The sequence below is a fragment of the Lycium barbarum genome, chromosome 10 (genome assembly GCF_019175385.1).
Source record: "Lycium barbarum isolate Lr01 chromosome 10, ASM1917538v2, whole genome shotgun sequence".
Lineage (NCBI taxonomy): Eukaryota > Viridiplantae > Streptophyta > Magnoliopsida > Solanales > Solanaceae > Lycium > Lycium barbarum.
In genome coordinates, this window is record NC_083346.1 from 14,046,476 (window position 1) to 14,170,100 (window position 123,625).

The following is a 123,625-nucleotide window of genomic DNA, read 5'->3' on the forward strand; positions in this document are numbered from 1 at the left end:
CAGTTCTCCTTGCTTTATTCGGCCGCTTCATCTCGGGTAACTCAAAAAGTTTCAGCCCAAGAAGTTCATCGAAGATTGCAGAAACGTCTGAATCAAGGAATGGATAATCCTTCTCTTGCATCTCCTTCAAAGTTGATTTTCTGTTCGCTCTACCCTCCAAAGAAGTTGACTTCACGCTCTGCTTCTTGTTTACTTTAGTGGTAAGCTTCACAGGCGCAACATTAACGTTCGTGGATTCTTTGTTTTCGGTCTTGGAAAAATATCTCCCCACTTTCTTTACTTCTTGCTTGTCTTTACCTTTGCGGGATTCGTAGACCGGCGGCGCTTCACAGATGTATTTCCTGACGAGCTTCCTGGCCTTCCGCCTGAGCGGGAGATTGATTTCACTATAGAGTTGATGCCGGATACGCAGCCTATATCTATTCCTCCGTACAGGATGGCACCGGCTGAGTTGAAAGAGTTGAAGGAGCAGCTGAAAGATTTGTTGGATAAGGGTTTTATTAGACCCAGCACATCACCCTGGGGAGCGCCGGTATTGTTTGTCAGAAAGAAAGATGGGTCGTTGCGGATGTATATCGACTACCGGCAGCTGAATAAGGTGACTATTAAGAATAAATATCCCCTCCCCCGGATTGATGACTTGTTTGATCAGCTGCAGGGTGCTAAATATTTCTCGAAGATAGATCTGCGCTCAGGTTATCATCAGGTGCGAGTACGGGAGTCAGATATCCCGAAGACTGCTTTCAGGACCCGATACGGGCATTATGAGTTCAGAGTTATGTCTTTCGGACTGACTAATGCTCCAACAGTATTTATGGATCTGATGAACCGGGTATTTCGGCCTTTTCTGGATATGTTTGTTATTGTGTTTATCGATGATATTCTGATTTACTCGCGATCAGCCGAGGAGCTTTCAGATCACTTGAGGACGATACTTGGCATTCTCCGTCAGCAGAAGTTATATGCTAAATTCTCTAAATGTGAGTTCTGGTTGACTTCTGTGGCATTCTTGGGCCATATTGTATTCGGGTCGACACGCAGAAGATTGAGGCTGTGCAGAACTAGCCCAGGCCTACTACACCGACAGAGGTGCGCAGTTTTCTGGGATTGGCCGGGTATTATCGCAGGTTCGTGGAGGAGTTTTCTTCTATTGCGGCACCACTGACGAGGCTTACCCAGAAAGCAGCAAAATTTCAGTGGACAGATGCCTGCGAGCGCAGCTTTCATATGCTGAAAGAGAGATTGATTACAGCACCAGTTTTGGCTCTTCCAGAGGGATCTGACGGGTATGTTGTCTATTGTGACGCCTCTGGTATTGGGATAGGATGTGTATTGATGCAGCACGGCCGAGTCATAGCCTATGCTTCCCGGCAGCTCAGACCGCACGAGAAGAACTATCCCACTCATGATCTTGAGTTGGCCGCGGTGATTCATGCTTTGAAGATTTGGCGGCATTATTTATATGGGGTCCATGTTGATATCTATACGGACCATAAGAGTCTCCAGTATATTTTTAAGCAGAAGGAACTAAATTTGCGGCAGTGGAGATGGCTTGAGCTACTAAAGGATTACGACGTTGATATTCTGTACCATCCGGGGAAAGCCAATGTGGTAGCTGACGCGCTTAGCCGCAAGTCCGTGGGCAGTCTGGCTGATGTTCCATCTGATAAGAGAGATTTGGTTCATGACATTCGTCAGCTGGCCAGCCTCGGAGTTCGTTTGATAGATTCTGGAGATTCTGGGATTTCTGTTCGTCCAGTTGCTGAGTCATCTATTATTCAGGAGGTAAAGCAGCTCCAGTTTGAGGATCCTCATTTGATTCAGTACAGAGATGTGGCCCTTAATAAAGCAAAGACTCAGTTCGAAATCTCGCCTGAAGGAGTATTATTATATGACGGCAGATTCTGTGTATCGGACGTTGCGGGCTTACGGCGGCAGATTATGGGCGAGGCCCATAATGCACGGTATTCTGTTCATCCTGGTTCCACTAAAACGTATCGGGATCTCAGGTGTTTGTATTGGTGGGACGACATGAAGAAGGATATTGCTGAGTTTGTTAGTCAGTGCCCGAACTGCCAGCAAGTTAAGATCGAGCATCAGAAGCCCGGTGGATTATTACAGGAGATGGAAATTCCAGCCTGGAAATGGGAGATGATTAATATGGATTTCGTTGTTGGGTTACCGCGCACTCCACGCATGTACGACTCTATCTGGGTTATCGTTGACAGGCTGACGAAATCAGCCCATTTCCTTCCGGTTCGGACTACTTATTCGGCTGAGGACTATGCCAGATTGTATATCAGAGAGATAGTCAGACTTCACGGAGTCCCTATATCTATTATTACTGACCGAGGTTCCCAGTTTACAGCTAATTTCTGGAGGTCATTTCAGGAGGGATTAGGGACTCAGGTGAGCCTTAGTACAGCCTTTCACCCTCAGTCCGACGGGCAGGCCGAGCGCACTATTCAGACGCTCGAAGATATGTTGCGGGCCTGCGTTATTGATTTCAGGGGCAGCTGGGATGATCATTTGCCGCTTATTGAGTTTGCCTATAATAACAGTTATCACTCCAGCATTCAGATGGCTCCGTACGAGGCCCTTTATGGCAGGAAATGCAGATCTCCTATTGGTTGGTTTGACGTGGGCGAGACTAAGCTGATTGGGCCAGATGTGATCCAGGAAGCTGTAGATAAGGTGAAGCTTATTCGGGAGCGACTATTGGCTGCTCAGAGTCGACAGAAAGCTTATGCTGATAGACGACGTCGACCGTTAGAGTTCCAGATGGGTGACTGGGTATTCCTGAAGGTGTCGCCCATGAAGGGCGTTATGAGGTTTGGCAAGAAGGGGAAGTTGAGTCCGCGGTACATCGGGCCATACCAGATTGTTCGGAGGATAGGCGCAGTCGCCTACGAGCTTGACTTTCCATCCGATATGGAGGCCGTGTACCCGGTGTTTCATGTGTCTATGCTGCGGAAGTGTATTGGTGACCCTTCTAGGATATTCCCAGTAGATGATCTTCAGGTGACGGAGCAGCCTGTGTCTATTCTGGATCGTCAGGTGAGGAGATTGCGCACTAAGGAAGTGCCTTCCGTCAAAGTTCTGTGGCGCAACAATAACCGAGAAGAGATGACGTGGGAGGCGGAGGATGAGATGAAGAAGAGATACCCCCATTTATTCCCTACGCCTCTTGTAATCTAGACTTTTGTATTTGTTGTATTAATGAACGGATGGACCATGTGTGCTATATATAAAAAATGGTTTTCCCGTTATGTTTGTGAGCCTTCATAAAAATTTATTTAACATTCGGGGACGAATGTCCTTAAGGGGGGGAGAATGTTATGTCCCATGTTTTCGTATAGTTGGAAATCGGGAAATAATTACGATTTGTGTGTTATAAGGAAATATTTTGATTTTAGTGAATATGACTATGTTGGTTATGGAATCATTAACGTTAAGACATCGGGGAAGGCCGAGGGTAAATTTGGAATTTCGGAAATTAGTTTCGGGAATTACAAAACGGGGTTTTTGTGAATTGGGCCAAGAATTAGCACAAAAAAAAATTGAAGCCCAAGATGATGAAGTGGCCGGCCAAGGTAAAGGTCCAAGCCCACATTTCAAAGGTCATGTGATATACACATGACCTATGGATGGATATATATCAACTCCACACTTAGTAATTATCAAGAAAAAAATTAGAACTCAACTTTGAGCCAAGAACACCTCTCGGCCGAGAATAGGAGAAAGGGAGAAAAAAATTTCCCAAGCTTGGTTGTTGATCCAAAAATCTTAATTTCTACATAGTTGTGAAGTACTCAAGGCCCTCTTCAACGGGGTATAATTAGTTTGGCACAAGAACCTCGTTTGCGACAAGTTGGAAATTCAAGAAAAGGTAAGAATTTTGCCCCTCTAATGTTATAGAATTGATATGAATGTGTTAAGGATTGGGAATAGACGAGAATCCCGTAACTTTGGTGTATATAGAAAGTTGTGGGTGTGTGTGTATATTGCATGTTGGCCGTGAGCCCTAGGAAGAAGAAAGTGATGTGAATTGATCTTGTTTAGTTTGTATAATGTGTTGTTGTGATCTTTATGTCGTAAATGATTGATTGATGAATTAAATTGGCGTTGGAAAATGATTTCGGACATTATCGGAAAGTGTATACCTTTGGTATAATTGTGTATATCATTGTATATTTAGGGTGCTAAAGACTTTAAATATGAGTTATAGTTGATATTAATGAATTCGGAATGAAACGACGCAAGTTAGAATGTTCGTCGTGAATTTTCGTTGTTTTGAAGAATTATGGAAAGTAATGGATTTTGGGGCAATTTCGTGTATGGCTTGGATTGTATTTGGGATGTGATTGTATAAGTTTGAATGAGGAAATGAATACAATTATGTAGATATAGAGTTGGAGTTGTGGAAGTTTGAATGAAAGTTGCCAACTTAGGTAACAAAGTAGAACTTTGAAGCTAGAGTGGTTTGATTATTACTTGTGTTGTTTGATGATGTGTGGGCTGTTGTTGTTGATATATTTTGGACCGAGCTAAGTCTCGGGGAGGTTAGATTATAGGGGAAATGCTGCCGAAATTTCGGTAGGCAAAAATGAAGTTAAAGGCATTCTTAAGCCTAAGAATCTCAATTGGTAACTTTGACCATTTGCAGATTTCAGACGAAACGGGACTTGACTTTTGGGAGAGCGTAAGACGTCTGTAAGGTATGTAAAGCTTCCCACTCCTTCGTTTGGCATATCTTAGTATGATAGGCGAATATGAGAACTTCCGGAGCATTCCTGCTCCTCGAAACCCGATCCACAGAAAAGTTACTATTCATTCAATTCAATTGAAGCCTAAGGGCTCTATTTTGGCTAGAATGCCACCACTCGTCCGAAACCTATCGAAATGTGGTCGGGTAACTTAGAAATGATTATGTATGACCCTTTGGCCTATAAATGTTCAGAAAATATGTTCGCCACCTCAATTTGACTCGAGGTGGGCCCGCTAACCCCGAGACGCCCTATTTGTCTTATTGGGCTGTCCTTTTGAATAAAGTTTGAAATGATACTTTCGATTTTGGAATTTCCTCCTACGGGATATGTTTTGAATATTACGATACGCTAAGTTACGTTTTGAGCTATACGTACTACTTTGGAAATGTTTTGTGAAATGAAACTTTATATCGACTAAGTATGTGATTATTTTGTATTATGAAATGATTTATGAGATTATTATGTTTTGAAAGACTATTTTGAAATACGATTTGCATTTGTCTGCTCACGACTCCGCTCGTGCCTTGTTATGACTTCGTTCACCGGTTCCCGGGCCGGTTTTGATTCGTGCGCCTTATGATAATTCGGCCGTATGCTGTGTTACGGTTCCCGAGGCTTTGCCATAGGGCCGGGTTCCGTTTGGAGTTATGCTGTGATATGGCTCGTGATGCGATACGCTCACCTATGTTTGTGTTTGTGTTCGGGGATGTACGGAGATTTGAAACCTTCTGGTGTTATGCTGTGTGTGGCGCCAGCGTCGGAGTGGCGACCACGTTCTTAAGCGTTTGCATGATTTCGTTTGCATTATGTATACGTATATGATTTTGATACGGATTTTGACATACTGATTTGTACTCCACTTTGTCATCTGATTTGCTTTCGGTTTTGGCTCATATTTCTGTACTCCGTGCTTTACATACTCAGTACATATTTTGTACTGACCCCCTTTCTTCGGGGGCTGCGTTTCATGCCCGCAGGTGCAGATATTGGTGATCCTCCACTGTAGGCTTCACTCTTTGCTACTTCGGAGTACTCCTACTTGACTCGGAGTCCACTTTTGGTACAGATTCCCTTTTGCTATGTATATTCTGTACATTTGGCTATTTGGGTACGGCGGGGCCTTGTCTCGCCATATGTCTTTGTTTTGAATTCGTAGAGGCCTGTAGTCATATATGTGGGGCGAGGGTCCTATATAGGTTTGTCAGATTTTGTTTTCTGGTCTTAAAGCGGTCCGTTTGTTTTGATGGCCCTAAATGGCCCTTATGCTTATGTTTGCACTTTTGACCGGCGATGTCTATTCCGCCGCCCAGTTTGGATTTGATATGCCATTTTGATTTGTGCGATCGCTTAAGACATATTTTGATATAAATTATGTTTGACACGATTTTGTAAAATTCTGAATTAAGTTTGGATTTGGAAATGAATAGGCGATTCGGTCTGGGTACCCAGGTAGGGTGCCAGTCGCGGCCCACGGGGCTGGGTCGTGACACTATCAAACCTGTCTGTCAACTTGACAATTCGATTATCTTGATTTTGCACATATTTGGTCAAGTCTCCAATTGCCTTTGTCAAGCTCGCGAGTTGTTCTTCAACAGTTGAAACATTGGTCATCATCGCATGCATCACCATCATAGATGAAGAAGAATAACACAGATTTTCGCGAACATAGGATGCGGACATATTAGGCGGAGTAGATCCAGTGCTCAAGACGTCATCGTCCGCTTGCCTGATGGATTTCTTTGGCTTAGATAAACTAAGTTGGGCAAGAACCCTCTCCACCATTTTGGCGACATTCTCCCCTTCTTCTGTGGTGTTTGCGGAAGACGAACCAAAGACGACAGCAGATTCAAGCTGTGCTTCCGAAACTCGTTGCCCTAGCAATTTGGCTTGGTTCCTCGTGACAGGTCCGATGCTCCCCTCAGTAACATCTAGGATGTTTTCAACAGCAACAGAGAATTTGGATCCGGTAGTTTTTGCGGATGCGGATTTCGAGTTAACCTTCTTGGAAGCCATCTTAGTGTTTTTGAAGTTCGACTATTGGAGAGAAGAGATGAGAGGTAAAGATTGTCCCACTGGGCGTGCCAAATTTGTAACGACTAATCTTTTGTTCCTGAAAATAATAATCAAGACAAGAAAAATAGCAACAAAGAATAATATTTGATTTCAAGAATTTGTGCGGGGGTTACAATCTTTATGAAATCTTAATTAACAAGATGTAATCCTCTGATTCTTCTCTTCACGATACGGTCGTCAATCAAGGGCTTTGCTTGTTCTTGAATGGACCAATTACTTGTTGTTGATATTTCACTACGAATGCGGAGCCGAGCTTTAATCACAAACGTAGAGGTATGGGAACTTGCGGCTCACCACTTGGAGCGAAGACTTCTTAGTATGCGGAAAACTTGCGGCTGAGAGCTTCTCTATGTATATTTCTTCTTCTTCTTTTGGCTTTATGAAGACCCCTATTTATAGTTGTAGGGGAGAGCTAGGGTTTGTAGATGATTGGTTGAACCATGTCATTTGAACACTTGGCGACATTTGATTGGTTCTTCTATTGACTTGACATGCTGTGTCACTTATGCACGTGGCATGATTTTATTGGTCCTTGATTTGACTTGGCGCGCCACGTCATTTGACACGTGGCATGGAACTTGGGCTAATAAAGTGGGCTCATCATGTGAAGTCCGACAAGATAGACTAGCCCAATTGAATTGGTGTTTCAACTAAGTCCATACATGTTGGATTTAAACAATAAATCCGATTATGTTAGCCCATAATATTTGTTTGGACCAATACATTTAGAATTTAGAATATGATCCAAATTAATTTGTGGATTTAAGTTCGATTAAATTTCAGTGTCTACAGCTATTATTCACTTTTTTTCGGAATAAAGATTTCACTTTATTTCAAAATCGGTGTTTGGTTATAAAATTTCCAGATTCAATTTGAAGATAGGATTCCAATTTTGGAAAAATACTTCAAACCTGTTTTCCAACTCCATCCATAAATTTTAAATAAAATGCGCACTCTTTTCTCCTTTACTAATGGCTATTTGGCCATGAAATTTATGAGTATTCGAAAAAAGTAATTTTTATTTTTAAAGTGAAATAGTATTTGGAAATTGGAGTTGTGTTTGACTATGAATACAAATTAGAGTTGTTTTTGAATTTTTGAGAGTGATTTAGAGTGAAAAAAATGAAAAGAACTTTTTGGTATTTTTTAAATTCCAAAATTTTATGACTAAACATGATTTCTAGAATTTAACTCTGGAAAAAGTAAAAAATATTCATGGCAAAACGGACCACAAAAAATATAATCAAACACAATTTCATCTTGAACTCCAATTTGTAACTTATTATGATGCACTTTCTAAAAAAACAATTTAAAAGGTCAGTGAAGTAATTACAAGTGAATTGAGTGCAAATTAGAATATTACGTACTCAAAATGTGCAAAAGAAGCAACACGTGATTTTAGGTCATTTCACATCAACACATTCACAAGTACAATCACAAATACACGCTCCCTCTCTCTCTCCATCCTTAGAAACACTAAGGTGGAGTCCGGAACCATAATAGCCTTATAAAAATTCTTTTGAATCAAAATACCCCAACAAAAAAAAAGTTACAAGAATACCTATAGCGTAGTATTTTACTGCGCTATAGCAGTAACGGAAACGGAGCCGTTAACTGCTATAGCGCATTAATTTACTGCGCTATAGTGTATATAGACAGGTCCTATAGCACAGTAATTTACTGCGCTATAGTGCGTTTTTTTTTTTTTTTCCAACTCTTTTAGTTAACCCTTCTTCCATTGTCCTTTTAACGTATTTTGACCATAGATTAATCATGCTTCGCGACCCCGAAACATCAATATTTTATATAGAACCCTACTTATTTTTGTGCGATTAATAAGGTAGGATCAATACATCAAGGATACGCAAAAGTTCGGATGGGCGTTTTAGTGGCTGAAAAGTGCTCGAACACCATTTTCGTTTGAAGGTTCGACGACATTATCTTGAAGTTCTTTGCGAATACTTAAATTTGTTCATCAATAATTAATCAAAAGTTTCTCAAAATGACAGCATCCATACAAAAAAAAAAATTTAATTAAATTGCACCATTCATTCATAACCTTGAGTAGATGAAAATACTAACATACTAATATTCTTCAAAATAACAGCATAATCATACAATAAACTAAAAACTAAAATCACAACATTCTTAATCATCATCAGAGTACAAGTCCTCAATATCTTCCTCAGAAAAATATTGGCGATTTCTTAAGACACATTTTTTTTCAGTAGCAGTTAGTTCTCTACCAGTTGATGATGCTTGTTCTTCGGCCAACTTTAGCATGTAAACTCTACAACGTCTTGCCAGCATTCTGTTGTTTTCCTTTCTAATTCTTTGCACGGCAAACTCGCAACTTTCTGGACCTACTTGAGGCATGGTTAAGGAGTACCTTGTTGGGATTGGAGCGTTGAGATTTTCCAAGTCACGAACAAGACGTTCTGATTCGGCAAGCCGATGTGACCATTCTCGACGTAAACCGCAATAATATTCCCGCGGATCTGAATATTTCACATTGCAGAAATCATCATTACGCTCTATAAGAAGGTGGGGATTTAGCTCATCTAGTTTGAAATCACTGGTATCGCTCGAAAAACTACTATGATTTGAACTTTCATCATCACTGCTATTTGGTTTTTTTGGAAGGAGTAAAGACCAAGGTGAGTTTCTACTGCTTGACATTGAATAATATGGTGTATTCTAATAACAAAAGAAAGGGCTACTTATATAGTTGCAAACCCCCTAGTACCCTCGGGGGGTGGGGGGGTAGGGGGAGGGTCTTTATGACCCTATCTACTTACCTTATTATAAGAAAAATATTAATCTTCATCGGACATTTCACAGTCCGAATCCCACTTGGATCTAAATCTTGTGCTACCATGTATACCATATTCTACCCTATGGTAACGTATTTGCATCCGATTGTTCTCTTCGCGAAAACGATTAAGAGCCAAATTAAACTCTTTTGGAGTTTCGCGAGGCATTGACATAGCACGCTTTTTTGGGCGTTTAAGCCCTACTGACGCTAACTTGTGCTCCAGTGCTTCAGCTTCCCTAACACGCCAATCCCACTCCTCTCTCATTTTATTATTGTATTCTCGATTGAATCTGTCGTTAGGGTTATTTGAGTAATGAAAATCATCATCACTTAGTTCCCATGTCCTACCCATTGCTTCAAAGATGTTTGCTGGAGTGAACAATATAACACGATTAATATCTCTAAATTGATCAAAAAATGACATCTTAACTCAATTTTGTGTGGAATGTTGCGTTTGTAACAGTTAGTCGTCAAATTACATTATATAAAGTTTGATTCGAACTATTTTGGCAGGTGAGGCGGTGGTTGATCAGCCGCATAGCGCAGTAAAATCATGCGTTATATAGTATAACGCATGATTTTACCGCGTTATTATGACATAACGCCTCAATAACGCATTAATTTACTGCGTTATAGTGCTATATAACGCAGTAAATTAATGCGTTATTCGTTTCTCCACCCATTATTTGATTTGACGTAACACTGCAAAACACTGTAATTGCATGCATGCGTTAGTCCTATTAATACCGAGTTTTAACTAGTTTTATCATTCTGTATAAGGCAAAAAAAGCATAAAATTTTCAGTTTCAACTAGTTTTATCATTCTGTATTCCTCCTCAGTTATTCAAAATATGACAGATGTTCCAAGAATTAAAGTTTCTTTATTCTGGACGGACAAATTTTATTCGAGGAAAATAATTTGCGTTACGATTCTCCCCCAAAATATCATGTTAAGTTTCCACTTGACTTAAAATTCTCAAAACTACTCCAAGCCTTGTATAATAGACTACAAGTTAGTAGAAGTGATTTTGATCTAAGTATAATTGGAAAATATCCAGTGTCATTTACGCCGCAAGGTGTAACTAGTTATGGACAGTGGTACATTCAAGACGATGATTCTTTGACTGATTATTTGAACGCGCCGTATGATTATAGGCGATGCATAACTTTAAACGTCCTTGAAATGTATATCGAAAAGGTGCCCATTAATCGACTTGAATTCATGGCTAGGGCTCCTCAGGAAGCCCGAAATAGCCCTCGTTGGGAAGCCCCGTCTATAATTCAGGCCGAAGTCACTCAAGAGGAACCTACTTATCAACACAATTACCCTGATATGAGTACCTATGAAAGCATCTTGACTAGCCAAATGCCTCTGGATAGATTAAGTCAGCAATTTGACGGGCAGTGGTAAATATTCATTTTTTACATTATTATTATTATCATTATCATTATCATTATTATTATTATTATCATTATGTGTATTATTATTATTATTATTATTATGTGTAGTGGCACTTGAATGCTGCTAATGATGTCGATTATATTATTTAGGGGTTATACACCTGATATGGATCATATCGGACGGTCTCCTCAATCGGGATGGAGGAATCAGGTTGGAACATCCTCAGCCTATCCAACAACTCAAAGCGATGGACCTTCCTCAAGTTTCGGTGCAATTGATTACTATCGGTACGTCTATTTTTTTAACATCAATAGTGCTATTTGATGTGTAGTAGTTAAAACATCCTAATTTCTAATGTAGGGAGAATGTGGTGGTTGCACCAAATTATAGGCAAAGGACTGCTATGGATGGTCCGGATTATCCGAATTATATAGTGACATCACCCAGCGATAGTGAGGAAATACCTAATGCGGAGGAAAGTGACGATGAGATTGAGGTTGGAATTAATCCTCAACATCAATTAGAACTGTTGCAAGACATGATGGACAGTCCGGCACACGAGGAGGAACTGAATTCACAGCAACCATTTGAACAACAAGAGTCGACTCCGGTTCAACCGCAAAGCCAATTTCAACAGCAAGAGTCGACGCCGATTCAGTGGCATTCCGATGAGATCCCCTATCTTGATCATCTTCAAGATCTCCCAGATGCCTTTGTCTTTACTAGGGATGATGATCATGTTCGGCGAAGTTTGTGGAAAGAGCCAGTGGATCTTTTAAAACAGAAGGTTCATATTGAAAAAGGGATGATTTTCAGCTCAAAAAAATCATTGCAAAGGGCTGTTAAGATTTATTGCATCCAGGGGATGAGGGAGTTTAAAGTTGACGATTCCACACGAAAAGTTTGGCGATTGGTCTGTAAGCGAAAATATCAAGGCTGCGAATGGATGCTTCGTGGTAAGGAAACTGCTGAAAAGATGTGGATTATTTCAAAGTTCTACACAAAGCACACTTGTGATATGGGTGACCTCCCAGATGATCATTGCAATCTAGATACTAATTTGATTGCGCGTGTATTAGTTGCCGACATTGGAAAAAACCCAAGGTATCCCCTTCGCCTAAGTTAATTTTATTTTTGTTGTTAATATAATGTTCGTCGTTGTTACATGCTGATATTTGAACTTTTTCAGGTACCCTATTAAAGATTGTATTATAGCCGTCCTGAAAGTATATAACAAAACTGTTACTAGGAGGAAGGCGTATCTTGGGCGTAGGCGTGCACATGAGATAGTCTACGGCAATTGGGAGGGCACTTTCAAGAAGTTGCCGAGATACATGGCGGCTCTACAACATTTCAATCATGGTACTGTTGTTGAATGGAAGCTCAAATCGAAACCTGGTGTGCCCGGTAATATTTTTGATTTTGTGTTTTGGGCATTTAAACCATGCATTGATGGTTTTGCTCATTGTCGGCCTGTAATATCAATAGATGGAACACATGTGTATGGGAAGTATGACATAAAGCTGCTAATAGCAGTTGGAATGGATGCAAATGGAGCTATATTCCCTCTAGCTTTTGCAATTGCAGCTAATGAGAGCATTAGTACGTGGGGTATGTTTTTGGACTACTTAAGGCAACACGTTATTAAGGATCGCATGAGAATCTGTGTGATATCAGACAGAAATGCTGGCATATTGCACAATATGTTCAATTTGCAGGGGTGGCAGCCACCCTTTGCCTACCATCGTTATTGTTTAAGGCATTTGAAGGCAAACTTCCAAAAGGCATATCAAATCCCAGCACTTTGCAATTGGATGTGGGCGGCTGCAACAGAGCATCAGGAGAAGAAGTTTAACCTGCAGATGGACATTATTAGGCCGACGAATGAGGAAGCCTTCCACTGGTTGAATGCAATTGATAAAGACAAATGGACATTACACCAGGATAAAGGCAGACTATGGGGTATGCTGACAACAAATAGCTCTGAGTCATTCAATGGTTTGTTAAAATCTGCACGCGGACTACCTGTCACCACAATGGTGAGAATGACATTTAAGCAGGTTGTGGAGCAGTTCGTCACTAGATCAAAAGAGGCCAAAGCATATGCAACAGAAGGTCTAAGATGGTTGCCAAAACCGTCAAAACTGTTCGAGCACCACAAATATAAGGCTCAGAAACATGACCGGATGGAGTACAACCCTGCAGAGCGCATATTTGAACTCACAACAAGTGTACACCAAGGTAAAGGAGGTAACGTCCACACAATTTGTGAGATTCCAAGAACATGCACATGCGGCAAGTGGCAATCATATCACATGCCATGTTCTCATGCCTTCAAGTGTTTCATCACAATGGGAAAGAACGCCTCCTCGTACATGGCTGAAGAATATACAGTTGAAAATTATACAAGAACGTATGCTGGAAGGTTCTACCCACTTGGCGGTGAGAGTTATTGGCCACCGAATCCATTTTCAATGGTCGCAAATAAAGCATTTATCCGTAAATTTAGAAAGAATGCATACTCGCGTATTCATAATGAAATGGATGTTCCACCGGGGAGATACACTCGAAAATGCTCATTTTGCAATTATGTTGGTCATGATAAGCGCAAGTGTCCCTTACGACATGGTGGTCAAACTACATCTCGCGGTGGAAGTACCTCTCGTAGTGGAGGAAACTTTCGTGGTGGAAGTACCTCTAGTGGTGGTGGCACGTCTAGCGGTGGTGGGGGAAGATCAACTCAAGGGCATTAATTGATGAATGTTTTTTAAGATTTTCTCTTACTTTGATGATTGTATGATTATGCTGTTATTTTGAAGAATATTAGTATGTTAAGTATTTTCATCTACTCAAGGTTATGAATGAATGGTGCAATTTAATTAAGTTTATTTTTTTTTGTATGGATGCTGTCATTTTGAGAAACTTTTGATTAATTATTGATGAACAAATTTAAGTATTCGCAAAGAACTTCAAGATAATGTCGCCGAACCTTCAAACGAAAATGGCGTTCGAGCACTTTTCAGCCACTAAAACGCCCATCCGAACTTTTGCGTATCCTTGATGTATTGATCCTACCTTATTAATCGCACAAAAATAAGTAGGGTTCTATATAAAATATTGATGTTTCGGGGTCGCGAAGCATGATTAATCTATGGTCAAAATACGTTAAAAGGACAATGGAAGAAGGGTTAACTAAAAGAGTTGGAAAAAAAAAAAACAACGCACTATAGCGCAGTAAATTACTGCGCTATAGGACCTGTCTATATACTCTATAGCGCAGTAAATTAATGCGCTATAGCAGTTAACGATTCCGTCTCCGTTATTGCTATAGCGCAGTAAAATACTGCGCTATAGGTATTTTTGTAATTTTTTTTTTTGTTGGGATATTTTGGTTCAAAAGGATTTTTATAGGGCTATTATGGTTCCGGACCCCACTAAGGTGCCATTTGACCACAATAATTATTCACTTTTTATTTGGACTAATTTTTCACTTTATTTTAAAATTAGTGTTTGGTTATAAAATTTTCAAATTCAATTTAAAATTGGATATCAAATTTGGAAAAGTGTTTTCCAACTCCATCTCCATAAATTCCATACAAAATGTTCTCTTCTCTCCTTATAAAAAGTATAGAGTTAATAGCCAAAAACATATCGGACTATCACTTTTTCATGAGTTTTCTACCTGAACTATCATATTTATGAATTTCCTACCTGAATTGTCCCCAATTATTTATCAAAACATACCTTAACTATTAGTTTTTCACTTTTCCTACTTATATCAAACATAACTCCATCTTCAACTCTAACTTCATCTACATTTACCTCATCTCAATTAGGATTTTGCTATCATTCAAATCTGAGTAGGGAGAAGTAAGCCACTTTTTGTAACTCCCTCAGATCATCGTGTAAGTTTTTGGTTGGAAGATGAATAAAATGCAGAAAATCTAAAGTTTTTTTTTTTTTTTTAAAAAAACTCTAAACTTCGTAATTTTTTTTTAAATAAAGTGAAAAATATTTCAAATCTATAGCCAAACGCCTACTTATTCTCCTCTTTCCAAAATTGAACAATTTAAAGTGGAGCAAAACCAAAATAAAGGTTAAAGTGAAAAACTCAAAAGGCAAGTGAAAGTGATTACAAGTGAATTGATTCTCAAAATCTGGTCATTTTACAAATACACCACTACCTTCCACTCTTCCCTCACTCTCACTCTCCCTTTCTTCCTAAAACCCTCTTACGTTGACTCTCTCCATCGCCCAAAAATTCTTAACAAATCGTGACTAAGTCGGACCCAAATCATTCGCGACCCATTTTTTCAAATCCAACTAGAATTTGTATTTCAAATTTAGAAAACAACTTATAACCTATTTTTTCGAACTCACTTTTCACTTTTAAACCTGTATTTAGAATCATTTAAACATGAACATTATTCCAAGTATTCTTTGCAAACAATATAACCAAACACAATTTAATCTTCAACTCCAACTTCATGAATCTCAAATGAAGTGAAAATATATTTGGAATCTATGGCCAAATGCGTACTACGGAGTTGTTTGGCCATTAGAATTATTCACTTTTTTCTAAATAATTTTTTATTTTATTTCAAAATTAGTATTTGGTTATAAAATTTTCCAATCCAACCTAAAGCAATTTGAAGTTGAATTTGGATTCGAAATATGGAAAAGTGTTCCATACCTGTTTTCCGACTCTACTTCACAAATTCCAAATAAAATGCTCTCTCATCTTCTTTATAAAAAAATATAATCAAACACTATTCCATCTTTAACTCTAACTTCAATTTCTTAAATTTCAAATAAAAAAAAAGATATTTGTAATATATATTACCTCCGTCTCAAATTATTTGTCGCTTTTTTGTTTTACACGCCCCTTAAGAAATACTCCCTCCGTTCCAAAAAGATTGTCTTACTTTCCTTATTAGTTTGTCCAAAAAAGATTGACACATTTCTATATTTAGAAGCAATTTAACCTTTACAGCCAAATCAAACCAAGACAATATTTCTGGGACAAATGAAGAATTAATTCGGAGTGATATTTGACTAAATTCACCTTTATTTATCTAAGTTATATTCTCTCTCCATTAAATGTTTACTCTATTTATCTCCTATCTCCATTAATGCTAAAATTTTACTAAGAGTAAAATGAAGGAAAAAAATAGTTAATTATACCTTAAACTTCTAATTTGAGATAACTTTATTTAATAATCACGATAAATAATTTGAGACGGTGGTAAATTTGTAATATTGCATCATCAAAATCTGTACTTGGTGTCATTTCACAAATATACTAGAAAATACACACTCACTTTCACTCACTTTCCATTTCTCCCTCACTCCTTTCCTAAAACCCTAAACAAAAATGGAGCATCCATTCTTCATCAACACCACCAACAACAACAACCCACAAACAACCCGACCCGAAGCCATACGTTGGCTTTCAATCTCCGAAAAACTCTTAACAAACCGTGACTTAATCGGATCCAAATCATTCGCAACCCGTGCCCGTGAATCCGACCCGACATTATCACCCGCTACTGACCAAATCTTAACCATCGTCGATACCTTAATCGCCGGCGATAAACGTATTAACAATCACCATTTTGATTATTACTCAATCCTTCAAATCCCTAATAATCAAACCCAAAATTCTGATTTCATTAATGAACAATATCGGAGATTTAATCTTCTTCTTAATCCTCAGAATAATAGTTTTCCATTTGCAGATCAAGCTTTTAGGTTAATTGTTGATGCCTTTTCAGTTCTTTCTAATCCTTTAAGGAAAAGCATGTATGATAAAGAACTGGGTTTCTTTGTTAATCTTTATCCAGTTGCTTCTACGACAACGAATTTTGTGCAGCATAATGTTTATTCCAATGACAATGCTAATGCACACCAAGTGTTTGTGAATATGCCTACTCAAGATCAAGGTAAGCATTTTGTATTTTACTAGCTTTATTTAAAATAAATTAAGTGGTGTTTTTACTTTTCATTTTTCTTTCAAAATAAGTGGTGTTTCGCAAAATCAAGAAAACTGTTAGTTTTTTCTTTTTGCTTCCAGTTTTACCCTTACATAGTCAAGGTGAGCATTTTGTACGAGCTTTATTTAAAATAAAATAATTGGTGTTTTTACTTTTCATTTTTCTCAAAATCAAGAATAGTGTTAGATTTTTCTTTTGCTTCCAGTTTTACCCTTACATAGTCAAGGTGAGCATTTTGTACTAGCTTTATTTAAAATAAATTAAGTGGTGTTTTTACTTTTCATTTTTCTTTCACAATAAGTGGTGTTTCACAAATCAAGAATAGTGTTAGATTTTTTTATTTTTTTTTGCTTCCAGTTTTACCCTTACATAGTCAAGGTGAGCATTTTGTACTAGCTTTATTTAAAATAAATTAAGTGGTGTTTTTACTTTTCATTTTTCTTTCAAAATAAGTGGTGTTTCACAAAATCAAGAATAGTGTTAGATTTTTTTTTTTTTTTGCTTCCAGTTTTACCCTTACATAGTCAAGGTGAGCATTTTGTACTAGCTTTATTTAAAATAAAATAAGTGGTGTTTTTACTTTTCATTTAGAATCGTGCCATCTATTGTTCTTGTGGTTTTTTATTACATTAATCTGGATTAGGTTGACATTATTTTCCTCTATAATAAAGCTGCGGATAAAATTTACAAATAACCACTTTTCAGCTCATGCATGCAATTGAGAGATAGCCATCCATTGTCATGGAGTTTTAAATTCCACAAGTGAATTCTAGGACATTTGGAGTTTGAAACGTCACGAGAATGATTGTTTTCAAAGATAAAAGTAAAAAAGTGGTCAGTGGACACTGTTTTACTTAATTTGCTCGCTTCTAATGGCAGGGGATAATCAAGGGTCACATACTGCTGGAGTAAGCTTTAGTAGGGATCCACAAGCTGGAATTTCTATGCCAATGACATTTCTAACTCGTGAACAAGAAACTGTGACATCTATGGCAAGCTCGGACATTGAGCAGCAGCAACCTCAACAATCTGTAACATTTATGAGACAACAACATACACAACCTGTGACTTCTATCTCATTTTCGAACACAGATGAACAACCTGCGACATTCTTGAGTTTGAACCAACCACAGCCGGTAACCTCTGTGAGAAGCTTAAATAGAGAAAACCCACCATTTGGTATCGGGTTGAGCTCGACACAAGGGCGAGAACCTGCGGTGGTTTCTGCAGAGCAGCATGGGAATCAACAGCCCCCGGAGACGGCGAGAAATGAGAATGTGGTGGGGAACAATGGAAATAAGTCTGCAAGTACTAGTGATAATGTGAAGGAGAAAGAAGGGAATGCAGATGCATCAGGTGAGAGGATACCCAGTTTCTGGACTGCATGTCCTTATTGTTATATTATGTATGAGTACTCTTTGGATTATACTGATTGTACTTTGAGGTGTCAAAATTGTAAGAAGGCTTTTCAAGCTGTAAAAATTGCATCGCCGCCTCCAATTATTGATGGAAAAGAAATTAATTTTTGTTGTTGGGGATTTATGCCTTTCGGATTGTCTTTGAAGGATTTTGACAGAAATATAGATAATGATTCAAGCTGGTCTCCATTTTCGTCCATGTTTACTTGTCCACGATTTGGGGGGAATGGAGGGAGTCATGTAAACAATCATGCTGTTGGAGGACAGAGTAATGCGAATAATCTTGGCAGTTCGCATAATGCTGGTGGATCGATAAGTGGGGGTGGACGAAAACATTTTGCTCCGAGAATATATGTTGATGATGATGATGATGATGTGTTTGTTGAGGTTTCGGAGTCAGATGAGGAGTGGAATCGGAATAAGGAGAGGAAGAAAGCAAAGAATGGGAAGCGGAAGAGTGCAAGGACTGGAACCCCAAGTAAAAATGCCAAGAAACAGCAAGCTGATAAGGCGAACTCCGTTGAAGGGCATAATGATGTCAATTTACAAGATAGCTTAGCAACTCAAGGTGGTGTAGAAATGTCCCATGTTGAAACAGTTGAGTCAAGTAAAAGAGGTGTGGCAAGTAAGACACGAAGGCAACCTGGGAGGGTTGCAAAACACTTCGGCAATTTAGATTTGAATGTGGAGTTCAGTAATGAGGTTGAAGATCCCATAGTTCAGATTGGCCGAGAAAATGAAGCAGGAGAGGATGATACTGTTGAAGTAATTGGGTTTTTTGAAGGTCTTGATGAATTCCTTAGCAGTCTTCCTATACTCAATGCTGTGGATGGTGATAAGGTAGAGGCTGCCTAGCGAAGTAAGACACTTCTGTTGTTGTAGTTGTAGTTGTAGCTATAATTTTCTTCTGTATGGTGTAGTTAAGACTGGTGTAGAATTACTCGAGGCACTTGCATTGATGTTCCTATTGTAATGCTAATTTATTGGCATTATCTTCCGAAGTAGCTGCAGTAAGCAGTTTACTACTTCTATCTCCATGCTTCTTGAGTAATCCTTTTATTAGTAATCATAGTTTTCTTTATCTTGCTTAGTTCTTCCTTTCTAAGAAAATTATCTTTTCATTTTTAAGAGATAAAATGGGTGTTGTTATGGCCTCATTTGCCCACTATCTGATCATTGCCAAACAAAGTTGTTTTGCAACTTGAACTCCTGTCTATGTCAAAAGTAAATTTAGTCTATTTCGGCAGGCAATTGATAGTGCTTAAGTGCCATTCTTCCTTTTGCTTATCTGGAGTTCTAAGATGAGGATCTTACTGGTTAAGAATATTTGTTGCACTGTAATAAATACTCCTAACCAGTGTTTACGAAGGCGTTTTTGGGGCGACACTTGGGGCGTACCAAAAACGTTCCGGTGCGCAAACGAAAGGCGTAGATCCATAGTACTCTTTTTGAATATTCATGTTTTGTTTTATATGTGATTGGTTGCTTTGATTTTGAATCTCCCAAGTATTTTGCGATGATGTGCCCATGTTTGATATTGCTGGTTTGATGTTTCTTTTTCATATTCTTAAATGATTACCTTCTTTAGCTGATACGTACGTGCTGCACATTGTTCATTCATTTTCTCATGCAAAATGTAGACACTAATTTCCATGAGAATTATTCACTTTTTTCCGGAATAATTTTTGACTTATTTCAAAATCAGTATTTGGTTATAAAATTTCCAAATCAAACTTGGAGTTGGATTCCAAATTTGGAGAAGTGTTCCAAACCTGTTTACCAACTCCATCTTCATATATTCCAAACTGCTCTCTTCTCTCCTTTGCAAAAAGAATAACCAACACGACTCTATCTTCAACTCCAACTTCATAAATTCCAAATAAAGTGAAAAATATTTGGAATCTATGGCCCAAACGCCTACCAAATTACAATTTAAAACTAATCCATGAATCATAGTCATAGAGGTAAATATTTCAATCACATCCGTCGTGGGTTTGAGCCCTATACCAAGCAAATTAAGCCTAGTATTTAAGTGGAGAAGATGAAGCGGTGGATCTTCATCCAAAGTTTGAAAATTACGATTCGGATTGGTTCTTTCAAGTGCTGATGACAGAGTGTGGAGCTATGATGAGATGAAGATAGTGGAAGTAGCTGCTGATCAGGTGGCTGTGGCTTTGTCTCATGCTACTGTTCTTGAAGAGTCTCAGACAATGAGGAAGAAACTAGAAATGAGGAATCGTGTGCTGCAGCAGGCTAAAGAGAACGCTATGAAGGCAAGGACTTTGTTTCAGAAAGTGATGAACAATGGAATGAGGCGGCCTATGCATTCAATTTTGGGTTTGCTCTCCGTTTTTCAATATGAGAAAGCAAGCGCTGACCAGAAGATTATTGTTGATAGAATGGTGAAAACAAGCACTGTTCTATCAACATTAATAAACGACGCGATGGAGATATCTGCCAAAAATGATGGAAGGTTTCCAGTAGAAATGAAGCCCTTTCAGTTGCATTTACTGGTCAGGGAGGCTTGAGTTTCAGCATGTGCAGAATGCTTGTCCAGGTTAGAATACATGATGTTCTTTCCTGTTTGTTCTGTCATTATGTTGTCATTTAAATTGGTTTATCTAGCTAACAAGTATCTATAGATGATTAGAGCTCATGATCATGTATAAGAAGTAATGTTCATGGCTTGTGTGATATATATACATGCTGGCATGTAGGTCTGCGCTGACTATGACTTTACTTGGAGATTTAGGGGTAAGTCTGGCTGCGTGCTATATTTGTAGTGGTAGAGGAAAATAGTAAAGTGAGTTTGTCTAACCTTGCCTTATCAGAAAAAGAAGAAAAGGTAAAGTGAGTTTGTGTAGAAGTAGTCTGACGTGGAGAATACACATCATAATCTAACTTTAGATTGTTTAAGAAATTTGAGATGTGTAAATAGTTGCATAATATGTGATGATTCGTAGAAGTGTGCCAAACATTTGAAACATCCTATGGGAAATGCATAGCCTGTTGTGGCCAGAGCAGTTGCATGTTTCTGGATAAATGTTGTCCCTAGGTTCCCAACTAATTCCACACAACGTCAAAATAATTGAGTATTGCTCTACTCCCTTGGGGTTCAGGTTACTGGTAAGATCACCTACACAGTAAACCAACACCACCACCCCCCCCAAAAAAAAAAAAATTGAAAGAGAAGAGGAGGAACTCGATTTAATGAAACATTTAACTCCCCTCTTTTCTTATTGACCACTGCCTAGCTGAAATATCTCAGGGAATAAGACGCAGCTTGAGGGCTTCTTTTCTTGAATAGAAGATGTTATGTTTAGGGGTGTCAATGGTACGGTTCGGGTGGTTATTTTATAAAATTTATACCATACCAATTTTTCGGTTATTTCAATTTGTAGAACCAAAATTAGACTTTTCGAAACCGTCCCATCATCTCGGTTTCTCTTCGGTACGGTTCGGTTAATTTTCGGTATTTTTCTTTTTGAAAAAAGAACACCATGTTATAGTCACTAGTAAAAGTTGAAGACACGATATCATGCATACTTCTATAGGACTTTGGCAAAAATTCTCTAGACATTTTTACTGTTTAAAAGGTGATGATTCAAGAAAATACGAACGACGACAAGAACAAAGATTGATCCCACTATTTTACGGTAGTGTAAAACAACATTGAGCAAAGTCAAAAAGTATAATTTAGATCACATGAGGGGGAAAAAATCAATCAACATGAGACTCAGGAACTGAGTCTACTAAGATTAAGTATCCAATAAGAGAAATTTAAAATCATACAAGAGGAAAGGTATCAAATACTTTGTAGCTTTTATCCAAGATCATTGGAATACCTTGTAGCTGACAAGCTAGTTACCGCTAGAGATGCTAGAATTAATTTAATTTCAATAGGAGTAGTATAATAGGTTTCAAAGTTGGAACTTTAGGTGTTACTTATGTTGCCGGCTTGTAGTCGTTTTCATTATCCCGAACCCAAGGCAATTTTTTTTATATTTTACACATATAAACTTAATTCAACCTCTTTGTACTTCTATGGGAACATTTTGGAGGGAGAAAGTATATGCGATTGGAATCCTCGTGACTTGAGAAGTTGTTTGGAATTTCTTTAGAATCTGTTTCACGGTTTCACCTCTGAATAAAATTGAAATATGGAGAGATCATCAGAAACCCAAGACTGACTTCTAAAAACATAGCATGCAAGTCATCCTTATCATGGTAAGAGTTGGCAGAGTAGGAATTTTTTTTTTTAATAACCGTGGTGTACGGGCCAGCTTGTGCGTTCCTTGATGAATTCAAGGCGATACTTGCCACCTCCCACCTCTTACAGGTACCATGGACTGATGGAAAGTAATCACCTAGTGTTTTTGCCTCTGCTGGGGTTTGAACTTGAGACCTCATGATTCTCAAGCCACTTCATTGATCACTAGGCTATACCCTTGGATGCAAAAGATGTACACTAGATCTTAGTCAGCTTCACTTAATTCCTAATGTGAAACTATATACAAGCATCTTCATTCAAAGAATCATCTGGATAGATATTCCTTTAAAAAAAAACGAGAAATGCTCAAATATGCCATTGAACTATTGAAAATTGCTCATTTCTGTCACTTGTCAATAGTTCGGCTCATTTATGCCATCGTCGTTACCAAAATGGCTCATCCATGTCGTTCTCATGAAAGCCGGTTTTACAATACTAGACAGGACACGTGGCCTCCAACTAGAAGTCCACGTCGTTTAATTAAACCAACTCAATTTTTAAATCCCAAATTAATAAAAAATTTGACCCATACACCCGACCCAGCCAAATTCCTTTTAAGCCACAACCGTAATCCTATTTCCCTCTCCCTCATTCATTATACGATTAAAAAAAAAAAAACTAATGTCACTCACCCATCTCCTCTCATCTTTTTTTCCAGCGATTTCAAGCAGACAAAGGAGACGAGGGTTTTTGTTTCGATCGTTAACATTATAGATGGGGGAAATAAGATTATGGTATTGTAGACCGGCGTTAATGAAAAATGGTATGGATGAGCCATTTTGGTAACGATGATGGCATATTTAAGCCTTTTCTGTAAAAAAAAAAAAACCGCAAAAGGTAAGTGAATTGATTACAAATTTGCACTATTGGATTCTCAATCTGCAAACAACACGTGACTTCTTGTCATTTCACAAATACACACTCCCTCTTTAACACTCCGCCTTTCTTCCTAAAATCCTAATGGAGCATCCCTTCTGCATCAATAGCCCCCCAACAAAGCGATCCAAAGCCTTACATTGGCTAACATTTGCCAAAAAACTCTTAACAAATTGTGATCTAGTAGGTAGCAAATCATGCGCGACCCGTGCCGTGAATCTGACCCGACATTAGCACCCGTTACCGACCAAATATTTGGCATCGTCGATACCTTAATCGCCGGCGACAAACGTATAAACAACCACCACTTTGATTACTACTGTATCCTCCAAATTCCTAATAACCAAACCCAAAATGCCGAATTCATAGCCGAACAATATCGCCGATTTGATCTTCTTTTAAACCCTCAGAACAATTTCCCCTTTTCTGATCAAGCTTTTCGTTTAATTGTTGATGCATTCTCAGTTCTTTCTGATCCTTTGAGAAAAAGTATGTATGACAAAGAGCTAGGTTTTCCTTCAATACCCAGTTCGAATGCAAACCAAGTGTTTGTGAATGTGCCTACTCAAGATCAAGGTGAGCATTTTGTACGAGCTTTATTTAAAACATCCTAACTAAACACTAGAAACTGGATATATATTCATTTTAGATCCTTGCCTTCTATTGTTCTTGTGGTTTTATTACATTAATATAGAATGGGTAGACAATATTTTCCTCTATAATTAATTTGCGGATAAATTTTCAAATAACCACTTTTCAGTTCATGCAATTGGGAGATAGCCATTGTCATCTAGTTTTAAATTCCACAAGGGAAATTCTTGGACATTTGGAGTTTCACATGCGGAATTTGAAACTCCACGACAATGATTATTTTTAAAAGATAAGATTAAAAAGTGGTTAGTAGATGCTGTTTCACTTAATTTGCTCACCTCTAATGGCAGGGGATAATCAAGGGTCACATACTGCTGGAGTAAGCTTTAGTAGGGACCCACAAGCTGGAGTTTTCATGCCAGTGGCATTTCTGACTCGTGAACAAGAAACTGTGACCTCTATGGCAAGCTTGGACATTGAGCAGAAGCAACCTCAACGTGTAACATTTATGAGACAACAACAGACACAAGTTGTGACTTCTATTTCATTTTCGAACACAGATGAACAACCTGCAACATTCTCGAGTTTGAACCAACCACAGCCGGTAACCTCTGTGAGAAGCTTAAATAGAGAAATCCCACCATTTGGTATCGGGTTGAGCTCGACACAAGGGCGAGAACCTGCGGTGGTTTCTGCAGAGCAGCATGGGAATCAACAGCCCCCGGAGACGGCGAGAAATGAGAATGTGGTGGGGAACAATGGAAATAAGTCTGCAAGTACTAGTGATAATGTGAAGGAGAAAGAAGGGAATGCAGATGCATCAGGTAGGAGGATACCCAGTTTCTGGACTGCATGTCCTTATTGTTATATTATGTATGAGTACCCTTTGGATTATAATGATTATACTTTGAGGTGTCAAAATTGTAAGAAGGCTTTCCAAGCTGTAAAAATTGCGTCGCCGCCTCCAATTGTTGATGGAAAAGAAATTAATTTTTGTTGGGGATTTATGCCTTTCGGCTTGTCTTTGGAGGATTTTGATAGAAATATGGATAATGATTTGAGCTGGTCTCCGTTTTTGCGCAATGCTTATTTGTCCTCAACCTGGGAGGGATGGAGGGAGTAATGTAAACAATCATGCTGTTGGAGGACAGGTGGATGGTGATAAGGTAGAGGCTGCCTAGGGAAGTAAGGGCACTTCTTTTGTTGTAGTTGTAGCTATAAGTTTTCTCTTCTGTATGTTGCAGTTAGGAATGGTGTAGAATTACTTGGGCACTTGCATTGATGTTTCCATTGTAATGCTAATTTATTAATATTCTCTTCCGAAGTAGCTGCAGTAATCAGTTTACTGTTTGTATCTCCATGCTTCTTGAGTAATCTTATATTATTAATCTTTGTTTTCTTTATATTGCTTAGTTCTTCCATTCTAAAAAAATCATCTGTTCATTATTAAGAGTTGAAATGGGTGCTGTTACGGCCTCATTTGCCTACTATCTTATCACTGCAAAACAAAGTGGAATTGCATCTTGAACTCCTGCCTATGGCAAAAGTAAGTACTAGTCTATTTCGGCAGGTAATTGATAGTGCGTAGTGCTTAAGTGCTAGTCTTCCTGCAAGTTGCGGATCTTATTGGTTAACAATGTTTATTGCACTGTAATAAATATTTCTAACCATTAAGATCCTCAACTTGTCGCTTCAGATAAGAAAGAAAAGTAGTCATTGCATGGTAACAACATTTTTTTTTTTTTCAACTTAAAAGTACTGTCCCTTGTTACAGCTTGTCACATGAACACTTTCAACATCTGTAAAACTAATCTCAGTCGGGATTGCTCTGAAATGCTATGCTCCAATTTAGCAAAATACTATCTGGCTGTTTGTAACCTTAAGCTTGGGGCTGTTCTAAGGCCAGGTCACACTATGAAGGTGCAGTTAGTTTTTAGAAGCTTCCGAAGGGCCATATTTCATGATGTAGTACTGTTACACTATGAAGCTGCAGACTGTCCCGGAAGTGAATTTAATTGTGAAAAGTAAGTAGTAAAGGTCCTCAAGGATGTGTGTTGTCAAATAAACTTTTTTCACCTTGTCATTGTTGGACATTCTGGTCGCTGAGGAGTATTCATTATGCCATGCCATTATTCAGCTGGTTCAAATGGACCTGGATAAATAGCGAGGATTCATATAGTTGACCCGACTAGTTTAAGGCATAATAGTTATTTTATATTTGGCCATTATTCCCTCCGAAACAGTTATAGAACTAATACCTTACTCGCAAAGTTACTACATAAAAAATAAAAAAATAAAATGCATTACTTGCTATGTTCTGGCTATGCAGACCGTAATTGGTAAGTGAGAATGTGATAGCAAACTCTTGTGGGCCATCTCATATTTTCTGAACAACCTTGTTCTTCATGTCTTCTATGAATTGGTTGAGATTCTTCTCTGAAGATCCCTCATTAGAAAGTGCATTCTGAAGGATCATCTTTGTTTTCTTTATATTTTCCCTCGATTCATCTGATTCACTCATCATCCTTCCATTATTCTCCGCTACTACCTCCCTCCTGATTAATCTTCCAATGCAAAGATTCATACCAATCTTCCAATCATCAACCACTAATTTCCCGTTTGTAATAGGAAAGCACATCATTGGAACTTTACACCATATGCTCTCTAAGATAGAATTCCACCCACAATGAGTCAAAAACCCTCCAACTGCTGGATGTGATAATACCGCTAGTTGAGAGCACCACGGCACGACCAATCCTCTGTCTATAGTTCTTACTCAAATCCAAGAGGCAAAATGCTTCTTTCTCCATAACCTAAGATATTGTGACGCAACAACCAAATGAAACTCACCTTACTTATCAGGATGCCTTGTGCTATTTCCAGAATGTCCTGTTTACTCAAATTAGCAAGACTACCAAATGAGATGTATAACACTGTACCATATTGTTTGCTATTGAGCCAGTCGGTGTAATCTTATGTCGGTAGCAGGCTCGTCGAAATTGTTCTCCTGGTGAAGCTTGGGAAAGACTGCGCAATTGCGTAGAAGGGCTGAGACTGGCCCAATTGCGTAGAAGGGCTGATGCTCTTGTAAGGCCGAGATGGTTGGAAGACTAGCTCTTGTATTGTATTACCTATGGCAAAGTCTGCTTTCCTTGAATCTTCTAGTCACCCGAATACAAAACGGTGCATCACGGTGCTTGGATCAGCATCTTGACAGTATGAAGGTAAATCTGCTGGTTCAATGGCCTGCACTCCAGGTGTGTATCTAGTGGTGTCTTCACACTTGTCTGGACAAAATTATTACTCATCAGCTATTTGATTATGTAATTTAGTCAGTGATAAGATAGTAATAGCTTCAAGATATGGGGTTCATACCATGACGTGGAAAGCGGCCATTACTCTTGAGCAGGTCCATGTGATAGTAAACTGTAAGCACTGTGGCTGGTTCGGTCCAAAATGAAACGTTGACAAGATTATATTTCTTGGCAATCGTTGATGCCCATACGTGGAAACTGTCAGCTATTATACAAGAAAGTGGTGGGTTTGGTTTCGAGAGGACTAGATTTTCAATGAAGTCATCCACATGAGCTTGGAAAACATGAATCAGACCTTCCACAAATTGGCTTGCATTGGCCCTCCTGTCAAAGCACAGTGGAAAACCATCACTAATTTTGGCATGACGAATGTCAAGACCTGATTTCCGTGCATGGGAGAAAGGGTTGCCGTCATCTTGTTACAATGTTACAGATTATTAAATGGAGGTCCTAGTGTTGTTATGATGGTATGATGACAAGGAATCAGATAGCAAGGAACCAGATGTCCAGTAGTTAGTTAGGAGGTTTGAAAGTTAGTTAGAATTCAAAAGTTAGTTACAACTCCTATTGTTAGTTGTTAGTACAGGCTGTCCAATTGTGAGAAGTGGTTATTGACAACTGTTGCTTTGTAGATTAGGATTTAAGCATTCACATGAATCTATAAGTACTTGTAACTACAATTTCAGTCAATCATTCATGAATATACAAGATTAACTCTTTCTCTCTCTATATTTCTATTTTAGCTTTCTCTCGGATTATTCCCTGAACTGCTAGTTACAATTCTTCGACTAGAACCCTAGAATTGTCTATCCTTGTTGTTGATATCCCATTACTATTCCATAAACAACCGATATACACTGATATACAGTGAATATACATCAATTGGTATCAGAGCCACTGATTCTCGGCTGCAAATAATGACCAGAAGTAACGAAATTGTGACAAGAAGCAAGAATCAAGACCAAGATGGTGAAGAAATGGGTGATAAATGGACTCAGATCCAAGAATAGTTACAAAAATTAATGGAGGGAATGAACAATATGAATGAACGCAATGTAGCAGTTGATAAGGAGATGATGGAAATGAGAGCTGTTATCAATCACATAAATGGAAGGGGCAAGGAACAAGAAATGAGAAGAGCAGAATCTTCATCTGTTGATAAGAATTGCTCTGTGGATGTTGTACCAGAAGGAAGAACCAAAGAAGTTCATGCTCACAGTGGTAACTTCTTTACTAGATTCTCTAGACTAGAATTTCCCAAATTTTCTGGTCAGGATCTGAGAACTTGGCTTTATAAGGTGGATCAGTTTTTTGCTATGGATGAGGTCCCCTTTGATCAAAGAGTAAAGGTAACTTCTATTCACTTAGAAGGGGAGGCTATTGCTTGGCATAGATCATTTATGAAATCTAGAGTAGATCCTACTTGGACTGAGTATGTATTGGCCTTAAATGAAAGGTTTGGAGAGGAGTTTGAAGACCATATGGAGTCCTTGAAGAACTTAACTCAAACTGGTAGTGTTAAAGAGTATCAGGCTGAATTTGATAGATTGTTAACTGTTGTTAATTTGTCAAATGAAAACACTCTAAGTTGCTTCTTAGGAGGCCTTAAACCTGAACTGAATAAAGCTGTTAAGATACAAGCTCCTAGAACTTTGATGCAAGCTTACAAAATTGCAAGGTTGCAAGAAGAGATGTTTGAAGCTCAGGCCAAAACATGGGGATTGAAAATTGTCACTAAACCTGCACTCCTACCTACCCCAAGTCACTACAGACCAAACACCTTCCAAAAATCACCAAATACTTTCAAAAGGCCCTTTGAACCAAATTCTTCAAAAACCAACAAAATTCCTGGAAGAAGGTTAACCCCTGCAGAGATGGATGAGAAAAGAGCTAAGGGACTTTGTTTTTTCTGTGATGAAAAATATGTCCCTGGGCATAAATGTAATACTAATAAGCAGATATTCCTAGTGGATATGGTGGAGGAGGAACAGAATAAGGAAGGTGGGATAGAAGAATCACTAACTGAGTACACAAAAGAAGTTGATGAGTTCATGACCATTTCACTTCAGGCCTTTACAGGTGTCATGGGATATCAAACTATAAGGGTAACTGGCTACCATTAGAAGAAACCTTTGCAAGTTTTAATAGACACCGGAAGTACCCACAATTTTATTGATCAAGAAGTAGCTAAGAAGCTAGGATGCAAGCCTAGTTCTATTGTGGAATAATCAGTAAGTGTAGCAGATGGAAGGAGGGTCCAAACAGCTTCAGTTTGTAGAAATATGCAATGGTTGTTACAGAATACAACATTCAGTTCAGATTTCTTATTGTTGCCCTTGGGTAATGTTGATATTGTCTTGGGAGTCCAGTGGTTAAACACCCTTGGTAGGATCCTCTTTGACTTTAGAAATAGAACCATAGAGTTTATGTACCAGGGTAAGAAGCATGTTCTAAGGGGGGCAAGTACTTCAGTCAAATCAGCCAAAGCTAAGTCACTCAACCTCATAGAAAGAGAAGACACTCAATTCTTTATGCTATCACTGATTTCTGGATTGGAGGATGATCTGCAGTGTCATAATATACAAGCTACTCAAGGTGAATCTCTAACACCTGCTATAGCTGTCCTAATTAAGCAATATGCTAGCATCTTTGAACCCCCTACTACTCTTCCACCTCATAGAGGCTCATTTGATCATAGAATACCTCTTATGGAATCTGCTAATCCTGTCAGTAAGAGGCCTTATAAATACCCTGGCATTAAGAAGGATATCATTGAAAAACTTGTTCAAGAGATGCTGGATCAAGGTGTTATACAGCATAGTACAAGTCCTTATGCTTCACCTGTTGTGTTGGTCGGGAAAAAAGATGGTAGCTGGAGATTATGTGTAGATTACAGAGAGTTAAATCAGCTTACTATAAAAGATAAGTTTCCAATACCAATAATTGAAGATCTACTGGATGAATTAGGTGGTGCAGTTGTGTTCTCAAAAATTGATTTAAGAGCTGGTTATCACCAGTTAAGAATGCATGAGGATGACACTCATAAGACAACTTTTAAAACTCATGAGGGGCATTATAAGTTCCTAGTCATGCCCTTTGGCCTGACCAATGCACCCTCATCATTTCAAAGCTTGATGAATTCAGTTTTTAGACCACCATTAAGGAAGACAGTCTTGGTCTTCTTTGATGATATCCTAATCTACAGCAAGAGCCTAAGTGACCATGTTGGGTATGTCAAGGTGGTTTTTGACTTGATGCAAAGGTATCAACTGTATGCCAAGATGTCCAAGTGTGCCTTCGGAGTGCCTAAGGTTGAATATCTAGGCCATTTCATTAGTAAAGAAGGTGTTTCCACAGATCCAAAGAAGATTGCTGCAGTTGGAAACTGGCCCATTCCTAGCAATATTAAGCAACTCAGAGGATTTATAGGTCTTGCTGGTTATTATAGGAGATTCATTCAAGGTTTTGGTTTTATATGCAGACCCTTACATGATCTCCTCAAGAAGGAAGGGTTCAAATGGTCTGAGGAAGCTACTTTAGCATTTGAAAAGCTGAAATTAGCACTGATTTCTGCTCCTGTTCTAGCTATGCCAGACTACTCTAAACCTTTTGTGGTGGATGTCATACCTCATTTTAACCGGGTTAAAGTAGAGTACACCATATTGGTGATTCCTGTTTTTATTTATTTTAAGGAGTCGCCACCTAATTACTTACGGTGAATTAGGACACCTAAAGTTTATTAAAGTTATGCTTAAAGTTAACTCTGTTTAAGGTCTGCGAAACTTAAGAATCTAAGTAAGGGTTCAATTAGTCAAAAGGGAAGGTATTAAGCACCCTTTAAGACCCATTAACAATGGTTAACCGACCGGACTTATAATTAATTAGGCTAAGTGTAAGTATAGTATTATAAAAAGAATGTAGCCTTGTAAATATGCCTAAAGTGGTAAATAGCCATGTAAGAATGCTTATTTAAAATAAGACTTGTAGAAAATAATAATTTGCATAAAAGAAAATAAATTGAAGAAAAACGCGGGATGGTGTAATGTTTTAAACATGTTTGAAAATAACTCAAAAGGGGAGACATTAACTGATTTTGTTTTAAAAGTAAAGATAAGATGGATTTTTTTTCCTTCTCAATGCACATGATTGATTCAAACTTGAAGAGTTGTTGATAAAGTATACATGAGTTCATACTTACATCTTAGTGGCATTTCAAAATTTTCTAAGATAATAAGAATAGGACGTACCCTTAATTCAAAATAGATGTTCGCGACTTCGCGTCTTTGAAGATCAATTGTGTAATATAAGTGAATACTATAAGTACTATAAACAATTTTAGAAATAGATAAAATAGATAAAAAGAAAACAAAATTGATGGAATTATTAATAGTTCTTCCTTAAGATGACTACTTATTGTTTCTACAACTACCCGTACTAATTCTCTATAATTCGTATAAACTAAAAGGCAAAAATAAAGTGTTAGTCATACAAGGTAAATAAGAAATACATAACAAAAATAAGATAGAAGGAAAGAAGAGCAAATGGAACAGTCCATTTTTGGACTGCTGCTGCAGCCTATTTTGTTATTGGGCTTCGGCCCAGAAAGTCCCCCTTTTTTTGTTGTTGTTGCTGTGGGCAGGCTGGACAAGAAGGGGTCATGTTGGGCTTTTAGCCCAACGCCAAATATGGAAGAAAACGAGTCACTCGGACTCGTATGCGGTAGTCATGCATAAAAACGAACGAAAAGGATTAGTATACGATCAATGAATAATGTTAAACATACGAAATATGAACTCAAGACAAATTAACAGATTGTATATTCTGTGTATATTTTAAATATATTTCGTGTATACACAACTCAGCCACCACACATTTACTACGTATAAATAAGGCGACAACCAAACACGACTGGATCAAACCGTATAACGTCTCTTACGCATTAGACGCGTGCCAAAGTTCAGACATATGCAATGACTAATATATGCACAGTATTCAGGGTATACCTGAAAGGTATACACTGATACGCGACCCTTATGTAAACTTGGTGTATACTGAAGTTCATATATTATGTATACTCCGAGGTATATCATACCACAAACAGGAAGTCAGAGAGGGAATATGCGAAGGTAAGTCAACATGAGTATTTGGGAGCATAAGTGTAACCAATCAGGCATCAAGGCTTAGGTTTTGATGATTAAATGAGTAGCCATTTATCAAGAATACATGTGAGATTTCGAACCAATTTGCAATCAGTGTTGTGAATTAATTTTCATGCAATGGCAGCTAAGTGCAAGAAGGAACTATTGCAGACTTGAACATTCAAAGATTTAGGCATTAATAGGCACACAGAATCAACTAAACAGAATTGAAACTAAGAGGGGAAAAAAATGCTGAGTCACAATAACGACGCAAAGTCCATGAGATGAAAAGTAAAACAAGTATAAAGTGAATGCTCACAATCAATAAGTATGTCTAGACTGAAATACGACACCATAGGATTCCAAAGAGGAAAACTAACTGTGCAAAACTAACATGGATGGGTCTTAGGTACAGAATCTAGACAGTCAAACAGCCTCTCCAGGTACTAGTTAACACATAAGCCTAAGTCCAATGCTATTGTATACCCGTATGATCACATATGAGTCAAATTGAGGGAACAACAAAATCATGATATACCACAAGAGAAATGTTTCAGGTGGACAGGACTGATGATGAGGTTACCAGAGAGATATCATACACTTAAACAGCCCAGATAATAATACAATGAGCATGGGACATGATCTTGTTAACAGGAAATAGGAGCTTGGTGAATGAAGACATGAGATATGGATAATGACATTAAAGGTGATGCACACAGAATGTAGGTAGAGTAAGATGTTTTAAAAAACAATGCAAGGGTTGAATCAAGATACATCATCAAGCATGCTGCCTAAGTGTTCTCAGCAGCTCTAACTAAACAAGATATCCCAAACCAGCACAATGTAATCACGCTAATCACTTACATAAGTAGACAGATTCCTAATGGACAGTATGCTAATGCAGGAGTATAAATAACATACCCTTTATACTTTACATAAGCTCACACAAATCCAAACAGGTATAATCATAAGTTAACAAATTAATAACCAGCTTATCTCTTTCGAATTCAACAGAGGTCATATGAAGTAATACCGAATGAAAAATTTTACATTGTCAAAGGACTTGCATACAACAACAAAGCAAAATGATATTTGTTTCAAACATAGGGGACTGATTCATCACACTTTATTTGATACAGTTCACATATACACACCATATTTTTTTTTAAGTTAACAGATTCCATTTTGAACTTAGGACAGGCTTTTGATTTTGAATCTAGACTTTAACTCTTTTCATAAGAAACGAGAACTTATCAACATGCCAAACCAAAAAATCATATAAGGGGAGATAACAGTTTCTATACTCAATATATAATGTCAGTCTTAACTCCCTGCTACACTGTTTTTTTTTACCACCTTCTAACAACAAGAAGGAACAATGCTAATTATACCTAATATTCGACTATCACTTCATGAACTCTGTTTGCATGACCTTCCATTCTTCTATAGGAACCAAATTCAAAATCTAAGTTAAGCATCATGTTTAAACTAAATCATTTATCAAGGAACCAACACTGGGCAACACATAATGCCCGTTAAAATCGACTGTCTTACGGACAAATTACCTAATCATATTAGTAACTGTATTAAAAAATTAAACATGATAACCCAGGCTAAACAGGATATAGATACCACATTAAGCACTATTAACTAAATTAGACTGTATTGAACGTTATAATTAAACTGAAACAGAGGATAAACCTTATCCTGAAGCATGAGAACTAAACTAGACAGGCAACAAAACGGACATAGCAAAAAACCGAATTTAAACAAGATAAAACACTAAAACATTCAGAGGAACACAAAGATGCAATAATATAAAAAAAGAATAGGGGATTGCTGACCTTTTGCGTGTACAGTGAAATGGGGCATCGAGGTCTCAGATTTATGCTCGAACTCGAACGAACCCGAACCCGATTAAAGTAACTAAAGTTTCCAAACGAAAAAATGAAAAATAGAGTAATTGTTGGTCGCGGCTAAAGTTCACCGGAAAAGGAAAATCAAGTTTTGGAAGATGGTCTGTATCCCTCCAAAATAATGAATAATTCCAGTGTCCCTCCAAAGACTGAAAATAATTCTTTTCTTTCTAAAAACGCTGGATCCTCCCTCTCCCACGATTCCCTCCGGATTATACTTATAAGTTTCATTTTGTATTGAAGAAAAAGGAAAAAAAAGGAGCGTATGAGAGAGACGAAGGGGACAGGCATGGGGGACAGTGGTGAGTGGAGAGGAGCGGGTAACGTGGGGGACAGGAGAGAGTGGAGATGACAGGAGAGAGGAAAGGAGGGAGAAGGGAGGGTGAGAGAAAGAGAGGGAGACGGGTGAGGGTGAAAGAGAGGAGAAAGAGAAAGGGAGGTAGGGTTAGGGTAAAAAATAAGGATATTGGGTCGAGTCGGGTAAATGGACTGGACCGGGTAGGGATAATGGGTAATGTGTTGGGCTGGTCTGAAATGAGGAGTTAATTGGGCTCAAATTAATCCGAAAATATGGGTTGTTCTTTCTTTATTTAAATTATTTTTGGGCTTCTAATTTAACAACCATTACAATATATATTATGTGAAGACAAATAATAATTAGTATAAAGTAAAATTAATTTAACGAGTACAAATCCTGAAATGAAACGATGACGAACCATTTAAAATTTGTGACAAAGTAATACTCGTAATGTTGAAAATAAAAGTAGCGATATTAATAGTAGTAGCAATAAGAAATAAAATAATGAAAATGAAGTATTTATCTCGTCAATAAATTTAGAAGCCTGAATGAATAAAATTAAATAAAGGAGGAACAAAATTGGGTGTCAACAGTGGAAACTGATGCAAATGGTAAAGGTATTGGTGCTGTGTTGATGCAACAAGGGCATCTAATTGCCTATATTAGTAAATCCTTGGCACCAAGGCATCAAGCCATGTCAGTCTATGATAGGGAGTTGTTGGCTCTCATATTTGCTGTCACCAAATGGTCCCATTACTTGCTAGGAAGACCATTTACTGTCAAAACTAATAAGAAGGCACTAAAGCACTTGTTAGAACAACATATTCACACTGATTTCCAGGTCGTTGGTATTTCTAAACTCATGGCATTTGATTTCTCCATTGAATATAAGAAGGGGGTAGAAAACAAAGCTGCTGATGCCTTGTCAAGAAGACCTGATTCTGAGTTATTGGCAATCTCACTACTAGTGCCTCATGATTCCCTATTTGAGAAAATTCAAGCAACTTGGACAAATGACTCAGTGTTGCAGGACTTAATTATCAAGCTACAAGCTCAACCTTTTAAGTCCTTCACCTGGTCCAATGAACAACTTAGGTGGAAGGGCAGACTTGTTGTGGGCAATGATTCACAGTTAAAGCAGACTATTATTGGGCTATGGCATAATTCTACACAAGGTGGGCACTCTGGAATAGATGCTACTATCAGAGGGTTCAATCTCTTTTTTATTGGAAGTCTCTTGCTGCTGACATCAGAGATTTCATTCAGAGATGTGATGTGTGCCAAAGACACAAATATGATGTGGCTGCTTATCCAGGTTTGCTGCAACCTCTACATATACCTGATGGGGTGTGGACTGATATCTGCATGGATTTTATTGAAGGCTTACCTAAGTCTAAAGGCAAGGATGTCATTCTGGTTGTAGTTGACAGGTTGAGTAAGTATGGTCACTTTATATGCTTGCATCACCCATATACAGCTCAGTCTGTGGCACAATCCTTTCTTGATCATGTCTTTAAACTGCATGGGTTGCCTGCTACTATTACTAGTGATAGGGATCCCATATTCCTCAGTACTTTTTGGCAAGAATTGTTCACGTTGCAAGGTGTCCAGCTGCATAGGTCTACTGCTTATCACCCTCAGACTGATGGTCAGACTGAGGTTTTGAATAGGACACTTGAAACTTACTTGAGGTGTTTTTGCTCTGATTGTCCTACTGATTGGTCCAAGTATTTACCTTTAGCTGAATGGTGGTATAATACCACATATCACACAGCTATAAGGTGCACTCCCTATGAGGTTTTGTATGGTCAAAAGCCTCCTATTCACCTTCCTTATTTGGCTGGGGAGTCATCTTGTGAGATGGTGGACAGATCCTTGACTGCTAGGGAAGCTATTATACTTCTCTTGAAGTTTCATATTTCCAGAGCTCAACAGAGGATGAAAGATCTGGCTGACAAGCACAGGTCCGATAGATATTTTGAAGTTGGTGATTGGGTTTATTTGAAAATCCAGCCTTATAGGCAGGTTTCTGCTGCTGTCAGACCCTACAACAAGCTAGCTGCTAAGTATTTTGGGCCCTATATGGTTGAAGCTAAGGTGGGGGCTGTAGCCTACAAGTTGTTGTTGCCTCCTGAGGTGCTCATTCATCCTACAATTCATGTCTCACAACTGAAGAAATGCCATGAAATTCCCTCTACATTTACTCATCCTCCTGTGGTTCAACTTTCTAGTCCTTATTGTCCTAATCCTGAAGCTGTCCTTGATAGAAGACTTGTCAAAAGAGGTAATAAGGCTGTGGCTCAAGTTCTAGTGAAGTGGTCAGACTTAGATGTAGCTGATGCTACTTGGGAATTTGTCTCTGAGTTACACCACAGATTTCCTTCTTTTCAGACTTGAGGACAAGTCTGTAGTTTTGTGGGGGGTATTGTTACAATGTTACAGATTATTAAATGGAGGTCCTAGTGTTGTTATGATGGTATGATGACAAGGAATCAGATAGCAAGGAACCAGATGTCCAGTAGTTAGTTAGGAGGTTTGAAAGTTAGTTAGAATTCAAAAGTTAGTTACAACTCCTATTGTTAGTTGTTAGTACAGGCTGTCCAATTGTGAGAAGTGGTTATTGACAACTGTTGCTTTGTAGATTAGGATTTAAGCATTCACATGAATCTATAAGTACTTGTAACTACAATTTCAGTCAATCATTCATGAATATACAAGATTAACTCTTTCTCTCTCTATATTTCTATTTTAGCTTTCTCTCGGATTATTCCCTGAACTGCTAGTTACAATTCTTCGACTAGAACCCTAGAATTGTCTATCCTTGTTGTTGATATCACATTACTATTCCATAAACAACCGATATACACTGATATACAGTGAATATACATCAAATATACATCACATCTTTAAGCGACTGAGCTGTAGCTATCCTCTGTGACTTGACTCTGTGCTGACAAAGGTAATGGTAAAACCTTTTGAGGCAAGCTTCATGGCAAGATGGGTAAATGGATTTATATGGCCTTGAAGAGGAAGTGGTACGAGTACTGCGTGTGGCTGTAGGTGTTCTTTTAGCTCCGTTTTAGTCCTAAATATATACGAGATGGTTGCCTTTTTAGAGAAAGGTAAGTGTATTATTACAACGTGGCAAAAGTATATAGGAAATGGTTGCCTTGTTTGTTTATGTAAGAGCTTGGAAGGAGAAGATGCAGAAGTGTTGATTATTAATTGTCTAAGTGGGTGTCTGGCTGTACCTGTAACTACATTTATGTGAATTTGGAGCCTCTCCTAGGTTATCGCTTAGGAATTTAAAGATTTGAGATGGCCCATGCCACAACCAGATTTGTTTATACATGGGATGCATGTCTTACATTCGTTTGTTTAGTGTAAAAACAACTTGCGTCCTATATTCATTGGTTGTTGTATATACCGGCTTGTGTCCTGCATTGTTTGTGTATCAACAATGGCTTGTGTCCTGTAGTTGTGTTTGATGTAAACACTGGCCGCAGATAAGTTTTTTCCATGGATCTGTTCTATATTCTGGGAAGCTACTAAATGGTGTGTCCAGCATACACTGCAAAAATCTTGATAATTTGGACTTGTTATTGGCTGCTTGGTCATCTTAAAGTAGGTTCCTTTTCAATAATTGTCTTGCATGGTTGACTGATTTGTTTCCAAACAAAAAGAAGAGAAAAAAAGATGGATGTGAAGGATTACCAAATACAACACCGACAAAGGAGTGCACAGAAATGATTTAATTATTTCAGGAAGTAAAGACATGAAAAAACACATTGATGTGGACAATTACAAACTTCACAACAAAACGCTGCGCCACAAACCAACTGAACCAATCACGATTTAAATATGGCCTTTAGATATTTGCAAAAAGAAGAGTCTAATTTACCAGACACCCTTCGTCCCAATTTCATTATCCCAAGTTTGACGAGATAGAGTGAGATATCCAGGTTTAAGTTTGGAATTAATTTTATACTCTATTTGGTAGAACACATAAATAGATTATGAGGTAAACTCATACCTTCTACCAAATAGAGGATAAAATTAATTCCAAACTTAATCTGGGAATATCCACATACCAAACAACCTCTTAATGTAGGCCTAGACCTAACAATTAAAGCCTAAATAATAGGGAAAAGGACACAAGTAGCCATATGGTCCAAATTATTGACAACCGAATGACTCAAGAAGCTTAAACGATATTTTTTTAGCTTTTTAAAAATAATTCCATTTCGTAACTTTTTTTCAACTAATTCCAACATATGTAATAGAAACTGTATCGTTGTTGTATAAAATATGTATCACTACTGTATATGTATAAAAAATGTATCATACGTATAAAAACCGTATCATTATTGTATAGAATATGTATTCCTACAGTATGTATTTAAAAAATATATCATTGTTATATAATTTGTGTATAAAATGTATACTCAATGTATACTTACTAATTATGCAAATATTATACAATTATTAGACACATATTATTCATGTTATGAGATATTTCTTGAAGGCTCAATTTCCTCCACCACTTCTTCTCCATTTCTATCGTTTGTGAATTATTTTCGTCGTATATTTGTTTTCCTTTTTGTGGCAGGCTTAGTCGCCACAAGATGTATAGTTCATGTGGCGATCCCTGAGTCGTCACAAAAACCTTTAGAATAGCAGTACATGCAGTGATCTTTAGTGGAGACTTCTATATTTTTTGCAGCGACTTTAGTCGTCATAAAAAAATCTGATCTCTTGTAGTGATTGGGCCGCTGACTAGCGCTCGTCGATTGTTTGAGCAGAATGTGTACTTCACGGCATTAAACCCAAATATTAGCCATTAAAATTTCTGCTAGCCATACAATATCTTTTTCCCTAAATAAGTTCTAACATTGCGTGAAAGAAGAACTGAAACCGTATAGGATGAACTGCTCATACAACATTCCTTTATTGTGATGTAATACACAAAATCTATAAATAATAGTGTGTGTTTTTAGGTAAATGTTTAATACTTCATTTATTTACTGCGAATTAACCATAGTATAATCGTGAGTTTTAGTGACTTTTCTTTTTTCAAACTGTTTTGGTATGTTTTTTATTGAGCAGGGGGTCTATCAGAGACAACTTCTCTACCTTTGAGATAGGTGTAAGATCTGCGTACACTCGATCCTCCCCAAACAACTTTGTGGGAGGGCGTTGGGTATGTCTGAGTTCAATAACTTTCTCAAGAAAATGACAAAAAGGGTCACTCATGTTTGAGAGTATGTGCACTTAATTAGTTTGGTCCTTAAGTTTTCCCAAAGTTAACACTTTTAGCCTCCTCAAATATTTACCGAACTCTGTATGTTAGTTTGACAGTGAAATATGAAAATGAAGATTTAACTATAAACACCAAGAAAGTCTATCAATTCCTAAAATATGCAACACAAAAAATTACACTAGACACTTAAAAAAATAACAGAAATATACCTCAAAGAGCTACACCAGATTATAAAATAGATTAAAAATAACAAATATACAAAATCGACCTCTAAATGTGACCCGCTAATCTCCTTTTTTCACCATTCCCATCAAATCTAACCGACAGATGTTGATAAATCTCTGACGGAAATTAAAATTATTACTAATTTTTAGCTAACTTAAAAGACCAAAACTGTAAGTACATACTTAAAAGACCAAAACTGTAACATATCCTCTACTTTAGTTTATTGATTAACTTTGCCCTTCGTTAGCCAAAGTGATTAAATATACCCCTCCGTTAGCCAAATTGTTCACTTATACCTTAAGTGGATGGAAATCCCCAATTCAACCAAAATTACCCATTTAATTAAAAATACCCATACCCCATATTATAACCCGTCCCGACCCACAAAAAATAATTTCACCCCACCCAAATTAGCGTTCTCCATGGGTATTTTTGATCCTTTTCCCTATTTTAAACTTACCCTCAAACATAAGGGACCATTTCTAATTTTTCGCCTTCACAAATCGTTTTATGCTTTAACCAAAGAGTGTAAGTTTGAGAGTAGGTTTCGTCCATTGGAAGAAATTATGGGAGCAGCAAACTACTATTCTTGTTTTGCTCACCATGTGCTTCCTTTTCCTAATCAAAATAAAGATACCCTTTTATGTACGCAACAACAAGATTCTCAAGCATGGAATGGCAAATTCTTCAAGGTAAACTAATGGTAATTCTTATCATTTTACTCAAGGAATAATATTGGCTGTTGGTAGTGTTTAGCTTGCATTTGTATATGTATGTATGTCTCTTGCCTTGGTTAAATTGGTGTACTTTATTAATGGGGTTGTTTGTCTTGCCTTAGACAAGTGGTAGAAAGCTGAGATTTTACTACTCCTTCCTTCCGAATTTATGTGTCTTAGTTTGACTGGACAACGAAGTTTAAGGAATGAAAATAGACTTTTGAATCTTGTGGTCTAAATTTAAAGATGCGTGTAATGTATTAAAATGTCCTTTGAATCTTGTGATTTTAAACTTGCCAGGTAGGATGTTTGAATTGTTCTTTGAATGGGACGGAAGGAGTAATTTTAATGGAAAATGATTGCTTGTCACTCATAGGCGGATCTAGGATATGGAGTTTATGGGTTGTGCAGAGGCCTCAAGTTAATATACAATAATAATTGGGTTCGCAATCAAATTTTTATTGATATTTAGTGGATATTTGAATACGTATTTGAGGAAAAGCTAGTGGGTTCTCGTGAACTTGCAGCTAACACTTTGGATTCGCCATTGTAATGTCACTGATTAGTTAAATGTGAAATACTAGTACCATGGATGTGGGAAAACATTTGATGAACTCAGAGTGATGTCAAAAAAATTGAATTTTGCCGAAAGTGTTTGTTAGTATAACAAGCAAAACATGGAACCTGGACCTCGCCAATCTAGGGTTGAGGAACGGGAACTCGGGTCTTAGGCTTGACATTGGATAGTTGGATAGCTGATCCAGCCTCAAGGCTTGCTTCCAATCCTATAGATCTCGTGCATTGTGTGTCAAATGCACACGTGTTGTACTATTGGAGAGATGGAAATGTTGTTATGAATTTTGATGACATGCTAGACTGCTTAGGTTTCTAATGTAATCTAGCCTACATTTTCTGTGTTCTCTTGCAGTATCATCTTGATACTGTTTTTTTTAATTAAACCTTACCTTATCAAAAAAATAAAAATAAAAATAAAAATAAAATGCACACGTGATGTTTGAAACTGATAAAATTCCCGTTTTGGCTAAACCTATGTCAGTGAGGACCTACGCAGAAGAGAGAAAGCATATAGATCTTTGTATTTGAAGGATTTAGGATTGTCTATACTGTGTACTTTTACAGTGGTTGATTGTCGAGGATTCAGTTGTACTAGTAATGATCTTCTCGAGACTATGCTGAGCACAATTTGTTGCCACAGATACTCTGTGCCAGCGTCTCTGTTTGTGCACATTAGGCCCGGTCTATTAGTTGATCCAAGACTTTAAGATCTTTATTACTGAGGTGGTTGGTCAATTGATCCTTCTCTTTTTCTTTGATATGTAAGGTCCATGATCTTTAAGCTCGTTGCTGTGCTATTTTTAGAATTTTGGTGTATTCAGTGCAAAAAATAGTAAGGAACCCAAACCACACACTTCAAGGTTTTATGCTTGAATGTCATACATCAAGAATTGAAATTAGATCCTTCTATAGCCGACTCAGCTGCTATGCTTGAAATTAGATCCTTCTATTGCTTCCTAATGTGAAACTATATACAAGCATCTTTATTCAAAGAATCATCCGGATAGATACTCCTATTTAAAAAAACTCAAAAGGTAAGTGAACTGATTACAAGTGAATTGATTCCAAATTTGCAATATTGGATTCTCAAAATATGCAAACAACACGTGACTTTATGTCATTTCACAAATACAGTAAGTGAACTGATTACAAGTGAATTGATTCCAAATTTGCAATATTGGATTCTCAAAATATGCAAACAACACGTGACTTTATGTCATTTCACAAATACACACTCCCTCTCTAACACTCCGCCTTTCTTCCTTCATTTTCTTCCTAAAACTAGGGCTGGGCATAAAACACCGAAAACCGAATTACCGAACCGAACCGGGGCCTTCGGTATTTTGGTTTTCGGGAACAAATTAAAAGATACGGTATTTCGGTTTCGGTATTCAGTTTTACATAATAATACCGTTTGGTAATACCGAATACCGAAGTAAATACCAAATAAAGGCCCATTAATAATAGCCCATGCATCAATGCCCATCATAAGTTCAGCCCAAAGTAAGGAACCAAACCAAACCAACATATACAATACACCCACCATACTTCTACTTCTCTGTATAACGTTCAAGAACCCTACTTCTACTACTCTTCTCTAGGGGTGGGCATAAACACCGAAAACCAAAAAACCAGACCGAACCGAATTAATTCGGTTTCGTTTTTTTTTAATAACAAATCCGGTGTTCGATTCCGGATCACCGGTTCTTCGGTATTTCGGTTAAACCGAAGATTTACCACATGAATACAATTTTTTCATTATGACACTCAGATCACTCAGTCCACTTCACTCTCTCAGGCCCAAATTAGTTTATCCAAGCCCATCCCTATAGACCCACCCTAATTTCATTTCACCTAACCTAAGCCCTAACTTCATTTCCTCACTTCCTCTCCTCTGTCCGACTCCTCACAAACCTAACTTCACTTTCGGCGACCTAGACTTACTCTCAGGCACCAGCAGCGGTCGGAGTTCACTTTCTTCCTCACTTCTTAATTTCTTAATTAAGGTAATTTCATTTTCTCCTTATAATTTCTCAGTTTTCGGATATGGCTTCTTAATCGTCTATACTCTACTAGTGTTTTTATGCTACTTATTTGCTGTTTGTTTATGGACTGGACTGGTTTTGTTTATGGACTGTGTTGCTGGTTTTGTTTATGGACTGATTTTGTTTAAGTTTAGGGCTTTAAGCTACTGGTTTTGTTTAGTGATTGTACCTTGTTTTCATGTTTTTCTGCTGCTGCTACTGCTTGTTTATGGCTGTTGCTGCTGCCTGCTAGTGTTTATGGACATTTTTTTGCTTCTAGTGATGAAGTTCATGCTAGCAAGCTCATGCACTATATCATTTGGTGGTTGGGACATTCTTGCATTTTCTGCATAAGCTCGACAATTTTGTTGAAGTTGCTCGGCTCAGTCTCATAGACTTTGTTTAGATCTCTTATAAGTTCATGTGAAAATTGAATTCTGATGAATTGAAATAGCTCATTTTGAATTAAAAAAAAACATAAAATAGCTCATTTTTAATTAAAAAGTAAGTCTATTTTACAAGCAGAAAATAGCCCATTTTAGGTCCATGCCAAAAAAAAAAAAAAAAAAAAACCGAAACCAAACCGAACCGAATAATTCGGTTCGGTGTTCCGTGTCCACTTTCAAAAAACCGAACCGAAGAACCGAATGCCCACCCCTACTCTTCTCTGTAGACAAATGTGCACCATACTTCTCACTTCTCAGTTCTCTGTTTACTCACACCATAGTCGACCACCTACCCCACACCCCCCATACACCCACCCCCCATATAGATACCCACCCCCATTGCCTCTCTTTCTATACTTTCCTTAGCTAATTTCACCGCAAAGTTCCGATCTTCCGCCGGCGATTCAAAAGTGTAAGTTCATTTTCTTGTGTTTTAGTGTCGATTTCTTCTTCTACTTGTGTTTTCTTGCCCTATTCGATCTATTGATAGGGAGAACTGTATTATGTTTAGTGTGTAATTGAAGGAACTGTCTTGGACTTAGTTTTGTAAATCGAATATTCTTTTAGCGGTAATTTGCACAGTATATTTCTTTGGCTTCTGGTTATGCAGAACTTCATTTTAATTTAGTGTACACCACTTTTACTAGTAAAACTAGTAGCATAGTTTTGCTAAGAAGACTCAGTGTTGTGTGTCCCAACTTAAAGCGGCTACCAGTGGAATTCGACTTCAATATGGTATTACCGAATACCGTACCGAGCCGAAGTTTGATTTATCGATTACTGAATTACCGAACCGAAGTTTGAAAGTTCGGTATTTGGTATCTACGTTCAATTACTGATTACCGGATTACCGAACCCAACAACAACAACAACAACAACAAGAAGTCCAGTATAATCCCACCATGTGGGGTCTGGGGAGGGTAGAGTGTACGCAGACCTCGGCTCAAGAGAGGAAAACAAGACAAAAGGTCAGATAGGACCAAGCATATCGAAAACAATATGAAAACAAGGAATAACAAAAGCGAGAAAGTCATGGTAGAACAGTCCGGAAAGAAAGGAGCATTAACTACTATAGATAAATAAGATAACCAAAGTACAACGGCCCAACAAATATAAGCAGCAATCAAATGCAGAAATCAAATGGCAATAAACAAATGAGCAAAACTACAGCTACTATGGTGAAAGGATAAGCCACCTAGATACCCCAACTTATTTTTTTCAGCTTATAAGCTGCAAACAGCTTTAAGCTGTAAGCCAATCCAAACGGGCTCCTAGCCTTCTATCCTAATTTGAGTCCTCCACAACCTCCTATCTAAGGTCATGTCCTCGGTGAGCTGAAACTGTGCCATATCCTGTCTAATCACCTACCGAACCGAATACTGAACGCCTGCTCCTACCTAAAACCCTAATGGAGCTTCCCTTCTTCATCAATGGCCTCTCAACAAACCGACCCGAAGCCACCTAGATACCCCAACTTATTTTTTTCAGCTTATAAGCTGCAAACAGCTTTAAGCTGTAAGCCAATCCAAACGGGCTCCTAGCCTTCTATCCTAATTTGAGTCCTCCACAACCTCCTATCTAAGGTCATGTCCTCGGTGAGCTGAAACTGTGCCATATCCTGTCTAATCACCTACCGAACCGAATACTGAACGCCTGCTCCTACCTAAAACCCTAATGGAGCTTCCCTTCTTCATCAATGGCCTCTCAACAAACCGACCCGAAGCCTTACGTTGGCTATCAATTGCCAAAAATCTCTTAACAAATCATGATCTAGTAAGTAGCAAATCATTCGTGACCCGTGCCCGTGAATCCGACACGACATTAGCACTCTCTACCGACCAAATACTCGGGATCGTCGATACCTTAATCGCTGGCGAGAAACGTGTAAACAACCACCACTTTGATTACTACTCTATCCTCCAAATCCCTAATAACCAAACCAAAAATGCCGAATTCATAGACGAACAATATCGCCGATTTAATCTTCTTTTAAACCCTCAGAACAACAATTTCCCCTTTTCTGATCAGGCTTTTCGTTTACTTGTTGATGCATTCTCAGTTCTTTCTAATCCTTTCAGAAAAAGTATGTATGACAAAGAGCTAGGTTTTCCTTCAATAACCAGTTTGAATGCACACCACGAGAAAATCTTTTTTATAATGATTTTTGAAAAGTTATAAACTCTTTTGCTATCAGCAGGGTAGAAATGTTGAAATTCTGCTGATCCTAAAGATGAAAGAACCAGCTCATAATTCATGTGATATTTATAAGTACTTGTAGCGTATGACGCTTGGTCAAAATACCTTTGCATTATTTGCCAAGGCTCATTGCTTCATTGGAGGTCTTCATTTTCTATGAGAATTATTAATTCTCTATTGTCATTTTGTTCATATGAGTCAGTATCCTCATGATCATCCTCAGTAAGGGCACTGGAATATGAAGGTGGCAATGAATTTTATATGCCCAGATGGGAACCATTTAGAAAGTTTATATACTGAATGGGTTGAAGTTTCTTAAAAAATTATACGTTTGGAGACTAATACTACGTTCTTTTAAGGAATTGCTAATATGTATTTCTTTATTAAATTCTCTATCCCATGGATCATGAAATGGTTTGTAGAAGTGGGTAATTCCCCACAAAATATTCCTTGCCTACATAGGATTTTTTATACAAAATTCTGGAAGAATTTAATACAAAAATCTGCTGATGGAACTATTCCTGGACAAGAGTTAATAGACCAGATTGAGACTACAAAGCCAGTTATAGAGACTCAATTCATTCTAGACAAAAAAAAAAAAAAAATCCCTGTCTCTTCCAGCATGCTGCTAGAAGAATTCAAATGAAAAAAGGAGTTATACTCCTAGAAGAAATGATAGCCGCATACATGGAAGAATTTTAAAAAGATTTAATGCAGAGTCTTACTATGGAAATTCCCTCAGATGCATCCATGGCATCAGCTGGTCATACTACAGATAATGAAGATGATGACACAAATATTTTAGCAGGAGAATCTCAAGATCCTAATGATAATGAGGATTTTGCGTAATTCATGGCTCAGTTCAAAAGCCAACAGGAAGAATCTTCCAGCTCATCAAAAGATAGGAGAAAATCCAAGATGAAGTGATAGGTGGACCCCGCCACAAGAATCTGCTTTTATAAAACATACCTTTTTATAAAAGATAAAGTAAAGTAGTTTGCTTTTAGTAATCATTAGGCTTTACTTTTTCAGTAGTTTGTTTTTAGTAATCATTAGACTTTACTTTTTCAACTTTTATTTTAGTCTTTAGCTGAGATTTCAAAAAGGAATCTCTTTTGCTTTTTATCACGTTGGCCATTTATCGGCCATCTTTATCTTTTTAATTTTATCGCCTTTTGTATTGATCCATTATATAAGGATCATTTAGTCACAATAGAAGGCAGGTTTTCATAGACCCCAACAGTCTGCCTGGGTTATTCTCTGCCTGACCTCAGTACCATCTTTGGTGAATCTTAGCTAATTAAAGCATTTTCACTATACTACCTAGTAGTCTAGTGTGATATAGTCCAACACAAGATTTTCAGCTTGTCATTTAGGCTAAATATGAGTATGTAAGTTAAAATTTAAATCAAAACAGAATAAAAGAAAATTACATAGAGATAACAGTTGTGCTCAGCAGAGATTGAGATAATAAACAACAAGCGTTTTATTTAAAGAGAGTATTTTACAAGTAGAGAGAGAAGGGGGTCTGTGGAAACCTGCCTTCTATTGCGACTAAATGGTCCTTATATAATGGATCAGTACAAAAGGCGACAAAATTAAAAAGATAAAGATGGCCGACAAATGGTCAACATGATAAAAAGCAAAAGAGATTCCTTTTGGAAATCTCAGCTAAAGCCTAAAATAAAAGTTGAAAAAGTAAAGTCTAATGATTACTGAAAAAAAAAACTACTGAAAAAGTAAAGTCTAATGATTACTGAAAAAAAAAAACTACTGAAAAAGTAAAGTCTAATGATTACTAAAAACAAACTCCTCTACTTTATTGTGGCGGGGTCCACCCATCACTTCATCTTGGATTTTCCCCGATCTTTTGATGAGCTGGAAGATTCTTCCTGTTGTCTTTTGAACTGAGCCATGAATTGCGTAAAATCCTCATTATCATTAGGATCTTGAGATTCTCTTGCTAAAATATTTGTGTCATCATCTTCATTATCTTAGTATGACCAGCTGATGCCATGGATGCATCTGAGGGAATTTCCATATTAAGATTCTGCATTAAATCTTTTTTAAATTCTTCCATGTATGTGGCTATCATTTCTTCGGGGGTATAACTCCCTTTTTCATTTGAATTTTTCTAGCAATATGCTGGAAGGGACTGAGAATTTCCTTTTGTCTAGAATGAATTGAGTCTCTATAACTGGCTATTGTAGTCTCAATCTGGTCTATTAACTCTTGTCCAGGAATAGTTCCATCAGCAGATTTTTGTATTAAATTCTTCCAGAATTTTGTATAAAAAATCCTGTGTGGGCAAGGAATATTTTGTGGGGTATTACCCACTTCTACATACCATTTCATGATCCATGTGATAGAGAATTCAATGATGAAATACATATTAGCAATTCCTTCAAAGAACGTAGTATTAGTCTCCAAATCTATAATTTTTGGAGAAACTTCAACCCATTCAGTATATAAACTTTTAAAGGGTTCTGGTAAAGTTTTACAGTTGGACCATAATTGATCCACCATTGACAATACCAATTTGGAATGCCCTGTTTATAAACAGTGGCACATATTTTTATAAACCATGAATGTTTCCTATTAGGATTTTCATATAGAAAGACTTTATTAAAACCTTCAATAGCTGAAAGTCATAGTATCAGCACTAGATCTAGACTAACTAGATCAAATTCTTCATGTCATTCTTATATTTCACCCGTCGATTATAGTGTCAAATCTCCATCTAAAGCTTCTACTTATCAAATTAGAGAAACTGATGATAATAGAATCAGTAGTCTGGAGGTCTTCATTTTCTATGAGAATTATTAATTCTCTATTGTCATTTTGTTCATATGAGTCAGTATCCTCATGATCATCCTCAGTAAGGGCACTGGAATATGAAGGTGGCATATTATCCTTCTTCTGTTGGGCTTAAACAAAATGACAATAGAGAATTAATAATTCTCATTGAAAATGAAGACCTCCAATGGAGACATGATATTCTTCCTCTATGACCCATTCTTTGGGAAAATCAATTTCATCCCATTTGATACTGTTTATGAATATGCCTACTCAAGATCAAGGTGAGCATTTTGTACGAGCTTTATTTAAAACATCCTAACTAAACACTAGAAACTGGATATATATTCATTTTAGATCTGTACCTTCTATTGTCCTGTGGTTTTTATTACATTAATCTGGATAGGTAGACATTATTTTACTCTATAATTAAATTGATAAAATTTACAAATAACCACTTTTCAGTTGATGCAATTGAGGGATAGCCATTGTCATGGAGTTTTAAATTCCACAAGTGAAATTCTAGGACATTTGGAGTTCCACATGTGGAATTTGAAACTCCACGACAACTGTTATTTTTCAAGGATAAGATTAAAAGGTGGTCAGTGGACGCTATTTTACTTAATTTGCTCATCTCTAATGGCAGGGGATAATCAAGGGTCACATTCTGCTGGAGTAAGCTTTAGTAGGGACCCACAAGCTGGAATTTCTGATCCAGTGACATTTCTGACTCGTGAATAAGAAACTGTGACCTCTATGGCATGCTCGGACATTGACCAGCAGCAACCTCAACAATCTGTAACATTTATGAGACAACAACATACACAACCTGTGACTTCTATCTCATTTTCGAACACAGATGAACAACCTGCGACATTCTTGAGTTTGAACCAACCACAGCCGGTAACCTCTGTGAGAAGCTTAAATAGAGAAAACCCACCATTTGGTATCGGGTTGAGCTCGACACAAGGGCGAGAACCTGTGGTGGTTTCTGCAGAGCAGCATGGGAATCAACAGCCCCCGGAGACGGCGAGAAATGAGAATGTGGTGGGGAACAATGGAAATAAGTCTGCAAGTACTAGTGATAATGTGCAGGAGAAAGAAGGGAATGCAGATGCATCAGGTGAGAGGATACCCAGTTTCTGGACTGCATGTCCTTATTGTTATACTATGTATGAGTACTCTTTGGATTATACTGATTGTACTTTGAGGTGTCAAAATTGTAGGAAGGCTTTTCAAGCTGTAAAAATTGCGTCGCCGCCTCCAATTGTTGATGGAAAAGAAATTAATTTTTGTTGTTGGGGATTTATGCCTTTCGGGTTGTCTTTGGAGGATTTTGATAGAAATATAGATAATGATTCAAGCTGGTCTCCATTTTCGCCCATGCTTGCTTGTCCTCAATTTGGGAGGGATGGAGGGAGCAATGTAAACAATCGTGCTGTTGGAGGACAGAGTAATGTGAATAATCTTGGCAGTTCGCATAATGCTGGTGGATTGATAATTGGGGGTGGACGAAAACATTTTGCTCCAAGAATATATTTCAATGATGATGATGTGTTTGTTGAGGTACCGGAGTCAGGTGAGGAGTCTGATGAGGATTGGAATCTGAATAAGGAGAGGAAGAAAGCAAAGAATGGGAAGCGAAAGACTGCAAGGACTGGAACCCCAAGTAAAAATGCCATGAAACAGCAAGCTGCTAAGGCAAAAACTGTTGAAGGAAATAATGATGTCAATTTGCAAGATGGTTTAGCAACTCAAGGTGGTGTAGAAATTTCCCATGTTGAAACAGTTGATTCAAGTAACAGAGGTGTCGCAAGAAAGACATGAAGGCAACCTGGGAGGATTGCAAAACACTTCGGCAATTTGGATTTGAATGTTGAGTTCAGTGATGAGGTTGAAGAGCCCACAGTTCAGATGAGCCGAGAGTTTGAAGCGGGAGAGGGAGAGGATGATACTGTTGAAGTAATTGGGTTTTTCGAAGGTCTTGATGAATTTGTTAGCAGTGTTCTTATATTAAATGCTGTGGATACCATAAAGTAGAGGCTGCCTAGCGAAGTAAATCGCTTCTTTTTTTTGTAGTTGTAGCTATAAGTTTTCTCTTCTGTATATTGTAGCTAAGAATGTTGTAGAATTACTTGGGCACTTGCATTGATGTTTCTATTGTAATGCTAATTTATTACTATTCTCTTCCGAAGTAGCTGCAGTAATCAGGTTACTGCTTCTATCTCCATGCTCCTTGAGTAATCTTATTATTATTAATCTTTGTTTTCTTTATATTGCTTAGTTCTTCCATTCTAAAAAATTCATCTGTTCATTATTAAGAGTTGAAATGGGTGCTGTTACGGCCTCATTTGTCCACTATCTTATCACTGCAAAACACAGCTGAATTGCATCTTTAACTCCTGCCTATGGCAAAAGTAAGTACTAGTCTATTTCGGCAGGTAATTGATAGTGCTTAAGTGCTAGTCTTCCTTTTGCTTACCTGGAGTTGCAAGTTGAGGATCTTATTGGTTAACAATATTTATTGCACTGTAATAAATATTTCTAACCGATAAGATCCTCAATTTGTCGCTTCAGATAAGAAAAAAAAAAGTAGTCATTGCACGGTAACAACAAAATATCTTTTTTACTTATAAGTTCTGTCCCTTGTTACAGCATGTCACATGAACGCTTTCAACATCTGTAAAACTAATCTCAGTCGGGGTTGCTTTGTAATGCTAAGCTCCAATTTAGCAAAATACTATCTGACTTTTTGTAACCTTAAGCTTGGGGCTGTTCTAAGCCCAGGTCACACTATGAAAGTACAGTTAGTTTTTAGAAGCTTCCGAAGGGCGATATTACATGATGTGGTGCTATTACACTATGAAGGTGCAGCTTGTCCTGGAAGAGAATTTAATTGTGAAAAGGTAGTAAAGGTCCTAAAGGATGTGTGTTGTCAAATAAACTTTTTCCACCTTGTCATTGTTGGACGGTCTGGTCGCTGATTCATTATGCCATGCCATTTTTCAACTGGTTCAAATGGAGCTGGATAAATAGCGAGAATTCATATAGTTGACCCGACTAGTTTAAGGCATAATCGTTATTGTATATTAGGCCATTATTCACTCTGAAACAGTTATAGAACTAATACCTTACTCGCAAAGATACTCCATAAAAAAAAATAAAAAATGCATCACTTGCTATGTTTTGGCTCTGTAGAACCGTAATTGGTAAGTGAGAATGTGATAGCAAACTCTTGTGGGCCATCTCATATTTTCTGAAGAACCTTGTTCTTCATGTCTTCTATGAATTGGTTGAGATGCTTCTCTGAAGATCCCTCATTAGAAAGTGCATTCTGAAGGATCTTTGTTTTCTCTATATTTTCCCTCTATTCATCTGATTTTCTCATTATCCTTCCAATATTCTCGGCTACTACCTCCCTCCTCACTAATCTTCCGGTGCAAAGATTCACACCAATCTTCCAATCTTCAACCACTAATATCCTGTTTGTAAATTGATCCGTCAAAATAGGAAAGCACATCATTGGAACTTTACACCATATTGTGATGACCTTCCAAGTCATCTTGCTACATAAGCACATATTTTAGACATGTGGATGCTTACATAGCAAAGATGTTAACATTTATGGGAAGATTCTAGAGCCATGGAGAGTTTTCTTGGAGAGTCTCTAGATCCTTATAAAATATTTAGGAAGACTTTCTTGAAAAACCTTAGAATATTCTAGACATGTAGAGAATTCTAGAGAGGGGGCATACTTGTAAATATAGAGGGACTTGTGTAACAATTATTATTTATCCATTAGTCCCTAGGTGAGTAGTATAAATAGAGAGGCATACATTTGTAAAATCCATCAAGCGAAACAATTCAAGTTCTCTCTAATAAAAAACTTTCTTCTAGCAAGTTTCTTTTGTCTTTCTCAATTACTATTCCCTTAGCGATCTTGAGTGTAGTAATCTAGGTTGACTTGGCATAGCAAGATCGTGAGCAAGTTGTGCAAGAACGTGAGCGAGTTGTCAAGTGCCGCACGTGCGCTTAGTTGAAGACTAAGGACGTGACAACGTGGTATCAGAGCGAAGGTTACGACTGAAGGAGATGACTGCCATTGTGCATTGTCTTCGCATATGGAGACATTATTTGTTGGGGTCGAAGTTCGTGGTAAAGACTGATAATGTGGCCACTAGCTACTTCCAAACACAGAAGAAGCTCACACCAAAACAGGCTAGGTGGCAAGATTTCTTGGCTGAGTTCGACTATGTGTTGGAGTATAAGCCGGGCAAGGGTAACGTTGTAGCCGATGCCTTGAGTAGAAAGGCCGAGCTTGCTGCAATTACTTCAGGAAGTTGGGATATACGGGAGGCTATAAAGGAAGGCATGCAACATGATCCCACAGCTAAGCAACTTATGGAGTTAGCCACCCAGGGGAAGACGAGGCGCTTTTGGGTAGAAGACGGTATATTGCTCACCACAGGTCGGAGAGTCTACGTGCCGAAGTTTGGAGATATTAGGCGGCGTATTATGAAGGAGAGCCACAACACCTTATGGGCTGGTCACCCAGGTCAACGCCGCACTAGAGCCTTAGTTGAGTCGGTCTATTATTGGCCGCGCATGCGTGAGGACATAGAGTGTTATGTGCAGGCTTGTCTTGTGTGCCAACAAGACAAGGTTGAGCAAAGGCAGCCCGGAGGACTTTTGGAGCCACTACCAATAGCGGAGCGTCCATGGGAGAGCATGACTATGGACTTTATCACATGTCTACTGAAGTCCGACGGTTATGGAACTATCATGGTGGTCGTGGATAGATTTTCGAAGTATGCCACTTTCATGCCCGCTTCACCAGGATGTACAGCTAAGGAAGACGCCAAACTATTCTTCAAGAACGTGGTGAAATATTGGGGCTTACCAAGGCATATCATCAGTGATCGAGACCCCCGCTTCACTGGGAACTTTTGGAGGGAGTTGTTCGACATACTTGGAACGGAGCTACACTTTTCCACTAGTTTCCACCCGCAAACGGATGGACAAACAGAATGGGTCAATGCCTTATTGGAGTGCTATTTGAGGCATTATGTGAGTGCACACCAGAAGGATTGGGCAAGGTGTTAGGTCCCGTATTTTTATACATTGGGACAACCCGGAGTAACTATGATAATTTAAGGCCAAGACCATTCCGGGAATTGAAGTCGGAACTTTTGACCATTTGATTTTATTTTGAGCTATAAGTTATATATGAAATTGTTGGTATTGAACACTTAGGAAAAATTGGGACCACAATTCATAAATTTGAAATTTAAAAATTTAGCCAAAAAAGGCCTTGTGGCCGTGTAAGTGGGGAGTTGGTCCCACACATTGTGTGGCCAATTTTAATTGGTCCAACACATTGTGTGGGCCAAAGACAATAGGAGATATTTTAAGGGGACTTAAAAGATGACCACTTAGTCATCTTTCTCTCATTTCACATTCCCACACTTAGAAAATAAAACAAGAAGTTGAGGAACCAAAACCATGGCTCACGGCCAAGACCATGGAAAACCAAGATCATTTTGAGCCACTCTAAAAATATTTCTTGGGTACAAATCAACTAATTAGAGGTCCCTAAGTAACTTGGAAGCATTGTTGGAGTGATCAAGTCTTTCATTTGAGAGATTTGCAAACCCTAGCCTATTGGTGGATTGAAGAAGAAAGGTGAGTTCTAATCTTGTTTTTGAGTTATAAATGTTGTATGCGTATTGTAGTATGCTAAAATGGATAAAAATCATGAAATATGGAATGTTGAAGTTGGGTCTTGTGTTTGGTATGTGGGCCGTGTGAGGGGTATGAGTGTGTTGTGTGATTGAGTTGATAAATTAGTTCCTTGTAGCTTGTTGATTGTTGTAGGGTGAAGAGATAGACTAGAACCATCTAAATGTGTATATGTATAGAGGTGAGTGTGGTCGTATATATGGTCCCAATGTGTGGCAAAGAATGAATTAATATCGCTTAGCGTCGTAATGGTTATTGTGATGACTTTTATGTTGGAAATGAGAGTTTAATGTCCCAAGTTTGATATGATAAATGTGCGGACTGATTTGAAGAACTTTGTGCATTTAATGCAATCTTTATATATGAGGACCATTAACATATGTATATGTGTAGTGTGGACGAATGTGAGTCCTATAATATGTCGAAGATCGCATTACTATCGCTTAGCGTTTTAATTGTCGTCGTTATGAATTTTAGTTGGAATTGAGCATTTAATGACTCAAAAATGATGTTGGAATGGTAGGGGCTGATTTAAGGCTTATTGTACGTTTGATGTAATTCGTATATTTTATGAGAATGTTGTTAGTATGGGTTTGGGTTAATAATCGAATGTACGAACGATATTGTGGCTTGGAAGTAAGCCATTGAATTGAATGATTGGAAAGTTGTCGAATGGTGTAAAAGAGAGCTGCTATTATTATTTTGCCTTTCGAATTGATTATCGATGTTGCTAGGTTGATTATTGTGGCTGTTGTTGTTGATTTTGAGCGAGTTAAATTCTCGGGATGGCCTATTTACAGGGGAAATGCTGCCGAATTTTCTGTAGAATTTAATGAATAGTTGGAATGAATGTCTTAAGTGCCCTTAGCTAATGTTTGGTATTCGTTGGCGTATTTGTAGACCTTGGGGAGCCCGAGGCGTAGATTGTGGTTTACTTTAGATTGGCTATCTTGGAGTGCGTACGAGGTATGTAAAGCAACCTTATTTTCTTGGTATGCCTTAGTTTCACATAGGCTAGATTAGAGCCTTAAGGAAATTCCGAATCCGGAATCCGAGCATGATATGATCTATATATATATATTCCTTGGCACTCTTAGGTATGATTTGATGAAAAATGAACCATTATGTTTTTGAAAGAAGGGATTTCCAAACTTTGTACAAAAAGGTTTCGCTTTAATGAATTTCGTAATTTTTGAATGCCATATCTTTCGCATAAAGGCTCGGATTGTTCCAACATTTCCATAAGAGTTTGCATGATGTATAATGAGTATGATTTCCATAGGCGGGCCCGACTCGGGTCAATACCTGTTCGTGGGTCCCGCGACTTTCCTTATGCGATTCGGAGAACTTTTGAAAGAATTTGGTATGACTATTATTCCGATTTCGAATATGATCATTTTTACTTATGTTTGAGTTTGTGATAATAATTTTGTGCATATAACTACTCACGACTCTACTCGTGCATTCTGTTATCCCTTCGCCGAGTCCCGGGCCGGTTCTGTTGTCGTGCGCATTTTGATATACTCCGGAGTTATGCTGTGTTTATGGTTCACCGAGCTACTCGCAAAAGAGGGTCTGGTTCCACCTATATTGTGGTGTTATGCTGTGTATGGCGTTATGTTGTGATGTGATATGTGACGGGGATACGGAGATTTGAGACTTTCTGGTGTTATGCTGTGTTATGGCGCCATCGACGGGTGGGCGACCATATTCTTCTGTACCCGATGCATGACTTACATGTTTTTTTTTTTAAGTAAACAAATTTTGATATGTTGGATTTGCACTTATGTATGATACTTCCATTTCGTTTATATCTCAGATTTGCTTTCTGTACATTCTGCTTTGCATACTCAGTACATATTTCGTACTGACCCCCTTTCTTCGGGGGCTGCGTTTCATGCCCGCAGGTACAGACGCACAGTTTGGTGATCCTCCAGTCTAGGACACCCCCTTCTGCCGTTGGAGTGCTCTTCTCATTTCAGAGCACATATTTTGGTATACATTTTGTTCATTGTATATGTACATATTTGTTCAAGGGTACTGCGGGGCCCTGTCCCGCCATATGTTCTGTTGGTCTGTTTAGAGGTCTGTAGACGTATTTGTGGGTGTGTGTGCCTACTTCTGTACAGATGTGTTTGTAGGACCCTATTCGTTATGGCAGCCTTGTCGGCGTGCACTTTGTATATGTTTTGGGTCGTTGTGCCATCCGTTAGCCTTGTCGGCTTTTGATACATCTGTTAGCCTTGTCGGCTCTTGATATGTTTGATAGCCTTGCCGACTTTTTGTTATATATATATATATATATATATATATCCGCATATGGTTGCGTGGAAATGTGTTCGATACAGTTTGATATAGTTTGAGACGACATATAGTAATTGTGGCCGTATATGCTAATTGTATGTGATTTGATATGGATAGGTATGTCAGGGTGCCCAATTAGGGCACCAGTCACGGCCTACGGGGTTGGGTCGTGACAGAAGTAGTATCAGAGCGGTTTGTCCTCGGAATGTCTACAGACCGTGTCTAGTAGAGTCTTGTTTATCGGTGTGTTGTGCACCACATCTATAAATAGGAAGCTACAGGACATTTAGGGTGTTTCCTTTCTTTGAATCTTAGATCGTGCGATAGAGCTGTGCTATTAGGATGACTCTGTTCTGATCAGTTGTTGTGTTTTTCTTTCAGTGATGCTTCCGAAAAAGGCAACGGCTGCCCAGAAGAAAAAGGCGGTGGTAGGAGAGACTAGCCGGGCTCGGAAGGGTACTCGGACCCTTGCTCAGATGATGCGTGATATTGCGCCCCGGCCAATAGACTCTGCTACGTCTTCATCATCGGAGGAGTCTGAAGCACCAGCCGCTGCCACTATGGATCAGGGGGCGGCTTCACTATCAGCTCCAGAGGCTCCAGCGCTTGAGCCTCCAACTCCTCAGCCAGGGGCGGAGGATAGGACGTTGAGGGAGGCCGTACAGTTATTGACTACTTTGGTAGCGGGACAGGCTCGCAGACGCGGGCTGAGAGCTGATGATGATGATGACAGGCGAGATAGCCTGAGAGTTCGTGACTTTCTGACTTGCGGTCCCCCAGATTTTTTCGGGTCTAAGCCCGAGGAGGACCCCCATGATTTTATTCGGGGGATGCGGCGTTCATTAGATTTGGTCAGGGCTTCAGAGACCGAGTCCGTTGACTTGGCCTCGCACAGATTACGAGATGTTGCTGCCAATTAGTATGAGTCTTGGGAGCTGTCCAGGGGTGAGAGTGCTTCCCCAGCTACTTGGGATGAGTTTGTGGCCGCTTTTCTCCGCCACGTTTTGCCCCCGGAGTTACGACGGGCGCGGGTTGATAGATTTTTACAGTTGCGGCAGGGAGGTCGGAGTATTCGTGAGTATAATTTGGAGTTCGATTCTCTGGCTCGATATGCACCTGCTATAGTGGCTGAGATGGCTGACCGGATGCACCGGTATGTGATAGGGCTGGACCGTTATTTAGTTGACGGCTGCATGGCGCTGGCATCGCAGACTGATATGGACATCGCCCGGTTACAGGCCTATGCTCAGGGTATGGAGGACCGGCACAGAGAGGACCGGTCGGGCAGAGATCGTGACAGGAGGCCGCCCAAGAGGGCCAGGTCCGCGGGGTATTCTGGAGATTCTCGAGGCGGACAACCTCAGCAGCAGTCGTCACGAAGATATTTTCCTCCGTCAGGCCGGGGTACACAGTCAGCCAGCAGACAATTTGACAGTGCAGGACCATCTGGGGCCGGTCAGAGTTCCAGAGCATCATGTTTCCAGACAGCCAGAGGTTCCAGCCAGTCCAGACCACCCAGGCCCCGTTGTTCTTATTGCGGGAAATCGCACCCAGGGGAGTGCTATCGAGCTACTGGAGCCTGCTTTTCTTGCGGCCGTCAGGGCCATGTTATGCGGGATTGTCCGATGGCGAGTGGTTCTGGTAGTACAGTTCAGCCGACGGGATCAGCCGCAGGTTCATCTTCTACTCCCTCAGCTGTGCGCCCTGTGGGGCGAGGTATGCCGGCACAGGCGGGCCGAGGTCGAGGCCGTGGCAGTGGTTCAGGTTCTAGCGGTCCATCGAACCGCATATATGCATTGGCTAGCGGCCAGGATCAGGAGGTTTCGCCAAATGTTGTTACAGGTACCTTACTGGTTTTCTCCCGATCTGTATATGCACTGATTGATCATGGTTCTACTTTATCATATATCTCTCCACTTGTTACTAATGAAATTGGGATAGAATCTGAGCCGATAGAGCCTTTTGAGGTAGCTACACCTGTAGGGGATTCTGTTATAGCCAGACAGGTTTATCGAGATTGTTCTGTTATTATATATGATCGTTGCACTAAAGCTGATTTGGTAGAGTTAGACATGCTAGAATTTGATGTTATTATGGGCATGGACTGGTTAGCTTCCTGTTATGCTAATGTTGACTGCCAAAAGAAAGTAGTTCGTTTCCAGTTCCCAGGGGAACCAGCTATAGAGTGGTCCGGGTGTACAGCATCGCCGAGGGGTAAGTTTATTTCATACCTCAAGGCTAAGAAGATGATTCAGAAGGGTTATATTTATCACTTGGTCCGGGTGCACGATACTACAGCCGAGGCACCTACTTTGCAGTCAGTTCCGGTTGTCAATGAGTTTTCAGATGTATTCCCAGATGAGCTTCTGGGTCTTCCGCCTGAGCGAGAGATAGACTTTTCTATTGATTTATTGCCAGATACGCAGCCAATATCTATTCCTCCGTACAGAATGGCACCGGCAGAATTAAAAGAATTGAAGGAGCAGTTGAAAGATTTATTAGATAAAGGCTTCATCAGACCCAGTACATCGCCCTGGGGAGCGCCGGTGTTGTTTGTGAGAAAGAAAGACGGGTCACTGCGGATGTGTATTGACTACAGGCAATTAAACAAGGTGACCATAAAGAATAAATATCCCCTCCCCCGGATTGATGATTTGTTTGATCAGTTGCAGGGTGCCAAATATTTCTCGAAGATAGATCTGCGTTCGGGGTATCACCAGGTACGGGTAAGAGAGGCAGATATTCCAAAGACTGCTTTCAGGACCCGGTACGGGCATTATGAATTCAGAGTTATGTCTTTCGGGCTGACTAATGCTCCAGCGGTATTCATGGATTTGATGAATCGGGTATTTCGGCCTTTCCTTGATATGTTCGTGATTGTGTTTATTGATGATATATTGGTTTATTCACGATCAGCAGAGGAGCATTCGGATCATCTGAGAACAGTGCTGGGCACTCTCCGGCAGCGACAATTATATGCTAAATTTTCTAAATGTGAATTCTGGTTAACTTCCGTGGCATCTTGGGGCATATAGTTGGAGCAGATGGTATTCAGGTTGATACGCAGAAAATTGAAGCTGTACAGAATTGGCCTAAGCCTACTACACCTACTGAGGTACGCAGTTTTCTGGGGTTGGCCGGTTATTACAGAAGATTCGTAGAGAATTTTTCTTCTATTGCGGCGCCATTAACAAAGTTAACTCAGAAGGCAGCGAAATTTCAGTGGACTGATGCCTGTGAGCGCGGTTTTCAGATGTTGAAGGAAAAAATAATTACAGCTCCAGTTTTAGCTCTCCCAGAAGGGTCAGACGGGTATGTGGTTTATTGTGATGCCTCTGGTATGGGTTTTGGTTGTGTGTTAATGCAGCACGGTCGAGTCATAGCCTATGCTTCCCGGCAGCTCAGACCGCACGAGAAGAATTATCCCACTCACGATCTGGAGTTAGCCGCGGTGATTCATGCTTTGAAGATTTGGCGGCATTACTTATATGGGGTCCACGTTGATATATATACGGACCATAAGAGCCTCCAGTATATTTTCAGACAGAAAGAATTGAATTTGCGGCAGAGGCGGTGGTTAGAGTTGCTGAAAGATTATGATGTTGATATTCTATACCATCCAGGGAAAGCTAATGTCGTGGCAGATGCACTTAGCCGCAAGTCCATGGGCAGTTTGATTGATGTATAGTCTGGTAAGAAAGAAATAGTTCGTGATATCCAGCAGCTGGCTAGTCTTGGAGTCCGCTTAGTCGATTCTGGAGATGCTGGGATTTCTGTTCGAGGAGTGGCCGAGTCCTCTATTCTTAGTGAGATTAAGCGGCGTCAGTATGAGGATCCTGTTCTGATGCAGTACAGAGACACAGTCTGCGACAAAGAGGAGACCCCGTTTGAGATTTCATCCGATGGAGTATTATTATACAGGGGCAGATTATGCGTACCTGACGTTGCGGGACTGCGGCGACAGGTTATGGGCGAGGCACATTATGCCAGATATTCTGTTCATCCAGGGTCGACGAAGATGTACCATGATCTTAGATGTCTGTATTGGTGGGACGATATGAAAAAGGACATAGCAGAGTTCGTTGCCCAATGCCTAAATTGTCAGCAAGTAAAGATTGAGCATCAGAAACCCGGTGGGTTATTGCAGGAGATGGAGATACCAACGTGGAAGTGGGAGATAATTAATATGGATTTCATGGTAGGCTTGCCTCGCACTCCACGGAGGTACGACTCCATTTGGGTTATCGTTGATCGGCTGACAAAATCAGCCCACTTTCTTCCAGTTCGGACTACGTACACAGCTGAAGATTATGCCAGGCTATATATTAAGGAGATTGTGAGACTCCACGGAGTTCCAGTGTTTGTTATCTCCGACAGAGGTGCCTAGTTTACAGCTAAATTCTGGAGATCATTTCAGGAGGGATTGGGGACCCAGGTGAGTCTGAGTACAACATTTCATCCTCAGTCCGACGGACAGGCCGAGCGCACCATTCAGACATTGGAAGATATGTTGCGGGCCTGTGTTATTGATTTCAGAGGCATCTGGGATGATCATTTGCCACTTGTTGAGTTTGCTTATAACAACAGCTACCACTCCAGTATTCAGATGGCACCCTATGAGGCTTTGTATGGCAGGAAATGCAGATCTCCGATCAGTTGGTTTGATGTGGGTGAGATTCAGTTAATTGGTCCAGAGGTGGTCCAGCAGGCGGTCGATAAAGTGAAACTGATTCGAGAGCGACTATTAGCGGCCCAGAGTCGACAGAAATCTTATGCTGATAAGCGACGTCGACCGTTAGAATTCCAAGTTAGAGATTGGGTGTTCCTGAAAGTGTCACCAATGAAAGGTGTTATGCGTTTTGGCAATAAAGGCTCAGTCCGAGATATATTGGGCCTTATCAGATTATTCGTAAAATAGGCAAAGTGGCCTACGAATTGGATCTGCCAGATGACTTGGGAGCGGTTCACCCGGTATTCCATGTTTCTATGCTTCGTAAGTGTATTGGTGACCCTTCCAGAGTTTTTCCTACAGATGATATACAGGTCACGGAGGAGCTATCTTATGAAGAGCAACCTATAGCCATATTGGATCGTCAGGTAAGAAAGTTGCGGAATAAGGATGTGGCTTCTGTTAAGGTGCTGTGGCAGAATAATAACCGAGAAGAAATGACTTGGGAGGCTGAGGAGCAGATGAAGAAAAAGTATCCTCACCTATTTCCCGTACCTTCAGGTAACCTACATTCCTTGCTTGATTATGTTGATTTGTGGATGACTTGTATACGATGGCTACAAAAGAAACTCCCCCGAATATTACATAAGACCCATAGAATTGATCCAACATTCGAGGACGAATGTTCTTAAGGGGGGGAGGATGTTAGGTCCCGTATTTTTATACATTGGAACAACCCGGAGTAACTATGATAATTTAAGGCCAAGACCATTCCGGGAATTGAAGTCGGAACTTTTGACCATTTGATTTTATTTTGAGCTATAAGTTATATATGAAATTGTTGGTATTGAACACTTAGGAAAAATTGGGACCACAATTCATAAATTTGGAATTTAAAAATTTAGCCAAAAAAGGCCTTGTGGCCGTGTAAGTGGGAAGTTGGTCCCACACATTGTGTGGCCAATTTTAATTGGTCCAACACATTGTGTGGGCCAAAGACAATAGGAGATATTTTAAGAGGACTTAAAAGATGACCACTTAGTCATCTTTCTCTCATTTCACATTCCCACACTTAGAAAATAAAACAAGAAGTTGAGGAACCAAAACCATGGCTCACGGCCAAGACCATGGAAAACCAAGATCATTTTGAGCCACTCTAAAAATATTTCTTGGGTACAAATCAACTAATTAGAGGTCCCTAAGTAACTTGGAAGCATTGTTGGAGTGATCAAGTCTTTCATTTAAGAGATTTGCAAACCTAGCCTATTGGTGGATTGAAGAAGAAAGGTGAGTTCTAATCTTGTTTTTGAGTTATAAATGTTGTATGCGTATTGTAGTATGCTAAAATGGATAAAAATCATGAAATATGGAATGTTGAAGTTGGGTCTTGTGTTTGGTATGTGGGTCGTGTGAGGGGTATGAGTGTGTTGTGTGATTGAGTTGATAAATTAGTTCCTTGTAGCTTGTTGATTGTTGTAGGGTGAAGAGATAGACTAGAACCATCTAAATGTGTATATGTATAGAGGTGAGTGTGGACGTATATATGGTCCCAATGTGTGGCAAAGAATGAATTAATATCGCTTAGCGTCGTAATGGTTATTGTGATGACTTTTATGTTGGAAATGAGAGTTTAATGTCCCAAGTTTGATATGATAAATGTGCGGACTGATTTGAAGAACTTTGTGCATTTAATGCAATCTTTATATATGAGGACCATTAACATATGTATATGTGTAGTGTGGACGAATGTGAGTCCTATAATATGTCGAAGATCGCATTACTATCGCTTAGCGTTTTAATTGTCGTCGTTATGAATTTTAGTTGGAATTGAGCATTTAATGACTCAAAAATGATGTTGGAATGGTAGGGGCAGATTTAAGGCTTATTGTACGTTTGATGTAATTCGTATATTTTATGAGAATGTTGTTAGTATGGGTTTGGGTTAATAATCGAATGTACGAACGATATTGTGGCTTGGAAGTAAGCCATTGAATTGAATGATTGGAAAGTTGTCGAATGGTGTAAAAGAGAGCTGTTATTATTATTTTGCCTTTCGAATTGATTATCGATGTTGCTAGGTTGATTATTGTGGTTGTTGTTGTTGATTTTGAGCGAGTTCAATTCTCGGGATGGCCTATTTACAGGGGAAATGCTACCGAATTTTCTGTAGAATTTAATGAATAGTTGGAATGAATGTCTTAAGTGCCCTTAGCTAATGTTTGGTATTCGTTGGCGTATTTGTAGACCTTGGGGAGCCCGAGGCGTATATTGGGGTTTACTTTAGATTTGCTATCTTGGAGTGCGTACGAGGTATGTAAAGCAACCTTCTTTTCTTGGCATGCCTTAGTTTCACATAGGCTAGATTAGAGCTTTAAGGAAATTCCGAATCCGGAATCCGAGCATGATATGATCTATATATATATTCCTTGGCACTCTTAGGTATGATTTGATGAAAAATGAACCATTATGTTTTTGAAAGAAGGGATTTCCAAACTTTGTACAAAAAGGTTTCGCTTTAATGAATTTCGTAATTTTTGAATGTCATATCTTTTGCATAAAGGCTCGGATTGTTCCAACATTTCCATAAGAGTTTGCATGATGTATAACGAGTATGATTTCCATAGGCGGGCCCGACTCGGGTCAATACCCGTTCGTGGGTCCCGCGACTTTCCTTATGCGATTCGGAGAACTTTTGAAAGAATTTGGTATGACTATTATTCCGATTTCGAATATGATCATTTTTACTTATGTTTGAGTTTGTGATAATAATTTTTTGCATATAACTACTCACGACTCTACTCGTGCATTCTGTTATCCCTTCGCCGAGTCCCGGGCCGGTTCTGTTGTCGTGCGCATTTTGATATACTTCGCAGTTATGCTGTGTTTATGGTTCACCGAGCTACTCGCAAAAGAGGGTCGGGTTCCACCTATATTGTGGTGTTATGCTGTGTATGGCGTTATGTTGTGATGTGATATGTGACGGGGATACGGAGATTTGAGACTTTCTGGTGTTATGCTGTGTTATGGCGCCATCGACGGGTGGGCGACCATATTCTTCTGTACCCGATGCATGACTTACATGTTTTTTTTTAAAGTAAACAAATTTTGATATGTTGGATTTGCACTTATGTTTGATACTTCCATTTCGTTTATATCTCAGATTTGCTTTCTGTACATTCTGCTTTGCATACTCAGTACATATTTCGTACTGACCCCCTTTCTTCGGGGGCTGCGTTTCATGCCCGCAGGTACAGACGCACAGTTTGGTGATCCTCCAGTCTAGGACACCCCCTTCTGCCGTTGGAGTGCTCTTCGCATTTCAGAGCACATATTTTGGTATACATTTTGTTCGTTGTGTATGTACATATTTGTTCAGGGGTACGGCGGGGCCCTGTCCCGCCATATGTTCTGTTGGTCTGTTTAGAGGTCTGTAGACGTATTTGTGGGTGTGTGTTCCTACTTCTGTACAGATGTGTTTGTACGACCCTATTCGTTATGGCAGCCTTGTCGGCGTGCACTTTGTATATTTTTGGGCCGTTGTGCCATCCGTTATCCTTGTCGGCTTTTGATACATCTGTTAGCCTTGTCGGCTCTTGATATGTTTGATAGCCTTGCCGGCTTTTTGATGTATATATATATATATATATATATATATATATATATGTCCGCCTATGGTTGCGTTGAAATGTGTTCGATACAATTTGATATAGTTTGAGACGGCATATAGTAATTGTGGCCGTATATGCTAATTGTATGTGATTCGATATGGATAGGTATGTCAGGGTGCCCAATTAGGGCACCAGTCACGGCCTACGGAGTTGGGTCGTGACACAAGGCTCTTAGACCTAGCCCAGTTCTCCTATAACCTACAACGGAGTGAGTCAACAGGACGAACACCATTTGAGCTAGCCACAGGCCAGCAACCACAAACTCCACATTCACTACCGGCAGCGTTCGAGGGGAAAAGTGTGGGGGGCTTACCATATGGCCAAGGGGTTCGAGGAGCAGCTTGACACTGCTAAGTCCTACTTGGATAAGGCAGCAAAGAAGATGAAGAAGTTTGCTGACCGCAAGCGTCGTCCCACAGATTATAATGTTAGGGACATGGTTTTGGTGAAGTTTAATCCGAGGCAGTTTAAGACACTATGGGACGTGCACCAGAACTTGGTACGGAAGTATGAGGGGCCGTTTAGGATCGTGGCCAAGGTGGGTAAGATCTCATATAAGTTGGAGTTACCTCCTCATCTTAAGATTCACCCCATCTTCCACGCTAGTGTGCTCAAGCCATACCATGAAGACAAGGATGATCCCAGCTGAGGTCAGTCGAGTCGGGCGCCGATTACCATCACCGTCTCTCATGATCGGGAAATTGAGGCTATCATTGATTACCAGGCTAGGCGAAAACAAGGGCAGAAAGCCACCGCCATGTTCCTCGTCCATTGGAAGGGGCAACCACCGGAAGAGGCCACATGGGAGCGTTATGAAGAGTTGTGGCAATTTAAAGACAAGATTCAAGAGTTTATGTTGCAGCAATGCGCCGCGGTCGTCGCAACATCAGGTGGGGGAGAATGTGATGACCTTCCAAGTCATCTTGCTACATAAGCACATATTTTAGACATGTGGATGCTTACATGGCAAAGATGTTAACATTTATGGAAAGATTCTAGAGCCATGGAGAGTTTTCTTGGAGAGTCTCTAAATCCTTATAAAATATTTAGGAAGACTTTCTTGAAAAACCTTAGAATATTCTAGACATGTAGAGAATTCTAGAGAGGGGGCATACTTGTAAATATAGAGGGACTTGTGTAACAATTATTATTTATCCATTAGTCCCTAGGTGAGTAGTATAAATAGAGAGGCATACATTTGTAAAATCCACCAAGCGAAACAATTCAAGTTCTCTCTAATAAAAAGCTTCCTTCTAACAAGTTTCTCTTGTCTTTCTCAATTACTATTCCCTTAGCGATCTTGAGTGTAGTAATCTAGGCTGACTTGGCATAGCAAGATCATGAGCAAGTTGTGCAAGAACGTGAGCGAGTTGTCAAGTGTCGCACGTGCGCTTAGTTGAAGACTAAGGACGTGACAATATGCTCTCTAAGATAGAATTCCACCCACAATGAGTCAAAAACCCTCCATCTGCTGGATGTGATAATACCGCTAGTTGAGAGCACCACGGAACGACCAATCCTCTGTCTATAGTTCTTACTCAAATCCAAGAGGCAAAATGCTTCTTTATCCAGAACCTATGATATTGTGACGTGGTACCCAAATGAAACTCACCTTACTTATCAGGACGCCTTGTGCCATTTCCAGAATGTCCTGTTTACTCAAATTAGCAAGACAGCCAAATGAGATGTATGACACTGTACCATCTTGTTTGCTATTGAGCCAGTCGGTGTAATCTGATGCCGGTAGCAGGCTCGTTGAAATTGTTCTCTTGCTGAAGCTTGTGGGGAAGACTGGCCCAATTGAATAGAATGGCTGATGTTTTTGTAACACAGAGATGGTTGAAGACTCTAGTTCTTGCACTGTATTACCAATGACAGTCTGCTTTCTTTGCATCTTTAATACACTTGAACACATAACGGGCGCTTTGATCAGCATCTTGACAATATGAAGGTAAATCTTCTGGTTTGATGGCCTGCACTCCAGGTATGTATCTAATGGTGTCTTCACACTTGTCTGGACAAAATTATTACTCATCAGCTATTTGATTATGTAATTTAGTCAGTGATAAAATAGTAATAGTTTCAAGATATGGGGTTCATACCATGACATCGAAAGTGGCCATTCCATGTGATAGTAAGCTGTAAGCACTGTGGCTGGTTCAGTCCAAAATGAAACGTTGACAAGATTATATTTCTTGTCAATCGTTGATGCCCATATGTGGAAACTGTCAGCTATTATACAAAACATTGGTGGGTTTGGTTTCGAGAGGACAAGATTTTCAATGAAGTCATCCCTGAGGTTGGAAACATGAATCAGACCTTCCACAAACTGGCTTGCGTTGGCCCTCCTGTCGAAACACAGTGGAAAACCATCAGTAATTTTGGAAAAACGAATGTCAAGACCAGATTTCTGTGTATGGGAGAAAGGGTTGCCGTCATCTTTAAGGGGCTGAGTTGTAGTTATCTTCTGGTGAGTTGACTCTGTGCTGACAAAGGCGATGGTAAAACCTTTTGAGGCAAGCTTCATGGCAAGATGGGTAAATGGATTTATATGGCCTTGAAGAGGAAGTGGTATGAGTGTTGCATGTGGCTGTAGGTGTTCTTTTAGCTCCATTTTAGTCCTAAAATATAGGAGATGGTTCCCTTTTTAGAGAAAGGCAAGTGTATTATAAGGCAAAATTTATGTCTTTAAGGAAAAGTTATGCCTTATGGGCAGACTTTTAATTAAGGCCTAACTAAAAGTTTGCCCATAAGGCATAAGTATGGCGGATCCGGCATAACTTTGGTTATTCCTTAACAAGTGTATGCCGTGTCTGGCATACACGCGATCCAAGCCTTGCCTTGCGATTTTTTTTTTTTTAATTTATGTCTGAGCAGGGTACGAACTCAGAACCTCAGGTATAAAGCCATTTTTCAAGCGAAGGGCAAAACTTAAATACCACAAATATGAGGGGCAATATTTAAAGACCACCCCAGAAGAAGGGCAATCTGCGCAATTTTTTGAAAAGTAACCAATATTTAGACCTTTTTGATACTCAAGAGACATTTTTAGCCCTCTTATTTTTTACAACAAATTGATCAATGTAGGGTCTGATCTGCCAAGATGGTTTCATTTTGTTTTTAAATTATGTTGACTATCAGCTAAGATTTAACATTTACCTGTTAATTAGCTAGGCTTGAAAATTAATTTCCCATCATTTAGATCGAAGGAGCCTAAAACACAAAACTAAGGGCTAAGAGACACTGTTATGCTAAATGTTATTTTTTCGTAGAAGTGAAATGAAAACTAATGGTTTTAGCTTTCAAGTCAATTGAAAAAAGAAAATAACGATCATTATTCACTGGCAGATAACCAAATTAAACCACTCAAACATACATTTTAATTAATGTCATACATGCAAGATAGGAATATCTCTGCCTTATATATTTGCAGTACTTGATGCACCAAAACAGAAACTTGACCCGCTTAACTTTTCTTTGGTGATATTATCCATTATATCGATCATATTAGAAGTTAAATGATTTTTCCAATCTCCAGGCTTGCCCTTCCTGAAATAATTTTTGTTATCTATCTCGAAAGTGTCATGTTTTCCGCTCTTATTCACTTCCAAATTGCTCAAATTCTCAAAACTACATAATTTCACAATCTTTTCTGGCACCCCTTGTTCCTCTTCATCTCTTGAAAATGGTTTTCCCATGAACTCAGCCATTTTTCGAACGTAGAACAACGTGTCTTTTGTCAATTCTTCGTATTTTAAAAACAACACTGATTCCGGTTTTTCTAGACTTTTTTTCCAGTACTCCAAAACATGATCCCAGTAAGGTCCCCCCATTGTTTTCCCTTCACAGAACAACTCAAACTCCTTCTCGAAGTAAGTACTTATAGGTTCTGTTGTTGTTGTACCTTGCTTCAGCCTCATAGGCCAATTTTGCATGAAATGCCAAAGAGAAATGAAGGTGTCCTTAGGTTCCCTGCACACGTAAATGATCTTTGTACCATCCAATGATTTGACAGATTTGGGGAGAGCACTGAAAGGCAAATGGGTGGCTATAAGTGGAATATGAGTATCTCTATTAATAGAAGGGATCTTAGCAGGATCACTTTCTAAGAAAGGGATGAGAACGTGAGGGACATTAGTGAGCAAAGGGTTATTATTTTCAATATCGAAACGATCTCTTGTTGAAATGGCAAAAGACAGAGCTTTAAGCCATGTTGTGCCGGTTTTGGGAGCACTACACAAGAATATATCAGTAGGACAAGAGTTGAAGTTTTCTTGAACATAAAGGATACCTCGAAGAACTGACAAAGGGTACCAAAAGCCTTGGTACTGACACAAAACTGTGGTGCCCTTTTCCTTAGGAAGAGTTGATATAAGCTTTTTGAATTTAGTGTTGGCTTCTTCTTCTTCTTCAGTAATAACTGCAGGGAGGTTTTCCATGTTGTTGATGACAGAAGAATCTATTACTATTGTCAAGCAAATCTTGGCTTGTTGATCACTGGATGAACATAATTTAGAATAGGTGCGTGGGTGTTAGTGGAGCTAAACCAAGCTCCTGTACTTTGATTTTATAATAATGAATTGGGGTGTGAGACTGAAGACTACTTTATTACACTATTGTTTATTACTCCATTATTGGTTAGATGATGTTGTGAACCAGCCAAGTATTTTTTTTATTTGTCTATTCAAATAAGAATGATACATTTTATATTTAAAAGTAATTTAATTTAAATTCTCTTTTCTATCCTTAATGATTTTTTTTTTTAAATTGCACAAATCTGATGACATACTTAAGGTCACAAAAGTCAAGTCTTATATAGATGTGCACCCTCAATGGACATTTTAATCTTTTTGGCCTTTAAATTGATACAAGAATGACTTTTTTGTGCAACCTAGTGTTATACTCCTTATATTACGATAAATTCAATTTTCAAAAATCTTTTTTTTTAATTTTTTTTTTCAATGAAAACTTTGCTAGAGTGGATTTGATTTTTTTTTTTTTTTTAAATAGAGGGTTCTGATGGTCTTTTGGGCTAGTTTTGGAGTCTTGATTAAGTTATAGGGAAAACAACATAAAATACCCATAAAAGACGAAATATTTACCCAACCTTGCCTCCAAATACTTTTTTTCCATAAGACACTTAAACTTTGCGGGAGTCCTATTACCCCGCTGAACAATTTTGAACCAACATTATTACCTCCTTTTTCGGTAAATCCCAGTTTTAAGGGAAAAGTGATTTTCACGCACCAATCCCTGATGGCCACGTATCAAATGCCACAAATTACAAAAAAAAAAAAAAATGCCATGTGTAATTTAACTTTTTTTTAATTTTTTTTTTAGTGTTGACCGTTAGTCAAATAGCATAAATGAGCCAAAAAGTTGAACTGAGGGGTATTTTTAGCAAAATAGATGAATGAATGGTATTTTTAGACTTTTTCTAATAGTTCAGGGGCACTTTTGCCCTTTTCCGTTAAATTTTTAACATAATATTTGGGGGTTGTCTAAAAGTGCATCACTTATGCAAACATACAACAACAACAACAACAACAGCCCAGTGAAATCCCACATCTTGGGGTCTGGGGAGGGTATAATGTACGCAGACCTTACTCCTACCAAGGTAGGATGGCTGTTTCCGAGAGACCCTCGGCTCAATAGAAGCATAAAAAGGGGGTCAGATAAGGTTAAAAGATTTAAAACGATATTGCAATGAAATAATGCAAGCGACACAGTAAACACTTATGCAAACATAATGGACTATTAATGCTCCATGTAAAAAAACATGTATATTTTAGGTCCAAACCCATAATGTACTATTTTGGTCCTTTTCTCTTTTTTTGGTTTTATTTACAGAACTATCCTTCGTCGTCCAAGACGACTCACACTTATTAAGAAGTTAAATTAAATTCAAAATCTATACATTTGTTGGCTACTACTATTTTCTTGAACAGTTCAAAAATATAACCATCCCAATTAATACACTTTGTTTGGATGGTCGTTACCTGTTGTTTCGTAATGTATCGCATTCTATCGTAATGTGTTGTATTGTATTGTACTGTGTTGTTTTGATAAATACAACGTTTGGATAGATTGTATCATTTTCTGTCGTTACATAATGTTACAAATCAACAATTTAAAGAATAAACCTATAAAAAAAAAGTACGATAAAGGATAAAATATGATTATTAAATAATAAGTAAAGATAAAATGAGAAAAAATAAATAAGGTAACGACGCAATAACATCAAATCAGTCGTTACATAAAATGAGATTTTTCATGATCTTTACATGAAATCAGACTTTTCATCCTTACACATAGATAAATTTAATCATACAATATAATAAAATTAAAATAACAATCAAAACAAACATGGTATTTACCGACACAATTAGGTAACAACCATAACACCGAGTTTTAGTAACCTTTTTCCCTTCAAAAATGGTTTGGGTCGTTAAGTTTTAACCAAAAAGAGTGCAAGTTTGTTTGATGGATTCAAGAGAGGAAGGACAAATAATGTCAGCAGCAAATTACTATTCCAACGACTTTGAATGGGACCTACTTCGCCAGGATATCGAAAAAGATCCTTCCTTTGCTCACCATTTGCTTCCTTTTCCTAATCAAAATCAAGAAACCCATTTGTCTTCTTTATGTACCCAACAAGAAGATTCAGAAGCATGGAACAAGTTTCATACTCGCCATTCCACTGGTAAACTAATTATGCTGTTGGTAGTGTTGAGTTTGCATTAGTATTATTATTTGTTTCTTCCCTTGGTTTAAGTGTGTGAACTATATTAGTGGGTTAACCAGTGAGGGAGCTAAGATTTTTACTAAGGGGTTAAAAAATAAACACACCAAGAAGTCAAGGAGTTTAGCATCTAATATCTATACGTACATAAAAAAATAATTTTTAACCTTGTATATACATTGTATTTTTCGCTGTAGGGGGTTCGGATCTCTACCCAACCTAGTTCCGCCCCTGGTGAGGTTGTCTTAGAGAAGTGGAAGAAAGCCGAGAATGTCCTGAAAGATTTGAACTTTAGTAATTTTAATGGAAAATGATTGCTTCGTACCAAAGGGTTGGTCTAGTGATCAATAAAGTGAATAGAGAACCATGAGGTCCCACGTTCAAATCCCAGCGGTCTGGCCTACCTTTGGTGGATAGACTTACCGGGTACCTATTGCTGGTGGGAGGTAGCAGGTATCTCGTGGAATTAGTCAAACTGTGCGCAACTTGGCCCGGACACCACGGTTATCAAAAAGATTAATTTTTTTTTATTTTTTGTCAGAATATTAGAAGCCATGGATGTGGGAAAGGATATGGTGGTTTGATAAAGTGTTTGTTAGCAGCAAACAAAGTATGGAACCTGAACCTTGTCAATCAAGGTTTGATGACCGAGAATGTGCACCTTAGGCTGACATTACGCAGCCTCAAGGTTTGCTTCCAATCCTTTAGATCTTGTGCATTGTGCGTTAAATGCATACTTGTGACCTCTGAAACTCATGAAATCCCTGTGTGGCTTTACCTATGTCAGATGAGGACCTAGGCAGAAGAGGGAGAGCATATAGATCTTTGTAATGAAGGATTATTTATACTGTGTACTTTTACTGAGGTTGGAGGATACAGTTGTACCAGCAAACAAAGTACGGAACCTGAACCTTGTCCTTCTCTTTTTCTTCTTCTTCTTCTTTTGATATGTAAGGTCCATGATCTTTGAGCTCATTGACAGTACTAAAAATAGTGCAGAACCCAGACCACATACTTCAAGGTTTGATGATTGGCTGTCAGACAACAAGATTTGAAATTAGATCCTTCTGTAGCTGACTCAGCTGCTATGCTTGCTTCCAATCCTTTATACTTCAAACGTCGATCATACACTAGTACAATTCCTGGGTGGCAGATGAGGAACTAGGCAGGAGCTAGATAAAGTGCAGAGCTTCTTATAAGAAAACTTGTGCAGATTCTGTACATAAAGAGCAAAGTACTGCATTTTCAGGAAGTCTGCTATGGAAAAATTTATTCAATCTAATTTCTGAAATATGAACAATTATCCAAGCATAACTCATTGGCCAAGATATGCACCATCAAACCTTAATTTCGTGCTCATAACACGAGTGGCTAGCTTTTGTATTTTTACTACCAGAATCTTGTGTCTCAAGACTTGATGATTCAACCCTTGCTCCTAAAGGCGCTTGAGATTGGAGCCATAGACATCTGGCTTAGCCACTGGGACTTGCTTCTAATCCTAGAGACCTCGTGTCTTGTACTTTGAATCTATGACTATAAACGACTCTTGGAGTGCGAGATAGAGTTTGATGCGTATCTCAGATAAGGACTTAGGTAGGAGTAAGTGAGAGGAAGGACCTATGGAGATAGTTTCATATGAGAAGGTGTATATTACATACCATCTTGACAGAGAGCTTACGGGGAGATTTGAGTTATAGTAGGAATTTTCATCACTTCTTCTAGAGATAGATAACACCCTATCATAGGATGATGCTCATAGTATGCTCTGTGGTCTAAGTCTAATCAGCCCAAAAGTTAGCTGAGTTGGATTACAATTTTGAGCCCACTAGTGAACCATACGTACTTAGCTATAATTCTGCTACTAACTGATGCTTCCACTTTCATACAGTTTCTAAATATGAAAGCAGTTTAGAGGTGATCGTTGAAACACAATGGCTAAAGTCGACCACGGAGATCGAAGCTCCATATTTTAAATTTTCTCCTAACTGTGCACCTCACCGCCTACCAACCATCTTTCTTCGTTATTTTCTCTCTTGGGTGTGCAGCCATGGCAGAGCTCATCTCCACAGTTTTGAGCTCCATTTTTCTTCTATGTCAAACAGATTCATCCCCTACGAGTCTCATCCCAATATTTGAACTTCAAATCTCATTGAAAGTACTTATACCTTTAATATGAGATCCTTTTGTAATAGTATTATTTTCTTGCCTAGTGCGGGTTATCTCTCCTATGTGGTTTGCGGGCTATTGACAGGAGCGGGGTTTACTCTGTGCGCACCTGAAGGGTAGCGGTTGCGGGTTCCCTTGTCATAAAAAAAAAAATGAGATCCTTGCAAGTTATAGTTGACGTCTACCATGTCTAACTTTATTCATCACATAAACTACAAGGAATATGTATTGGTATGAGAAACTATGACTTCAGAGGTATGATGGAAGGAGCTATGATATGAGAGGAATGTTATTAGGAGCTATGACATGAAAGGTATGATATAAGGAGCTATAGAAAAAGAGGTGTTACATAACACTAATGACAAAGAAGTACAATAGGAAACCAAGAGTAAAAGGTATAATATAAACAAAGACAAGGAAGCTAAGGTATGAAAGCTACATGCAAGTCTAAGGAAGTGAAACAGTTGAAGGGAAAGTATCATACTTCAAAGGAAGACCTAAGAGCTCATTCCCATGACCTCTAGCGGCTGTGTGAATGACTAAACTATGCCCTTTTTCTCACTCTTATATGGGCTGGTCTTGGCGTTATGGAATCGTTTCGCATAATACAGCCATGCTTTGGCATTTCAAGTAAAGATCCAAGAAAGTATTCCTACCAATTTGTCATATATATATTTTTTTGATGAAGTAAGTTGTTGCATTAAAAAAGCATCAAGATGGTGCATGAATGATTACAATCATATGGTTATAAGTCCAAATACTGCAAAAAAAAAACTAGTATGAGCTGGGAGTTAAAGAACCAGAAGAAAAAACTCAAGGCTGCTAAGCCACTGAGAAGGGAAAAAAAATAAAATAAATTGCTAAGCTACTGAGAGGGAGCTGATAAAATCTACAAGGGGAATGACATCATTTACAGGGGAAAGATCGCTCCAACGAAAAAGATTCATCAAACACTTGGATCTAAGAGAGCAGTTAGGAGTTGAAATTCCATCTAAACATCTTTCGTTCCTTTCTGTCCATATACACCAAAAAATACACGCTGGAATCGTCTGCCAGATCTTCTTGATGGACTTGTCCACTTTCAAAAAACTCCAACTTTCCAACTGCTTGCTTTAGACTGAAGGGGGTTGTCTAACTAATTCCAGAAATAGCCAAAAACATAATCCAAAGATCAGCTGCCACAGGGCAATGCAGTAGCAAATGGTTTACTGTCTCTAAGCTGTTGTGACACATAAAACACCTGCACACCACTGTAATGTCTCTCTTCATGAGATTGTCATGGGTTAAAATATCATTGTAAAGGGTTGTCCAGGTGAAACATTTAAGTTTGGGGGGAGCTTTGTCTTCCAAACCAGGTTCCAGGGCCATGAAGTTGTCACTCTCTCTGCTGCATTCAAATGGTTGTAGCTTGCTTTTATTGTGAAGATGCCTTTCTTTGAATTCCCCCACCTTAAGCTGTTTGGAAGTTGAGGATTTTTTGAGTAGTCTGCTAGTAACCTATAAAGATCAGTTAGTTCCTCCAACTCCTTAGTTCCTCCAACTCCCAATCTTGCAGGTTTCTTCTAAGGTGAATATCCCGAATGTTGCCATCCCTATTGTCAGCAACAGATGAGTCAGGTTCTACAGTTAAAAGGAATATGGTGAGAGTTTTTGAGGGGTTGATTGGCCACCCACTTGTCTTTCCAGAATTTGACTTTAGAACCATTTCCAACCTTAAAGGATACTTTCCTGAAGAAGTCATACTGAAGATTGTTAATATGCTTCCAAGGGCCAACACCATGAAGGGCTGTATTCTTTTTGGTGCACCAATCATCTAGCTTGCCATATTTTGCATTCACCAATTCCTTCCATAAGAGTGTGCCTCCTTGGCCATATCTCCACCACCATTTCAAAAGAAGGCTTTTGTTGTGCTTGCTAAGATCTGACTCCCAGACCTCCTTGTTCCTTTGGCATTATGACCTTATCCCATTTCACAAGATGGAATTTATGATCTTCACTGTTTCCTTCCCATAGAAATGCCCTTCTTAGGCCATCCAGCTGCTCCTTCACCTCATAAGGCATTGGAATGAGGGACATAATGTAAGTAGGTATGCTGTCCAATACACTATTGATTAAACTCAGCCTTCCTCCCATAAATAGATATTGCATATTCCAGTTTGCCAGCCTTTTCTCCACCTTCTCCACCACTCAATATTACTTCCACATTTAGGTGTTTCTTCACATTTTGATGTTGAGTAGTAGATTTGAGATTGGACTATGGCTAGCTCCATGGGTTTAAGATTGTGGGCTAGCTTAACTCAATGATTCAAATCTCAAGTTTTGGACCGTTTTGAAGACCTAGTCCAGAAACAAAGTATGTGAACAAAGGGTTTGACGTTGCTTATCTTGGGCAACAAGCTACACTTGAATGGTCGGCATTGTCTCGCTTGTAGAACATTTCTGTCCCAGAAAAATCTCAACAACAGATCTCAAATAAAAGCATGCTCTCTGCTCACAATGATATGCAATATGCAAATGTCTTCTCATAGGAAGCTCTATATTCACTCCCTTTCTCTTACCAAGTCCTCCCTGGACTTGGCAATGAAGCTTAATCCATGAGCCTCCTTGGGCGTCTTACGACTTTCACACATTATAAGTATGCATTTGAGGTCTGAGTTCCAAGGTCTATAGGATTGGAAGCAAGCTTTGGCAGCTGAGTTACCAGGGATTCAACCTCAAGTCCAAAGGTGCGAAGTCCAGGACATCAAGTTTTGAGGTTTCAGTTTCGAGTTTCATGCTAGTTTTAGACTACTAGTGTTGATGTATCAGATAATTAGCAAAGAATTGTACTTGGTAGATATTTTGTGGAATCCTTTCTTATACAGTGGTGAAAAACTAGATGGTGACTAAGGGGAAAAAGCCTTGCTCTTTCTGATCATCAAAATGGAAAACAAGAGTGAGGTTCTAAAAAATTGGTTCCGTCTGTCACAACTTCTATATTACAACTACTAGAATCTGCCATCTGGTACAACAATGATCCCTATGCTTTTGTACCATAAGAACCTATAGCAAGTTTAAGCAGATAATTTCTTGTTCAAATTGGAAAAGGAAGTGCAAGGTTTATTTTTCTCATATGTCAACTAGAATGAGAGCCGAGGCATTTACTCATTGCTATTGCTTTGGCTGTTCTTCATTACTTTTAAACTCCATCTCTTTTCTCTTCAAATGACATCATCAGGTTATTGTCTTTCAAGACTAATGGTCAACATCTGCTTGTTTTGCAATTTTTTTTTTGGTTGCATATTTCAGTACTCGTATGTAGACCTGATCGGCAGTTGCAGCAAGAAGAACAAAACCATTCTGTGAACTGTTTGAAAAACCTATATTCCACTTTACATTCTTTCTTTAACATAAGTGCTTCCATGTAGGAGCGGCGGTACTTGCTTAAGGAATTCCCAGAGCTAGCCTCGTGCAAGGAATGCTCGACAGTTTTGGAGGTCGGTTGTGGAAATGGTAGTACAGCTCTGCCAATATTACGGTGAGGAAGAACTTCACTTGCCTTGAGTGACTTGATTATGTAAACACTTTTAGGCTAAGGAAGTTTACTACCAAAATTCTCTTTCTTTAAGTGCATAATTATTAGCCACTAGTCCTATGAGAGTTTCTTGTTCATTGATATTTTGATAACCCATAATTAATTATATTGAGTGGAGCTATTATAAGTTGGTCACTCATTCTTTTGTTTACCAAACACAATGTACGAGGCTTATGTGCTCAAATGAATGAGTAGCGTAGAATCTCTACTTTCTATTCAATCTCACCTAGGAAGAACACTGCTGATAGACTAGAAATAAGAAGTAGAATGAATTCAGAGCTGTATTGGTTTGGTGGTGATCTAGCTACTTGACCTTATTTAAGAGCAATGCTGAAGAATCTTCATTCTTTCTCTAGGTTAAGTTTAGCTTTATCTGGTTTCATCTCTTCATTACAGCAAGGCTAACATACTTGTTCACTTGCTGATTGATTTCTATGTGCTATGCGAAGATTCAGAACCGTATTATTCTGATCTCATTGCTGAAACTTTACTTATCTCTTTAGTGGAAACACGAGCATCTCTCTGTATGCCTGTGACTGCAGCAAAGAGGCTCTTGAGAGAGCTAAAGAGAATATTGAAGCTGCTAATATAAACTTGGCTAAAGAACGTTTTTACACATTCCAATGTGATTTCTCTGCAAGTGGATTTCCAAACTGGTTAATCTGCACTTCTTGCCGTGAAAGTTTCTTCCAGAAGCAAAATATGTGCTCCGCAGGTTGGTAAATGTATCAATTCTTCTGTATTTCATTGTATATGCAAAGAGGTGCTTTTGAATCAAAAGGGTTTTTCTCATGCAGATGCAAGAAGCTGCAGTAAGCAAGATTTCCCTGATCCACTGATATCTGCCAAGAACAATAGCTGCATTGGCGGAGTAGATTTTGTTACTTTAGTATGTACATTCTTAACTACGTCTATAATCAAGGCTCCTTTTTATTCACAACTGTATACGTCTATAATCAAGGCTCCTTTTTATTCACAACTGTATAGGTTTCTACAAAAATCAAATATCTAAGTATATGGATATTTTATTCGTAATCTGCCAGATATTTACACTATCGGCAGTGCCACTTCACAGGATGTCGAGAGCAATCACAGAATGCTTCTCCATTCTAAAGCCCGGAGGGCTGTTGTTATTCAGAGATTATGGTATAGCCTGATCTAAGTTCGTATTTTTTGAACGACGGGATCTGTTTAGTTTTTCTCCTAGTATCTGAATTCTGGGAGTGTGAAAATCAGGTCTTTATGATATGACCATGCTTCGGTTCGAGCCAGAGCAAAGAGTAGGATACAGGGAGTACATGCGTTCTGATGGAACAAGGTCTTACTTCTTTTGCTTGGATAATGTAAGAGATCTCTTCTGTGGCACAGGATTCAGTGAGATATTTATTTCCCATGGGCTACTTTGTGGAACTACAGACAGGGATTTTGGTTTCATTACCAATAAACGCTAACATATTTATGGACCTTTTTGCAGCTTGAGCTTGAATATTGTTGTGTCCAGTCAGTGAATCGACAGAATGGGAAGATCATGCGAAGAGTATGGATTCATGGGAAGTTCCAGAAGCCACATGGCCACTTAGGTTAATGACCTCGTGGTTTTGATGTCAGAAAGTGAGCTTGCAAGAAGCTACATTAATGTTCTTTGAGTTTAAGAAACTGAAAAAAGAAGAAGATAAACATGTGTTATTTTTAACTATTTTTAACCCTTAAATCGTCCTCCAACAGAGCTAAGTGTAGAAGTGGAATACTTGAGTATAATGTCAGTGCCTGAGATTCCTTTGAATGAAAGATTCAGTCTTTTTCTAGCTATGCATGCAGAGAGGCACTTAGTCTCGTGAAACATATGAAGTAGTGCTGTGATTGTATGATGAGATGCAGAAAAAGATGAGCAAAAATTTGATTGGTCATATTCTTTGTGTTGACTTCAGCAGTTTGTTATCTTGAGCTTGGGGCTGTTTTAAGGTCAGTTTACACTATGATGGTGCAGTTTAGTTTGAGAAGCTTCTCAAGGGTGAATTATTATTGTTCCTTTGGAAGAGAATTTAATTGTGAAAAGTAAGTCAAACTTGAAGGCTGGAAGTAAAAGACGTGTGTTTTCAATTAAATTTTTTTACCTTGTCCTTATCAGACATTCAAACATGGAATATAGAGGATACTGCCATGCTACATTTATGGTATGCATGTATCTGCTGAGCAGTTTTTCTATTCTTGCAATTATGCATGTCATTGTTCAACTGGTTAGGGATTTATCAATCGGTAATGTTGCACCAATGCCCAACCAAAGGGCGACTGCGGTGCCAATCAAAAAGACAGTCGTCGCTACTGGACGGCGAAATGAATTTTGGAATTTATTAACATTCTCTACAAAAAGTACTGCTAATAATCCTGCAGGTACTGAAACCATTAAAAGAAGCCCCAATAATTTATTGGGCACTATACGAAGTATTTGAAATACAGGAAAGAAATACCATTCGTAATATTTCCAAAGGGGTTGCAAATGGAACAAATTTTGAGGGTTCATATAGCTGAACCAACTAGTTTAAGGTGTAGTACTTGTATGTCATATCATTAGTCACCTCGCAACAATTATTTTAAAACTAATACATTACTTGCTAAGTTCTGGCTTTGCAGAACCAAAGTTGGTAAGTGCGAATGTGATAGCAAGCTCTTGCTGGCCATCTCAATTTTTCTGAGAAATCTTGTTCTTCATGTCTTCTGTGAATTGGTTGAGATTCTTCTCTGAAGATCCCTCATCAGAAAGTGCATTCTGAAAGGCCATATTCGTTTTGTCTATATTTTTCCTCGATTCATCTGATTTACTCATTATCCTTCCAATATTCTCCGCTACTACATCCCTCCTGATTAATCTTCCAGTGCAAAGATTCACACCAATCCTCCAATCATCAACCACTAATTTCCTGTTAGTAAGTTGATCCGCCAAAACAGGAAAGCACACCATCGGAACTTTACACCATATGCTCTCCAAGATTGAATTCCACCCACAATGAGTCAAAAACCCTCCAACTGCTGGATGTGATAGTACTCCTAGTTGAGAGCACCATGGCACAACCAATCCTCTATCTGCAGTTTCTTCCTCAAATCCAATAGGCAAAACGTTTCTTTCTCCAGAAACCAAGATATTGTGACGTAGCACCCAAATGAAACTCACCTTACTTATCAGGATGCCTTGTGCAATTTCCAGAATATCCTGTTTACTCAGATTAGCAAGACTACCAAATGAGATGTATAACACTGTACCATCTTGTTTGCTATTGAGCCAGTCGGTATAATCTGATGCTGTTAGCAGGCTCGTTAACATTGTTCTCTTGCTGAAGCTTGTGGGGAAGACTGGCCCAATTGCATAGAATGGCTGCTGTTTTTGTAAAACTGAGATGGTGGAAGACTCTAGTTCTTGCACTGTATTACCAATGACAAAGTCTGCTTTCTTTGCATCTTCAATACACTTGAACACATAACGGGCGCTTTCATCAGCATCTTGACAATATGAAGGTAAATCTTGTGGTTTGATGGCTTGAACTCCTGGTATGTATCTAATGGTGTCTTCATACTTATCTGGACAAAATGATAAGTCATTAGCTAATTGATTATGTAATGTAGACCCTGTTTGGCCAAGCTGCCAAAAGCTGCTTATTGTGAGAAGCACTTCTATCAAAACTACTTTTCAAAAAAGCACTTTTGAAAAAAAGCAATTTGTGTTTGGCTAGTTCCCTTAAACAGTGTTTTCATGAAGTGATAAGTAGATTGTGTTTGGCCCATCTTTTCAAAAAGTGCTTTTGAGTGTCAAATTACGATAAAGGACAAGTGTCAGGAAAAGAGAGATAGAAAAAAGAAATAAAAGAAAAGGGCATGGCGGAAACCAAAAGAAGAAAAAAGTTTGTATTTAATGAGAGAGATATGTATTATTTGGTGTATATATATATTTATGGTAGGGTTATATTTGTCTTGAAAAAAAAAAAAATCTTTCTGCTTCTGTGGAAAATCAGAAATTTATAGCTTTTTTTCCAACAGCTGAAAAACTGCTACTGCTGCTCCTAAAAGTCTATTTTTTATTGGCCAAACACCTCAAATCTAAGAAATAAATGCTCTATTTTTTGTTGGCCAAACACCTCAAATCTAAGAAATAAATGTTTTTAGAGAGAAAGAAAAGTGCTTCTAGCCTCCAAGAAGCTTGTATAAACAGGCTCGGTAGTCAGAAATAAGACAGTAATAGCTTCATGAAATGGGGTTCATACCATGACACCCGAAGTGGCCATTACTCTTGAGCAGGTCCGTGTGATAGAAGACTGTAAGCACTGTTGCTGGTTCAGTCCAAAATGAAACATTGACAAGATTATATTTCTTGGCAATCATTGATGCCCACACGTGGAAACTATCAGCTATTAAACAAGAAATTGGTGGGTTTGGCTTCGAGAGGACTAGATTTTCAATGAAGTCATCCACATGAGCTTGGAAAACATGAGTGAGACCTTCCATGAACTGGCTCGCGTTGGCCCTCCTGTCAAAACTCAGTGGAAAGCCATCGTTAATTTTGGCATAACGAATGTCAAGACCGGATTTCTGTGCATGGGAGAAAGGGTTGTCATCATCTTTAAGCGACTGAGCTGTAGCTATCTGCTGGTGAGTTGATTCTGTACCGACAAAGGTGATGGTAAAACCTTTTGAGGCAAGCTTCATGGCTAGATGTGTGAATGGATTTATATGGCCTTGAAGAGGAAGTGGTATGAGTACTGCATGTGGCTGTAGGTGTTTTTTCAGCTCCATTTTGGTCCTAAAATATTGGAGATGGTTGCCTTTTTTGAGTAAGGTAAGTGTTAATAAATATAGAACTAGGGACTACAGGCAAAAAGTATATAGGAGATGGTTGCCTTGTGTGTTTATATCAGAGTTTGGAAGGAGATGGTGCCTTTATATATGTTCTGTCATGCAGTAAGTGTTGAATGTTAATTGTCTAAGTTGGTGTCCTGTTGTACTTATTCCTGCATACATGTGAATTTTGGAGCCTCTCCTAGGCTACCTCTTAGGAATTGAAAGATTTGAGATGGGCAATTATGCCACAACCAAAAGATACTCAGATTTGTTTATATGCAGGACACATGTTTTACATTCGTTTGTTAGGTGTAAACACCAGCTTGTGTCCTGCATTCGTTTTCGTTTGTGTGTGCAGCAGCTCGTGTCTTGTATTTGTTTGTTTGGTGTAATCACCGATTTGTGTTCTGCATTTGTTTGTTTGGTGTAAACACTGGCTGGCATTTGTTTGTTTGGTGTAAACACTGGCTGCGGGTAAGTGTTTACCATAGATCTGTTCTCCTTTTTGGAAGCTACTAACTGATGTAAGGTCAGCTATTCAGCATACATTCTGCAAGAATCTAGATAACTTGGACTTGTTAGTGGTGGCTTGGTCATCTTAAAGCAGCCCAATAATTGTTGTATTTGTGTGGTCCCTTTCTTACAAAATCAAACTTTTCTTTTTCTTCCTTTCCTTTAAGTTGGACTGGGAATAATATGTTAAACAGTATGGTTTTTACGGTAATTTATTTTAATTTTTGGGATGAGTTTGAACTCCAAATCAATATGTCAATCTGGTTAATTATTTTGTTTTTTCTCAACCTTTTATTGTCTTTTACTTTCTTAAAACACAAAAAGAGAGGATGAAACTCTGGAGTGGAATTTTGATACAAGAGATATTAGGAGGGATATCAAAAACATTTATTGGTGTTACTGTTTGAGTACTGGTGTACTACCTTCATATCTCCATCTTTAATACTCCCTCCGTCTCCAATTATTTGTCGTCTTCTTTTACACGTCCCTTAAGAAATATTAATTAGGAGGGGCATTCGACTAATTTTACCCTTATTTATATCTAAGCTACTATCTTTCTTCATTAAATGTTTACTCTATTTATGTGTCATCTTCATTAATGACAAAATTCTACTAGGGGTAAAATGATGAAAAAATAATTAATTATGACTTGAACTTCTAAAACGATAAATAATTTGAGATAATAATTTTTAGTAATCACGATAAATAATTTGTTACGGAGGGAGTAATAGTAGTAACCTTGGAAAAATCAAAGAGTTAGGAGAATTTGTGACTAATTTGTTTCCAAAGAGAAAATTATTGATGTGAATGATTAACAAACAGTACTACAACACCAACAAGGCGTGCGCCGGCAAAAGTTAACGATTTAAATATTTAAGGAAATTTAGACCACATAAAACACATTGATGTGGACAATTAGAGAATTCCACAACACAACTAGGTGGTGTAATGACAACGATTTAAGTGTCAAAAATATCCCAAATAGTGGATATCCAAAATATCCCAAAATATCCCAAAATATCTCAAAATATCTCATTTCCTGTTTCTCTATAAATAGATGCACAGATGCAATGTTGAAAGAGCAGAAGTAAGATAATCTGATATTTCTCTACATATTCTCTCTCTACATATTTCTTCTGTATATTTACTTTATAGTTATTATTTTATAACACGTTATCAGCACGAGACTCTGTCATCTCGAGCAAATACTTTACAAGCCTCGAAGGTATTGATTTCTTTGTTTTCCATTACTAATGGCAAATCTTTCTAGACGTGAATTTGTAGCCTTAGATATATCCGGCAATAGCTATATGTCTTGGATTCTTGATGCCGAGATTCACCTTAATGCGATGGGTCTGGAAGACACCATCAAAGATAAAAATGAGGCATCAAACCAAAACCGTGCTAAGGCAATGATATTCCTCCGCCATCATCTTGATGAGAATTTAAAAATGGAATATCTCACGGTTAAAAATCCTCTTACGCTGTGGAATGATCTGAAAGATAGATATGATCACCTGAAGTTGGTCATACTTCCACAAGCACGTTTTGATTGGCTCCATTTAAGGTTCCAAGATTTTAAATCTGTTAAGGCATACAATTCTACTATGTTTAAAATTATTTCTCAATTGAAATTATGTGGTGAAAATATTACTGATCTTGATATGCTGGAGAAAACATTCTCCACTTTTCCTGCCTCGAGTATGCTCCTGCAGCAGCAATACCGAGAGATGAAGTTCAAAAAATATTCTGATTTAATCTCACATCTTCTAGTGGCTGAACAACATAATGAAGTATTGATGAAAAATCATGAAAGCCGACCCACTGGTACTGCCCCATTCCCTGAAGTGAATGAGGCAAATTTTCGCCATTCTAGGCGTGGAAGAGGTCGTGGCCCCAGTCGTGGTCATGGTCGTGGTCGAGGAAGGGATTTTTAATCATGATTCTCGTTTTGCACCATATAATACCCTTGACCACCAGCAGTGTAAAAGGAAGGATGAAAAGCATGAAGTTGTGCAAAAGAAAAATTCAGAAAATAATTGCTTCCGATGTGGAGGAAAAGGGCACTGGTCACGTACCTGTCGTACGCCAAAGCACCTTGTTGAGCTATATCAAGCCTCCCTCAAAAGGGCAGAAAAGGATGCCGAAGCAAATTTTATTTCTGAAGATAATGTTGAGCCTATGCATCTAGATGTGGCAGATTTCTTTGAATTCCCTGAAGGAAAAATAGATCATCTGATCGGTGATGGATCTGTATTAACTTAGATATTTCATACATGTCGTTTGTATTAGCTATTGTGGTTATGTTTCCATATATATGTAATAAAGTGTGTGTAATACTTTGTCTAATCAAAATATCTACTTCGGTGTTTACTTTGCCTATTCTTTCGTTTTGAAGAATATATGGAAAATCCTCAAATATTATTTGGATCAATGACCAATCATGAAGATATTTGTGTAATTGATAGTGGAACAACGCATGCTATATTCAAAGATGAGAAATACTTTTCTTACTTGCGTAAAAAAAAGGGGAAATATTAATACAATTTTTGGTAATAGAAATTAATGATCAAAGGCTCCAGAAGAGCTAATTATTTATTTACAAGTATCATGACACTAGCAGTGTCCAAATAATATATGATTATGGTGAACAAATTAATGTCTCTCGAAGAGCTTATATATGATAGTACCATTCATCTCAGATCATAATTATTTCGATCGGAAAATAAATTATAGTAAACCTGAAGTTTACTAGCGAGAAAAATGGTCATCATATTGAGACTACAGATGATTGGAAGATTGAATATCTCCAACTTATTACGGGTAGGGTCGCGTGTGTAAAAGCGTTACCCGAGCATGATGAGATCGCATGTCACAATAAACCAGAAGTTTTGACATAAAATTTCATGCAACAGCAAACCAGAAGTTTATTAAAAGAAATAGCACTCGTCATAGTAAACTTGAAGTTTACAGGTACAGATAATTTTATCAGTTGACAAGACCATTTTGATCGTCCTGATTTAAATCTGATGTGCTAATTGAATATTAAAAACATATTGAAGAACTAGAAGATTCTTCAAGAATTTGTTTGTGTTGCTTGTTCTCATGATAAGTTGATTACACCAGCTAATGTTGGGACTGAATCCCCAAAATTCTGAAAAATATAAAAGGTGAGTGTGGGCCCCTTCACATGCAATGTGATGTCTTAAATAGATGCATCTATGAGACGGTCACATGTATGTTTATTGTCAACTGGCAGTTTGACATTTACAAAGTTGCTTGCTCAAAATAATTGAGTTGGAAGCACAATTTTCAGAATATGTAATCAAGACAATCATCTTGATAATGCTGGTTTATATCTAAGTTGGTTTGGCATTGGATGCCTCCTGACCCAACTATTTCATATTTCATCTACAAAATATGCTCTTAATGTCCCTGAAGGACAAAGTCTACAACGTGCATGGAGCATGGTAGACCAATCGGTTCCAAATATAATAATCCTTGAAAAAGGGAGGAACAAATGATCATAATAAGGAGGCAATGTGCTCTTGAAGAGCTACGACACAACACTTCATAAACCTTATGGGAGGTTCAGGTACCTGAAAATAATGAAGTGATGAGATCTCAGTAAGTTATGTCGAATTGCGAACCGATACAACATGATATCTTCTCGACAATATACAATATAGCGCGCAATATTGTATAAGGTTGTAAGGATTTGATTTCTACGTCTCTTAAAGCATGTTGACATAGAATAATTACCAAGTAAAATGATGCATCTTGGTAGACGTAATGTTTATTGGGCCAGCAGTCCAAACAACAGAAGATGTCACATTATTTATACTGATGGATGCTGTCATGGCCTATGTGGCTTACTTGATGAAATTTATATGAAAATTCCTGAAGGATATAAAATGCCTGAAGCATTTGGTTTAAAGTCTCGGGAAATGTATTCAATCAGATTACAAAGATCATTATATGGTTTAAAACAATCAGGGCGTATGTGGTATAATCGCCTAAGTGAGTACTTGATAAATGAAGGATATATATATGATGTCATTTGTCCATGTGTTTTTATTAAGAAAACAAAATCAGGGTTCATAATACTTGCTGTTTATGTTGATGACATAAACCTCATTGGAACTCCAGAAGAGCTCCAAAAGGCAATTGAATATTTGAAGAAAGAATTTGAGATGAAAGATCTCGGAAAGACAAAACTCAGTCTTGGTCTGCAAATTGAACATTTCGCAAAAGGGATCTTTATCCATCAATCTGCCTATACTGAGAAAGTTTTAAATCGGTTTTACATGGACAATTCGCATCCTTTAAGTACTCCTATGATTGTTTGCTCACTTGAAGTGAGCAAAGATCCGTTCCGACCTCAGGAAGAAAACGAAGAGCTACTTGGTCTTGAAGTACCATATCTTAGCGCAATAGGTGCACTTATGTATCTTGCTAATGCTACAAGACCTGACATAGCATTTTCTGTTAATTTGCTAGCAAGATATAGCTCTTCTCCTACACGGAGGCATTGGAACGGGATTAAGCATATATTGCGATATCTGAAGGGAACTAGCGATATGGGTCTGTTTTATACTAACAAAGGTAGTACAGATCTTGTTGGTTATGCAGATGCAGGTTATTTATCTGATCCACATAAAGCTCGATCTCAAACGGGCTATCTGTTTACATGCGGAGGTACTGCTATATCATGGCGATCGACCAAGCAGTCCATTGTTGCTACTTCTTCAAATCATGCTGAGATAATCGCTATTCATGAAGCAAGTAGAGAATGTGTGTGGTTGAGATCAGTGATACATTTCATCAGAGAAAGATGTGGCTTGAAGTGTGATACAAAAATACTAACAGTATTATATGAAGATAATGCTGCATGCATAGCTCAATTAAAAGGAGGTTTCATAAAAGGAGATAGAACAAAGCACATTTCACCAAAGTTATTTTTCACACATGATCTCCAGAAGAATGGTGATATTGATGTGCAACAAATCCGTTCAAGTGACAATCCTGCAGATTTGTTCACTAAATCTTTGCCAACTTCAACTCTTGAGAAGATGATATTCAAGATTGGAATGCGAAGACTCCGACATCTGAATCTTGGTCTTCGTCAGGGGGAGTGAAATACGTGTTGTACTCTTTTTCCCTTAACCAAGTTTTGTCCCATTGGGTTTTCTTGGTAAGGTTTTTAATGAGGCAACTCTCAAAGCGTAATATTAGATATGCGCACTCTTTTTCCTTCATTAGGACTTTTTCCCACAGGGTTTTTCCTAATAAGGTTTTAACGAGACACATCATCTATTAATGGATATCCAAGGGGGAGTGTCAAAAATATCCCAAATAGTGGATATCCAAAATATCCCAAAATATCTCAAAATATCTCATTTCCTGTTTCTCTATAAATAGATGCACAGATGCAATGTTGAAAGAGCAGAAGTAAGATAATCTGATATTTCTCTACATATTCTCTCTCTACATATTTCTTCTGTATATTTACTTTATAGTTATTATTTTATAACATTAAGATATTTGTAGAATTGTCTCTTTTTGGACCATTAGCTAATTCAGGCTTGCCAATCAAATGTGTAATTTTTCTTCAGTGAAAAGAATGATTTTTATGCTATACGTGTGTTTTTTGCACCGTGTTTGACGTGATTATCTCTGATCTTATTCAAACGTACGATTATACATCCATTTTAAAATTCAAATGTTCGTCACATTCATTTTGATTGTATAACTCTTATTTTCTAGACTATTTTTTCCTTAATTTTAATTTTTAAGTGACTCTTTTGCGAGTTTTATCGATTAACTAATATCATCTAGAAATAATATGCATTGTAGAATACATTCAATATATTACTGGTTAGCTAAATCGAACCAATGGTGTTGAGCTGAGAAAAGTCTTCGAAAACAAATTAAGATGTTTTAAGAAAAGCTACTCAAAAACTTTTAGAAACCAAATGCTAGCAGTCATGTTGTTGGTTCCAAGTGTCAATAAAGCCCAAGTTTTGGTCATGACTGACAGAGTCATTTTTTTGCGCGGATTGCCCTTCTTTTGGGCTGCTCTTTAAATTTTGCCCTTCAAATTTGTGGTCTTTAAATTTTGCCCCTCATATTTATGGTCTTTAAATTTTGCCCTTTGCTTGAAAAAGTGAGCGAATACATGAAGTTCTGGGTTCGAACCCCTGCTCAAGCATAAAATAAAAAAATAATTTCGCCAGGCAGGACTGGGGGAGAGGAGAAGTGTTGTTTGCAAGCGAACTCAATAATGCCACGAGGCGGAGAGCCTTTCGATGAAGCCTGCACCCACTGGGAAAAAGGAATAATATACCTTGCCAGAGTTTCCCGATAAGGGGTCTTAAACAACATAAGAAAAAGCTTCACCGACTGCTTTATCCACAAGAATGTCATAAAGGTTCTCTCCGGTCTTCCTCAAAAAGACAGCTTTAGAGCGCAAGTCAAACTCATGATAGGCGAGCATGTATGCCGGATCCAGCATACAATCTTTAAGGAAAAGCTAAAGTTATGTCGGATCCGGCATAACTAAAAGTCTGCCCCATAAGGCAGAATTTTTCCTAAGACATAGTTTAGTTATGCCTTATGGGGCAGAATTTTAGTTAATGCATAACAAAATTATGCCTAAAAGGCAAGAACTTTTCTTAAGGCATAGACTTTGCCTTATAAGGCAAAATTTAAGTTATGCCTTAAGGAAAAGTTCCGCCTTATGGGCATACTTTTAGTTATGTTTTTGGGGCACACTTTTTAATTAAGGCATAACTAAAAGTTTACCTTGAAAAAAAAAAAAAAATATATATATATATATGCTTCAAGGCAAAGTCTGCCGGAGGGGGCAGACTTTTAGTTAAACACAACTAAAAGTCTGCTCCCTCCGGCAGACTTCTAGTTAAACACAACTAAAAGTTTGCCCCCTCCGGCAGACTTCTAGTTAAACACAACTAAAAGTCTGTCGGAGGGGGCATAGCAAAATTTAAACTTTGCCTTATAAGGCAAACTTTTAGTTATGCCTTAAGAAAAACTTACGCCTTATGGGGCATACTTTTAGTTATGTTTTATGGGGCACACTTTTAGTTAAGGCATTATTAAAAGTTTACCTTGAAAAGTTAAAAAAAAAATACGTATATATGCTTCAAGGCAAAGTCTGCCCCCTCCGGCAGACTTTTAGTTAAACATGACTAAAAGTCTGCCGGAGGGGGTATAGCGAAATTTAAACTCTTCTTTGCAAATTTTTTTAAATTTTTTGACTGAGCGGGGATTCGAACCCGGAACCTATAGGTTTTAGCCGAAGGGCAAAATTTAAAGACCACAAATATGAGGGGCAAAATTTAAATACCACCCCAAAAAAAGGGCAATTCTGCGAATTGCCTTGACAGAGTTGGTATTACTAACCGTGAAACTTCTCTATAACAACATCCGCGTATAACATCTCTATATAACAATAAAAAAAATTCGGAATTGATTTTATATGTTATATTTTATTTCTCTATAACAGTATTTTACCTATAACAGCAACGGTCAACTTTATAAGAGTACACTCTTTGTAAAATTACTCCCACATAGCAACTATCTTTTTTTTAGCAATATAATAATTAATCATCTTTTTAAAATAAAATATGTATGATTACTAATAATAAGTGTAGAGCCAAATATTTAATTTGATACTTTAATATACTATATTTATGACAAATTATTACATATGAATACATATTTGTAATCTAAAAACATCATTGTCTTCTATTTTTATTTATAAATAATTTTCAAAAAGGAAAATAATGTGAATAAGGAGTATGAATCCTATTCTTTAGAGCAAGCAAAGAGACAAGCTATAATTATAAATTTCTTTCATCAATCTACAAAGAATTTAATTTTTAAGTAGATTTAAAATGTGTGTCTCACAGCTTAAAACTTTATACATTCAGTTATGAATTTATTGAAATTGTATTAACTTTCTTTAATGTTTAGTTAGTGATATATGCATATTTTTTAGATTTAAAATTTAAATACTTTTATTATTTTTATAACATTAAAAAATAAAAATAAAAAATTTATGCATTTTTTTTTACTATGGCAGTTAACTATTATTTAAATGTCAAATATTATTACATGTGTATAACAACCATATCTAGAACAACCAAAAATTCCAGACCCTACTGTTATGGAGAGATTTGACTGGATATATATGCGGCAATAAAAAAAAATGATCGTCCTCACATTACCATTGGATCCCTATGAAATTGCTCCAAGTGGATGTTACTTTTTATATTTGTATTCTCATTTTTTCTCTCATTCATTTTCTTTAACACAATCCACCGGGGCCTTTGTAATTGGTGTAACTTTTTGTGAATTTCTTCTTATCTCTTATTTCATTCGTCTCAATTTATGTGACGCCCTTTTTTTTACAGTTCGTTTAAAAAAAAAAAGTCACATTTTCATAATAAGAAACAACTTAACTTTAAAATTTCTTTTTTGTCGAAATGATTTATAGTGCACACAAATATCTAAGGTTTGTTTTAGACTGCAAATTTTAAAAGTCTTTCTTATTTCTTAAATTTTGTGTCAAGTCAAATGATGCCACATAAATTGAATGGAGGAAATAATAGAGAAACATATATTTCAATTATCATTTTGAAGAGGTTATAACTATCATGAATTTTGGTGATTGTACGATGTCATATTTTATTTGTGTTGAATCAGTGCGATTCTTATGTAATTCATTTTTTTTTTCCTAACTAACTTTTTAAAACCGCATAAGAAGATTTTGCTAATGATTTTATCTATAGCCGTAGAAAGATCTGTGATATATTACAAAGGGAGAAAAACATATATATACACAGATAGAGGGTGTATTTACAAAACATAACAATACTTTTAAGTTTGCAAAACCTAACATTAGAAAACTTACAAAACCTATACAAAATATCAAATACAGTAAAATAAAAAAAAGTTACTATTCAGTAAAGCAAAAGCCATAAATCACGTAACCGTTCAGTATTCCCTCTCCTCATAATATCTCCTTGCAATTTTCTCTCCCCATTTTCATCCACGATTCATGGAAGTTTGAGATTGAATCCATTAAGCGGCAGATTCTCCACATCACGGTTGGAACATGATTTCAGTTTCCTTCTTCATCAAAATCTTTTTAATTTCAAAAGCTCCTCTCTTTACACCACTGTTTGAAGATGCAATTTTCATTCAAATTTTTATCCTTCACTCAACTTCAACCACATATTCATCTTCATCAACCCACGAATTACCCATTGCTAAGGGTATCTCCCCTTTTCAGTTTAGTAAGCGTCAACTTTCCACAGTAGTCTAGTTTATTTTTGTTTTGGATTCCATTTATTATGCAAAAAAAAAAAGAATGACTAAAAAAACTCTCTCTTAACTTCACCCATGATTTCGTTCAGTTCTTATTTTAAGATTTTTTCAAGAAGTTAAAAATAGAAGAACCAAATTCGAAAAAAACTTCATTGTCAGCCATTAAAAGAGATCCAAGCTCAAGTTTTGCCACAAATGAGTTTCATTTTGAGTGGGTGATATGTCAAAAGAACTGGAAGGTCGAAGGGAGTCCGGATCTAAATTTTGAGGCTATTTGGGTAAAATTTGAGCTAGCTTTGACTGATTTTCAGTCCTAGTTCTTGTGTATTAAATTGTGTTAATTGTCTAGTTAATTTATGTGTATGAAATATGTATGGATATTGTATATATCCTTATAAAGGTCACCTGAAATCTTTATCGAGAAATTGTATCTTATTTTTAAAGTTTAACCTGAATGTATAGTATTTGTATAACGTGTGTATGTAAACATGTAGTAGACTTCTTCCGCCTTTTCTGTCAAATATTTATAGATTGTATGTATTGTGTATGGGTGTAAGATTGTTTGTCTATACACTTCTTCTCTCTTTCTTTCAAATGTATGTAAACTATATGTTATATGTATATATATTGCATGTTCTGTGTTTTATTTATGAATTACTCATCCATATATATATTGTTCTGTGTATAATATTGTTGATTACAGGTATTTAAGAGAGATAACAATACCAATAGACCAAAATCTGATATTCGATTGTTGGTTATACGATACTATAATTAGGGCATGGAGATTTACTAGTGAGAAATCATGAAGATTTGGATTGTATAATCAAGAAGATAAGGGAGAAGAAGAGATTGCCAAGATCAGTCGAAAAGTTGCTGAAGAAGACATGGATAATCAAGATCACATGTTCACGCCATAGCAATATACTACTTTCATTTAGATTCCATACAACTGTATCATAAGTGTATTACTTATGTGTTCAAATCAAATGTTTACTGGCGTAACAATAGTGGTAAAAAATCTCACATGTATTAGTTGTATGTAATATGTATATAATGTGTATAATATAAAGGTGATCGAGGTAAATATTCTATCCAAGTTGTATTATAATTGTATGTTGAGTTGTATGAAATTTGTATTTTAAGTTTGTATGTCTTTGTAGTTCTATTAAATTTGTATGGATATTGTATGAAAGTTGTAAACAATGTTGTTGTAATTGTATTTGATCTCCAGAAACCAACATGACCATTATACAAAATTTATATAGTTATATACATATTTCATACAGAACTTAGCCTAGCAAATTGTCCCTTGCTTTGCAACATTTGTAGCATAGTCTTCTTGACCTCAAAATTTGCTGCTCCCACTGGTGGAACATGCAATAACATTATCCGACACGTTCATCTTAGGTTGCGCCCACTCTTGCAAAGTCCGTGCATTTACTTGTGCCATTGGATTCTTAATTTTCTCATGTCAACCTTTGAGCAACACTCATAGAACCATACTTGCAAAGCAAGTGGAAAGCCCCCAACCATATAATATGATGGATCACCACTCAACTTGTGACTAACAGAACCAAGTGTTTCTTTAAAACAATCATTTCCCCAAGAATAGCGTCTGTATTCACCACTCTCAACTAAGTCAAAGTACAACTTAGATACATAAGCTTTCGAAGTCTCAGTTGAGAATAGGAATGTGCTAATAAAATACAGAATGGCGATTTTCACAAGATCGTCATCCCCCACACTAGTTTTTCCTTCAAAAATCCTCATCAACTCACTCTTTGCTACTCTTTTTTGATCAAGAAAGTAACTATTCATTAATCGGTTTGGTGAATTAGGGTCCGAAACGAAATCACTCGGCATGCCGCATTTCAAACCACTGATATGAAAAACTCTCTTATGCCAAAATAGAGCTCCTTCCCATTCAACGTGACGATAAACATACCGTCCCTATCGTTTTTGGTCTCCACATACATCAAGCTGAGAATGAGCTGTGGGTGAACCTTGATATTCGATAAATCAAGAAAATATCCAAATGGAGAATCCCTAAACATCTGCAAGTGCTTTCCCTTAAGTCGACCCTTTATATTATCAATAACTTTGATGTTGGTGTAACAACAAAAACGAATTGGCTTCTTCTTCACCTGAATATGTAATAAATAACAATTTTTTTTATTATTACTGTACAAATTCAAGAGCAAGATTCATACACAAATAATAAGAACCTACTTGTAAATAGAAAACTACCATTTTCTATAAAAGTTCATACAAAATAATTTGACAATATTTAGAGGAACCCTTAAGGTTGAAAGGCTTGTTTACCATATTCAGTTGATGGAATCCAATAACAGTGGTTAAACTAAGACTAAAAGAAGCAATTACAATTAACTGAAAGATATACATTTCATACATTAAGTATTCAAGGACATCACATTGTTGAAACAACCCTGTTCTCATAAAGTAAATAAGAGGATATGTATTAACCACATATGAACAAATAATAAAAATATACATGAAATATGCCTTGCAAATATGGCTTAGGTTTATGTATTAAAATATACCAAAATTATACAAAATTCATACCCAAAATATTAACAAAACCTCTTGTTCCATTAAGCAACTGTAAGTAAAAAACTGCCAACATGAATATCCTAATTATGGATGTGCTGGTAACACATTCACACCCCTAACAACTTTGACTATTTAATTAGCAATTTGAGTTTTTTTTCAAAGAGGGCTATTTCTCAAAATTACATCTTATATAACAAACGTATCAAAATTTGGAAGTCAAAATCCACAAAAAATCATGTCTTTTCTCAACATTAAGCACAATGTTCTGTTTTTTTCTCAACATTAAGCACAAAATAATAAACCCAAGAATAAAATGAAACATATCATTTTCTAAACAAAATTCATACCCAAATTATACAATATTCATACCCAAATAATAAAACGAACAATAAAAATGAAAACATACCATTTTCTAAACAAAATTCATACCCAAAAGTAAAAATGAAAATACTAAAAAATACCGAAATTATACAATATTCATCCCCAAAATAAGAAACCCAAAAATAAAAATGAAACATACCATTTTCATACACTTTTTATTCATACTTAAAATAATATTCATTCCCAAAATAATAAACCCGAAAATAAAAATGAAAGATACCATTTTCTATACAAAATTCATACCAATCATTTTGACCATAAAACAACAATTGAAAAAATAAATACTTGTTTTATACCTTCAATTTTGATTGGTCACGCGTCCCCTTTGATGTTTCACCTTTGTTAACCTTTTTTTAACAACAATAGGAGCCTCAATTTTGTCAAAACCTTTTGCTATTTCCACACAGTCAATCCTATTTTTCTTAACAGTAGGACAACCAAATTCGCCTTCAAAATTAGAATCGTAGACTATTTCTTTGGAATTTGCAGGCAAATTTTCTTTCCCCTTACTTTTAGCATGATTTCGGGAAGGCATTTTTTGATGAACTACTGTAACAATAGGTGATTTTCCACCTTCCTTAACAGGACTTTGAGTGTATGCATGCAAATTAAAGTCGGGGATCGGCCCTATTTTTGGGCTGGATGAGGCAAATAGCATGTTGCTTTTATGAGTAGGAGACTCCATTGAAGTTTTTTTACTCATTGCTTCAACAGTAACGATGAATAAGAAAAAAAATGGAGATTGGGTAGGATTTTCTAGTAGCCAAGAAACATCAAAAAATAATTGTTTGTCATGAATATGAAAATGCTTGTTATTAGGAAAAAATATAAAGTTTGGGTTTGAGTACGATTCTGCTACATAGGAGAAGTTAGAGAGATTGAGAAGAAGAGGGAACTAGAGAGAAAAAATCTTTTTGATGCTGATGATGGGAAGAGAGAGAAAGAGTACAGGAGAGAGAAAAATCTTCTTTGAAAAAGACTTTAAAAGTGAAACTGAATCGTACTGTACTAATCTTTTAAAAAAAAAAAAAAACGTGCTATGCTAAGCCAAAAATTCAAATCCAGATTATGTTCCTAAAAAAGGGCCCAAAATCATGGAAAAACACATTAATCCCAAATCTGGTATGTTTAGTAATTAAATTGTTATATTTTGTAAATAAGGAAAAGTATCCTTATATTTTGTAATTTATAGTCTTAATTAGTATTATTAGGTCATTTTCCCTATTACAAATACTAAAGTAAAAGTTATTAATTGGTGTCATAGAATATTAGAAAATGAAGGTAGCATTATTAGTCCACACATTTTTATTTTTATTTTGAAATCTCTGGTTTGCTTAACCAAGAATGAATATTTTTAAGCACAATATATTGATCATTGAGGTTCATTTTATGAATTTATTTTTCCCTTAATTTCATTTAAAATAAACCTTAAATCGCCACATTTTAACTAGCATAAAACCTCGACACATGAAATTATGAGTGAAACTAAAACTTAATAAATACGGGGGAAAAAAATCATTCATAACTAAAGAAATTATCTGCACACAAATTCATAAAAATCTTAATACTTTTCAATTTATGATCCTCAGCGAGTCGTAATTATTTTTCATACTTTAAATCATGTACCATAGAATATTGAATTTTGCATCCCTTTGTATTTACTAATTCTCCTTCCAAACTCCCTCCTCATAAATATTAAAAAAAAAATATATTCAATAATGTGACTAAGAAACTTTAATAATTTTAAAGACTTATCAACAAGAAATGATTAATGCAGCATTAGATTAAATTAATTATGCAGTAGAAAAATGTGACACTAAGTTATATTTTTTTTAAAATTAAAATTACTATTTCTATATCATGGGTTTGGGCCCGGGCCTCATGCAAGTAGTTATATAAACAAATGGGTCAATGTTCTTGGGAAATGATGCGTGTATCCTTAAAAGCGTCCGGTTTTGAATTTTCGTCCCTGCTTAATAAAATATTTAAAAAATGTTATTAACTTGAAACAATTCACTGAGAAGAACTTCAATCGCCCATTAGGCATAAATTCTAACCTTCCTATAAAGCAGAACTTATGGTCAATTGAGCAGGTTTACTGTCTTGAAATATTTGGAACTTTTGCCTTATAGGCAAAACTAATTTATGTCCACTACTTATGCCTAATGGACAACAAAAGTTTTGCCTCTCTCACATTATGCATAATTTTTTTTTTTGCGCGGATTGTCCTTTATTTGGGGTGGTCTTTAAACATGAAGAAGTATTAAACTTGGTTAGGGAAATTTATCCTAAGAGCTTCGGATTAAACATGTTTATGCTGCCCTTGTCTTATAGTTTGAGAACTTAGATGCTACATATCTCACTGTGAACCTTTTCTTATGTTCGCGTCTAAGACATTGTACAATATATATATTCATATTTTCTCAAAGAGAGTTTTCCTTTTTTTTTTTTTTTTGGTTTGAAAGAAGCACGGTATATTGCTTCACTTCCGAATATAAATAAAGGCACATACGTGGTAAGGGTCCCCTCGCCCGTTACTTCATCATTAGGGGGAGGGTGGAGACTAGCCGGAAAACCTTTCCTTTCTCTCTTCCTGATCAGCGGATTCAAAGTGATTAGATAAAGCCCTCGTAAAAATAATGTAATTGAGTGAAATTCATTTGTATTGCACGAGAAAGGAATTCAAACAAATTAAAAGAAGGAGGAGGATGAAGTGATGAACATAAAAAATAAAAAAATAAAAAAAACCGAGTTATATTCCATATGTGAGGAACCATAAGCAGCGAGAGAGTTGAGAATATTACATTATTTAAACGGCGAAGGCTCAAATATGCCCCTGAACTATACGAAATTGCACATATTTACCCGTCGTTAAAAGGTTGGTGCAAAGATGCCCCTAACGTTTGTTTTTTGGCTATATATGCCCTTGAGTTAACAGAAAATATTGGAGGGCATATTTGTTCAGTTCGCATAGTATAGGGGCATATTTGATCCATTGAAATTCGTGAATATTATGGTACAAAATATCATTGCATTCCAAAACATAAAAAAACATTTGTAATTACAATCCATCCACCATTGCATTACATCAAAATTATACAACTAAAAGAACAGATGCAATTACAACTATCTTTTAAAGACTGTTTTCACAAACAAGAGCACCATTTCCCCTTTTCAAAAGATTTTTTTACTAATGATAATACCATTTTTATTTTTCAATTTGTTGATGATCTGGATAGTTCTTTCTGGATATTTTTCGTCTTCTCAGTCTCAATATCTACACGATAATGGATGCAACAATTGCCGCAATAAAACATAAACATAAAATAGGAGATAACTTACATTAGACTTATGACACATGAAAAAATGTCTCCCGCAGTGCTAAATTTTTTTACAATAATAATAGAAAGAGTATCACATTTTAAGCATTTATACAGTTTCTTACATAACATTCAATGTGGTTTGGCTCTTTCGCGAATTTCACGCATAATCGAAATTTAGTAGAATTATTTGAAGTCCATAAGTGAGATGGAGTGCAGTAACTCCACGTCCACAAACCCTTTCACAACTCCACATCCACAAACCCTTCCACAACTATTTATAGAACTCGAAGCTTCTGACATTTCATAAACAAGTGAAAGAATAAGAGAGAAAAGTGAGGGGTTGTACGATAAGTGTGGAGTTTCAAAATGCAGTTGCAATAAATCATTGGCTAGCATAAAGTGCACTACAAAAAAATCTGAGAACTATTTGTGTCATAATATTCACGGATTTCAATGGATCAAATATGCCCCTATACTATGCAAACTGAACAAATATGCCCTCCAATATTTTCCGTTAACTCAAGGGCATATATAGCCAAAAAAAAAAACGTTAGGGGCATCTTTGCACCAACCTTTTAACGACGGGCAAATATATGCAATTTCGTATAGTTCAGGGGCATATTTGAGCCTTTGCCGTTATTTAAAATTGATCGATGGCTTTGAAAATCAAACACAACTCATGGTCTTTCCTCCAACCATGATGTCGAGGAGGCACTGCATGTCGAGAGAAGAGATGTTGATGATTTTTGCTAGTAGATAAAATCGATATCTCAAAAAGAAAAAACAATATTGATCTTAATTAGCCTACGTTGTACCTAGCTAGATTCCACTTATAAATTAGAATTTGTTTGTAACTTCTTGCTCTTATTATTTATGGGAGATCAGGTATGTTATTCTTCATTATTCCACATATATTAGTATCACTATAGGGTGTCTTTGGTAGGAAGGAAATATTTTTCAGGGAAAATATTTTCTGAAAAATATCAAGAAAACAATTTCCGGAAAAATAAGTGATTTCTTACTTATTTTCTTGTGTTTGATACATAAGCGAAAAAATACTATCCAAAATATTTGTATATAATATGGAAGTGAGGGTGGGGGTGGTGGAGATGCGAACTAAGTGTGGGTAGGGATAGGATGTGTTCGAGGGTGGGGAGAATACGATTGGTGTGGAATGTCACTTGTAAAACTTATTTTCTTTAATTCATCTAAGTCATTTTCCTCATTTTTAAGGAAGTTACGCCCTTAAAGTTGCTCTCCGACCCAAATACTATACAGAATCTTCCTGTTGACCATGAATCACGATAATAACTAAGTAATAAGATATCAAGTATGCTCCAGTGCGCCGATGACTGCCTCCTTTTGATAGCTTTTCCAATTATATACTCCCTCCAAATCTAAATCTGTTGTTTTGAAAAATAAAATTTATCTAAAAATATTTGACGTCTTAGAAACAAAAAGTCATCTATTATCCTTTTTTTTTTCCCCTCCAAATCTACCTACCTTACTAATTCAATTAATAAGCATTAATCAAGTTAAATGTTCAAGATGTAAATTAAAGGATACAATTCATTTTTTGACGAAATATCTTTATAATTAAAACTTTTATAAAGAGTGCAAAAATACTTTGTAATTAAATAAAAGACAAACATACAAGGAGGGAACAAATTACATGAAAGGCGCGCAACAAGGGTGCCTGAACACAAACTTGAAAAGTTTAGCATTCATCAAAGGAAGGACCTCTAAAATGTATACATTTGCAACTTCAAAGACGGACCACCTTGACTAGATTTTATTTTAAGAGTTTACTTTTGGGTTGGGCTGTTCAAGATTTTGCTTAAAATCAAAACCAAATCGAAAATTTAATCAAATCGAATAAAAAATTGAAATTTGATTTGGTTATAGTTCTATTAAAAAATAACCGAACCAAACCGATAAATTATATACATATATTTTATAATTATTTATATGTATAATATTAGTTTTTTATAAATAATTATAAATATACCTTTTAATCATTAATTTGATTTTTGGTCTACTTATTTCACATGATTGTTTAAGGCCCATGTTTTTAAGAGGGCAATTCTCTTTTTTTGGGGTGGTATTTAAATTTTGCCCCTCATATTTGTGGTCTTTAAATTTTGTCCTTCATCTAAAACCCATAGGTTCCGGGTTCGAACGCTCGCTCAGTCAAAAATTTTAAAAAAAAATTGCAAAGCAGAGTTTAAATTTCGCTATGCCCCCTCCGGCATACTTTTAGTCATGCTTTACTAAAAGTCTGCCGGAGGGGGCAGACTTTGCCTTGAAGCATATATATGTATTTTTTTTTAACTTTTCAAAGTAAACTTTTAGTAATGCCTTAACTAAAAGTGTGCCCCATAAAACATAATTAAAAGTATGCCCCATAAGGCGTAAGTTTTCCTTAAGGCATAACTAAAAGTTTGTCTTATAAGGCAAAGTTTAAATTTTGCTATGCCCCCTCCGGCAGACTTTTAGTTGTGCTTAACTAGAAGTCTGTCGGAGGGGGCAGACTTTTTGTTGTGTTTAACAAAAAGTTTGCCGAAGGGGGCAGACTTTTAATTGTGTTTAACTAAAAGTCTGTCCCCTCCGGCAGATTTTGCCTTGAAGCATATATATATATATATATATATTTTTTTACTTTTCAAGGAAAACTTTTAGTTATGCCTTAACTAAAAAGTGTGCTCCAAAGACATAACTAAAAGTATGCCCATAAGGCGGAACTTTTCCTTAAGGCATAACTTAAACTTCACCTTATAAGGCAAAATCTATGCCTTAAGAAAAGTTCTTGCCTTATGGGGTATAATTTTGTTATGCCTTAACTAAAATTCTGCCCCATAAGGCATAACTAAACTATGTCTTAGGAAAAATTCTGCCTTATGGGGCAGACTTTTAGTTATGCCGGATCCGGCATAACTTTAGCTTTTCCTTAAAGATTGTATGCTGGATCCGGCATACACTCCCCCAGTCCTGCCTTGCGAAATTATTTTTTTATTTTATGCCTGAGCGGGGGTTCGAACCCAGAACTTCATGTATTCGCCCACCTTTCCAAGCAAAGGGCAAAACTTAAAGACCACAAATATGAGGGGCAAAATTTAAAGACCACAAATTTAAAGGGCAAAATTTAAAGACCACTCCAAAAGAAGAGCAATCCGCGCAAAAAAATGTTTTAAGAATATGTCCAAGCCCATGTCTTTAAGTCTTTTAACTCTTTAAGTGTTCAGCGTAAACCTACTAACAGAAGCTCATGTTAGAGTCTAATGCCTTTAACTTAAATTTTTAGCCTTTCTTTGTCAGCCATTTGATTTTAGATTTTTTTTTTTTTTTTTTGAATTTATACCTTTCTTTTTTCTTGTCTGAATGGGTCCTAAACTTCTAATATTTTTCATATGAAAAGGACAGAGGTTTTAGATTTGGAGGTTTCTATAGAAGATACTTCAGTAACATCAGCATTTGCTGCAACTTAAGCACATGGTAATGCCCTAATACTTCTTCCGTGGGTAATCCTCCTAAAAAGCTGAAAAGAACAGCTCTCATGTAGTCGAGACCCTAGCCTTGAGGATAATGATAGAAAAACATCTGAAGTTTAGGATTATTACACAAAGTTTTTTTAATAAAATGGGAGAATTGAGGGCAAAATGCAAGTACTGCCCCAAAGTTTGGAATCATTACACAATTTTTTTTTTATTTCATATATTTTCATTTTAATTTTAGGTAATCTTTATGTTTAATTAATATGTATGTTTGTAACAACAACTAAAAGCTTCTATGCTCTACTTTATTTCCAGGTACGTGTATTAAGGTGACAAAAATGGTGCAGCCACTACTAAGTTAGTTTTTAGCTCTATATGTAATAGTTTAGCAACTTTGGGTAACTTGAGTACTACACTATCACTAATAGTGAAAATGTTTCTATGATGTATGTTTCACCTTAAACTATAAATAAAAGTTATCGTTTGAACAAAAAAAAAGACATGTCTTTTTCAACTTTTTAATGTTTTACTGATAAGTCTCATGGCTGCTAGTCATAAACCGAAAAATCGAACCAAACCGACAATAACCAAACCGGTGGTTATTATTTTATTTGGTTTGGTTATGATTTTAGACATTTAAAAACCGATTAAATTGGTTTGGTCATGGTTTTAATCAATAACCGACCCAAACCGACCATGAACACCCCTACTTTCGAGCATTGATTGTGCAAATATTATCTAAAACTGCCAAATCATAAAAAGTACTACTTCTCTTTCATAATAAGTGGTGTTTTATGCTTTTCATTTTGTTTCAAAATAAGTGATGCTGTAGAATTTCAAGAAAAAATTGATCTTATTCTTTCAAAATTACCCTTATTTACATATAATAGAAAAATCATTAAGTAGTTTTTCCCTTTGTAGGCATTTAATTAGGGGTAGGTTAATAAAATCACTCTTCATTTTTTAGGAGTGTGCATAAGCTAAAAAAATATTTATTATGAAACGGAAGGCATAATTGTTTAATACTCCATCCATTTTATTTTGATTTTCGTTTTAGCTCTTTTCACGTCCATTAAGAAAAATAATAAATACAAGATATAGTTTATTAAATTATCCCTATTTATTAGATGTTCTTGGAGAATTGAGCGCTATTAAAAAGAATTATTACTTTTTTAATGCTAAAGGTATAGTTGTAACCGTTTTCAACTTTAGTTTTGCATTTCTAAAGTGACAATTATATATTTTGGACAATTTTTTTTTAATTAAAATGATATTTAAAATGAGACGGAGAGAGTAGCTATATTAATTGGTAAACTATAGAAGAAATGATAAGTAACCTCCGATAAGTAAAATGTTGTTAAGTATTTATTGCTCTATCAAATGGTATATGACTTTAAAATCTTATTTTAATAGGCAGGTTACCTGCTTCTTTAGCTAATTCCAAACAAGTAATTTCCAACAGTGACGTGCACACTAATCCCCCATACGTACTCCATTTTCATTAGAACACTAGTCTAATGGTACTTTGGATAAATAAATTTAATAAATTAAAATACATTAGCTTTAGTGAGCTACTAAAGGTCGTCTGTTCACCAGCTAATTAACAATTGTTTAATCAGGAATCACTGACCACAACAAACACTAACCTAATTTAATCATTTAATTAATCCTATAAGCACCAGTAAAGTGATAGAAACCCCTCAGTTTATTGTCTAATAAATATTCCATTATTGTGCCAACTGTAGCAGCACTCAAACAAAACACTCATCTTTTCCTTTTTCTATTTCGTCATATGTTTGTCCTTTTTCATATATTCTACGGCATATATCTTCCGTCTCAATTTATCTGGATATATTAGATTACTGGCCACAAAATTTAAGAAAAAAATAATTTTCTTATAATTTATGATTTAAAATAAGTGTTGGACATTTATATAGTTATAAATCATCTCTTTAAAGGTAAATAAAATATTTCAAATTAATTTTCTTAATAGAAATAATATTATTTTCAGAATAGCCTAAAAGAAATGTAGCATAAATTAGGATCGTACGAGTATCTTTAATCTTCTGTATAGTTGTATAAAAAGCAATACCTCGTGAATGAAACATCATGACGTGTTTATATGGGAAAAGTTCCACCAAAGAAGAAGAGACTATTCTTTGATTGTGAAAATCCTCAAGTAACGAATGTTTTTTAATATGTAGTGGTTCTCAAGGGTGAATTTAGAATTTAAAGTTTATGAGTTCGTATCGTAATTTTAAAATATTATATAATAATATAATTAGGTTCGCCATTAAATATTTATAGATATTTAATTTATATTTATATATATAAAAATCTGAACAAAAGTTATTGAGTTTACGTGAACCACGGGTTATTTCATGTTAAATAGATCCGCCCCTACAGTTTGATGCGCCATTAGCTAGGTTTATTATATTACTATGTGCTTACAGTATTATATTGTTGGGCTTTATATAAACGACAAGACAGTAGTTGAATATTGTAGGTACATGTCTCTTGCAGTTTTTTTTTTTTTCGCTTTAGAAAAAGTATTGAATGATTTTTGTTTAATGAATATAATATCCAAGCTTAGCTTGAGCAAGTATGGGCTCTATTGTGGTTTTATTAAATTTTAAGTATGTTTCTTCTGACCTAGTCAAAAAGTCTTGACTGATAATAACATTTTCATCCTTTCCTTTGAAACAAAATCTATCATCTTCCTTTTAACCACCATTTAATTATTTCAATTCTTTTCACATAATATTCTTCGAAGTTTCATAGAATTCATGTTTACATTCAATTATGTGATTGTAGTTTAAAATCCAATTTTTATACAATTATCCAAGGATTTTCCGCATCATCGACAGGTGACCATTTTACTGTTAATTCTAAGATTTTAACTTGTATATATATACACACTAGTAAATGAGATTTTTACGTTATTGGTGTGTTTAAGTTGTCGTAGCAGCCTAGCTAGTTAGTTGATCATTTTGTCTTGTTTTTCAAAGTAACTAATTTCACTTATGATGAAAAGTTACACACATATAAGAGAATCTTTTAAATAATGGTATGATACTATAAGTAATTCATTTACACTCGCTAAATATAGAAATTAATTAATTGAACTCCAAGTCCAAATCACATGCATATAGACCATCTGGTAGGCACCATGTAAGCTAGTGAAAATAAGTATTACGTATATTGAAATTGCAAACTTTGTCAAATTCTCTGATCAGCTCAAATGATAGAGCAATATGACTTCTTTTACATTTGAATAACATATTAACTATGAGGTGTGTGGAGGGATGGATTGATGAGATGTTTCTATTCTTAATATATCAAAGATTTAAAATTCAAGCTTTGGAAATTGAGAATTAATACTCTTGATAGAAACACTTCCCTCTTCAATGAACTCTAGTACACAACGCAAATGCAAATTACTCAAGCTATCAGTACATAGGATTTCGAATGCCGGATGATAAATTAAAGATAATAGTCTAGTAACTATTAAAGGCTCAGTTACATTAAAGATACGGAGTAGCTTTGCTGCCACCCACAATTCATTGAGATTCAACCTTTTGTCGCTCTGATGACAAAAAAAAATGATACATGAATGTACATAGTGTGTCTACATGCATGTACCATTTGTTGTATAGAAAAAGCTGTGGCCTACATCTTTCACTTGGCCTGCATCTTTTGTGTTCCAATCCTTAAACATGATAATGTCAATCCTATATATGAATGAAAATGTAGTAATATAAAAGGAACAGAATAATAGGATGATCTCTTATAGTATATAGAGATAGCTATGGGAGCCATTTATTGTGTAAACTGAAAAAGAAGACAGGTTTTGTCATAAGATCCCGAAATTCAGATCTAGAATAGAGAAAGAGAGAGAGACTATGTATATATATCTCCACATTCTTCTATTTGGTCACTGCTAGTTGCATCAAAAGCACCATTTCTCCATGAAGTCAGCAAACTCTATTTCCTAAGATTCTCTGTTCACTGTAATAAAAATTATGTATATCAAACACTAGATTTTTTTTTAATTTAATACAATAATAAATTAAATACAGATGCAACGGCGAAGTCGGAATTTTTATAAGAAAATCAAAATATAAAAAAATAAAGAAGAAACCAAGGGGATTCGATCAACATCTAATATATACCTAAAAAATATTTCTGACCTTGTGTATATATATAATTTTTGAACGAAGAAGGTTAGGATGAACCAGTTTCGATACCCTAGCTCCACCCATAAGTATATGAATAATGAGTTGCTACTTCCAGGAAAATGGCTTGTTGTACAATATTTAAAATGAGAAGCATGAATCTTGTTTGAATTTACAGAAATAAATAAACCACAAAAATTAGATTAGTTAAGTCTGGATACCTAATGACTTATAATTAAGAACCCTCATTATATCGCTTTTTTTATTGGCAGTTATTAACTCGGTTGGCCTGAGGGAGACTATGAAATATAATATCTTTAATAAGAATCTTTATCCTTTAAAAGTATCTTTTTTGTGGAAAATAAGAAAGGGGAAACCCTGATAAATCTGAATATTATATCTCGTACCTAAATATAAGTACCTAAATATAAACTTATATTTGATCCTTAGATTTCAAAGAACAAAAAATGAGAAAATACAAAATTTACAGACAGATAAGAAACACAAAACATAGGGACAAGGGAAACAAAAAAGAGAGAAACCCTAAAATGCTATGGTGAGAATTATATTATATAGGGATAATAAAACCACGAAGAAATTAAATAAAATCACTCAAAACATTTTATCTATCAATAAGCAAAAACCAAGAATATGATGGTGATCGAACTAGAAGAAGAAGATTGAAGTAGGGGAAAACCCCATCATGTTGAATCAAATTCAAAAAGAAAATTAATGTACAGAAATTAGACCTCAAATAACTTTTTTTTTTTTACCATACAACATAATCAAAAGGAAGAAGCTAGCTCTAATTCCTCTCACTTTTTCTCTTTTCTTGAATTATTATTATTATCATCAAATTACCTCTAAATTAAAAAGGAGGGCGTCCATGTGCCCAAGCAAATGCTTCATGGTTCAATTGTCCACCATTTGGTAGCAAGTTTGGTGGCAAATTATATACTGGCATATTTGAAGATGGAATATCACCCATACCACCACCACCTTGTTGTTGTCCCCCTCCACCACCACCACTGCCCATTCCCGGCGGCGATCCACCACCGCCACCTCCAAGTTGTCCTTGTGCCACCTGTCCACCGCCTTCTTCCTCCTCCTCCAACGGCAGCCTCTCATATGTAGCATTAGAAAAAGTTGATGCAATCACCATAACTGGTCCTGATGCTACTAAAGACCCTACTACACTTCCTCCCACAACTTGTCCTTGTCCTCCTGCTAGGTAAATAGTCAAACCTGCATCGAGACATCATCTAATTAAGTAATTTATGAATTGTACTCTCTAACAATTTAATTAAAGTTTCCACGAGTCACACAATTCATAGCAAGCAAGAGGCGTTTGATACATAAGTATTGTAATTGCAAGTGTTCTCTCTAACATTTTAAGGTTGAAGATAAAAGGGTCAAACATAGTTCAACATGAAATTAGAGCAGGCAAGAGACTTGTTGAGACATAACATAAGTAAATTCTATCATTAAAAGTGTGTTATCTCTAACAATTTAAACTTGTAGATGAGTTGGTCACCTAATTCAACAGAAAATTAGAGCGGACAAAACACATGTTGACACATATATAAAATAACTAAGTATTGCGCTCTCTCTGTAACAGCTTAATTGAAACGGTCAAACAATTCAATACGATATTAGAGCAGGCAAGAGGAGTGTTAGAGACACAACATAATTAAGTACATCATTTAAAAGTGTGATTTTCTGTCAGTTTAAACTTTAAATGAAATGATTGCACAATTCAACAACCTGTTGATCCAGGAGGAGCAGGTCCAGGGAGGAAGGCGCCAGTCAACGATAAGATCTCGAAACGTCCGTGTAATGCCATAACAGCACCAGGAGCAGAAGGTTGTCTTAGGGTTACATTAGTAACAGTTCCAGTAGCACTCAACACGCAAACACCTCTTTGTCTCTTCCTAGCAAACTGTGCTATACTTTCAGCTACATCAGCTCCATTTGCAACTTCCATCACGTGACTTCTAAGCGCGTTAGGGCTGTCCCTTGTCACGAAAATGGGGGGTTTTGGCTTGTTTTTTGAGCCAGCTGGTCGACCTCTGGGTCGACGAGTGGCTACTTCGACTGCACCCTCTTTAGGGTCGTCGGAGTGGTCTCTATCTTCGTCGTGGCTGCCACTACCACCGCTATGGTCGTTCATAGATACGCCTAGATCTGGTTTCTTGAGGGAGGGTGAGCCAGCTGAGGATGACGTTTCAACTCCTTGTAAACCTACTTGACCTGTCCACCATGGGTTTGCCATGTTGTTAATTAGAAACTAGCTCAAAAATGGGGTTTTTTAGTTGGAGAAATGAGTTTTTGAGGTCCAAAGGAGAGATTTAAACTAGGGAAAAAGAAGTTTTTTTGGCCCTTTTTCTCTCTGTTATGTAAAATCTAATTTCAAGATTTTTGTAAAGATTGAGAATTTGGGACGAAGGTTTTTTTGTTGTTGTTGTTAAGGATGTGAGTAAGATGATTGAATAAGTCAACAAGGATCAGCTAAGAGAGAGATGATCATAAGAGCAGAGAAAGGAGAGAGGAATAGAGAGAGAAATGAGAGTGATGATGATAATTAAGGAACAGGAAGAAAGAGTTAAGCTTTGTGGGTTACTCTTTGGAGTATATTTTTAAGCCTTGTTTTAAAAGTATATTCGCTTTTATTTTTGGGGTTTGGGGCGGAGCTAGAGACCAAAGTATGTGTTCGGACAAATTTAATAATTTTAATTCATATATGGTACAAATTCAAACTGCATCAACTTTGATCAATATTTTAAAATATATTTTTTCACCAAATTGATATGAAAAATTACAACTTATAGTATTATTCATCTAGTTTTCAAATATATAAATTTTAATGTTAAAATATTAAATTAATCTAATCCAATTTAGCTTTAAAGTTTAATCAAATTGACTCTTGAAAAGCGAAAAGTGTCACATAAATTGGGATGGAGGGACTATGTTTTAAAAATTCATTTAATACTTATTTCCTCAGTCACAATCAGTTTGACACTTTTCGTTTTTTGATAATCAAACGAATTGTTTTTTATCGTAATTTTTTCATATATTTTTTAAATATTTTAAATTATTAATTATGGTGACTTATAGTATTTCTTACGTAGTTTCCAAATATGTAAATTTATTTCAAACAATTTAAAGATTCTATGTTCAAACACACGGTCAAAATTAAGAAATTTAACTCTCGAAAAATGTCAAAAAAATTGGGACGGAGGCAGTATAAATTATTAAGTAAAATACAATAACGAGCTATAGTATCCTAAATTCATAAACTTCAAATTTTGGCTCCTCCTCAAAGAAGAAGGGTGTAGTGGGGACTCTAAGGAACACACGAAGACGTGAACAAAATTGTGTCAAAAGGGTGAAATGCTACTTCCTTGGTTCCAAAATAAGTGTCTCTTTTGGCTTATGCACACACCTTAAGAAATTGCTCACTCCTAGAAAATTAGGAGTGTTTTACCAATTTACTCATAATTAATGCTTAGAAAAAAAAAGTTATTTAATGATTCTTGATAATAAATAAGGGTAAGTTTGAAAGAATAAAATAATTTCTTATTGAAATTCTAAAGTGACATTTATTTTGGAACAAAATAAAAAGCCTAAAAAGACACCTATTTTGGAATGGAAGGAGTAGTAGCTAAAGGCTCTTGAGAAATGAGAAATGGGAAAGAGAGCTGTGGAGAGAGAAGGGTCTCTTGGAAATTAGGGTTTGTGTGCGTGGGGTCTTGTGCGCGTGAGGTAGTGGGTTGCACGTTATCTCTTCCTCCCAATGCAGTAGTATAAACGTATATCTATCTACATGATTTTATTTTAGTATTTTACTTAAGTGATTTGGCAGTATTGATTTTTTACGTTAAGTCAAGTCAATTTGTAATAATAGGTACCTTTTATATCAAATTTGATTCAATAACTTAAAAGATAGAGTCATAAACTGTTATAGTTGGTTAAATTGAATTGAGCTAGTGACAATATACATTCTTTTTGTACGGTTAGTGTATATAATTTATAACTCACATTACATATAATTATGGAGTAGTGTAATTAATGGGATGATTGGTGTCTCCCTACCCGTAATTAGAAGTTTCAGGTTCGAGCTTCATAAATAAAATTTATTTTAGTGGGGAATGCTTTACCCTCTTAGCGGATCTGTCTAAATGCAAACTAAATCTGAATTTTTCTGAACAGTGAGCTTCATATAGTGGTCAAAGCATCGATCATTTAACGTTTTTGCTATCGATAGACCCTCTGCCCACAGCCCTCTATTGTTGCATTTGTTTTATTTTGCTATTTGTTTATCTTACTTCTCTTATAACAGAGCTGTGATACTTTTCTTTTGGGTTTATCGGAAATAATATTTCTATCTCAAAATGGTAGAGGTGAGGTCTACTATTATCCTCAGACCCCACTTATAGAATTATATAGGGTTTGTTGTTGTTGATCATTTAACGTTTTGTTTTTTTTTTTTCTAGAGAAAGTACAATGTGTGGGCACAATAAAGTTAGACGCATACATCCTAAGGATGCACAAATTTTAACTTCGCGGAAAGCAAATACATCATCATTAAAACAAGAGTTAAGCTTGCACAAACTTTTGTTATTAGTGATGGCTAAGTGATATATATCCCTACCTTAATTTGTACCTTTTCAGATTAAAATACTTTGGATGATTTTATTAATTAATATCAGGTACGAACAAATATTTTAATTTCCATCGGCAACCGTCCACTATAAATGTCTACACTTGAAATAGAGAGGAATCCGACAAGTAAATTAATTAATAATTGGTGTTTCCATAATTTATTTGGAAAATAGTCGAGCAGGAAATAACAAATCCACATTTCGAAAGATAATTTACTCCCATCCATGTGGGAGTGCTCTAAGAAGGACGAAAGTAGTGAAATAAATACTAATGATCGAAATGAGAAAAACAATTAATATATTAACCCTTATTTTCTAGAAATATTGCGCAGTTACTATATGTTAATTAGAGGGTTATTTTAACTAGTTGAGTATTATATTGGAATCAATTATGAGCCTTGAATTTGTAAAGATGAAGATTGTTTGGCTTATATTCCTAATAAAGTGGACGATGCATTATGTTTGTCCCACATCACTTGGTCACAAGTAGGGTATAATAAATAGTTAATTCTTTACTTTTTTGGCATTTCATGAAACACTATAGTTGAGAGCACTTGTGTTAAAAATGTAGCGGCTTAATATTTTTTTGTGTGTTTAACAGTTATTCATTTGTTTACCTTATTATAATTAAAGAGGCACTTGACGCAGATATTATTAGGAACTGTAGTACTTTTTTGCTTTTACTGATAATGAATAGTAGCCATTTGGATTGGTAAAGTGCTTAGGAATTGCACTACTGCATTTAGTTGATGATGCATATTAATTAATTGAGGAAAAACACGAACACACTGTTCACATAATCATCGTATTCGTTTTATTAGTCTATCATGTAAGCAGATGACATGAAATACGAATTATATTGAAAATTTTACTGTCTAAAATAGTACTTATTCGTTACGGAGGACTAACACTGTTTAGAGAAAAAAAATCTTCGCAATAATCTTCCACGGAACTTTTCGGGAATTTTAGAGAGAAGAAGACGATTCAGAGTTTTGCTAATGGGGAAGGGAAAAGAAAACGATTCAGAGTTTTGGAAAAGACACTTGTTGTCACACAAAATAGGTAGAACGATTAGGAAGAGTTGCCATTGTATTCCTTCCCATTTTTATTTAATTTTCAAATACATAACTAATTATATATCTACGTATCCACTTATTATTTTGACATGAAACTGAATTCAGCCACATGGGTGATTCGAGTCCAATTTCCTTCCTTAAGTATAGATAGATGAGAGGATGAGGAAGGGTGTCTATCTCCGAGAACTAATTTGGATTCATGTCGGAGCGATCAACTACATAAGCTATTCATCTTGTAAGGAGATTGCTGGAGCAGTATAGAGATAGGAAGAGAGACTTACACACGGTGTTACCTGGAAAAGGCATACAATAAAGTTCCTATGGATGTTCTATGGAGATGCTTAGAGTCTAAAGGTGTACGTACTCGTGACTTACATTAGAGCAATTAAGTACATGTACCATGGAACCAAAACCCGAGTAAGAACATTCGGAGGTTACCTAGAACACTTTTCGATCATGATGGAGTTGCACCAAGGATCGACTCTTAGCTCGTTTCTATTTTTCTTAGTGATGGACAAATTGATGCGGCATATCTAAAAGGAGGTGTCGTGGTGTATGTTATTGGTAGATGACATAGTATTGATTGATGAGACGCATGGTGAAGTTAATGATAGGCTGAACTAATACAGAGTACCTGGAGTGCAAGTTCAGTGATGTAACACATGACACAGAGGTGGAAGAGATTGAGACGCACAAGTCATACCTAAGAGAGAAAGTTTTAAGTATCTTGAGTCTATAATTCAAGACAACCGGGAGATTGATGATGATGTCGCACATCGTATCGGCCACATTGTATCGGCGGGGTGGGTGAAATAGAGGCTCGCGTTCGAGGTAGTGTGTGATAAGAACGTGTCATCAAGGCTTAAAGGTAAGTTCTACAAAGTGGTGGTTAGACCTGCATTGTTTTATGGGGCAGAGTGTTGGCTAGTGAAGAATGCTCAATGTTTAGAAGATAGCAGAGATGAGAATGCTCTGATGGATCTATGGGCCCACTAGGATAGATAAGATTAGGAACAAATTTATACATGACAAGGTGGGAGTGACCTTCCTGGTGGACAAGAAAAGGAAAGTGAGACTGAGTTGGTTCGAGCATGTGAAGAGGAGGTGCACAGATGCACTAGTAAGGAGATACGAGTGGTTGGCTATAGAAAGTTTTAGGAGAGGTAGAGATAGGCCGAAAATGAACTGAGGAGGGGAGGGGGGGGGGGAGCATGATTAGACAAAGCTTGACACATATTCAGCTGAGAACGTGACCCTTAAAAGGAAGGGTAGTTGATAACCCAGTGTTGTCATACTTGTATGAGAGAGAGAGGCAGGTGGCTAGTCTCCTATGCTTATATTCTCCTTATTTTGGTAATATTAGTTAGTATTCTAGTAGCATTTTATTCTTCAATTTTTACTACTATTTGTTGTTTCCCATTTTGCTTTCATTGTTTTCTTTTCAAGCCTACTTTGATTTTTTTTTTTTTTTAATTGAGGGTCTATCAAAAACAGTATCTCTACCTTATAAAGGTAGGGGTAAGGTTTGCATATATTCTATCCTTCTCAGACCCCATTTATGAAATTACACTGGGTAAGTTGTTGTAGTTATTATATATAGATGAGGCAAGTCTATCAAGAAATGGGTTCCAAGTTAAGAAATTATTACAGTTTTTTTTTTCATCAAAGAAAATTATTAATTATTACTGTTTAATTTAATTATTTCTTGGAATGTTGCTAATTTTCTAGAAGGCATAGATTAGAGAGATCTCCTTACATCCTTATGAAAAGGCTTTTTGTGGATGGATAAGACATTGAAAAGGGGAAGGAGAGCATCTTTTGAGTTTGGTAGAATTAAGCCACAATTAGCTATCATTAAGTACCATGAAAGGGCTGATTTTCTGTCTTTTAATAGCACATCATTTTTTTGAGTGATTGGCTTAGTTAAATTAAGAATGAGTGTGCGCACTGGACTAATTGATCCATCTCAATAGCTACAGAATCATGGTCGATGTAAGAGTTTAATTTGGTCCAAAATAAGTGTGCTTTAGAAAACCAACAAGACATTAAATTATTATTTTTTCAAAACAACCCTAACTCCAATAAATGATCTATACACATTTTACTGGATATTTTGAGTCTAGATGAAGAGTAATTTGACGAGAGATACGAGTAATTTAGTCAAATAATTCTTATGATTAATTATGCTATCAAGTGATTTTCTATGTGCCAAAACCTTAAAGGACACTTATTCTGACATCTGATATCACAATACAAACCTCACCTATACTTAGATTTTTAATTTTTTATGCAATCTAACCATCAATTACAATATCTTTTCTTTACAACAATTGTGTATGATCCAACTTATGTGCATCTTAATTAATTGTATCGTTGTGTCCTGTTTCTTCTCATCAATATAGGTCACTACTAAAAAACAGGATTTTCCGACCTCAAAAAACCGACCTCAATTGAGGTCGGAAAAAAACCGACCTCATGAGGTCGGTAAAGTCGTAATATTTATTTTTCAATTTTTTTAAACATAAACCGACCTCATGAGGTCGGTAATTTTGTATCAAAATTTGAAAAAATAATGTACCGACCTCAGTAGGTCGGAAATTTATTTGATGCCTAATATTATAATTTTATTTTTAATTTAAAAGAATACCGACCTCGTGAGGTCGGTATTCTTTTAAATTAAAAATAAAATTATTAAATATACCGACCTCATGAAGTCGGTATAATTGGGCAAATAAATTAAATTAAAACAGACTCAAATAAACCCTTCTCTCTCTCTTTCCCTATCACGTTTTCACTCCCCCTCTCTGTCTAACCCTAAAAATACGTCGTCGATATCACCATCATTGCAGGGAGTCATCGTCGCCGCCATCCTTAATCAGTACTGTCATCACCGTCGCCACCGTCCCTAATCAGTACTGTCGTCGCCGTCGCGTCCACAGCCAATCATTTGAGGTATGCTTTCTTTCTTTTCTTAATTAATATTGCGTTGTAATTAGAAAGCTCCTGATGATGGTTAATGTTCTATATTTGGCATTGTGCTGTTAATTTGATGGAAGAAAGTTACAGGGAGAAAATTTCTATTTCCAAGTTTTAAAAAAAAAAAAAAAAAATCTATTTCCACTAGTTCATAAGAAAGTAGGGAAGCCTGACATTCAAGACCATTCTTGTTTTCGCAAATTGGGAAGTTTATGTCCATGCCAAAGACAATGTCGGGTGCTATGGGCTTTTACAGTCCTGTCTAATGAGAATTGTACCTTTTTTTCATGTGTTTGGTTTTAAATTTTCTGAATTTGTGATGGTTTCTTGATTCTAAGGCACATTTAGCCAAAAGAGTACTTCAATCTCTTGCTCTCTAAGGTCCATATACCCTTGTTTTAGTGTGTGTTAGGTTTATGGTGCAAAAAGAAGCCAATTTGTTGCTGAATTCTTATACATTATTGTAAATCCTTGCTCTAAAGTTTAATAAAGATTCAATTTGTGTATCTTATCATTACCGTACGTCACTTGCATTTACATCAAACCTGGAAAATGATATTAAAAAAAAAAAATTGTGTTTTTAAAGAAATGGGACTTAAAGGAAAAGATGTTTCTGGAAAAATGTTTTATCTTGGATAATCATTTTCTGATCATCTTCCAGAAAATACACAGCTTATTTTCTCCTCCTTTTTTCTTTCTAGTTTTTTCCTTTTTCAATGTGTATTACCTTGTAAAATTGCATTCATCCTCTTGCCTCATTTTCTCTGTTTATTCTCTTATATCCATAATTTGATTCATTTCAGGCCTTATTCGTGAGTATATATTGATAAACATCATGTAGACAGTGCGTGGCTTTGATATCTTGTTACTAGCTAAATTTTACCTTTTTCGTCATTTTTACACAAATATTTCTTGGTTTACATGTTTGTTTTGTTGTGTTATACTTTGATAAGCATATTGAGTTATTTCTTACCAAATTCATCACATGTCCCTTCTAAATAAAATTGTCATAATTAGCCTTAAATGTAAGGAAGAGAAGATATTGAATTTACTTCAATATGAACTTGGTGATAATTATATCTGATTGTCTGGTGTTTGCTCTTTGATGCATTTACATCTTTTGTGGTTTTGAGGGAAAATGTTGTATTATCACATATGACTTTACATGCATAGAATCTACTCTTTTTTGTTTGTCAATTAAAATATCTAAGTTTTTATATTCCGAGAAGTAGTCCCTTCATCTTTCCCTAATTTAACATCAATTGCTCTTCCCTCATTCATGCAATTGTTTGACAGGATTATGTGCCCACTGTGTTCGACAAATTCAGTGCAAATGTAGTTGTCAATGGAGCCACTGTCAATCTAGGGTTATGGGATACTGCTGGTAATTATTTATTTGCGTGACATTTATTGCTTGAAGCTTCTGATAACTGTAACATGTTAATGAGTTCAATGCATATACCTATAGTTCAATGTACAAATTGAATGATCGACTTAATATGTTCTTATGCATTGTCTTTATATCCGATTCAAGTATATGTCTGTTTTGGAACACTCTCTTGATATCAAATGTGATTAGAACTTGAAAGCTTCTCAGAATGCAGCCTTTTAGCTGGATTACTTCATGATGTTGTTGGTCAACTCTTATTATGAGCTATTTATTTTGGTTAAGGTTGCTTCATGCTTGACTCTAATTGGAAAGGACTTTAATAAACAACATACTCCAGACACCAGTTGTTTGTTTAGTATCTAATAATAATTTGAACACAATATTTCCAGCATTCTAAAGTTCACTTCAAATGCAGAGATATCCTCCTAATATGTTGTATGAATTTCAATTGGTTTCTTATGAATTTCAATTGGTTTCTTTTGCATCTTCTCTTTCTTCCCACTTGTCTAAACCATTGATCTAAAAAAAGTATGAGAAATTCATATTGGACTAATGTTGAGAAGCATGGTTACACTATTCTTCGTTAACCAAAGCTTGGCAGCTTATTGACTAGAAGAGGACAGGAATCAGTTGATCATGCTAAAGATTTGGTTTATTTGCTGTATAACTGCTTGACTAACATCTATGGAATCTAAGAAACTTCTAAAGAATAGTAACATCCATACTGAGAGAATGTGCTGTGAAATGTGGTCAAGATCCAATGTGATATGTTAATGCTAAATAAGTTAGCTCCTTTTAAGTTGTAGCAATGATAGAAAAATGCTAGTATTCTTTTGTTGTTTAGAGCTGAAGTCAGGTAGAGAATGACTTCTCTGCAAAGTTATTTAATTTTGCTGAACTTCTTTATATTTCTACCCCAAACAAACTCCTAATTGCTTGAGGCTAGCTTTTGAATACTTTTTTGTTTGATTAGACTGGATGTGTTGGGGCTGTATCATGGTAAACTTAGATTAGATTCAACTATCTCTACTGACATATTCCCAGTTCAATGTACAAATTTAATGATAGTAGGAGTAGTAGTAAATTACAGAGTGATATTAAAAGGAACAACAAACACATATAATTAGGGGTCAAGAATATCTGTAACATTTCCAAGCACTGCTCCACTTTATAAATTCTAATAGAATTATTATTAAACTTGTAACTGCTCTGTTGTCAAATAATTTGTACTACGTAGTTCGTTGATTTTAGTTAAATAGGTGAATTATTTAAACAAATTTTGAAGTTATCCCTTTTCTATTTATTTATATTTGCGATACTTACATACATTATTGTATAGATGGCAGGTGAAAAGAGGAGTAAGAAAACAAAGAAAGCTAAGGAGACGGGGGTTCCCCGGAGACCACCAGAAAACCTTGCGATTAGAGATAGAAGCCCGTCGCCACGTCTCCCACCACGCAGCGCTCCATTGCCTCATGATCCCCTCATGAATGGCATTTCATATAGTCTTCCACCTCCATATGATTTGTGGATTGTGTAAGTGTTTTGTCGATGTTTGCGAGGGGTGAAGTAGTCTAATGTTGTATACTAACTTAGTGTAAACTAGTTTAATGTTTTGTGGATGTTTACAATTGTTGAAGTAGTTTAGTGTTGTTTTGATGTTTGCGAAAGTTGAAGTAGCTTAATGTCTCTTGTGAATGTTTGATTGATGTTTTTATTCAACTTTGAAGTAGTTTCGAATTGAATTTGATGAATTGGTGGTTGTAATATATGTGTTGTAATAGTAGCTTAATGTTTTACGTATTTATAGTAGTTTGGTGTATTGTTGTTGTTGTTGTTGTTGGTGTATTGTTGGCAGCTATTTGAGCTGGTTTTAGTTGAAAGTAAAATTATTTTCATCTTGACAGGTGGGCAACTGGAATAACAGCTAGGTGCTACCATTTTTCTTGCAGAGTACCGACCTCATGAGGTCGGTTTTGGGCCCAGACACATATAAAATACCGACCTCATGAGGTCGGTTTTCTGGAAAATTTCCAGGGAAATGCAAATTACCGACCTCATGAGGTCGGTTTTCTGCAAAAAATTTCCAGAAATTGCAAATTACCGACCTCATGAGGTCGGTTTTCTGCAAAATATTTTCAGAAATTGCAAATTACCGACCTCATGAGGTCGGTTTTCTGCAAAATTTTTCAGGGAATTGCAAATTACCGACCTCATGAGGTCGGTAAAATAATATCATTATATTATTAATATAATTTACCGACATAATGAGGTCGGTATTTCATATAATTAATATCCGACTAAAAAAAATTACCGACCTCATGAGGTCGGTTTTTGGCGACCTCATGAGGTCGGTAATATTTTCGACCCACTCTTTTCCGACCTAATTTTGAGGTCGGTTTTTGCCCAAAACCGACCTCATGAGGTCGGAAATTGCCCTTTTTTTAGGTCGAAAAATGCAGTTTTTTTAGTAGTGGGTATCGAGTAATTTTGTCGAGCAACACTGACCATGGATTGCATTATTTAAAGAAGTTTTCTACTGGCCCAATTATATTGGATGTTGATTTATCACAACTTATGGCAATAGTGTGTCTCATATCGAGGAGGCTGCTTTGGTGTATCAAGAGATAGCTACGGTGCCAAGAAGCAATAGTTCAATAGATTGCAGTATCTCTTGGGTGTTGGTGAAATATTGAGCTTCATCCAGAATAAAAAAAAGGAAAAATTACTTGTCAAAGGCAACCTATTGATGATCTTTGGTTACTATGTAGTATGTAGTGGAGGAATCCGGAGCCAAAATGGGTTATTTTTGCAGCCATTAGATAAAAATGGTATGCTTTTTTTTTGTAGACCAAAATGGACAGTTCGTGATCCATGCAACGAAATAGGTGGTTTTTTTTTATTTTTTTTATTTCGTGAATAAAAAAGAAAGTGATTTGTATTTTTATTTTATTTTTGCATTTCGTGAATCAATTCACGAAATAGCCTTTTTTTTTTTTTTTGCAATTCTTGAAATAATGAAAGAAACTGTTTTTTTTTTTTTGCATTTCATGACACAATTCACGAAATAGATGTTTTTTTTTATTTCGTGAATAAAAAAGAAAGTGATTTGTATTTTTATTTTTTTTTGCATTTCGTGACACAATTCACGAAATAGATGTTTTTTTGTTTTTTTATTTATTTCGTGAATAAAAAAGAAAGTGATTTGTATTTTTTTTTTTTGCATTTCGTGAATCAATTCACTAAATAGCCTTTTTTTTTTGCAATTCTTGAAATAATGAAAGAAACTGTTTTTTTTTTTTTTTTGCATTTCGTTGCCCAATTCACGAAATAGCTTTTTTTTTTTTTTTTTTTTTTGCAATTCGTGAAATTAATTAACTGTTTTTTTTTTTGCATTTCGTTGCCCAATTCACGAAATAGCCATTTTTTTTTGCAATTCGTGATTTTTTTTTTTTGTATTTCGTTGTGCAATTCACGAAATAGCCTTTTTTTGTTTTTTGCAATTCATATAAAAACAAAATTGGAAAAAAAAAAAATATATATATATATATATATATATATATATATATATATATATATTTGTATTTCGTTGATACATGAACGAAATAGGATAATTTTTTTTTTATATTTCGTTTATATAAAAACGAAATAGGAAAATATATATATATTTTTTTTTGGTATTTCGTAATCTAATGAACGAAATAGGTTTTTTTTTTTTTTTTTGTATTTCGTGAATAAAAAAACGAAATAGGAATATATATATATATATTTATATATATATATTTTTTATTTCATTCATATACCAATGAAATAAGATGAATATATATATTTTTGTTGTATTTCATTTATATAAAAACGAAATAGGAAAATAATTTTTTTTTTTCGTTTATATACCAACGAAATGTTTTGTTCCATTTCGCAGGTATATAACGAAACCCCCCCCCCCCCCCCCATTTTTTTACCGTTTTTCTGCTTTCCATATCGCTATGGTTTTAATTTTATTTTTTTGTTCATTTCTGTTGGTTCAATCAGTTTCAGACGAGCATTGAATACTTGTCAAAATAATGTCTTTTACATTTCGTGACTTAATTTGCGAAATTTTTTACTTTTCTTCATTTATAAATATTGTCCTATCTTTACTTATGGTATATCCTTAGTCTTTCAATTTTCTTTTATCCATCTCATATCTTTCATCTATTGTTTTCTCTTATCTGTTTCATATCCTTCAACTTTTATTTTTTCTCTCATATATTTCATAAAAGATGACGGAAACTCATGTTAAAGTGTATTTATTTTGGGGTGGTGAAGTTGTGTATGAAGCAGGTTCGGTTAGATACAACCGTGGTCCTGAAATAGGCAAAGGTTTCCAATTTCCCTAAAATATGATCGTCTGCAACGCGTCTTAAGGAGTAAAATGTTCGTAAATGATCCTGAACTATCGGTGGTTATAACCGGACGATGTCCAAGTTCATTTACAGCCGATGGTTCACCAATTTATGGTGAGATGCCAATTACGGACGATGAATCTTTATCGTCATTTCTTCGTTGTCCTGAGATTTTTAAAAATCACATATGCATAGCGGCGCTTGACATGTATGCTACAGTTCAACGCTTTACCCAGGTCGAAGTACCGACCGACAATGAGTTCGATTTTGGAGGTACTACCTATCTCCCAAGTTTGAATATTGGTTTTTCAAGGGGTGTAGTTTAACAACAAACAATTGTAGGATTTGGTAGTCAGTCAAATGATACAACTAATTATGGTACACAATATGATGGTATGGCTTCAACGCACGATCATAACTTTGATTGGAGTGGATAGAATCGTGAGACGGGTGGACCAAATAATGCTACTACGCAGTTGCATAATTTGAATTGTAATGTACGACACCCTTCACATCCTGGTCCAAGTGAATTGGACAGTGATAGGTAAATATAATCATATTTTATTCACTTTATTCATGGATTGTATAATTGTATTTGACTCGTAAATTCTATGAATTTTTCTTATTTATAGGCATAACGATTTTGAAGATAACCCTACGTTGACTCAACTCACACAAATTGTGAGCAATAACGATTTAGCTAATGATATAATAAATGAGTCGGATAGCGATAGTCCATTAGATCATGAAGGGACGGACGATGATCAATCGTCTGCTGACGGTGATGATTCTGATGAAGATGTTGCGGCCCCCAGTAATGTTTGTGATAATTATCATTCAAATGTGATCCCATATTTGGATAATACAGAAGAAGTAGAACCGGAAGATTTTGCATACATGAGAGATAACGGGTCTGTTCGAGCTGCACTTTGGAATTCTAGTAATCCTAAAGTTATCAAATCAGGTTAGTTTCGTGCGACTAATTTTTGTAATAATATATTATTTTTGAATTTTGTGATTTTAATTGGTGTAATTAGAAGTTGATATTTTTTTCTTGTACATGCAAATAGGTATGTTATTTCACAGCAAGAAGCAAATGAAAGGTGCAGTGAGGCTCTATAATATAGCCCACAAAAAAAATATAAAACAGATCAAGCCAAAGGTACATTTTGGAAGGTTATTTGCAAGCGGCATGAGGAAGGTTGTAGTTGGATGATCCGTTTTTCGTTGATCGGAAGTGGTATGTGGAAAGCAGGAAAAATGATTGAGCCACATAATTGTGATACGGATGATTATACAGAGGATCATTTCAATTTGAATAGAAACATTATTGCTACTTCGTTGATACCATATGTTATGATCAATGCACAAATCAGTATTAAGTTTGTTCAGGAAACTATAAAAGGCATCCATCACTATACTCCTAGTTTGAGATGGTGTATGGTGATTTCGAAGGTTATTTTAGGGCATTGCCTCGATACATGGCTGCCTAGAACATTTCAATCCGGGCACTATTGTTGAGTGGACACACGAGTCAACTACAATGCAAGCCGAACACATCTTCAAGTATCTTTTCTGGGTCTTTAAACCAAGTATCGATGGATTCAAAAGTTGCAGGCCGGTCATCTCAATAGATGGCACCCATGTCTATGGTAAGTATGAGATGAAATTGTTGATTGTTGTTGGCATTGATGCAAACGGAAATATATTTCCACTTGCATATGCTATAGTAGCACGTGAGAGCTATGAGTCATGGACTTGGTTTCTCAGTTTATTATGGAGACATGTTGTTTGTCATAGAAAAGGCATTGGACTAATTTCTGACCGTCACCAAGGGATCTTGCAATGTGTAATGACACATGACTGGTTACAGCCACCCACCACACATCATAGATTTTGTGTTCGACATTTAAAAAGCAACTTTAACAAAAAGTTTCTTAACTCTGATCTTGAGAAGCTAATGTGGTTGGCTGCTACAGAGCACCAGAAGAAGAAATACCAAATGAGGATGCAACAAATCAAAACTTTGTCACCTGCAGCGCATATGTGGTTAAGCGAGCTTCCGAAGGAAAAATGGACATTGTATAAGGACGGTGGTTATAGGTGGGGTGCTATGACGACAAATGTCTCTGAGTCTTACAACGGTTTATTGAAGAAAGCCCGTGGATTGCCTGTTACTGCCATGGTTCGCTTGACCTTTAAAAATCTTGTTGATCATTTTGTTAAAAGAAGCGCCCTTGCTGCTCTGCTAATGGTAAATAAGTAGACTTGGCCGCCCGGTGTTGATAAGAAGTTCCATGAATATTGGGATAGGGCCGCCATGCACACTGATATGATGAACTACAATATTGTGACTGGGGTCTTCGAGATTCTGACATTTGCACACGAAGGTAAGGGTGGAAATGTCCATAAAGTCTCTGACAATGGAAAAAAATGTTCGTGTGGGAAATGGAAAAACTACCACATGCCATGTTCCCATGCAATTAAATTCTGTCGGATTCGTAAAAGTCAGCCTAAGGACTATGTTA

At 36.8% G+C, this 123,625-nt stretch overlaps 5 protein-coding genes, 1 long non-coding RNA gene and 4 pseudogenes across 9 annotated transcripts; 5 read left to right on the forward strand and 5 right to left on the reverse strand.

The window, feature by feature from the left end:
• Positions 1–16,366: 16,366 nt before the first annotated feature.
• LOC132614970 (uncharacterized) lies at positions 16,367–19,560 on the forward strand. The gene is made up of 2 exons (XM_060329527.1): positions 16,367–17,001; positions 17,932–19,560. The coding sequence occupies exons 1-2, from the start codon at positions 16,434–16,436 to the stop codon at positions 19,323–19,325; spliced, it is 1,962 nt and encodes a 653-aa protein (XP_060185510.1). The 5' UTR covers positions 16,367–16,433; the 3' UTR covers positions 19,326–19,560.
• Positions 19,561–21,033: 1,473 nt separating this feature from the next.
• On the forward strand, positions 21,034–25,610 carry LOC132614971 (uncharacterized; annotated as a pseudogene).
• A 917-nt stretch (positions 25,611–26,527) lies between these two features.
• LOC132612747 (UDP-glycosyltransferase 86A1-like) lies at positions 26,528–38,394 on the reverse strand (annotated as a pseudogene).
• Positions 38,395–44,546: 6,152 nt separating this feature from the next.
• Positions 44,547–51,306, forward strand: LOC132612748 (uncharacterized; annotated as a pseudogene).
• A 702-nt stretch (positions 51,307–52,008) lies between these two features.
• LOC132616109 (UDP-glycosyltransferase 86A1-like) lies at positions 52,009–68,696 on the reverse strand (annotated as a pseudogene).
• Positions 68,697–68,803: 107 nt separating this feature from the next.
• On the reverse strand, positions 68,804–70,016 carry LOC132616110 (flavonol sulfotransferase-like). Its single transcript, XM_060330708.1, has one exon. It carries the CDS (start codon positions 69,929–69,931, stop codon positions 68,912–68,914), a length of 1,020 nt encoding a protein of 339 aa, XP_060186691.1. The 5' UTR covers positions 69,932–70,016; the 3' UTR covers positions 68,804–68,911.
• A 2,043-nt stretch (positions 70,017–72,059) lies between these two features.
• On the forward strand, positions 72,060–80,167 carry LOC132613797 (uncharacterized). Of its 3 annotated transcripts, none has more exons than XM_060328029.1 (9): positions 72,060–72,195; positions 72,776–72,922; positions 73,022–73,130; positions 77,808–77,917; positions 78,478–78,689; positions 78,772–78,863; positions 79,018–79,120; positions 79,211–79,317; positions 79,449–80,167. In XM_060328029.1, the coding sequence occupies exons 3-9, from the start codon at positions 73,065–73,067 to the stop codon at positions 79,557–79,559; spliced, it is 801 nt and encodes a 266-aa protein (XP_060184012.1). In that variant the 5' UTR covers positions 72,060–72,195; positions 72,776–72,922; positions 73,022–73,064; the 3' UTR covers positions 79,560–80,167. The 3 variants fall into 3 exon arrangements, with proteins under 3 accessions (XP_060184012.1, XP_060184010.1, XP_060184013.1); XM_060328027.1 differs by lacking the exon at positions 72,060–72,195 and adding an exon at positions 72,218–72,687; XM_060328030.1 differs by lacking the exon at positions 72,060–72,195 and adding an exon at positions 72,218–72,687 and having other exon boundaries at positions 72,776–73,130.
• A 263-nt stretch (positions 80,168–80,430) lies between these two features.
• Positions 80,431–83,426, reverse strand: LOC132613796 (UDP-glycosyltransferase 86A1-like). Its single transcript, XM_060328026.1, has 2 exons — positions 82,228–83,426; positions 80,431–81,547 (listed from the first exon to the last, which is right to left on the reverse strand). The coding sequence occupies exons 1-2, from the start codon at positions 82,754–82,756 to the stop codon at positions 80,655–80,657; spliced, it is 1,422 nt and encodes a 473-aa protein (XP_060184009.1). The 5' UTR covers positions 82,757–83,426; the 3' UTR covers positions 80,431–80,654.
• A 22,432-nt stretch (positions 83,427–105,858) lies between these two features.
• On the reverse strand, positions 105,859–109,227 carry LOC132615960 (AT-hook motif nuclear-localized protein 20-like). 2 transcript variants are annotated; one of them, XM_060330559.1, is made up of 3 exons: positions 108,374–109,227; positions 107,471–107,854; positions 105,859–106,442 (listed from the first exon to the last, which is right to left on the reverse strand). In XM_060330559.1, exons 1-2 carry the CDS (start codon positions 108,879–108,881, stop codon positions 107,478–107,480), a joined length of 885 nt encoding a protein of 294 aa, XP_060186542.1. In that variant the 5' UTR covers positions 108,882–109,227; the 3' UTR covers positions 105,859–106,442; positions 107,471–107,477. The 2 variants fall into 2 exon arrangements, with proteins under 2 accessions (XP_060186542.1, XP_060186541.1); XM_060330558.1 differs by lacking the exon at positions 105,859–106,442 and having other exon boundaries at positions 107,208–107,854.
• A 5,886-nt stretch (positions 109,228–115,113) lies between these two features.
• On the forward strand, positions 115,114–118,534 carry LOC132614784 (uncharacterized). Its single transcript, XR_009572444.1, has 3 exons — positions 115,114–115,298; positions 116,619–116,706; positions 118,052–118,534. It is a non-coding gene; the product is annotated as an uncharacterized LOC132614784 (long non-coding RNA).
• Positions 118,535–123,625: the final 5,091 nt, after the last annotated feature.

Coding starts and splice junctions, on each gene's coding strand:
- LOC132614970 (XM_060329527.1), top strand. CDS start 16,434: ATGGAGCATCCATTCTTCATCAACACCACCAACAACAACAACCCACAA. Junction 17,002..17,931: donor TATGCCTACTCAAGATCAAG/GTAAGCATTTTG, acceptor TTCTAATGGCAG/GGGATAATCAAGGGTCACAT.
- LOC132613796 (XM_060328026.1), bottom strand. CDS start 82,756: ATGGAGCTGAAAAAACACCTACAGCCACATGCAGTACTCATACCACTT. Junction 81,548..82,227: donor TGGCCACTTCGGGTGTCATG/GTATGAACCCCA, acceptor CATTTTGTCCAG/ATAAGTATGAAGACACCATT.
- LOC132615960 (XM_060330559.1), bottom strand. CDS start 108,881: ATGGCAAACCCATGGTGGACAGGTCAAGTAGGTTTACAAGGAGTTGAA. Junction 107,855..108,373: donor TGCTCCTCCTGGATCAACAG/GTTGTTGAATTG, acceptor GTCTCGATGCAG/GTTTGACTATTTACCTAGCA.
- LOC132613797 (XM_060328029.1), top strand. CDS start 73,065: ATGAAGGATTATTTATACTGTGTACTTTTACTGAGGTTGGAGGATACA. Junction 73,131..77,807: donor CAGTTGTACCAGCAAACAAA/GTACGGAACCTG, acceptor GCTTCCATGTAG/GAGCGGCGGTACTTGCTTAA. Junction 78,690..78,771: donor GCAAAATATGTGCTCCGCAG/GTTGGTAAATGT, acceptor TTTCTCATGCAG/ATGCAAGAAGCTGCAGTAAG.
- LOC132616110 (XM_060330708.1), bottom strand. CDS start 69,931: ATGGAAAACCTCCCTGCAGTTATTACTGAAGAAGAAGAAGAAGCCAAC.